The 144,179-nt window shown below is 40.9% G+C and overlaps 5 protein-coding genes and 3 long non-coding RNA genes across 10 annotated transcripts; 6 read left to right on the top strand and 2 right to left on the bottom strand.

The window, feature by feature from the left end:
- Positions 1 to 12,460: 12,460 nt before the first annotated feature.
- Positions 12,461 to 29,406, top strand: LOC306971778. Of its 2 annotated transcripts, XR_013793475.1 has the most exons (5): positions 12,461 to 12,537; positions 12,648 to 12,696; positions 17,192 to 17,320; positions 18,935 to 18,991; positions 28,774 to 29,406. It is a non-coding gene; the product is annotated as an uncharacterized lncRNA (long non-coding RNA). The 2 variants fall into 2 exon arrangements; XR_013793476.1 differs by lacking the exon at positions 28,774 to 29,406 and having other exon boundaries at positions 18,935 to 19,179.
- Positions 29,407 to 34,020: 4,614 nt separating this feature from the next.
- Positions 34,021 to 56,230, bottom strand: ranbp10 (RAN binding protein 10). Of its 2 annotated transcripts, XM_079567915.1 has the most exons (16): positions 55,906 to 56,230; positions 49,335 to 49,446; positions 46,857 to 46,909; positions 39,538 to 39,705; positions 39,434 to 39,456; positions 37,777 to 37,961; positions 37,575 to 37,687; positions 37,293 to 37,401; positions 36,937 to 37,085; positions 36,796 to 36,858; positions 36,657 to 36,723; positions 36,439 to 36,578; positions 36,037 to 36,185; positions 35,669 to 35,780; positions 35,178 to 35,319; positions 34,021 to 34,627 (listed from the first exon to the last, which is right to left on the bottom strand). In XM_079567915.1, the coding sequence occupies exons 1-15, from the start codon at positions 56,102 to 56,104 to the stop codon at positions 35,189 to 35,191; spliced, it is 1,773 nt and encodes a 590-aa protein (XP_079424041.1). In that variant the 5' UTR covers positions 56,105 to 56,230; the 3' UTR covers positions 34,021 to 34,627; positions 35,178 to 35,188. The 2 variants fall into 2 exon arrangements, with proteins under 2 accessions (XP_079424041.1, XP_079424040.1); XM_079567914.1 differs by having other exon boundaries at positions 36,657 to 36,858; positions 55,906 to 56,229.
- Positions 56,231 to 56,843: 613 nt separating this feature from the next.
- On the top strand, positions 56,844 to 57,839 carry LOC306971467. Its single transcript, XR_013793454.1, has 5 exons — positions 56,844 to 56,904; positions 57,023 to 57,163; positions 57,245 to 57,338; positions 57,422 to 57,618; positions 57,703 to 57,839. It is a non-coding gene; the product is annotated as an uncharacterized lncRNA (long non-coding RNA).
- Positions 57,840 to 58,179: 340 nt separating this feature from the next.
- Positions 58,180 to 59,085, top strand: tsnaxip1 (translin-associated factor X interacting protein 1). Its single transcript, XM_079567710.1, has 5 exons — positions 58,180 to 58,398; positions 58,459 to 58,569; positions 58,695 to 58,789; positions 58,859 to 58,983; positions 59,072 to 59,085. The coding sequence occupies exons 1-4, from the start codon at positions 58,204 to 58,206 to the stop codon at positions 58,968 to 58,970; spliced, it is 513 nt and encodes a 170-aa protein (XP_079423836.1). The 5' UTR covers positions 58,180 to 58,203; the 3' UTR covers positions 58,971 to 58,983; positions 59,072 to 59,085.
- Positions 59,086 to 59,934: 849 nt separating this feature from the next.
- On the top strand, positions 59,935 to 64,895 carry nutf2 (nuclear transport factor 2). The gene is made up of 5 exons (XM_079567615.1): positions 59,935 to 60,040; positions 61,215 to 61,324; positions 61,399 to 61,470; positions 62,292 to 62,390; positions 64,000 to 64,895. Exons 2-5 carry the CDS (start codon positions 61,226 to 61,228, stop codon positions 64,111 to 64,113), a joined length of 384 nt encoding a protein of 127 aa, XP_079423741.1. The 5' UTR covers positions 59,935 to 60,040; positions 61,215 to 61,225; the 3' UTR covers positions 64,114 to 64,895.
- A 775-nt stretch (positions 64,896 to 65,670) lies between these two features.
- Positions 65,671 to 67,078, bottom strand: LOC306972048. The gene is made up of 3 exons (XR_013793480.1): positions 66,984 to 67,078; positions 66,831 to 66,902; positions 65,671 to 65,820 (listed from the first exon to the last, which is right to left on the bottom strand). It is a non-coding gene; the product is annotated as an uncharacterized lncRNA (long non-coding RNA).
- A 491-nt stretch (positions 67,079 to 67,569) lies between these two features.
- On the top strand, positions 67,570 to 84,396 carry edc4 (enhancer of mRNA decapping 4). Its single transcript, XM_079567913.1, has 30 exons — positions 67,570 to 67,781; positions 68,347 to 68,512; positions 68,590 to 68,701; positions 68,816 to 68,915; positions 68,989 to 69,175; positions 69,335 to 69,482; positions 69,570 to 69,674; positions 69,750 to 69,862; positions 69,938 to 70,021; positions 70,099 to 70,194; positions 70,309 to 70,408; positions 70,491 to 70,671; positions 70,852 to 70,918; positions 71,051 to 71,142; positions 71,285 to 71,466; positions 71,782 to 71,861; positions 71,938 to 72,064; positions 72,137 to 72,396; positions 73,744 to 73,974; positions 75,453 to 75,554; positions 75,807 to 75,950; positions 76,051 to 76,087; positions 76,262 to 76,409; positions 76,844 to 76,999; positions 77,105 to 77,220; positions 77,311 to 77,476; positions 77,563 to 77,749; positions 79,930 to 80,149; positions 80,436 to 80,599; positions 82,592 to 84,396. The coding sequence occupies exons 1-30, from the start codon at positions 67,700 to 67,702 to the stop codon at positions 82,773 to 82,775; spliced, it is 4,137 nt and encodes a 1,378-aa protein (XP_079424039.1). The 5' UTR covers positions 67,570 to 67,699; the 3' UTR covers positions 82,776 to 84,396.
- A 1,098-nt stretch (positions 84,397 to 85,494) lies between these two features.
- On the top strand, positions 85,495 to 140,658 carry nrn1la (neuritin 1-like a). The gene is made up of 3 exons (XM_079568493.1): positions 85,495 to 85,666; positions 128,095 to 128,245; positions 139,911 to 140,658. The coding sequence occupies exons 1-3, from the start codon at positions 85,609 to 85,611 to the stop codon at positions 140,224 to 140,226; spliced, it is 525 nt and encodes a 174-aa protein (XP_079424619.1). The 5' UTR covers positions 85,495 to 85,608; the 3' UTR covers positions 140,227 to 140,658.
- The last annotated feature ends 3,521 nt before the right edge of the window (positions 140,659 to 144,179 follow it).

Genomic DNA, 144,179 nt, shown 5'->3' with positions numbered 1-144,179 from the left:
ACATCATCTAAATTGGCGGGACAGAGGATGAAATGGCTGTGCAGTACCAACAGAGGGACAGGTGGTTACTGTCTATAAAATATGATGAAGTATCCTCCTGTGTGTACAAAACCAAAAGAATAGAGAAAAATGAAATGATCTAGGCCACTTGATTTATAAAACCATGGCTCCAATGTGACCACCACAATGCTCGAAAAACACATTAGCTATGAACACCTTTGCAGGATTCTGAAATATTTTTGACTCAAAATATCAGATTTTGCTTGCAGACTTGAAGGTTCAGCATTAAAGGCAGCATTCTTTTGAGCACCATCACTTAAAAGGCATTTGCTCGTTCCTGCAGGTACTTTTTGTCCCTATAAGAAATGAGCGAAGTGTATCATTTCATCTGAATGCAGTCTTAAGGTGGTAATTACAGAGAACCGCTTTCTCCTGAAGCCCCTGTAGCATGTGCGTGTGAGCCAAACTTACATGCTGGCTTTAGCAAAGTGCCAATTTACTGACCAGTAGGTGGCTTTGCAGGTGAGGGCCAGAGTGGCGCTTGCTAACTTTGAATATGATTGTAATTGCTCCAAGTAAATTGTCAGAAAACACAGCTCTTTTTCGCCACCACTGTGCATACATCCTCTTGCTTGTACAACTTCTTTAATTAAATCTATTTATTTCACAACAGCATGGCAAAACTGCCCTGACCTGCCTTTTGTCCCCCCGTATGTGAGAGATAATGAAATTACAATTATGCTCCTTTCATAATGCATGTTCCTACAGATTAAAGATAGAAGAGAAAAGAGGTAGAAGAAGAAAAAAAAAAAAAAGGCAAATTGCTCACTGGTCTTGGAAGACTGCTAATGGGTCTTTGTGCAATTATCCCTGACCAAGAGAGTTTAAATGTTGTAATTTTCCATAAAAGCACATGTAGTGGGCATGAAAAGGCGGTTTAAAAAAAAGAGAGAAATGAACGGTGGAAAATATGTGAAATTATCCACTTTAAAAATCGAATGGCATTTTCATTGCAAGATGGGCTGATGAGACCTGCAGTGTACGTCTATACAGTATGTGCATGTGCGAGCTGGTTTCGTCGTGCACACACGTGGTTGTTTGCTTGGCTCCACAATGTTCCACACTGGGGGGAAAAAATAGTCTCTTCTTGTTCTTCTGTTATTTGGCCTCTAATGAAGAGCTCACCACACAAGACCCTCGCCTCAGCTTTTAGCATCAGCCCGTGAAGTACGTGGAGAGCCTGCGTTAGACTGTTTTTATACGCTCTTCAGCCTATCTGCCGCAAGACAGTGCTTATTTAAGATCACTTTTTTCCATCCTTCAATGCTTTTTACAGCCCATAAAGTGGACGCTGTTTTTCTGTTTCTCTTTGTTCCCCATATTTGTATTTTTTTTCCCCCCCAGGCGAATGGCAGAGAGATTTGCTCTTAAATGCATGCTCTCAAACCCTACACTCAAAACTTCCGACTGCCCTGTTTTTCAGAGAGGAAACTCGAAGCATCCTTCCGTGAAAATTGTAAGATGACATGTGATGAATCGTCATTGATCTGTGATACACAAAAGTGCAGATAGTGAGAAAAGTGTGCATTTACAGCAGAAATAAGAACAATATACAGCTATGGTTATTTTAGCAAAAGGTAAAGATATAGAGTATCGTAGCTTATTACATTGAATTGTTCTGTGTGCTTTAACTGTAATGAACTATATTCCATTGTAAATTAAACAAGTGCGAAATAAATATATGAATAAATGAACAAATTAATGAATAAGTCACATGCAATACATTATACAGATGTGTGTAGAAGGCCTTGTTGTACGCAGTGTTGGGCAAGTTACTTTAAAATTGTAATATATTCTATATTAGTGATTACAGCTTTAAAAATGTAATATGTTTGTATTATATATTCCAATTTCCTTTTCTTTACTTTCCCCCATTCTCTTGTGTTTTGCTTTGACGACATTAACTACACGCAACTGCAGCTCTTTTACACCAGTTGGTGCTGCATTATGTTTGGGGCATTTTTGTTGTTTGTAACTTGAGTTACTTAAATTGTAATGACTAATATATTCCCATATTTTGTTTCAGTGATATGTTTTATTCCTTAGTTACTGAAAAGAGTAATACATTTTTGTAACTTTACTTTTGTAATACGTTACCCCCAACACTAGTTGTATTGTATGTAGCCCTCCAGTCCCCACATACAGCCACATCTGGTTGTATGTGGAGAGGGCGAAGGCTTTTTATTGATTCATGATGTCATGTTGTATGTGGTTTGTCTTTCTTGACCCCTTGTCTTGTGAATCTCTGCTTGCTTTTTGTTATGGGTTGTCCGTTCCCTGACAGGGACTGCAGATGTAAATTAGCCTTGGTTATGTTATAATTGTACATGATCCCTTTTAAACTAAACTAAGCTAAACTAAACTTAAAGTGACCTAATGGTCACCATAGCAGCAGGTATTGCACAGTATGGGACACATGTGAACACGACAGATGTACAGTCTGAAAGCAGTGTGCATATGTGCATATTCTTGGCAAAATGTATAAGAATCAGAGAAAAGGGGAACCCAAGAGAGAACCTCATGCAGTGTTGCCTAACTGTAAACAATGGGCGCCTCTCTAAGTGCGCAAAGTCCACAATTGCTGTTATTACAATCATTATGTAACAAAAAAAATGTTCAAAAAGAGCATTTGCATTAAAGGGCAAAGCGTGAAATATAGAGTGAAAACCGACTGCAATCAAACTCCTATATATAAAAAGGCTCTTTCAAAAGGTTATTCAAAGCAAATAGAAAAGGCATTGCTTCAGCCATTCCTTCCGCCATTTTGTATTTGGCATTTAACAAAAGCTTTTTAACTTTCCCGTCCAGCCTCACTTTGCGGCACAATGCGGCATTTCCACACAGCGAGCCCGTAAACGTTATGGAGCTGAACTTTTTTCCTGTCTTGGTGGTGAAGAATGATTTATGTTTTTTTCCCTTGACAAATTACAGTGATCACAGGTGCATTATGTTGGACTGGTCCGGCAGCGGCAGCAGTGTGTGTGTGTGTGTGTGTGTGTGTGTGTGTGTGTGTGTGGGGGGGGCACCACACCCTTCCCTCCAGTGCAAATGAATGCTATCGACGGGCAACTAACTATGTCCGGTGCGCTGGACCCTTTTCTCAACATTCACTCACTTCTGCTTTTGAATAGAGCGGCAAGAATTGTTTGAAAATTACTATTTCAATGAGCACAAGTACTGAAATGTAATTGCAATTATTTTGTCTTCTTCAAGCACAAATAGCCTTTTCTTCATATCTCCATAGGGTCTGCAATATATGTTCTAAAACGTAATAAGAGTCTTATGTATAAAGGCTAGTCTTCGCTCACATGTGAATGCTCCTGAACGTGCACAGTAAGTTCTGAAGCGCACATTTTTCAGTAACACCTTTTTGAGTGACAGTGCAGGATTTTAGAGGAAGTTGTGGTGAACAGGTCTGGGCTCACTCTACACCTCAGGCCGGGGGTAGGCAAGTTTGCGTCATGGAGGGTTGATTGTCATCATTGCCAAAACACAGAGGGCCGAACCTCACCATTGTAGCCTAAAGTTAAGTGCCAATGTTTCACATCAGTGGTTCTAAAGTGGCAAGCTGCGACCCAAATAAAACTATAGTTTGTCATATATTGTATAAAACTTGTGTTTATATTGAACAAGCCTTAGATTTGCGTTCAAGACTGAAATTATGATAAAAAACAACAACAACACAATAATATTAATTTTAACAGACTCCAGTGTGTTTTCATCTAGTTTCAGATGGAAAATATTGAAAAAAAGTTCCTATAGCGCCCACTTTTGAGTCCCGACCAACCAGCTCAGAATCACTGTTTTACATTATGACCAAGTGGGATGTTCTGCGAGGAAAACTAAATACACTTTTTTTTTTTAGAGTACTTCAACAGGTATTTGATCCCTTATTTGTATAATAATATTTCTCAAAATCATATTGGGGGCCAGAGGTTCTGTGCTGGAGGGCCGGCTTTGGCCTGACGTTGCCTACCCCTGCCTTAGGCCATTGCTGGAACATGTAGGGGGAGGAAAATACATAATTTGAACATTTTTAAACTCCGTATAGTCCCTTTAAGAAGACAAAACAAATTTCATTCCATTGCTAAAAAAATAATCAGGTATAGCTCCTTTAATGTTTGGGTAAACAGCAGTGAATCTACAAAGGTGTAGGATAATAGAGCCAGTGGGTTAAAGCTTTCAACAACTAGTCATTTGATCAACTACTTTGTGTTTGCGAGTGAGTCTAGAGTGTGTGTGTGGGACCTGATTGTTTTGAGGAAAAAGCTAATGAATATAAAATGTTCCCTATACTCCTGATATCTGCCAGCACAGTTCGGTAGATCCAACCAAGCGAAACATGTCCATTTCTCCCTGAACCTAAAGCGTGTGTGCTCTAATGACTGACCCATTCCAGTGAAAGGCACATTAAGTGGCGTATCATCATCAGAGTAAGCTGCCTTTATTGCAATGCTTCAGACCTTTGAGCGCACTAAGAATACATTACCATCATCTACGGGGTTTAAAGCCACAGAGCGAGGATGAAGACACAACTGCTGTTCGACTGTTTTGCTCATTCTCATCATTTAGGTACAAAAGCATAAGCTTGATAAAATTACAGGTACAAATTATAATCACACCTTCCTGCTTTGAGCGGCCTGTCCTATTTGTAGTCTATATCTGTTTATAAGAGGAACCCTCCGAGCGTTTTTCTATTTCAATTTTCTTCATGCGAGACATAATTTCAGATGTAACAAACTGGAGAAAGGTGGTGGAGACGTAACAGCCTGTAGAAGGTGGGTGTCGTTAATATTTCACTTCTGTGTCTATGCAAGTGTTCCTGTTCAGTTCAATCATCTTTTATTCTCCTTAAATTGTGAAAAATAAATAAAAAACACAACACATTTTTTTTCAAACACCTGTCCGGCCTGGTTTTTGGTTTTCTCCAATTTCACTCTTAGTAAGCATTGTTAAAAAACTGTTAACACTATGTCAAAAGTCTTAAAGTGAGGCAATCTCTTATATATAAAGAGCAGTAAAATATATATGTTTGAAAATTAAAACATGTTCAGGAGCATTAACTAGAAATATAAATGACTAAACTAATACAAGAATCACTTGTATGGGGTAATCTTTGCAAATGCAACTATTCGAAGTGCGATTTCAATTTGGTTTGGATTAATTAATTTCAAATCATAACAACGCCGGCCAAGAAGTGACTTCCTGTTTCGATCCAGCACGCCAAAATAAAAGCACACAGCTCGTCTCATTGATTAGTTCAGCAGGTACTTGACACATTACAACATTACAAGAATATTATTAAATACACGCATCTTAAGTGTTTTGTCTGTTAATGGTAGAAATAAAGTTGAACCAATGAATAAGATGGTGCTTTTATTTTTTCGGCGGCGTTTTGAAGTTATGCACTTCTTCTGCTGATACTCAGGGTCATCTGCAATAATACACTCATTGTAGTGTGAGATGATCCCGTGCTTTAGTCATGATTAAACGTCAGTGCTTTTCTTGTTTTAGACCATACGTTTACACACAGTTTAGATATAATTCAGACTCAGATTCAAGTGGTAGATTCAAGACTCTTTTTAGACTCGGTTTTGATGTTGGCTTGGTGGTGTTCGAAAGGTAAAATATTTCATGAGTTGGTACTTGGTGTAGAAAATTTGAGAACCAACTGCTCTACTTTTGTCAATGTGTCCAAGGGCAGCTGTGGCGATATGTAGTAGGGATCTCAAGATGAACCGGTTTTATAATTACCGCGATTATAAAAGTTCACGGCAGGTAAATCGTCAGCAAGCCTATATGGTAGTGCAACAGTGTGCCAGACAGTGCCACTAAGAACCAGTGTCCAGTGTTAAATCCACTTCAAAACACAAGAAGTGGCAGGTTTAATAATCCAAAGTGCAGAGAGCAAATGCTAGCCAAAGGAAGAGTCCCAAAAGAACCATGTGCAGCTGAGAGGTTCATTGGTTGAGGAACACTTTTGTTATTATAGTGAATTCATGGGACATTGATCAGAGGAATATCTTATTATAGAAGATCTGTTGAAAACACTCACACCAATTTGCTTCCTTTGTTAATTATTCAAAAATTATGAATTTGATAATTGTGAATAATCGTAAAATCGACAAAAAAAATCTCACAATAATCGTGACTCTGAGTTTTCGGATCGTGACGTCCCTAATACGTATAGTTCGCACTAGAGCTGAAAGATATCGTTGGCGTATCGAGACAGGAACATTCAAGATATTGATATTGAAAAAGCAAGATATAAGCGATATAGATTTTCATCAATTAAACTGCACTCAGAAAAATGCTTGGTTTTCACCGAACCCGTAGTTATATCGGATCATATCGATATCAAGAAATCTGGCATGAAAATCGAGATAGGAAAATTTGTCCATATCGTCCAGCCGCAGCTCACACCACAAGGTCCGGGCACGGCATGAAACATGCACAGAATGGAGAAACGGCTCTAAGTGTCTGGAAAAGTGCAAAGTATAAGTAATGAAAGTAATGCACTTTTATTATTAAGACCTCCACTGAGTTCTTTCTCTATTGTCATCGTCATCAGGGCATCGGCCACTGGTCCCAGGGTCAAGCTTTCTTCTTAGCCGGGTTAGCCTCGCCAGATGAAGAGTAAGGGACACAATCATTCTGTATTTTCTCTCCGCTGGGGAAGAAGCTGTCCTCAAAAGGAAGAGCTTTAAAAGGGGACCACATGAACTTGCCCGGCTCCCTCTTCTGAGCGCGGCTCGATCGGAGGCACTGGCCTTGGTGCAGAACGGAGCGCAGTGCACATTAGAGCCCCTTCTCAACAGCTCCAGCCAAAGCAGCCCTGTAATTTCTGCCATTTGAGAGTGTGAGGTGAAAAGCGGAGTGATGGCCACTTTTGTGTGATTATTCCTTTGGCAGAGTGCTGAAGGAAACAACCCTGCTTTAAGAACATGTCCATCAGGCGCCGCACTATTTGGAAATGGTATTTATAAAAAGTAACTCTGGCGTCTTGCATTGTTAACTTTGACATGTTGCGCATGTTACAGTAATATCCCACCCGGCTTCTGTTCCCAAGCCTCCCGCGAGTTCAGTATCGGCAGTGTTCATGGGGGCACTAAAAACAAGCTGCGTCCTCCAAAACGGAAGCACTCAGCAGTGGAAAGAAGAGGTTAATAATAAATGCTCACATGCGATAAATGTACACCATGTCTTCAGTCTTTTGCAGTTTAATTATAATAGATGAATCCTAAAGACGAGGAGTTACATTCTTGTTGATCACATTAAAATCAAAACGAGGAAAATCACATTGTGGCCGCACACTGGCCTAAAACAAAACCGAGTGCATTTTCTCTAGTTTGGAAGAACCCGAATCTAAAAGCTTCTGGACTCGAGAGCAACGGTGTAATGCATCATTTGAAAGCTAAGGCCTAAAAACATGTACAATAGGCCAGGATGCATGAGAGTGTGTTTGAGAGTGCACATGGGGGACGACGGATGGAAATTAGCCCATGGCGTGTTTACATGGATGAGACCTATGTATGTTCATTAACACGCACTGTCCCGACCCCAAAAAAAAAAAGCAAAACTGACAGTAACTTTCACCACGTTTTTGTCAGATTTTTGTCGCTCTTTAGTCACTTTTGTGTTGCTTTTCTGGCACGTTTTTGTTGCTTCTTTGGTGCGTTTTTGTGTGTGTTTCTTCTGTGACTTTTGTTGCTCGCTTTTTTGTCGTGTTTTCACCATGTTATTTATTCTGCTTTTTTGTCACATTTTTGTTACGTATTTATCCTCGTTTTCGTTGGTAATTTGATGCTTTTATTGAAAAGATTTGGGTAAAGCCAAACTGGAGAAAACGTGCTTTATGGTTTATTAATGATATACCGTAGTGCATCATGTATAAAAAATGACAGCGCATTTCAAGATCATTTTTAAAAATAAAATAGTTCTTAATAACTGTGTTAGAGACTGTGTGTAGTGGTTCATTTCTATTGTGATTCTGTTTAACAATGTATTTGATTCTTTAAAATGTGTGTGATATTGCAGATTCTGTGAAATACTGTATATTGTCTGCACGTCTATTTTTCCCACCCTGAGTGTTTCTTGAGGGCTGAATGGAACCAGTGAATTTCTCCATTGTGAGATCAATAAAGGCTTATCTTATCTCTCTCTTATCTTATCGCAATATTGCCATTTGATAATGTTACTGTCACATACATCATGTGTCTTCTAATTAGAAGAAGAAGAAGAAGAAGAAGAAGAAGAAGAAGAAGAAGAAGAAGAAGAAGAAGAAGAAGAAGAAGAAGAAGAAGAAGAAGAAGAAGAAGAAGAAGAAGAAGAAGAAGAAGAAAGTGGGCTCAGGTGGGGGTTAAGAGGTTAACAAGAAAACACAATGACAACATTTGACACAGTGCATGTGTAACTTCTTTATGTTCCAACCTCCTCCGGTTTCTTAATGAATTGATTTACTTTAAGCTTCAAAAATCAGCAGCAAAACCTCGTCGGCTTCATGTTTGAAAATGCCATGTGTTTAGTGCACTTGAAGGCACTGCCGATATTTCTAAAGTCTTTGAAGTCGTTTGTCCTTTTCCTTAAGAAAGGGTCCATTTGTGGCTGCTTATATTTAGACCACTCAACTCTACAACCAGTGTGAGTGAGAAGCCTCATATTGATGATTTTCCTGTCTGTTTTGGTGCCTCCCGCTGAGTTGCAGCTGCATGTCAGGCTTACTACATCGTCTCCATTTCTATTGGCCGGCATGAACAGGTGAATGCATTCTTAGTGAGTATTAACTAAGATCAGTGCTGGTTATCTGATCACATGGAACAAAAGACTGCTCCTGCTCTGGCCACCTGCACGGCCCCCTCGGCCCCATCCTGACCAGAGCCTCATGTATGTTTATATTTCTGTGCAAAGGTGAGTGCGTGTGTCTGCGGGCCGCGGGGCTGGACAGATGCTGGTTGGCAGTGAACACAATGAATTACTTAAAGGCCGTTAAGCCAAACAGGGCAGCGCTGACCGCTGGTTTACCCAACACTGACAGGGCCATCTGCCTCCACACTGCTCTTTACACACATGAAAGCAAACGCCATTCTGCCGGAGGGGGGCAAGGGCTGCCGGGAAAAAAAACATCAGGACTTCCCCCTCTTCATTTGATTTAGCATTTATGGTGAAGTTTTGGCTGAGCGCCTCCAATAGTAGTAAGTGGCAATGGCGACAAACAAATTTTACATTCAACAGGTAAGTGACTGAAAGAATAGCCGAAAGAGCTGTGGGTCAGAGAATACAATGAAGCAATGATTTAAACGTCGCAACGCACAATCTGCCCTATGTTTTTTGCCTGAATACAGAAATAAGTTCCCATTGTGCGGATGTGAATAGAACTCAAGTAAGGGGTAGCTCAGTATTGAACATTTGATTCTCTACTTTGATTACTCCACAGTTTTTGTAAACATAATACTTGTACATTTGATTAACATGTTTTTATTTTATTTTTTTCATTTCTTCATTTCCTTAATATGTGACATGTGGAGCATGCAACTCTTTGTGTTACTTTTGGGTTTAGTAGTGAGGATGACTAAAGGATTAAAGCATTGTAACTAGAAAAACAACAACTTTTAAATATTTTAAGGAGAGACCGGAGCAATAAGCAGCAGCATAGCGAGTAGTGCAAGCCTATATATCGGTATATCGGTTTGTGTACAAACTGATAAATAAAGACACACTCAAATCAACCATTAGATACTAAAATAATATTTTTTAACATGCTGAATTTTTACTTTATGAGCTTAAAGCCTGTATGGTTTATTAACGATATGATATGCATCATGTATACAATTTTACAGCACATTTGAAGATACGTTTTAATGTCATACACTTCAAATAGTTCTTAATAACTGTGTTAGAGACTGTGTGTGTGGTGGTTCATTTCTAGTGTGATTCTGTTTAACAATGTATTTGATTCTTTAAAATGTGTGTGATATTGCAGATTCTGTGAAATACTGTATATTGTCTGCACGTCTATTTTTCACACCCTGAGTGTTTCTTGAGGGCTGAATGTAACAAGTGAATTTCTCCATTGAGAGATCAATAAAGGCTTATCTTATCTCTCTCTTATCGCAATACATCATGTGAAGAAAAGAGAAGAAAAAGAAGACGAAGAAGAAAAAGAAGACGAAGAAGAAGAAAAAGAAGAAAAAAAAGGAGAAGAAAAAGACAAAGACAAAAAGAAGAAAAGACGAAGAAGAAGAAAAAGAAGAAGAAAAAGACGAAGAAGAAGAACAACAACATAAAGAAGAAGAAGAAGAAGAAGAAGAAGAAGAAGAAGAAGAAGAAGAAGAAGAGCTTTATTTATATAGCGCCTTACACAGACATGGTCACAAAGCGTTTTACATGAGACAATTTTTTAAATATTATTTCCTGCATACGTTGGTATGCAGGAAATAAAACAATAAACAAAACAAAAATGGCGGCCATAACACGAGACAGAAACCCATTTAAAGGCTCAAAAGGAACATCAAAGTGCATGTCTAAATGAAAACTAAATTATGTTTAAACGTCTTCCATTCGAAAGGGCTTCATATGTTTTATGTAGTTGCTGCGACGGTGGCAGGGTTCTCCGTTAAATCAGGATTACGGATTTGAAAGTCTTTAGTTGAAATGCTTGGACCTACTTGAGACTCTCAGGGCAATTTCTTGTTATATTGAAAATCATGCAAACACAGCAGTCTGCCAAACTGATTGAACCGCTGTTGTCCCCATGAAAGTTTTCTATCTCCAGCCACTTTCGCATTGATGGCGCGTCTTAGTCTGTTGTTTTTTTCAGGTGAGACACTGAGGGTGAAAAGTGTAATGCAAGTTATTATTTCTTCTTTATTCTTTACTGTTTTCATATGAAAGTGGTGCATTTATGTTCTATATTATGTGCTTCATATGCTACAGTGAATTTATAACAATTTAGATCTGTTTTTGGGTGTTTAAGGCTCAAAAAATCAGGGCAGGCATTTTGTTGTAACTTCTAAACATTGTAAACTTAGCATCTGTTGATGCTTTAAGGGACGATCACACAGAAACTGGGCCTTTAATTTAAAATTATTAGACAAAAATACAGAAAAACGTTTAATTGGTGCAATAGTAAAAAACAAAAAAAATCTTGGGAACATCGACAATTTATTGGCTTTTAGGTGAAAGTCCAAAAACTGGATAAAAAGAAAAGTTCGGAAAAGGGAGAGCTGTACTCACTGTATAAGAAGATCCTTAATTGCACTTTTTTTTGGTCAAATTTCTCTGTCCTCTCTGAATTGAAGCACATATAAAAAAAAATCTAGGTTACTGTAAAACATTTGTTAGGGTTTGATCTGTGTGCATGAAGACACATTTTTAAAGCTGCATTGAAAAAACACAAAACCCAGAGAACAACAATAAAAAAAAACAAAAAAAAAACAAGTACTTGACAACACAATAGCATTTGCCACAATGCTTTCTGAGTCTGGGAAATTAGAAAGTACAATGATGCACACAGCACACAATGGCTTTACAAATTGCTCATTTGTGTGTGAAAATACCTCTTTTCTGGCGTTTGCGCCGTCACTCGACACACACTGACAGATTATGTGTAGCTGTCATCCACAGCAGCAACTCATATGAAATCCAGCCCCCGTTTTGAAGCCTCCGTTGGCTCGGGCTGCTGTGGAGGGAGAGCAGGTCACAGTTAAGGGACGGGGATCACAGCATTATGCAGGCACACTCAAACACCCTCACCTTCGTCAATAGATCCTCTCACATGCATGTCTTCAAAAAGCATGCCCAAGATCTTCAAATGTATAGCACCGTGAAACAAATGCACTGTCAATTATATGCACATATTAAGTGTTTGGTCTTGGCTACATCCCATTTTTCCTATAGAAATGTCAAAGAAATGAATCTATTAATATCATTACTGTAATTATTCAGTCACAGTGTATATATTTTTGCACACATGTTTGAATGAATATACTTAGTGGAGAGATATTGCTTTTAAAATGTCGAGGAAAGAACAGGAAGCCATGAAGTAAAAGCAATTTTGGGGGCAACATGTATAAGATAAAAAAAAAAAAATCATATTTTACTGAATCTCACATGAGCTGCTGTCAGAGCTTTCACGCGCACATGTTTTCCAGATTTGTGAGCACAAAAAAAATAAGCACACACGCACAGTGACAGAACCTACTGCAGCATAGTCCACCTTCTCCCCTCTTGAAAGAACAATCTGTTGCTTTCACCCGGTTCTTTCTTCCATGTAGGCATTAATAGCTCACTGATGAATTTGTCGCGCGGCAGCCTACTTGACAAACGAGGAGTGGGGGGTCGGGCCGGGGGTGACGTCAGGTCCCACCAGCCCGGGAGACCCTCCTATTGGACCAGGGGGAGGCTTATTTAAAGGAGCACGCGGCGGCTCGGAGGCTGCTCCAACATCCGCGACAGCGCAGCGTCAGGGAGCAGCAGAAGGTAAAGAGAAGCAGACGCTCCGGCGCTGTCACACTTGGAGAGTGCAGGAAAGAAAGCGATTTGCAGTTTTATTTTGCTTTGCTAACGCTTATTCTGTGTTACTCTTCCAGGCTGCAACGCGTGCCTCCATGACACAACACAACTCCGCGCGTCATAAAGGTATGTGCATTCTTTATGAAATGTCACTGTCTTAAAGAACATCATTTCACAAATTATTCTCTAAAGTGGTTCGTTTAGTGACAGTCTTTTCCCACAAATCACTAGGTCTGTATGTTTTTTAAAGCCTCATTTTTAAGATTTGTATGTTTTAAAACCAACACTGTTCGCTTGGCGCATTTCCCCACAAGTTTATTAGAGAGAGGAACAAAAATGGGAAAGTGATAAACTTGCACAAGAATCACATGCATTTGGGGGTTCAATTAAATTAGCCTACTATAGAGTAACTGCAGCTTTGATTATGTTGCAATTGCGATTTCTATTTGATTGCAATTCATTCCGCCGCTTTATTGATCAGTCACTTTGCTGAACCCAATCAATAATGCAGGCTAACTACAATGGTGAAGGGAAAGTTCTTTATTGACAGCGACCAGGACTGTCCCCCCCCGTGGATTAGCGGCGGAGTGATGGGGCTTTCCGGGAGTCACATATGAAAACAGTTCAATGTCGAAAACCTCCTTTAGGGTCGATGCAACCGGCGTCCTGTGAAAGCCGAAGCAGCACCCAGTGTTCGTTAGTGTTGCACGGGGTGAGGGGATGACAGCTGTGTGGAAATGAAGTGCAGTCCCGTTGCAGCTTGAGGGCTATCGAGAAACACTTTCCAGAGTTATCCCCAGAAATTAATTATCTTTCTATTACTGCTGCGGTGCTGTGGATGAGTGTGCGCGCACGGGAGTACAAACCACGCATGTGTGAACAAACCCAGCAGAATGGAGCATTTCAAACAGGCCGTGTGTTGAATACGCGCGAGCCTTTAAAGGGAATAGGCCGCCGTTTTTCCCACACTGAGATATGTTCTTGCCTGAGCTTAGACGAGTTGATGCGTAGCTGTCTGGTCCTTGTGCGTGCGCTCAGTCACGCGGATGTTGTGAGCATTTAGGCTCTCCCAGTATATTCCCATAGCTCCAAACAGGGCTGAAACAACTAATCGATTAATCGACAATTAATCGATTACTAAAATAGTTGTCAACTATTTCAGTAATCGATTAATCGTTTTCTCGCAAACAGACTAAAAAAAGAGCAAAAAAAGACATGAAAATTGTGTATTTTGGATGAAAACCTACTTTGTTTTTAACGTTAGGGTCTGCAGTGTTTTGTACATTGTAAATTTCATGAATATCTGTCTTTGTCTCGTCCAATCACAAAGCAGAATTAGCACAAAGAGCCCCCTACAAACGTTTACTTTAAGTTTACTCCATGAACATGTCCTCAAGCGGCGCCACTTTAGCGTTATGTGATAAGAAAGTTGAAAAAATACAATTTCCATGCACCTTTCACAGCCAAACGATTAATCGATTAATCGTAAAAAATAATTGGTAGATTAATCGATTACCAAAATAATCGTTAGTTGCAGCCCTTGCTCCAAACAGGGGGTGAAGTTAGAAGCGACCAAGCTGTTCCACGTTTTCCCTATTTAAAGCCGCAACGTGTCGAATTTTACCCAATAAATAAAACTGAAACACAAGCATCTATTTTATGATAGATATTTTCATCGTTGAAAAATACCTCATAAATGTACAAACAAACATTTAAGAGCCTCACCCCTCCTAAGATGTGACTGTAAACGTTACCGGGAGTGGGTACGTCTCCAGCTCGTCTCCATGGAGATGTGACTAAAGGCAGCAGAATTTAACATTTAAACAGGTTTCTCATCCAAATCCATTTGTTTATTAACCACTGCAGTTATAGCAATTCCTGTGTTGAGCTGCTCATTAAGGGCATGTTTTGATATGCAGGCAACAGTATAGTCCAAATGTTACGCAGTGTACCTTTAAATGCAGTTACGTGAAAAGTTACATGATGCAAGTATAGTTATACAAATTTAAACATGTCGATTTTCTAAGCTGATAAAAAGGGGGCACTATATTGTAAGGCGTAATAACACCTTAGGAGCACTTTACTGCGGAGTGGGTGTTATTACGCCTTACAACACAGTGCCCCTTTTTTATCAGCTTAGAAAATCGACATGTTTAATTTTGCGTAACTATACTTGCATCTATATTTATGTCAATATTGTTTGTTTATTTTTTCAGGATCGTGTTTAAACTATTGAAATTGGCTCAGTGCCGACCAGTATAGGCTAATGACAGCGTGCGAGGTGCGAGGGCCAAAATGTACCATGCATATTATTCATTTTTGTCCCGGTCCCAAAAGATTGTGGGTGAAAGCAGCTCCGGGGATGTGTCAGTGACAGGCAGCCTCCTTCTGGCTCGGTCTGAGGTGTCAAGATCGGACCTGGAGCGCAGCCAGGATGTCCTATTTACATAACCCCCCCCCCCCCCCTCCCCCCTCCTCTCTCGTCTTACCCCAGCATGAGGCAGCTTTGGTGGCGGCACAAGATACATACATTACGCGTGTACACCCACATGTAGACGGACCAAATGGTGTGTGGCACGGCGCGCAGACAATCTGTAGCCACGAGAGAAATTCAGTGCTAACAGGTGTTCAAACAGGCCGCGCGGTGCGTTCTTCCAATTATTGCAATTAGATGCTGCCTAGTTACCACTCAATAATGTGCAACTGCTGTGGAGGGGAGTAAGTCTGGAGGCTCTTACAGGACTGACAGATTGGGGGGGGGAGTGAGTGCATTTATGATGATACAGCAATTGCATGTGAGATGACAAAAGACGCTGTAGTGACTGAAGAATGCAGAGGTGTGTCGTGAATGCAGAATAAATCCCTTTTTTTTTTTTTTTTGCAAAGAGTCATTATCAGCTTTAGCAGATTGTCAAAGAACAGCAGGGTTTTATGTGTAGCTTCACACCGACGTTAGAGAAAAATACATAAAACAAGCAGCACAAAAGCGAGATTGGTGCGTTTTAGATAAACTGAAGCCCATTACAGGTTTTTTTTTTATGTTGTGTCGTGAAGCAGCTCAGACTGAACTGAAAAATATCTACCCAAACATTGTAAATAGATGTATACGGCTACACCAGATTACACAAAGTACTTAGACGCATGTATACATACACTGTTATTATGGCTGAACAGACAATTACCTTCTAATTCACAGCATTGTTGGCTGCTTACTTGTAATACTGATGACTTTCATTTGCCACCTTTTACTTGAGAGCAAATACAGCCAGCCCTTTGTCAGTGGTGAGAGCAGGGCTTGTTTGTTCTGAGCTGTTTTTTGCTAATGATATGTTGATGATGATGACTTGGTTCATCTGAGGCTGAAATGTGTGAGGCAGAGCGACAGCAGCGACAAAACACAGGTATTCCATCATGACAAGGGCCATCTTGATTTGATGTATGATTGAGCTGTCATACTTTACAGCGCGCAGGCCTCAATCAGTGCGGACAGGCCTTATCACAAGAAAGGCCGATAACAGGGTGCCATAAAGCGGGATGCTGCCCCACTGACATCTGAGCAACATAATAAGTGTGTGTGCGTTCTCAAAGGTGGAGGGGTGTGTGTGTGTGTCAGGACAAACAGGAGATGTTAGTGGCAGCTGTCCTCCTTGTTTGAACTGCAGTCACATCAGAGCTCCGCGTCCCACCCCTCTCTTCACCTGCACCCCGTCCCAGAGCTCCTTAACCTCCTGTGGCAACCTGTCTGCCTTTAGTGACCCCCCCCCATCCTGTCCTGCACCATCCTCTACTCACCGTCCTAAATCATCTTACCAGACAGACAGACTTCTGACTTCAGAGAACGTCTGTTGTGGAAAAGATCAAATGTCTAAAAATACATGTTTTTTGTCGTCATAATCTCAGATCTGATCCTAGCCTGGAAAAATGCAAACGTAAACAAAGTATTTATAGAAAGTAGGGGCAGATGTTGAGCTGTGAAATACCAAAGGGAGAGAGGGCTATACGTATGGCCCAAGGACAGTTTATTTTGCTTACATTAGTAATGTACCTTTAACACATCACAGTGATAATTAAACACAGTATAATTCTCTCAAGAGTTTTGTAGCATCTGCTTCATTTTATTTGTTTATTACAGACACATCACATATACATTGGACAAACCAGATGCAATGCACAAGCGCTAATTTACAGCATAGATGTTATTGATACGTTAAGCTTCTAAAATACAAACATCTTTGTGTGTGCAATAATGTGCAGGTAAAGTGTTCCTGTTCCTCTGTGTGGCGCTATTCCTCAAGCATGGCTTGTTTTGAACTCTCTCTGATTGGACACTGCATCATGCATTTCTGAAAATTCAGCCCTTCATCAGTCATGATTGATGCCAAGGGAAATGGAGGAAAATGACAAATGGTAGAAATGTTGTAAGATTAAAAGTGGAAGTGTTCCCCTGTGCAGTATAATAGTGCATTTAAATCTTCGCATCAATCATTCACTACCAACGATTTCTGCCAGATTTTCTCTGCTTTCATTTTCGTTTGCCGCTACCTCACTTTTCTATCTTCTCTCTTCTCATACTCATTTCAGTTCAGGCTAAATCCATTGTTTGATGTGGTCTTTTCATCAGCTGAAGAAAGCTTGAGAGGAGGCAGTGGAGGGGGTTCACTTGAGGATGGAGCAGAGAAGACAAATCTGAGAGAGAGTCCCAAAGCAACAGGCTGCTGTCGACCAGATTCACCGACGCAGTAAAAACAAGGTCAGGCATTTATGCTTTTTTTTCTTTCACAAGCGTTCTGGCTGTGTTTTAACTCAAAAACTGAATAGCTGATATTGACAAAACGCAGATTGTTTGTTTGCAGACGATTCTTTTCTCTATCTCTTTTAACACAACATCAATACACTTCGTTCTCCAGCTTTCGACACAGCACAAGAAAGAAAGCCTTCTTCTTCATGACCCCTACCCCCACTTGCTAATAATATTTCGGTCTGCTAATCTAATTAATTAAGGACAAAGTTTTATATGTTAGACACAGGTTTTCCACTGGTAATGGGTTGTGCTAATGAACCTCTTGCTAAAATAATTATGTTCTATGCAAATGTGAAGATGAAAAAAATCTTACATATGGTGCAAATACCTCTCAGTGACTAATACGCACCATAATAACCAAAAAAAAGCATGGCATTTTTTGGTAGGGCATTTGCTGGATCCGAGAATGGGCGTGTGACATTTGTTCAGGCTTCTGCCGCCCGGCTCCTAAACTGCTGGATGATCTGCTTTGACATTTGATCCACATGTGGACCTTTCCTCAGAGGAGCAGGTCAAGGAGTTACCGTTGCCTGCATGAGGCTCTCAGAAAATGAGTCAGAAGAAAGCGTAGATGTCAATGAAAAGAATAAAAACGATGGCTGCTCATTTTCCTTGTGAGTCATGATTGTTACATGCAAGGAGCGCAAGGGGTGAGCGAGTTTTTCTTCCACACCTTTTTGAGCTGTTTTTCTGGGGGAAAAAGAAACAAAATTGAAAAACATTTTTTGTATATTGGATACTTTGTACAGCACATACACGTACTGCAATGTAGGACTTGTATGAAACTGGAAAACTGTACTTGTTAATGCATTACTTACTGCTTTGTAAAAGTGTGAAATAAACCAATCACTTAGATACAGCCTTTCGTTCCTCTGCTCTCTGATAGACGTGATTAAAGAAATAATGAAAGTTTACTTGCACATAACAAGTGAGGACAAAAAGATGCTGAATGCAAGTACAAGCAGCGTGGAAGGTCACAAGAGAATTGCTTTATAACCATGCTTTCTATATAGATGTATGTTAAGGCTCTTGTTTATTCTCTCTCTATATAGTATATTAGTTTAAAGATGACAAGTAATCCATGAAGAAAACAGTCTGATACTCAAACAATGTCACAGGAAATGTACACACATTATGAATATGAATGTTCCTTCATACAGCGTATATAGAGGTTGGCCTAGACATGTAACCCGTATGCCCTCCCCATGTACATGCACTTCTGATACAAACATGCAGATTATTGCCTATTTACATTTCAATGGAGCCGACCTGACACACGCAAGGCGACTAAAGAGCAGCGCCGAACACACTTTTCCCAGGCGCTGATTGCTAATATTCACATTCTCTCGTATTGGGGCGGGAGTATGTTGGAACAGCTTGCAGGAGAGCGCGCAGCATTGTTGGCGCTTCGATCACATTTAAAATAAGCTTTTCTGCCTGTACAAATGCTGACAATTATCTCATTTGTGCGCGCAGATTTTTGCATGCCGTCCTATTCGTCATTTCTCATGAATCGCGTCTCTTGTCTGGAGTTATAATGAATCCTCTTTTGCACTCTCCAAGGTTGAAGCAGACTTCGCGTGTGGCACGAGGCAGCGCTTCCGCATCCACCTGCGCACAGTGAGTAACTGTCAGCGCGTCGGCCATCTGCCTCTTTGTTGTTTCTCACGTTCGGGATGTTTAAGTTGGTGTGAGCTGAGCACATTTTTGCACGTTCCTACATGTGCAGAGCATGTTCTTCATCAGTCCCCGCCATCAGTCCATCTCGGGCTGCACAATACATCCTTATCGCAAAAGCCATATTCACTGAGGACACACATACTAGAAACACATAGGAACTTAGTCAATATTTTACTCATTTATTTCTATTTTAGCCTTGTTTTCTTTCTGATTTTGTGTTTTCTAAGTCTCATTTTGAGTACATTTTTGTTTAACATATAAGAATATCTCTATCGCAGACAGTTCAGTCTCTATTGTTTCTCATATCGTGCAGCCCTGATCTCGATTGAGTGCATGTTTGAGGAGGCGTTTGTCCATCTTCCGCACGAGCCCTCCCAACTTCAGGAGAGTGCTCGCCGCATGCACTGTACATGGTGTGTTTGTGTGTGTGTGTGTGTGTGTGTGTTCACAATCCAAGGCCATTCAAAAGCGCTGCATGGATCCATCCCATGTCCCGGTCACCATGGTTACGGGGCCACTTATCACAGAAGGTCCCGGCAGATCAAACAGGTGTGCATCCTGGAGACCACTGTTGCTAAGAACCTTTGTTGCAGACGACACACAGGTGCCTGTCGCCACCGGTGCAGAGCAGCGGGAGAGCTAAAACATTGTCTTGATGTCCCAGCCTGAACTGATGTGTGCTCTTGGACCGGCGCGTCCCGGGGCGAGCAGCAGGAGGTGGGACCGTTTTGGTGAAAATAGGTCATTTTGTGGGTCATCATTTCATTTGGACTGAGGGGTCACAGGTTTTGGTTACAACAGAAGACCTCCTGTGTCGATATTTTCACATTCAAAGAAAAGGACTCGGAGAGAGAAAGCGTGACCATACAGCTACCATGACATTTGCACTGTAATTTCATGAACTCTGAAAGGAGCAGACATTCATTTTAAATCATTTGAATGATTGACTGAACTGAAAGATTTCGTTCGGGCCAAAAGAATTGCACCATATCCAATTACAATTTTCCTGATAAGCAGTAAAATTGCTAATAGATTTGTGTTTAAGAATCCAAGTTCAGAAGCAGTGACACTTGAGAGAACTGAAGCTAGAGACTGAAATATGTATTGCCAAGCTAATACAAGAATAATTTTCAAATGTGTTTGTAGAGGTCTAAACTATGAGGTTAGCAGGCTATAGTCCCAACGGAGACAAATCATTTTGTTGTTACCATGGCAAACTAAAAGAATAAAAAAAAATCTATGTCTGTATGCGGTAAATATGAAGTGAAAGCTTGAATTGAACATGGCCACAGGCTTCTCTTCCGTCGATCCTAGATATTAAAGTGCCCTCAAGCTTAACCACAGGTAAACCATATTCACAGCAGTCTTATTAAAAGGGCAGTAGCTTTAGAAACAGAACCTTGAGCGAAGCATATTACACACAGTTCAAAAAGCTTGAACCTCACCCCTGTACCTGGCTCCTGCTGCTCCCCCTCCCCCACACACAGCACCTGTTCCCCTATTCATCTGCTGCCCCTGGCTCCCACTTTAACCGCTGCACGTCTTCACCGGGAGCCCCGCTGCTAATAAAGCTCGCTCTCCTCAGCCAATCAGACAGCTGACTTTTTTCTCTATCCCCCACGTCCTCTGTGTAATAAACCCAAAAGGACAAACATAAGCCCGACCCCCCCCCCCTTCAACAAATTCTGCCCTTAAACCCCCGTCTCCCCTTGACATTTACATCATACGTTTTTAGCTGCGTGGCGCTACATGTGACATTAAACGCCTCCTCCCATGTGGGTATCTCTGCTCCCCAGTTTGTGTTGCTCATCACCGTCTCTGATAATAATTCTGACATAATTAATATTGACAGGAAGCGCACTGGCCCGTTCAGTCGTCTGTTCAGTCGACAAGTATCCTCATGAATCCATATTGACAAGTGGGTGCCGTGCGCTCGGCGTCCCACCTGTTTACAGTTTATTCCTGTGTACCCAATTACTGCACGCAGACAGAGAGCAGAACTTCTCGGTTAGATTTACACCTGCCAGCGGATGCCCCCACCCGAAAGTAATTTCATAAGGTTACACTGTGAAAGCAGATGCGAGAGTGAGTGCTCTTTACGCTCAAGGTTAGAAACTTTCGTTATGAATTTCTTGTTTAGCAAATGAAATCAACTTTATTTTTATTTTCCGCGTCAGTGTTCTCCGTGCCCATATGCCACGTTTCAGCTTCTTCCGCTCCCTCGCCGTCACTCCCCCGTTTGTCTCTCACACCTCGCACCTCCCCTCCTCACCTCTCTGCACAGCCCCTCCTCCACTCCACTCCTTCTCCAAAGCAATTACCAACATGCATCCCCTTATAAAAGCATATGTCGCTCTCAATACCCAGACAATTACATTAGGCTCAATCTTTCCACCACCACAGGGCAGAAAGGTTACCAAAAGATACTTGCAAATCATTTAACAAGTGTTTTTTTTTTAATTACAATGTACATATATAAATACATATGGGAAGGATTAAGGTTGCAGTAATCACGGCAGGATTTAGATCCCTTTCACATATCTAAATTGTCGGGTAGCTCATTACTTTACATCACAATAACAACGTGGTTATGATGAGCCTAACCTTAGCACAAAAGTGTATCCCACAGTAGACTGTAAATAGAATCAGAATAGAACAAATATGGAGAAGACAAGTCAGTATTCAGTGTCACTGCCTTGTGGTAATTTATAACCCCTTCATTTGGCTCTGCATGGCTCACTTTCCCTGCTGCTTCCCTCCAGACTCCCCCCCCCCGCCCCCCTGCCCGTAAGCCCATCCTAACGCCTCCCCCTCCACCTCCTGGTATGCTCTGGTTTTTGCCCCCCGCAGCGAGCCCTCATCCTGGGCCTTGGTGCTGAGGATGCTCCCTCTTCCCAGTGAGAGGTCAGCGCTCTGGCTGTTTTCTCTCTTCCCCGCTCTCACAACTTGTTCTTCAGCCAGTGCCGACCACACACCCGATGATGCGGTTGCCAAAGCGTTAATAGAAGCACATTTTGGAGAAAAGCTGCCAATCGGGGTATTGATTTGGCATGATTTTTTTTTTTTTTTTTTAAAGTCAAAATTGAGACCAAACGAGCTGTTGGGCTTCTGACAACACGGTGTTATCCGGGGTTGATTCTAAAGAGCTTGATTGATTGCAATTGAATGAGAATTGCAATTTAAATAGCCATAATTACAATAAGACAATAACCCGCAAATACAATTACAAATACAGTTACTGAAATATTCTCCAAAACCATTTCAACACAGAACGTTCCTTTCAAGTTTGAACAAAAATCAAAAGCTGTTATACTTTTACAATTGTCAAAACACGCCCATGTAAATGCTTTAAATGTGTTTTATTGGAGCTTCATACTATTTGCATTGTGATGTATAAAAGTTGTGCACATAACAAGACGCAGCTGCTTATCAAAGGCTTATCTTTGCTTTCGTGGCTGTGAGCGTACAAGTGAGGGCTAGACAGTACTTATAGAGACGTGTGGAGCAAAACGGCCTTGAAACTGTGGCGTGAACTGATAAAAAAAAAAAAAGCTGCATTAACAACACGCCACTGATGAATTAACGGCTGTGTTCCCCGCTAACGGGCTAATTAATTTGTAAAAGCAATTGAAATACTGTAAATATATGTTATCTTTCATTATTTCCAGCTTGTCTCAAATTGACCCCTAGCAACAAGTGATTAAATTTCCCCAACACGTGAATTTAACATTAATTTGTTTAAATGCACTTTTGGGAAATTAGCGCGGATATAAATTGTCTTTGGAATTGCAAATCCTAATGTATGCTGATGGCCAGAGGACAGAGAAATGTGTTCTGTCAGTGAGTGAATAATAAATGTGTGGTGTTGGACGAGGGACGGCAGACGCACACGGCTCTTCAGAGAAATCCATTTTCTAATTCTCTGACAGACGCAGAGGGGGAGCCGAACACATGTACCTCCCCCTCACATACACCAATTACTGCAATGAGCAAATGAAAGGCTGTGTCCCATCAGGGCCACCGTAGGGGGTACAGAGAGCCACAGAGAGGAGGGGGCTTCCACATAATTGTCCCCTTCCCTCCCTCCCGCTCCCCCTCCCTTTGACAGATACACACATACATTACAGCAATTATCATCTGCTCGCTCTGCTGTTCTCTGCCGCGCCACGTCAATAAGTGACTTGTTTTAGCTTTTTGTTTTTCCTAAATTTTCGCCCTTACCCGATTCTGCCCCTGCCACAGTCTCCCGCCCCGCCTTCTCATCACCTGCCTGCATGCTCCGTGACATTTTACAAGAATGGCTGTCAAAATATGTGGAGAGAGTCTGTCAGATCAATTAGTAATGCACGCGACTTCACCAAACTCAAAAGGAGTGAAAAGCTGCTTGTAGGAATGTTTGTCATTTTTTGATCGAAAAGTCTCTTTGTGTATAAGGTACGAAGTCGTTGAATTAGGGCTGCAAGTGACGCCATATGTTCAGATCACAAAAGGTCTCAATATGTCCCAAAATCATTGCACTCTTCCATCTGACTGAGATTACTAACGCTGTCAATATTAACAAGTCATGGTCACTTAAGAATGTGCAAAGGATCAGTTTTGGTTATGATTTTCCTAATCCTTATAGATATAAAATGTTCTCATATTGTGTAGCCCCTTATTAAATGAACTTGGATAAAGCATAATCCAAAATGATGAACAATATTTTCTGTGTGTTTGTAAAGTGATGATTTATAATAATCTACATTCAAAGTGAAAGACAGCGAGCCGCAGTGTAGAAGGTGAGGAGACAGTCCCACCTGACTGCATGTTCTCACTGCAGAGCCGAGCCTCTGCAGGCTAATTGAAGTCAACCACAGGGCACTGCTAATGATCAGTCTACAGCGACCCTTGATGGTCTGTCATCTTTCTGTCTGCGTCCCTGCATGCTATTTGCACAGCCCTTGACGGCTGCGGGAGAAGCCTGAAAGACAGAACTAAAAGAAGAAGAAGAAAAAAAACACACCATGTGAGAGCAAGAGGCATGCAGCGTTAGACAAATGACCCAGTTGATAAAATGACCAGCGTCATGCCGAGCAGGAAGTCGCCTCACCGTGTCTGGCCCTGCTCACTTCCGCTCGGTGGTCATTATCCCACACCGGCTCCAAATTCACTAACACAAAATCGATAGAAGCAGGTGGGGCCTGAGGTGAGAGCAGGAACTGTGGATGAGAGCAGCCAAGGAGGAAACACATTTTCACTTATTTAATGACCAAAGGCCTTGAATTTACTGCACTATGGGGGGAAACCTATTGATTTTTCTTATTAAATGTTCAGGGTGACAGAACCAGTGTGAAGCTGCACATTGTAAATGGGACTGATTCTACGAGGTTAATGTTTTCTACAAGATTCTTCCTAATACAGTTATTAATAATGAAATTGAAAATCTAAATCAATAGTGTGTGATTTGATACTATTATATCATGCATTCATACCAAATGATTTATCCAAATGTGAAATGTACATTTGTGAGCCGTCCCTGTGCCACAGTTATAGCAGTTTACTGTATAGCTGCTGAGCTTGGCTAAAATCAGCGGAACCTCTTGCCCTTGTGTCTCATCTGCAGAGGGATGTTCCAGCGTTCAGTGACAGAGCTATATGAATGCAGTCTTTACTTTCAAACGACTTAAGTTTGAATGAATGGGGAGTACAGATGGGATTGGGACGTTGTCTGGACGTAATCACCACGAGACTCAACAAAATTATGGCTATTGTTCATTTGAAAATCCACTTAAGGCTAAAGAAAAGATGTTTGCAGGATGAGAAAATGAGCCGTGGTGCTGACAAATCTTAAAACCCTATTTGCTGTTATTTCACTTCATTTTGCGTTTCAGAATGAATACTCTTCGGCAAAACCCTGTTTGGAGAAAAGAGAAAATGATAGATTATATGTTTGAGCTCTACAGGAGATGAGCGCAAAGCCTGGCTGGGCAGCGAATAATTTGATACACACTGTAATGCCCACAATAACGACACCACCTGTAGAATCGCATGTGGCTCAACTATTAAATCCCAGCAATAAATCTGGGTTTTGTGAGGCTTCAAATACTGTGCTCCCTTTGGAGAGCAGCAATATCTGCCTGGCCAGTGCTGCATATTTAGGTGTCATTTTGTGCCCCCATAACACTAAGCCAGTTTTCAGTGGAAGCTCATGAAGAGCCTTGTCTATATGAAGCGGCAGGGTAGAATAAACTCTTGCTCTAGACTCGAGGGCCCCTCTATTCGCATGTCATTAACATGAAATCCATTGAAATTCATCAGTGCAGATGAATAGCTAATGATTTCATTAGCTTACTATACATGCTATGAAAATTATATTCACATGGGATATAAGGGAATATGATAAAAGGATTTTTGTCCTACTTCTGTATAAGAATTACATTTCACCAAACGGCCTTGACATCCTAATTGAACATTAGTGTAATATAGAAAATTTCCAACAGAAGAAATGAAGTGCGCTGTCCTTGAACACCGCGCCAGCTTCTTTGTGTGCGCTACTGTCTTCTGTCAGTTCTTTCTCTCTTCAGCTCTGAGTGAAAGGACCTCCATCTGAAAGTGAAGAACATAATTTAAGCCTGCTCTAATGACAGAACTATTCAGCAGGCTGTCCATAATTGTAGGACCAGGACAGGCAGAATTATATTCTAAAAACCTGTCGGAGCCTTTCTCCTGCTCCAGTCTTGAGTACATGCAGTGACCTAAGTTCTCCATAAAGACAGAGATAACTGGAGCCACTAAGTTATGTGAACGGTGGGGAGCCCATTATTTCTTAATATGATTTTTAATGTGAAAATTAGAAACAGGTTGGACATGGAGCTAATTTCTAATGTGTCATTCTGGCTGTGCGCTGAGGGCCGTAGCTTTAACCAGGCTGCGTGTTCTTCTCTGTTGTTAGCCTAATACATGGAAGTCATTGGCTCCTATAGACCTTAATGAGTCCGACGTACGCGCACCGTGAAGGGACGAGCAACACCGGACGCAGGGCGAGAGAGACAGAGTCGAAGGGGCGAGGCAAAGGCTTGCAGCTCTAATGAACTGAAGCTGGCTGTTCGCTGTCACTCTGCTCAGCGCAGTGACCCGCACAATGCAGCCACATTGTTGGGCCTCCTTTGTAAGCGCTAACCCAGGCAGCCCATGCCACATAGAGAATGAATGGCTCCAGTAACTTAAACTTGCGAGCCGACCGAGGCAGCTGTCACTCTGCCTATTGTGGCCGCTGACAGCCGCCATTGATGAGAGCATTGTACAGTGAAAGAAAGCAGAAACTCACAATGCACAGCAATGCTGGAACAGAGAGATTTACATCCAAAGCTGCAGCAGCTACAAGGTCTCAAGGACAATGGGCATTATACTTATACACTCTGTGTCAAACAGAAGATTAGGACATTTGCTTTAGTACCAGTGATCAGTTGATCATTTGCATTGATCCTCTTGGCACACATTTTTTGTCTTAAAATTGTAGACTGAACGTATGCAAACATACATTCATTACACAGCATTAGTGATGCACAGTATAGAATATTGTTACTACAAAGCTGCATAGAAATTGCTGCACATTCTAAAATGTGCACCGTCTATCCGTATCTAATTTAGAAAAATGTGTCAATGTGTTTTCAAGAATTTCCTGTTGTAGTAGTGCACAATGTGAAATTCTTGAAAGTGGGCTTTAGCCTGTGGTAAATGTGTGCAGCTTTGGACTAGAAACATTAAACTTTGTGCAGCGAGTTACCAACAGCATGTGAAAATAGAGGACTGCATCAATTTATCTCGCTTCTAGAGTCAGGAAAACAGACTGGTTCTGCGCCAGGCCCTCTGAAGCTCAACAGATGCTTTTACATTTACACACACATAAGCGTTGGCAGTATATTTTAAACTGTGAAGTAATTATGCCCATTTCTCTGAGCATGAGAATCTGAGTAAAGAAAAGGCACTGTGTCACTTAATTCCCTCTGGGCCCGAGTCTTGATTGGGTCCTGCAGTGCCACGGCCTCAACCAGAACCTAAAAGCTGAGAGACAAGGCCCCCAAAGAGAGAGCCCATATGAAAAGCAACTTATTGAATCTCGCACTGAGATGATAAAAGACGCATGTGTTCCTTTTGGGTTTAAGAGTTCTTTTTCCATGACCGTAAAACATGACTCGCCTGTCATTTCATCTGCGGTCAAAATGTCACAGTGTCACAGACGTTTGTTGAGATCAGCCAGAAGCTCGCTAGCGTGCGTATGTGCCTTTAGGGAGCAGCATTCATTGGCGAGGCATGATTGACTTGATGGACAGATGAAAGAAAAAAAATCTATTAAGGAGACGTGAAATCATACAGAAGGCCCTTTTTTAAGTCCAAGATGGCTTTATCAAACACTGAAATGAGAAAAACAAAAGCCTTGACAAAGCAAAATGGTAAACCTCTTCCCTACGTTGGAAAACTCCTGTATGACTGAGAGCCCACAAACAAGAATTTGACACAACAAAATGCTACTCATGGTTATATGTAGAGGCTACTAAAGATACAACACAAACATGGCCTATAATAGATGTACAATGTGTGGCTTGTTGGTGTTAGTGTTACTGTAATGTCAAGGCCTGGTTATAACGAGTCATAATGATATTAGCAGTAGATTATAGCACTTGTTACAAAGGAAGTCAATTCAAATATGAGTCAGTAAATATGTAGTATATGTATATGTATGTATAAGTACTGAAGAGCACAAGTTGTGAGAGCATGCAACATGTACAGTCACTAATTCTTCTGGATTTGTCAACACTTCTGTTGTCCTTTGTTTTAACCATAGCTCAGCTTAATCATCTTGGCATGTTTGCACAAGATGATTTAATGGTCATTTGGAGGAACGCGATCCAAGATCACATTTAATTGAATCCAATTTAATTTGATAGCCTCAGTCAAGAACAGATATTTTCTAACATTTACCACGTCCTAACAATTATTAAAGCAAAACCAAGATCTTTGGCCTGTATTTGAACCCCTTTTTCACTTTGAATATCTTGATTTTGGCCAGCTATATCAAGAGCTCATGATTGAGGTCAGTGGTCAGCCAAAGATCAACAGCACTTTTCAATGGCCGATTGAGTTGAATTGAGTTGAGTTCACTTGGCTTTATAGTCAATATCACATGTTTAGCACATATAACATTATTCTTCAACCTTTTCCCCTGTGAGCTACTTTTATTTAACAAATGTGGTAGAAAGCTTCTTCCGATATGAAAACGAGTGACTATGAGCCATAGGGGGAGTTCACCCTGAACAGTTGGAAGCCACAATGATATTTTTACACATTTAACCAAATGACTTTGCTTTCCCCTTTATACTTGAAGTTCCAAACAATAAGAAAATGCCTCTGAAAGTTCAACTGCAGTCTTCTTTCTGACGGTCAGACAAAGGCTGAGTTGAGATTATATGTGTAGATGAAAGATAACAGACAGTATTCATGTTAGGGCTGAAAGATATACCGTTATCGTATTGATATCGAGATATGAACATTCAAAACATTAAAATCGAAAAAGCAAGATATAAACGATATAGATTTTCATCAATATCTCTTTATTATTATGTTTTTATTTTTCTGAAAATTCTTGGTTAAAAAATCCCTCTAACTTAACAAAAATGGCATCTTGTCCATCTGGGAAGTGCTTTGGGATAAACTAAAAAAAGTGTCTTTCTGTTCTGCTCCAGGCCCGTAACGGGGAGGGAAAGCCACGTGTGGTGCGGGACTGTTTATCGACCATTAAAGATTAATAGAAATAGAAGAACAGCGGAGAGGTCAGCGGGGCCGGAGCCAGCGATATTAACAGGAAATAGGACGAGAGCAGAGGCTCTGTAGGCGGGCAAGAGCTAAACAAGTCATTATCATTCATTTACAAGATATTTCTCATTCACAACACAACCTGCATCCACAAATAGTGTGATGTCTGGCGTGAATATCATGAAAACAGTTATCTCCTGGTTTTACTCACAGCCATTTGCGCCATTACGTCCCATTTTCCCCGTTTTATCCGTTGCCTTCATTTCCTTTCCCCATATCATGGGTTCTCTCTGCTTGCCTCATGCCAAGTTATCTCCCACACTTCCCATGTTTACTGTCTATTTGTTGTGCTTTCTGATTCGGATGTTTCCCTCCTTTCCTGGTTATCCTGCAGAGATCCCTTATTATTGGTAGAGCTTAGGAGAACCAATAGTGGTGAGATTAAACCCGTGTCCTCCTGCACTCACGTTATTAAAGCATCTGTTCTGACAGCTGCTGCTCACCGCATTGCAATACCCACCTTGATTGATATGTATGTATAGCTATTGGTGATAATTTAGTGCATCATACTAAACATATCAGCTGCTGTGATGCTTTAAACTAATGACACTCTATTATTGACCGTCTAATCTCACTTCTGTTGTTTTCTCTTCCAGACCTTTTCAACATTGCTGAATGCTTATGCACAAGATGATTTGATTATTGTGATAAACTAGAGTGCAAACACATGTAAGCTTGTCCTAATGAAGTGGGGGATGGTAATATTGGCTGAAGTGTTACTTGAAAGATTGTTTATTTTTGTGTTTTAATTGGTGCCCTTGTCGTTTTGACTTGACAACATATTATTGGACCGAAGGCCCATGTAAAATATGATGGATGTTATTAAAATGAAAAAAATAATAATAGTAATATTAAGTTCAAGATCAAATGCTTTAAAATTGACCTTTTAACATATCACCATTTGTATATTAGGAATATTAGGTGACTGCATATCACAAGAAGCCTCTTGTTTAGACACAACATGCAAACATACCGCCACTAGTAAATACAATTAGAAAATGTTAAAATCATTTGTTTCTTTTTATGGAATGTGACCCTATTCCCATAATACATTGCGTTATTTGATGACACTATCCTCTATACAGTGTGGACTTTCAGATTGTAAAATCTTTTTTTACTGATACAAATTTGTACTTGCAGATTATTATTGAACCCACTCTGCTTCAGTGTGACCCATTATGGAAGACTAGTGATTTTGTTGTTGTACATTTATGTTCTTGACAACAAGTCACAGTCTACCTCACTGTGTCACACGCACAGCACACTTTACAGTTCCTTAACGGCAAGACTTCCAATCTGTCGAACACTGCCAGTGTGTTAAAGCAGCAACAATTACAATATCACCTGTGGATATACGGAGGCTCGGTGGGTAAGTGAGTGCGCTTTTACCTTACAGCAAGAAGGTTGTGGGCTGAATTCCCAAATTGAGAAGGCCTTTTTGTGTGAAGTTTGCATATTTTCTCATGTCTGTATGGTTTTCCTCTGGGTGCTTCGGTTTCCCCACCCAAAACATACATAATAGGTTGATCTGAAGATTGTGCACTGAAGTAGCCCACTGCTCCTCAAGGGTTGCCACGGGCCCAGCGGCATCGAAGGATGGGTCACATGCAGAGAATACATTTCCCTCAGGGACCAATATAGGCTGGCTCCTGGGGTCTAGAATTGGTCTCACTGCGAATTTAGATAAAATGTATGGATAAAAGGGCACATTGTACGTTGACATTCATGACAGTGAGACGGTCAGAAAATACCATTACATTTTATCTGGCTTCTTTAGGGGGATTCTAAACAAGAACAAGGCCAAAGAAAGTCAAAAAATTTATGAAGAAAAAGGTCTCATAGAGCAGTACAAACTGCAGCAGAAGAACCACCGTTTGGGAAACACTGAGTTAGACCCTGCATGTGTGGTTTTCCTGTAGTCTACTTTTTCTTGTTGTTAGTGTTTTTTGTGTAATGTTATTTTATCATAGGCCAACAGATGAAAAGGTAATTTTCCAATAGACAGTTTATAGTCTTCTATAAGTAGGGTAGTAGTATATTTACCACTTGTAGCCCTAGATGTCCAAAACTAGGCCTACTTGTGATGTGTGTGTGTATATATTTTCAACTGTACTATTGAAATAAAAAAGTCCAAACCCCGTCGCCTGTTTCCTGTGAGCTCATTAATGTTCTGCGCTCGGCATATTCCACATCTCAGCCCTGACTCCAACTGTGGCAATCAATTCAATCAACGGCGCTTATGAACCCATTACAATCTAGCTGAGAGCACGCGCCGCATCCTTCAACTGGCCTCGGAGTAATTACTGTTTAGTCAAGCCAAAAACGATAGAAGGACAGACGGATAGATGGATAGGTTGATAAAATATGTCCCTGATGACTTGGATGAGACTATGAATATGCATTAGAGTGATTGGGTACTAGTCTATAAACGTAGCAACGCGTTATTTACGCATGATAGGCCACTCCCTAAATGTTTGGCATTTCATACGAGCCGGGGACAGGTACCACCTAACTACTAATCCCGGACCCAAACCCACACTTATTCCAAGTATTTATGTTTACTTTTTTCCTAATGTACCTGAATAAAAAAAATTAAAAAAAATGTTTATCTTCAGCAGCGTTTGTAGCCGAAAGTGTGGTCTTTACGAAACTGCTGAACGCGCCTAATATCCCTATTCTTAGCCTGTACTCCACCCAGTTTGATCATTCAACCCATAACAAACATAAAACAAATCACCAAAGAATCAATCGCAAACTCTCCAGCCTTCACCAATGTGGACGAAATGCCGAGAATTTAGTGAAAACAACCAGAAAGTTACTGAATCAGTTGCCACGGTGATCAGCGTCTTACCATGGCAACTGCGTCTCAACGCTCGTCCACGTCCCCGATTGTCGAAGGCCAGAGGTCTCGGGGAGAGCAGGCGTCATGTTGTAGCTACACCTGACTGCTATGGCGAAACCTCATCTAGCTTTCGATCCCCTGCGAAAAGAAAAAAGCCCCCGCGTGCATAGGTAATTACAATGTCAGCTCTTGAGAAAATCTCCCTCGAAGTGCTCGTTTTATACCAGGTTTTTGAACTCGTCACCTCTTGGCCGCAAAAGGGCAGTGAATGAACAATCAACACGTCCTCGGGCTTTTGAGATGACTAATGGTGCATTTTGTACTCGCGCAGATTTTAAATGTGCAGGCTGTGGTGCACGATGATTCAAAATTGACGACTTTACACCAAATAACATGAGACATTTAGACAATCAACAGGGCTCAATTCTCTGCAAGATGCAAGGAAGCGTATAGGATTTTTTTCAATAGGCTGCAAAGTTATCAGGCTGTGTATAGCTCAATCCTTCTTAACCTTCAAGTAGGGAGCAAAATTTGAAAACGATGCACAAAGTTAACAAATTAGTCAGTGGAGTAGGAGGCTACAACCTATGATACGTTCAGATGATGGTAAAAAGGCATTGGATACTGACATTTGTTTAGGCCTAGACCCTAGGAGCTTGAAGAATGTTCATCTGACTTTCATTGAGGCCACAAAGGCCCTGGGGCAGAGTCAGCCTTAACTACCAGATTCACCGCGAAAGCAACTGAAGTGCCTTGCCCAAGATCTCAGCAGCCAGTTAAATGCCAGAGGGTGAATGTTTAGTCCACATGCTTTATTACGCATAGGGCATTCATGTTCTTGCGCGCCATCTGCCATAGGTCTATTCGCCTTACTTTCAAGTTGGGTAGGCATATTGGCTATAATGACTCAAATATAGTGCAGCGCGGGGTCATAAATTGGTACAGCTGATTTTGAGTCACAGTAGTCTGCTATTGTTGATCATTGATGCCCTCTACTGGCCAAAGATAATACTTCAGACAGGGGTTTATGTTGTCTATGATGTGTACATTCCATATAAAAAAAACAAGAAAAGTACAAAATATGTTGCACAAAACAAATAAAAATAAATAAAAACACCAGTAATCTGCTTATGGATGTATTTTAATAAAAATAATTCTGTCCAAATTAAACAGAATACAATATTTTTAACATGTTTCCAGTACATACTTCTTTTTCCATAATCTTTTTTTTTTTTTTTTATTTTTTTTTTTTACATTGTTTTTAAACTTTAAAAGGTCATGCTAAGTATGGAGTAATTCATTTCACATTTTGTACCACATTTTCTTATATATACTTTTGCTAAAACTTAAAAGTCAATGTAAAATCAAAACAATGTGCATGGCTTGGTCTGGCAATGCACATTTTTGCAGCCTCTTCAGTAGGAAGTCCATATTTGGCTTCAGAGGCCTTGTGGTCAGTTCCAAGTTTTACATCCCTCATTTGGTTCTTCGACTGATCCCATCCATGGCTCTGTCTGTGCAGAGGTTAGAGCATGTGTAACACAGGCCTCAAAATGAATAAATGGCTGCGAGAGAGTGTCCCTATGTGTCAAATAGGCTTGATCTTTTCATGTACAAGGATGTATGTAACATCATAACCTACAAGCAGATACCATTGCTGTAACTGATGTGTACAAAGCAGTTGCAGAGGTTATGGTTCTAAAAACACAGCGGGGTTAAGTCTGACCACAAAACCCATAATGACCTCACAGTGCACCCACACTCCAGGGCCACAATCCACACTAAAATAAAAGAAAGTCATGTGATTAAAATAGTCAGGCGATGAGGTGCTCATTCAGTGTGGAGGCCCGGAAGAGGAAAATAATTGGTTTTGTACGTTTTTGACAATGAAATAAGCATGTAAGTAAGCCTATGTATTGCAACACATACAAAAAGAAAAAAAGATTGGGGGGTTGGGAACAACAGGGTTTTTTGTTCTAAATCTATACATAGCCCTGAATTCTGGGTAATTCAAAGTGTAAAACCCTGTGCCTGAATGTGTGACTTCCCCTCTACTGTTACATGTAAGTTGATAGGGATGCTTGTAATCCAATTAAAAAAATACCAATTTACCTTTAAACCTTCAAGTCTATAGCACATATGGTAATGTGCAAGTGTACGCTGAAGAAATCCCACAAGTACTTTGGCCTTTATAAACACACACTGAGCTTGTTAGCCTGCCTTTCAGACTGATTACTTCATGCTGGTAAAGGAAATGGTGTTGGTGGAGAGTTGCAGGTGTGGCTGTACCCTGCCACCTGTATCCACATCACTGATCGGCTGACGCTAACACTTCAAGTCAAATGAAAGCTGAGGCACCCTCAAATTGCATGCTTCTCAGCAGCTTTACAACGGTCACAAGTTGTTTTTTTATTCCACACTTTCACAGCCCTGATTATTGTTACCATAGAGCTATAACCTTTTATTTTAAAACTAAATTGACAATTAAAACGATTAACAATGCAAAGCCGCTACAGGTTTTGTGGTCAGTGATATGGTGAACAATTTAAATACCGATGGCAGGGAATCAAAAACCAGCTGTGTAAAAACAGAAAATCAAATAAAATGGGGCCACATTTCCAAAATCATCCAGAATAAGCACAACAAACTGACATAAAATAACTAAAAATGGCTAGTTAACAATAATAATTAATAAACTTTAAATAGTGTCACACATTTTATTTGATAATACTAAATTAAAAAGGAGACTTTCTTCACGGCTCTCCAGCGCTCCTCCGGTCTGACGTGGCGGTCAAACACACCTATCAAAACGCATGCTCGGTCCTTCGCCATGGCAACTACCTGTTGGACACACCCCTCTCTCAGTGCTACTTGACGTTAACCTGTGTAAAAGCAAGGATTATGCACTGTTTGGTCAATTACACTGATGAATGTCACACACAAACAGAACAATGCAACTGCTTTTTAAACAAAACTGTAGCACGTCTAAGAGCATATGTATTCAATTTATTGAATACAAAGACAATGTAGACACTGTTCCAAACAAGAACATAGCTTGATCCAATACGATTTTCTTGAGCTTAAATATTCAATATTATACTAACCCTCTAGAATTAAAGACATCTGACAGCGTTATACATGAAGCTGAAGTGTGGGCTTAGGAGTCCACCCCAAATATTAAGCAAAAAATGTGATGTAAAATATCAACACATGTTCTGGGTTATTATTGCAATTCACTTTAACTAATTACATTTAATACAGTAAATAACATTTTAGAAAGATTTTTGAATTTGAAATATGATACGCACATATTCAAGATATGTAATGGCTCCAGCATAAACACTTATGGGCCTGTTGTAGGCTCCTTGTAAAATGTCTTGGGTAATACGTATATACGGTCAAATGTAACTTAGTGTAAATTCTGTGTCTCACCTGGACATGGGCTAGTGCAAAAAGTTGTCTACTCGGGCAAAAGAGCAGGAGCCACTTCGAACTCTAGCCATGAGTTCCACACACTCAGTGGCCTGACCCAGAGCCAACATCAGCGGCGGCTGCTTCGGCAAATTCTGACACTCTACAGACAATAGAGACACACTGGATGAGCACAACATTTTTACACAGGCACTATATCCAACTAACATGCTTTTTAATCATTACTAATACATCCCTCTTCACGAAATGAGTAGAAATAAATTCATGCCTCTTTTTTTTTTCCTTTTACATACAAAAACATCCACGCTCTATGACTTCATTTTGTGATTAGCTTTTTAAATTCACATTTTCAATTAAACTTAGCTGCATTTATAAAAGCCATTTTTGACTAAACACACACACAATTTTATTGTTTTTAAGCTACTCCTCACATTGTGGTCCCCACTAAATATAGCCAAAGCCATGTTTCTTCTATTATTGAGTGTGCTTACCCAGTATGGCGCTGTTGAGTGCAGAGCAGAGTGCCTCTCTCTGTGTGGGGTCTAACTGCTGTCCAACGGGGCAGCTCCATGGGTCAGAGTAGGCTAGCAGGCTAAAAGCATCCTGCATGAAAAGCATATACAATCATCAGAAACAACATTAAGTCATGGTATGGAACCGAGTATATTTGGCATTAGTTTTCGGTTTGAAAAATACAAAAGAAAAAATTGCTCAGTAATATGAATCCAGAAATTTAGCTATCTTTGTTATTGATTATTAATTATGTGTTCCAATACATTTATAGAAGAATAAATTCAAATGTCATAAAGCATCAAAAGCCTAAATCAAATCAAAATAAATCACCAGCCCATATTCCTACCTGTAACATTTTCTTATGCGTGTTGTTCTTGCCGTATTCTCGACACAGCTGCTCACTGAGTGCCTGCAGTTCACGACCAAACTGAATCATCCTCTCGGTGGCGGCCTGGTTCCCTCCGCACAACTGTCTGCCGTTCATGCACTCTTCATCTGAAAACACACAGTTCACAGACCAGCTCTCACACAAAACCCCAAAACTCTGCCATGATGACCCAACACTGGATTGTCGTTACTTTACCGCTACAGGGTGTGAAGTGGTGACAAGAGCCTACCACACCACACTGATAGTACCAATAAGACAAAGCGTGTAAGCATTGCTTTCTTTATGTCAGCTTTAAAATAGATGCTCCATAACAGATGATTGTGTAAGGTTGTGCAAGTCTTAAACTGATTGATGGCAAACCTGTGATGCCATTGCCTATGCTGTTGTCGTCTGGTTGAAGGATCTCTTCGTGTTTGTAGGTGCCATTCATGATTCGTGCGGTTGAGCCCTCCACTCCGCCATTGGTGTAATGCTCGCCTTCGATCTCCATCTCACTGTCGCTACAGAAACACATGGGCATTTGATAAAACATGTGTACGCTGAATTTAAATGAAGTTGTGAAGGGGGTGGGGGGTTACCTCGTCTCTTGGTTGCTATGTGGCTGGCTTTTGGTGGAGTCTGAGGAGTTGGACTCGGAGTAGTTGACTGAGGAAGGAGAGGAGGAGGTGGAGGAAGAGGCTGAAGAGGATGCACTGGGATATTTGCTACTGCTCACACCTCCGTGGAGCTTGGACTTGCTGGGAGGGGTCACTCCGTTATTGCAGGTGGGACTGTCTGTTCCTGGGACAGAAGAGATCGAGGGGGGCGGGGGTCACGCATTGAAAAGTTGTGCATGTGAGAGATCTTTGACAGCTGTACCTCTGGTGTGCTGTGGTGTACTGTTAGCCCCACGGCAGGGACTGAGGGTTGGTGACCCTGGGTAACTGTCCTGGGACTTGGGAGAGCGGACGTTCAAGCGGCGGACTTCACTGTCAGTGCCGTTGACCATTTCTACAAACTGACGACATCTGGAAGAAAGGACAAGGGTGATGCTTTATGTTGCATTTGCATTCCTTAGAGTCTTAGGGAAATCTGTCAAAAGCAGAGGGTGACGACCGGGTAGATCTGAGTGAGGTGAAAAGAAGCTGAAAGATTAGCCTAAATTGCATATTTTGGTTCAATGGGGTTTGCAGGAATCCACCCGGACAAGGCAAAAGATGTAACGTGTGTCTTACTTCAACATGAACAGGAGATTTGGATTGTGATCTAACAGCCCTGGGTACAGCTGCTGTGTGGCTTCTATGGCTTCACCCACACGACCTGCCAGCACCAGCTTCTGTATTCCTGTAACAAACAATACACCGACTTACAATGTAATGATTACAGCAATCAGGCTTCCACAGTAAACCAACCATTATAGTTAAAGACATGGGCAATTTGGTGAAAACAGATGTGTTGTAACAACAGAATGTAAACGTAGCGAGAGGCAATAGTTTGTTGTGTGGTTTGCAGCTTACTTTGTCTGTTTTTTATTGATGACTGGTCTTCTTGTATCGTAGTCTGCGTGGCTCTGGCAAAGGCAGTTGCGGTAGCATAATACCCATGATGCACCAGATAACTGGACACCATACTATGTGCAAACCAAGTGTGTGTTAATACTTTAGTTATTTATGGTCTTGATTGGTTAGGCCAGAATATGAATGTTGACCATATACTTACTTTTGCAGAACCGCTTGCCACTCCCCCAGTCTTTCTTCAATGGGGAATCGCGCAATCATGCCGTGAATCTTGGCCCGCCACTCGCTCATATAGTCCTCAATGTCAAAGACAAACGGCTGCTGGCCAAAGTTAGCATCAACAATCTCACCGGGAGTCTGCAGGCCCACCGTGGGGTACAAGTTTGGCTGGAGGAATGAAAATATATACTGGTAAATTTACATACATACATCGATTTTATTTTTCTTAGATAAACAAAAAAATATAGCTTTTACTAATTTGGTTTATGTACATAGACAGGACAGAACTCGGCTTTAACAAATAAACAAAAAAAAAACATATTGAACAGTTGACTGGCTTAATTTGTTATTGTCTCCTGGCTGGAGGTAGTGAAAGACTATAGTAAAGTTTAATTTGGTGAGGCCGTACAGTATACATTTGTATCCACACAAACCTCATGTCACCACTTAGGAATCCCCAGTTAAATTTATACTTATGGAGGCCACAGGCACAACATAAAATGAGCACTTGGTTAAATGCTGGTTAGTTTTAACAGCAGCTGACACTCCATCTGCTAGTGCAGCCTTTGTGGCAGGAGGCCAACTGTGATTTGCTGTCGCTGTTCTATTCTTGACACCATGTTGGCTGGTAAAAGTGGCTTTCTCCGGAAAAATGTTCATGTTACTGTGGCTGTTTAGGTTTTAGTGCCCGAGACTCCAAAATAAAGTGCAGTGGGACATGATGGAGGCCTGGCAGGTCTCAGGTCTACGTAACATGTGATGTTGTCATGAGTTACACTTCCCTCACGTGCGCACATTCGTTACACATCTGTTTGCTATTACATGCAGTTGTGTTTAACATGATTTCTCTTGGCTGTACTTTCAGGTTCACATATGACAATGCGACCAAAATCTGGTTTTATACTTATATATATATATATATCAATATCACTCATGAAACCTACATATTTGTGTGTATTTCTTTGTAATAATTTTTTTTTTTGCTGGTTTGCTAAAACAAATAAATGGATTGTGGAATGGAAAAAAACGGGAAAAAACTACTTATTTATATTATTGTGAGAAAAAAAGTTTGGGATTAAAACTGGTTACACAATCAGGTCAGATGAATTCACTACACATGGATTTTGTTATTGCTTTTCATCAACTGAATTTCAACAAGCATATAAAATATCGACTTTACCACACAAAAGGTGACGCAAAGTTTTGAAAAACCTTTAAGCTATTCTTTGTGCTGTTGAAGAGAACAAACCATTGGTCAGATAATGTATTCATCTTGTGCTCCAACCAGACCGTTTTGGATTAAAAAAACCTCGCCTAATGAGTCTGACTGGTCAGTACTGAGAACAGTGGGAAAGTCACCTGGTCAAGGGACCTGATTAACATTTTCTATAGGAAGTAGAGAACTTTTGTCTGTGACCTGGTGAAGATGGAAATCTGCGGCTCAAAAGAGCTCTGGATTGGCGTCGCCATTACGCATGATTAATGTATTGAAATGTTGAAATGTAAGTAAGTATTCTGATGCTGATGCAGGAAGTGTGTTAGATGCATTGAGCCCGCAGTTAATCCATTTTTCTTGTTTAAATAATGTTAATCTATAGATGTTGTCTTTTACCAACAGAATTGTTGAATATTATACTTACAGGGAGGTCCGTGAAGGCCACACCTGCGGGATAAAAAAGACAGTTTAATTGTATTTCTCTGCAAAGCTCCACCATCTTTGTCAATAATGATCTATAAAACCAACCTAAACTGATGCCATTTTTTGTGTAAAAGCACGTGTTGTTGATGAGGTTTACGCAGCAGCCAATCACGTCGCCGGTGGTGAATGTGGGCCCGTATGGCTGTCCCGTCCCAGAAGAGCAGAAGGAGTGGCCGTCATCTCCATGGTAACCATACGAGTGCTTGTCCCATCCTAAAAGGGGACAAGGATTAGGATTAGCGGGGCAAATTTCATATCAACTCTTGTGACAACGCAGAAAGCCATGTCATACAACTGCTTCTGTTTGTTTGATACATTTGGAGTTCATGCATCCTATTCATCTCTGTCAATATCATTACTGTACATAGTCGTTTTTAAAACATTTACATGGGAAAAAATGTGTATGATGAAGACGCATTCCCCTAAAGAATCACTTCAGAACAAAATAGATGGCTTATACCCTACAACCCGTCTATCAAATAAAAACATGTTTTTATAAAAAGTTCAATAAAGTATTTTCGATCACCAAGACATTCTGTGTGGGCATACATTATCACAATGTCAAGTACTATTTGAGGTTATGCAATTCCCTGAGCAGCCACGAGGAGGCGTTAGATTACACAAAGGAAAGAGATGAGTCAGAGGCGTTCAGGTCCAAGCAGAACAAGACATCTTAGCTTTAAAAACATTCAGCCCTGCTAAAACCCCTTTATTATCAATGTTGACCTTAGCCCGAGACAAATATGAACACTCTTCTCATCACCTTTAGTGTATCATTCAAGTTAGTCAGGGTACAGCGCTGTAGCTTAGATGTTTTCTTCTCTGCAGGGACTTTCCTTTCTATTATGACCTCGTCAATGTCAGAGCTCATGGAGCCACAGTGAGCCCAATACCAATGTGTTAAAATGCATTCTACAAACAGATGTGGGCGAGGCATGTCATGTTTGTCTTCTAACAAACTTGTCACCAACACTGCTGCGCTGTTTCTCCAGCCTGACAAACTAGTGCTGCGGGCTGATACTGTCTTTTCAGCTGTGCTAAGCATACAGGCACGTGCGGTGTGTCAGCTCAATACCACTGACCATACATTTCTCTGGGAGAGGAAGAATCAAGTTCAGATGTAACCTGGCCTTTCCTGATCTCAACTCATGTGCAACCAATGCGGGGGGAAAAGCCAGAGGTTACACTGTGAGGATAACATGGTAAAATAACAAGGTAAATCCAACAAATCCTTATAAAGTTGACATGAATATATGAACATGTGGTGTGCAAATGCTAATGCAGTCAAGCAGTAAAGCAAGCACTCTCAGGAATGGCCTTTGACATTGTACACACAGTGTTGTTGTTGGGACTACTGGGAGAAAACAAACAAACATTTAAAGATATTCGAAACTGTACAGCATGTTCCACAGAGAGTAGTATTTTGAGCTTGATCTCTATTGTTTAGTGAGTCAACAGTACTGACACGAATGATCTGACTTTATTATGTTGTGTTCACACGCCCTCATAACATAACGAGACGAGGAGGATAGGCCCGAATGATAGTCTTTATAATGTTTTGACCTGGTTTATGACTAATATAAATTAAAAGGATTCAATCAGCGAATCCTTCAACCAGGTGGTTCTGACCATTAGCCTGGCTCGACACCTGGAGATGGGCTCCTGGGAGCTGCACACAGCGACCCACGGGTCCTAACGTACTGCCCCAGCAGCGTCGAAGAAGGGTCAGAGGCAGAGGACAGGTTTTGTTGTACAGCTGAATAATAACAATAAATAAACAGGCCCAAAGTTTAACATCTTTTCTGCTAGCACTAATGAACTTAAGGTGATTTATTAAATAATTTGCATAAAAAATGTCACAGCAGCAATTGCTCTGTCAGTTTAAATTAATTTAAGTCTTAAAGTTAATATAGAGCGTTTGTAGACATAATACCTAACAAAAAGCATATTTTATACTTTAAAAACAGTGAATCACCCCTACAGTTTTAGTTGACCCCAACTTCCATCTGAGATTATGCCACCAGTGGGACCCACACAACTGTTTAAAATAAGCTTTTATAGATAGTGTCTTTCTAAACAAACCTTTAAAACCTAACAAAACGTTTTAAATACATTGTGTCTTTCTGAAATAACCTTTAAAACCAATTTGTAAACAAGAAGACATAATGAATGTGATAAAAGAAGTATTATAGTTAGGTTTGGCCTGTTTGTGTGACAATGTACAACTACCAAAAAACACTACAAGCTTTTGTACAGAGAAAATATGAATTGTAGTTCCCATACAGGGGCATGTCATTGGGGTTTGAGCTGCTGTTCTGTGCCTCTCCTCAATCACAGCCTGCTTGTCACTGCGAAACAGCCAAGCAGGGTTAGTGAAAGTAGGTCGGTGTGAGGCAGTATTAGATATGTTCTAGTACAGTATATGAGCTTGTTTGTGAACATACAGCCACCATGGCCTCAAACCTTTGCTCTGTGTCATTCTTTATTTAGTTCACCTTTCGCCCGTAGTGTCCAGTTAATCATCATGTGCTACCTTCAGTGCATATGCACGCTACAGTGGTGTGTCTACGTATGTGTGGAGGTATTAGATTAATCTGCCAACAGGGATATTGCCTCTAAAGCCAGGCTCACTGCTCCTACATGCTAATGAAATGGGCAGGACTCCACAGCAGGATCAGACACAGAGGTCAACAGTGGAGAACGTTTGTACTATTAGGGACACACACACATAAATAAACAGTGTTAGTCGTTACACAGGAGGGGGAGAGCGATGACAGACGAGGACTGGCTCACTACAAAAATGTTTTTTTAGAATTTGGTTGTAAACCAGGGCTGCAAGATTAATCACAATTTAATTGAAATCCCTATATTAACTGTTGCAAATTAGCAAGTCCTATGTAAAGTCCACAAACCTAGCAGTTTCACTGTTTGCTACAATAGCTGAGTGGTTAGCACTTCCAGGTTTGCGTTCCAAGATTGTGCGGGGCCTTTTGACAAAACCTAGCTCAAGATCTGGAGATGGATCCCCTCTGCAGCGACCCATTGCTGCTTTAAGTGGCACCAGTGGCAGTGGCTGGGATGGGTCAAATGCAGGGAACAAATAACAAATAATAGGGAAGGGCGATATGGCATAAAATCTCTATCATGATATAAAAAGAAATAAAAAAACAAATTACTTCAAAATTCCAGCCTTACGCTTATTTGGAAGATTAATGCAAAGATATTTCTTTTTTTTTTATCAGCATACTTATTTCCTTGCAAATATGATCTACTCAAGCAATTTACATCCTTCATTTCATTTTACTTTGTAAGCACCTGCCCCTGTGTCCTACACAGTCAGTGTTTATGCTGCTCTGATGGAGCCGAGTTTAACATAAATTATATTGTGGCCACAGCGACAAAACAAATTATGTCAATATGAAAAAATGATATTGTGATAACAATATGCAATACACGATACAATATGGCCCAACCCTACTCTATAATTTACAATGAAATACCTTAACGGCATTAAACCAGATATTCTTTTTCTTTTAATAAAACAAAATGTGTTTGAGATATTTGTGGATCTGTGCATCTAATTATAAAGCATTTATGAACTTGCCGGCTAGTTTTCTTGCATTTCTGAGAATGTGACCATGCAAGTTGTGAAATGCGCCATTAACTCGCCCCCGAGAATAATTAGGATGCTACAAATTGTTTTTAATAAATAAAAAAAATAAAGATCAGAATTGTTTTCTCCCCAAAATCCAGCCCCATTTCAGTCAATGCCCAGCCTAAATACTGTATCGAAACAAGGACTCAAATTATAAATGGGCCTTTTGTCACACGTCTGTGCTTGTCATGTAGAGGAAACATAATGACAAGACTCATGACAACTGAATCCTGAACTGAGGAAATACGGAGGTAGTCTAAGTTAAGGTAATCAGCTGCAATCAATACCTGCTCCACTCACCATCTGGGACAGAGCCACACAAGTATTGAATTTTCATAACTAAAGACAGTGCAATTCAGGGGAAAAAAAGATGCGAGTTTAATGCACACAACTTAATTATAAGTACGGGGAAGCTTTTATGTTGTTGTTGAATGAGCTGCAGAGGATAAAACCACTAAAGCTATGATCAGGGATTCAAGCAGAAGCAGTATAAATTATGACATTTTAACCTTCAAGCTAACTTGTTCTTTTAGCTGTGAAAATAAATCCTTACCAAGCTCGGCTACAGTCATAGACATTCTTAAGTAAGGGTCTATAGAAAAAAAGCATGACTAGTGTTAAAAGAAAAATTGGAAAGGAAATCAGCACAAGACCTTGGAGAACAACCCTCTGGCAATAAGAAGCACATTACTGACCATTCTGGCAGAAACAAACTAATGCCAAACAATAACAACAATACTCTGTGGAAACAAAAAGAAATGTGTTATTAAGGGCTACTAGCTTCATTGTGGTTATTATACTTTCATGTCAGCGTCAGGTTTCTGACCGCTAACTCTCTTATTTCACAGCTACACGTGTCACATTAACCTCTCTGTAGTACTAAAGGCATTTGGTGGTGGAATCTAAGCAACCCAAAATATTTTGTGACCCGGTGCTGAGCAGCACAACACATGGGTCCACAGTGTGCCATTTCATCCTGCGTGTGACATTTGACACGTGGGCTCTTTGTGTAACTAGTGTACAGCTATGGGATCTGCTGTGGCAGTGGACTTTTGCTCCGCTGGTCGCGACGGATCTTGATAGGTCATGTGCCAGTGATATGGGGATGGACAGACCTGAAAGCACCCGATGGCTGTGTCCTGGCCAGAGGAGAGCTCTGATTGTGTGGGGAAAGACCCAGGGCTTTAGTCGCCTCTGGGACACTGCATCATTTCAACTGATGTCATCAATGAGCCATTCACGTGACACTGTTTGTGAGAGCCCCACTTACGTACAGTGAGTTCAAAATATACAAATCCACAATGAATCCACACAAGTTAAGTCCACCAGGAAATGCATCAAGAACTTCTCAAAGCCTGTATCACTATCACCACATTTTGGCTTTAAATAAGTCATCAACTCTTTGTTTAGACTTTTTGTTGTATTGACTTAACTTAACCTCATTTGAGACTCAATTTATGGCATAATGCTTTTTAAACCGTTTTTCAACAGTTCTACACTTAATCTTGTAGAAGTCACAGCTTCTTGTTTGGAGTGAAGTTTGGACTTTGAGCAATAAAATGGATTAGAAGAAGTTGTCTTAAATGATACAGTGAAAAGTATTCATTTGTTGCTTAACATGAGGTTTATTTTGGAATGTCTAGCTCTCATGAACCCTAATAGCAAAAGCCATAATTGTTTAAAATTGTACAAAAATGTAAATGAAAATCAAGATCAATAAAAAAAGGCGGAACATTTGATTTTTTTTTCTTTTTTCTGGGGCATATTGCCCATCCCTCATATACAGCAACTTACCTAGTTTAATTTACTTATTCATTAGCACAGGGACAGTGTAATATATGAGTGCTAATTTCCACAGACAGTCCCTCGTTAGGATGATGTCAACAAAGGTACACATCTGTATTAAAAATACAACATATTAATACATTTCCCACAACAGCATAAAATCATAAAGTCATTCTTTGGCCTGATGAGAGAAATCCTGTCGTCAACATATATTCTATCTACAGTAGGAGGGTCATTTACCAAGTGTTTGCTCATGGGCAAAACCAGTTGCATGTGCAAAAGTGGATTAGCAGCAGAGTAATTTATGCATATTTTAATCACACAACGTTCTCTCCATGTCAAATGCAAACTTGGTGCAACATGCCCACGAATAGCTATATGCTTTAGTGCACTCGCTATTTAGCACCTGTCTTGATAAACACATTTTTTTTAACAGTATTAAGCATTTTTCTAGATGACGCAACATAATCAAACCTCCATTGAATTCTGAAGCGCGTATTAACACCAAGGATTACATCCACAGTTTAAAATATAAGTAATAAATCACTGTTTAAGTTACTGAGTCTTTATTCATGTTACAGTCCACATAAATTAAAACCGAAAAAATAGGTTAGTCATAATCTGACATAATCCAAGTAGTCCGAAAATAATTTCAACGTGAAGTGCGGTTTGAGCAATCGGCCAGATTAGTATGAGGTCCGCCCTCACTCAACCCAGAGTTACCGCAATGTGTCACAGTTGCATATAGCAGTCGACATGTCCCGACATGCCCTCTCTCCTCACTGCTACACTTTGATAAAATACTCAAAAACATTTTACCTCAACCTATTTTCACATCTTCCTCCCCAAATTTCAGAAGGATTGTACCAATGTGGCACGCATGCACTATTTCTCGACACTAGTCTTTAATCTACAGAGCCTAACCAACTGTCCCACAGCTCCTGTGCTAAAAATATCACTGTCACAAATGATGACAATGAAGAAATGCTGTAAGGTAAAACTACTGAATAAAACTAGCTGCTATCTATGGTTAAAAGGGAATCAGATCGCTCATCATTGGACCAAGAAATAATTAGAAGACATCGAGTCAGTTTTGGGTAAACCCTCATAGCTGGTGCTCATGTCTGTGGTTCTCATGTGTCCCTTGAGTCTTACCTTTATACAGAATTCAGCTTATTGCCTACCTCGAGAGTGCGGCCAGTTAATTAGAAAGTAATCAACTAAGCTCAATTCAGTAGTGTGTTGTGTTCAAAACTATCATTATAAGAACACTGAAGTAATATTCAGTTTCACCGTCTTTACGTGATCAACAATAATTCCATTTGCTGAAGACATTTAAGGAAAAGGCACAGTTTTGTCATCATAAACCAGATGGCTATGCGATACCACCCACCCATCACAGGAAGGAGACTGTGGAGTCTACAGACCAGGTCTTCATCCTGAATTCACAAACTGTGGTCCACTCCACGTCCTCCAAAGTCTCTGAATTCCAATCTTATGCAAATAAACAACACACTCACAGATTTTGGTTTGTTAATCTGTTGGAAATAAGATTAAAAATGCTAAAGCCTCAACGTATGGTTAAGATTAGAATCAAAAAGTCTTGAAAGAAGAAGTCCATAATTGATTGTATTTTGCGAAAGTGCAAAACAGTGCCACTAAAAGGAATATCAATTGTAATATCCAAGTAAAAGCTATGAAATCTTTTCCATTGCTATGCTTCAATATGATCTCTACATGTGATTAATCATCCAGTGAATGTTACTGCTGGACATTGACATGATGAAGTGCTTGCTATACATAGCAGGCAATAGCCTTGGGTAGCCTTACATTACCCCATCTCACATAGGACATCTCAACACAGCCACATTTCAACTTTGGGGGAACTCTCCTCTAATATACGGGTATTTTTCATCTTACTCACCAGGTAGTCTGTTCATATTGACCCCCTGCGCAGACAAGCCAATGCCCATGTACCTGCAGACACAAGCAAAAACACAAATGAGTTTAAGAAATTACAGAATTACAGAAAATTCTAGACTGAAGGATAAATGTTGACCCGAACTCACAGTTTGCCCGCATTCACAATTCACATACACAACACCACACTCAGTTCAGTTTGACTTGTGTCCTGAAAACTGAAGACTGTTCATAGCTGCTTCGCCCAATAGCTTAATGGGGAGCTGCTCGCTTATATGTTGGCATCATGGGTTTGAGTCCTGGCTCTGACAGGTCGTCCCCAATCATTACCCCCTTTCACCCTGCACTGTCATGTCCAAGACCAAAAACCTAGCTAGTAACTAGTTGATTCATTGTAACGTTTTTATTACCTTAAGGTTTTTTGTTTTTTTTTATCCTAAATGATCATTCTATAAATTATGTTGGCTAGTTTAAAGGGGCTGGAAGCAAGTTGGCCATTTTATACTCACTACTGCCACCTCAGGCCATATGTGTAACTGCACCTTCTATATTAAGCTCGTGCATGACGGCAATTCGGCCGAAGTGACACATTTTTGAGTGACCGTACAGGATTTTAGAGGCAGTTGTGGTGAACAGGTCTGAGCTCATTCTACACATTAGGACATGGCTGGAACATGTAGGGCGAGGAAAATACTTAATTTTAACATTTTTAAACTCCTTATAGTCCCTTTAAATATAAGGACAGTGAGGACAACATTATTCCTGACCCAAACTGAAACAGGATGTCGGGGGAAGGACAGGCTGTCAGACATGCTCATACTGAAAACAAAGATCTCGGATTGAGGTTAACATTGTGTCTGCTGTTAAATAAAAACAAAAACAAACAAAATACAAATCAGACTCATCAAATGACATTCTTGAAGGTTACTACCATTGAAATCATAGAAATGCCTTAACGGCTTCCCGGATCAGTTTGAATAGGGCGTTCTTCGTGACATTTATATAATTTCTGTAGTTTCTCTATCATTAACGTATAGATGATGTTTAGTAGGCATGTGGATCCAACACCACAAATAGCAGAAACGTTACAGAATATGACCTACCATTTAGCTCAAAGGGCACTTTTACACACTCATTTGTATCTAAAATAAAATCTAAAAAAAGTCTATACATCCATAAATGATTTCTAGCTAGGCTTTGACCTCACCAAATATGGTCGCTGGGTTGACAGCAGTTAAAAACACCTGGATCATTCATAATTTGCAATGTTTGATGGCTAGTGCTATGGGGAAAAATACAGAACACAGAGCCAGTTTCCTGGAGTAGCTGGTGGCATGAACTGTCTGCATACGTTAGGACCGATCGTCGCTTCTCCTCTTTATTCATATGGTCAAATCAGGTCCTTTGCTTTGAAAGCTAGCAGGTTAACGTTCGGCCTTGTCTGTTTGCTCAAGTTAAACAAAAGTCTGGGCTTTGTTTTCGACCTTCTCATTAAAAAGAACTGAGTCGATATATAACAAGTGAGCTGATATGTCAATTTGTAAAAAAAAAAAAAAAAGTAAATACAAATACTTAAAATCCACAAGCCAGAATTAGCCAACTATAGCCACCTTTTCAGGGGTCGCCCGATACCCCCCGGTAGGTCGGTCAGCCTCATATTACCCAGTACCTATGTTCTCTGGTGCCACTGCTGTTCCCCAGGAGCATCTGGGAGCATCAGAGAATCAGTGTATCATTGCAGATTTCCCCTCGGATTTAGGTTTAGGGGTAAGGATTGGTACCGTGTTCAGGATTGGTGTTTTGATGTGTTGAGATCTGCATGTGGGTTCAGAGCAGTCAGTGAGTGTGCGGGGAACAGCAGCCCCTGTCTGCATCTGGAAGCCCCACCGTTCCCTCTTGTTAGAAAGGGGAACATTGGTACATTGGAACATTTTAATCTCTTTTTATAATATGAACACAAAGGAGCATAACACAGAGTCTTGTATTTATCACAATTACCACAGCTGTGAATCCCATAACATTTTAAGTTGATTCCATATTGGATTTTTTTTTCTGTCAAGTGTGTCTGCTTGCTACATATGGACACGCCTGCACAGCATTTGCTTTTTACCCCACAGCCTTACAGTCTTCACAGTAAGCTGCCCAACCAGAACAGGGGAGTACAAAGATGTTACGCAAGACAAGTCTTCAAGCAAATGGAACCGAATTTCCAGTAGTACAGGTAGCCGTGGAAGTAGTAATAGTAGTAGTGCAGTAAATTTTCTTTGGGCTTTGTGGAATTTATCCCCGAACTCGCAGCTTCCCATTTTGAGTAGAGGATTAGGCAAGACAGTGTAAATGCCTTAGAGTGGCCTAGGTTTTATTGGTGGTGTTTACTGATGCCGGAGGATTAGAAGTTCACATGAATTGGTGAAGATGGTGCAGTGGGCCTGATTTTTTTTAAGTGCGCGTCACAACAGTTGCCAGAGGCGTTTCTACTTACCCGTCTCGACCCTTGCTAACAATCTTGACTTCAAAGTAGTAAATCCCACAGGCCGCTGGGATGGGGTGTGTCGCGCGCACGGACGCCGCATCTTTGTGGTTCTTTCCGTGACCTGTAACAACACAATCAGAGTGAAAAAGTGTACACAACAGAGCTAAAAACATAAAAGTATGTGACTCCACTTCTGGTTTGGCATGGTCTGTCCAGTCAAGAGCAACTAAGTGTGGAGTCTTGTCAGATGTTTTAGTAAAAGGAGAAAAGATGGTTTGTGAGAAGAGAGAAAGATGCTATAAATATGTAGAAATTGAATCCTACATTGAACAGAAATGGAGTCCTGCGGTTCATTTAATCTATACAAGCCTTCTCCAACCCAAAACAAAAGTATACATGGCTATATCCCTCAGAGCAAACAGTGCACAAAAAACTAAAGATATGTAGGTATAGGCCAACACTTTGAGTTTGGAGGGTCAAATGTATTTATTTTTACTAATTATCCAACTTTATACAAAAAGTAACAAAAAGTCTTGTTTTATAATCCCCTTTCCTCTTTATTGATAATGACTCAACAAAGTGCCCAATAAAGCAATTGAAGAAATTAATGCAAATGTGCATCTCTTCAAAACTAAGGCTCCAACTCAGCAAGCATTGGTGGTTTATTGCAAACTTTCCGGTGAAGATGCAAAGGCTGGGGTCACTAGGCAAATGTACTGTATCTACATGGACCAATTAGAATGAAACATAACAATCATTACTGTCTGTCATTTCAGATTCAGATGGCTGCTTATGCAATCCCTGGGGTCATGAAAGAGAGAAGGGGAAAGTCTGTTCAGCCAAGTGTTGTATAACCCCTATCTGGCTTTGACACTATGCATGTGCATCCCTGTTTGTTACATGTAATCACAGGATTGACTTGCAGAGAGTTCACCTGTTTGCATGCATTAAGCCACAGAGAGCTGTGTCTGTGTGTGCATGTATGCAGCAAAGAAGATGGCCTGTAACCTTAACCGGGGCAGCTGGCTGTTAGCAGACACCTTAGCACCGCCCGCTTCTGTTGGTGTGTGCACGAGAGAGAGGAAAAGAGAGGGCTTTGGACATTAATGTGCAGCCATCTGGACACATACAGGACACGGGAGGTTCATGTTAGGCACCAAACACACTGCCAAATGATTGTGAAAAGCTCCATCTTGGGTTCAAGTCAGATTTTGTGCAGAGTCAGGCATAAGGATATGAGAATGAAGATACAAGACAGTCAAAATGTTTTTCCACAAATTTGTTTTTGCTACTGCTTGTGTGTGTGTGAATGTGTGAGAAACCAAAGATGGGTCTTTCATAGTTGATTCTATTGTCATACAGCAGAAGGAAGAAATTGCAAATTCAATCAGCATTTTATATCAGCTGGCTCTGTTTCCGACTTGTCATTGCAGAAATTGCCCCCTCGTTCAAATATTGAGTCTGTTTCCTCCTCTTCTGTAACACCTTCAGTTGAATTTGCCATAAAACGAAAATGAGAAAGACCCTTAAAAGCCATTGATTCCAAAAAGCCACCAGATCCAGATAACTTCGATCCTTAAAGCTAGCTGCTGATTTCATAGCTGAGCCTGTTGCTCACATATTTAACCTAAGTATTCAAACATGTAAAGTTCCCAACGTTAGGAAGGCGGCCTATGTCCTCCCTCTGTTGGAAGGTGATGAACAAACAGGTTTGAACAACTACCAATTTCCAAACTATCTGTACCTGTAAAAATTCTTAAGTCTCATGTTAGTTCTCAACTAAACCCGTTTTTAGCTGTCACCTCCCTCCTGTGTGAACCCAGTCAGGTTTTAGGGTAGGCCAAAGTACGATAACAGCCGCTGTGTCTGTGACAAATGACACACTCAATGCATTGGACAGAAAACTGCATTGTGCAGCCCTCTTTGTGGATCTGTCCAAGGCTTTTGATTCTGTTGACCACCAGCTATTGCTACACAGACTCAGGGACAGTGGTGTGGGTGACTCCGCCATTAAATGGTTCAGAAACTATCTTTCAGAGAGAACCCCGTGTGCGTTTGTTGAAGATGTGAAGTCGGACTTTATGAACATCAACAAAGGAGTTCCACAAGGATCTATTTTGGCACCGGTCCTTTTTACACTTTTTTATAAACAACCTGGGTAGTCATCTGGCCAATGTTAATTTTCATCTTTATGCAGATGATAGATATAGAATAGATGATACCATCATCTATTCAATTGCTTCTTCCATCACTCATGCAGTAAAGGAGCTTTCCTTCAGCTTCAGCTTCTTCTCCACCAGATGAAGTTGGTCCTTAATACAAAAAAAACACTTAATTTGTGATATTTAGCAGAGTTCGCGCCTTGTTCGTAAAAAGTATTTTGCTATAAATATCTGGGCGTGTGGATTGATGATAAACTGTCCTTTACAACTCACATCAAACACCTGCTGAAAACGCTGAAAGTTCTGCTGGGCTTATACAGAAACAAACCCTGTCTTAACTCCGATGTGAGGAAAAGACTTGTGCAGACCTCCTTGCTCCCTGTCCTGGACTATGCCTACTGTATATGAACACAGCCTATTCAGCCCTCCACCTTCTGGACACAGTTTATCACAATGCACTGTGCTGGTGCTTCATCACCAACTCCGTGTACAGGACTGTGAGCTGTATTCTCTGCTCTCATGGCCTTCGCTCAACAACAGGTGAAAGAAGCACTAGCTAATCTTCATCTACAAGGCCCTACCAAGTAAACTTCCCTCGTGCCTGTGTTGTCTTCTGCCTTCTGCCAGCAGTGGGTACAACTCCCGCTCCTCTAACCTCCTCTCTCTGTTCCAAGGATCCACACTGAACTGGACAGAACAGCTTTTTCCTATGCAGCTCCATGGTCATAGAATGATATTCAAAACTCTGCCTGGCTTCAGGAACACATTCCCACAAGCTCCTTTAAATTGGCACTGTCTGAGAGCCTAACCCACGAGTGTACATGTTATTCTTGAATTGATTGTAAATTGCTTTTATTCATATTAATGGTTATTTTATACATGTCACCGGCGCCCCTTGGCCAATGACCATGTCTCCCTCAGAAAAGAGATTTATCTCAAGAGACTTCCTGGTTAAATAACGGTAAAAAAAAAAAAAAAAGATACCCCAAGTATAACTTAATAATAATATTAATAATAATACATCGAACTTGTATAGCGCTTTTTTGGACACTCAAAGGCGCACTTAACAATGGAATACAAAATAGCAGAATCAATTTGAAGAAAAAGCCAGATTGAACAAGTTCCTCAGCTAATTCTGCAGCCTGTAATGTTAAGGATAAATTGTGTTTTTTCCCCCTGACCATTTAAGAATCTATCTTGTGTAGATATGACCTTGTTAGACTAGTGCTTTTCACTGACCGAGTTCATTTGTTTAGTTATTATGTGTAAGGTTAGATTGGCAAAACATGACAATCAATATCCCAAAAAGGAAGAGATTGGAAAGCACATGTTATAGACATTTGTGGATTTATCTTCTAGGCCCCTCGGACCCTTTAGTGGTGTTCATTGTACCCCTTACATCAAAGTTGTAGCACCTTTACCTTAATTATTTATAAAGGGATCAGTTAAAACAACTTTTTATTGGTGAAAAGACAACCAAATTCAAAATAAAGTTTTCCAAATTCACAGCAAATTCAAACTGCATTTCTTTTTGATCGGTGCTTGTGTACGCCTGGGGTTGAGATACCCCTGGCTGGGAAACATTGATCTAACATAGTCATTTCCCAATCTTTTATGCAGTTTATACTTTCATCTACCGGTATGTTCTCTCTAAACTTGTGATGTTTGTGTGGAATTGTCTGCTGCATTGGTTACAGTGAGCGACATGTTATCTATTTATAGCAACTCCTCATGAAACAAGTCGTCAGTAGGCCAGCAGGTCTCTTTACAACTACATACAAGGACCGCTCCGCACAATAAAACCTGATGAAAATGCTTGGTAGGGGTCATTTGGCAGACATCATATTTATGTCATGCCACGTCAACACCAGGAATAGACAATGGTGAACACTGTAAATATGAATGCCGTAAATACCATTAAGTTGTGAGTAACTGAGGAACCTTTGTTACTGTAGCAGCACATGTCAGCTGTTGAAATCAATCCCCTGTGCCACAAGTCAAAGTTCAGAGTTCTCCACTTCTGCATAGGAAACCCCACAAAGTCATCACAGCAAACAATGCAAAGATCACAAAAATGATAAATAGCATTGCTAACTTGGCTTTCCTCAGACACTTTATAAACACCTCAACATTGCCCCTCAGTTACAGTGATGTGGGTAAAGTGTCTTGCCCAAGGACAGAGCAACAGCATGCTCCTACGGGATTCGGGTCTGCCATCTGAGCCACTGTCACCCGTGCATCCTACACTGCTCCTGCAGGAAAGTTGTCCAATGTATTCTTAAATGCTGCTGGGACAACCTATCAGAAAGAGTGGACAACCATAGTGTAGCAGCCAGGTACCAATCTTCAAATCTTGAGCTATGCTAGGTACTCTTCACCATGAATGGATCTATTGCACATGTTTTAAGTTGATAGGAGAAATCTGAACCCTCAGAGGAGTCCATGAATCGAACCAGAGACTCTCTTGCTCTGAGGCAAATAAGCACTAATGCACTCAGCCACAGCCCCATCATCATTATCATGCTAAAGTAATAGCACTGTTCTGAACAAAAAGAAAATGGAGCAATGGTTAAAATAGCATTAAAAAAATCCACAGGGTGAAAAAAATGAACTGAGACCAGGGGATAGAAGTTCTTCAAGTTCATCAAATACACAGGAGGCCTGAATAATTGTGCAGTTTCACACACGTCTCAATGGAGCTCAAAAACATCCTTTGAATAGATAATTCATTCTAGTCTTTCCCAAAATCCACAGAGCCTCTTGTAGACCGCAAAATCCCATATACAAAAGAACAAAAAATAATGGCTGTGGATTAAATAACTATTAAATTTGTTCTGAATTTTCTTAACCCATAAATGTATTGTGTTATTTAAGACACAATAATGAAGAAAAAAGAAAAGAAAACAAATACTAATAAATGTACAGATGACAAAAATTTACCCTAAAGAGACTGTCATTTATTAAACAATAAGTCAATATAGTAATTATTGTGCAAGGCCTATAAGTGCTTGATGTACAACTTTTGGAGGCCCAGAAGTGCCCCCAGGCCAAACCCCACTATTGGGAACCACTGATATAAATACAGTGTCATTGCCTGGCTGACAGCATGTACTGCATACAAAATGCTAGGAGAAATAACAATTCATCACAGGCCACGTCATCACGACCAGAACCACACAGTTTACAATAGTGTATGATCTTAGCATTGAACAACAAAAAGGACTCGGTCTGTCAGACACATAAAGCAGGACACCTAGGCCTCCTATATGCGTCAAGGCGTTGGGCCTCTGCGTGTCTCACTCAATCTCATGTAAACAGTCTCGGGTCCTGTCCCACAATGCTCCATGGAGGATGGAGTGCAGCTGCAGAAAACAGGCAGCCTTGTCTATGTGCTGATCTAATAGATAGCCTGCTGAAAAGGAGGAATTATCATACATGTACTACTCCTCAATCCGATCCCAAAAGAAAACAGTCCAAACAGGTACATCAGGCCTAATTGTTAGCAACGACTAACTAAATTGACCCTTTCAAAGACAAGCGGATTTGTAGTGTTATTATTATGGTTACTTAATGAACTAATATGATACTGCAGTATTTGAAGGGAGGATAAATCGCATGAAGACCAAATCCATCATAGAAGCTCTTAAATAAATAAATGCAAGAATGTAAGAGTTTTGGAGGACAGCTGTGTTATGAGCTCAAAAACATTTACAAAGCGTTTATTACAGGCCTTCTAATTGTCGTTCTCAAGAAAGCCTTTACAAATGATGATCAGTATATATTATTACAACTATGATCATGTTTGGTGAAGACCAACAAGTCGGTTTGGTGCCGTTTCATCATTGCACAGTTTATTTTACTGTTAAATGCCACAACACCCAGGTTAGCTAGCGTTAGCTAGCTAGCTAATCGGCTAACTAACGTTATTATTGTTACTTATTTGAAAAATGTCGCGATTTAACATCCCTTGTAAATTGTCAATAGTTTTCTCCCTATGGCAAAGTCAGTGTGTACTAATATGTCAATGCAGACATGCAGTAAAACCACAAACAAATCGAGATACACGGCTACTTAATAGCAAAACAACACCATAAAAAACGTCAGATAAACAAAGGGAACCCTCACTATTTAACACTGTTTCCGTTTTCACGGTACAAAACCAATGTGTCAGTGTTAAAGCGTTCACTGTCAACAATTTAGACATTCATCTGCCCCATTGAAAAACAATGCCAGGTTATAGGACAGGAGAGGCAGCTCAGACTAGATTTACCAGGACTACAACACACACACACATATAGAGCCAACATAATCGCATACTCAGTGTATGTGTGTGTGTGCGACCCTCCGCAACAACTCTGGTTCATATCCACGGCTGTTATAAACTTCTTCAGCCCAACAAAGATATAGCCAACTCTAACCTTTGTAATGGACCCGCAGGTTGTTCTGTGACAGCCCAATGTAGCTGTATTTATCCTTTGGGCTCCATGATCGGGGTAAAGGGGTCTCTTCCTCGTTCACAGCCGGGTAGAGCCGTTTCAGTCGGTCGTTTAGTTCGTGCTCTTGGTAATTAAAAACAGGATCCACCAAAGGCAGGTTCCCCACTCCAACCTCTGCCATAACTGGATTCTGTTTGGTATCCTATTGTGCGTTTCGTGCTATCCAAAGCCCCGTACTTGTCCGCTGTTGCTGTGGGCTGAGAGTGAGAGGAACTGTTGGGAGAAAATAGCAGCGGTGTGACATCCCCGGATAAGCAGCAGAATGTGCTGTAGGCTGGCCTGGAACAGGGCCGTTTGGGTACTGTAGTTCATTATTTCGCGTTATGTTCACAGCTACTGGTTCGTACTACTTTCAGTTAGAGTTCGCGAAACTTCTATTTTTGAGTATAGTTCAATCAGATTAGTTGTATTTATTAATGTGATGAGCATTGTAGGACGTGATTTATTTTGTTTGTTATTTTTAAGATAATTGAATATTTCTGAATAAATGACACTGTTGGTATTCGGGTGCGGCACCTCAAAATTACATGTATATTATGTCGATGTTTTGGTTGTTTTTTGTTCAACTCGTCATATATTTAGTCAGGCGCGGAGACGTACTATGGGGCCTTGGTGGTGCGTGCTCTTTTGCGTTACCATGGAAACGCGGCTGTGGTTTCTATGCGTTGCTGGATCATGTCCAGTTCAAACAAGTTAAAAACTACCGAAAACATTAATGACTTTACAATGTTTCCATACAGACTTACCAAACTCCCACCTTTACTGCCACAGCGGACATACAGGCAAGTTAAACGATACTGAGTTTAGAGGAGATTTTAAACAAATTCTGCTAATGCTAACTTTAATTTTTTTCCCCCCTTCAGAGCAAGACATGTCCTCTACGATGGGAATGGGCAAATTACAGCCGACGGTGAACTAAAAGCAAGTGTCACTGTCACACTTAATAATGACTTAACGTTAATAAGAAATGCAATTCTTATATTTTATGTAATTTCAAGCTAAAACGTGATCATCTGCAGTAATCTGTTTGTATTTTCAGTCGCAATTGACTGAGGGGAGCTGTGTTTATAGTGGTACACAAAGGAAGCCCCAATTCCTCTTGTACTTGGAAAACTATCTGGACAAAGAACTGCATGCTCTGAACCCCAATCAACCACAAAATCAAAAAGTTAAGCTACAGGTAGTTTTCAACTTTGCACACAGTTCCATACGGCATTCTATTACTTCAATTACTCAACTCTCAATGTGGTTTTGTCCCCAGGTGTACCGGGATGCCTTTTGTGCTTTCATAAAAGAGTTTCAAACTTATCAGGGCTTTCTATCTGATATCAAAAATGAATATGAACACATTTTAGGTCAGTATGCCTTGCCTGTACCAATTACCAAAAGTATTTGTATTAGACCTTGGGTAAACTCCATATTTTGCTTTGGCTTCCAGCTTATCAAGATGACCAATTACAAGAAATGGAAACATTAAGATCTCTTTTAAGACATGCCACTGAAGAAGGCAATAGCAAGATTCAAGCTTGCAGGGAAAAGGAACAAGCTGAGATCACAAACCTGAAAAAAGAGAATGAAAAGCTACTGAACATTATTGAGACTGAAAAAACAAATGAGAAAAACACACAGACTGTGGTATGTGAAATTATTTATTATGATAGTACTGTTTTATTCTTATTGTAAAGGAGAGTTGAATTACCATTGTCCTTTTTTCCTTAGGTAAACCGTTTGCAGTCGGAACTGTCAAATCTATATCTTCAATACCGAGATGAATGTGATGCTCGGAAGTTGTTGGTATATCAACTTAACGGCCTTACAGTGAAAAATGAACAATCTCAGAAAACAAGTAAGGCCACACAGTTAACAGCATAGTGGTTCCCGACCAGGGGGGCGGGGCCCTCAAGATGTCAGCTCATAAGAAGTTTTTTTTAAGCAAATGAAAAGAAAAAAAGTCATATATGACAGGAGTACTTGTGTGTATTGTTGTATTGTATTGTTTTAAATGCTTGTTGGCCATTATTTTTGTATAAATTAACAGTAAACTAGGTTCCTCTACTGCTCAACATTAGACAACATTTTCATTCAATGAAAAACAAAATTGACTGAAGAACATTATAGCTATTGGTATACATTTACATTTTTTATATTGATGCCATTTTTATTCATCATGTGAAATATTGTTCGCACTTACACAAGGCAATAACATATACCTCAAAGATAATGAATGGTGATAATTGTGTGTTTCAAGAGGAGACTACAGACCCAGTGGCGCTCCAACTTTCTCTGAAGGTTTGTCGCAAAGACCTCACAAAAACTCAAGAGGAGCTCACCAGATTCAAAGCAGAATATTGGGACGTGGTGCCTCGTCGTGACTGGGAAGCTTTAGAAAAAACACATAATCAGACACTTCAGCAGGTATGCTCACTTCACACACAATCGATTTTTACTGATGTCACCAATTTATTTGCCCTGCAGCTCAAGACACTGCAAGATGACTTTGATGTGATGAAGACTGAGTTTGCCACACTGTTGGAAATCGATAAGAAAGGTAGCCTGCAAATGGAAGCACAACATGTGACTGGAAAGGTACATTAGAGCCATAATTCTCTACCACAGTTAAATACTTTTATGTGATATTAAGTAAAACTCAGTTACTTAAAAACCTATTGGTTAATTTGTTTTAAATGCTAAAAATAACTATTCTGTTTCAGGTGGAAGAGGTGTTGCAGATGGTGAATGAGACCAACACTCACCACTCACAGTCAATCATATTAGAGAATAACATGATACCTGCCCATCGAATCAGGTATGGCAACACGATAAACCTTTTCACATGTGTAGCATAGTATTTTACAAAAGTTGTGTGTTCATCAAGAAAAGACCAAACGGCATCCTCCAGTCTGAAGTCAGAGGAGCTGAACACACCTGTGGCTTCAGTTCTAAACAGTCTTGAAAACACTAATGAACGACTGCCTTCTCTCAAATAACTCTGACAAATTGGTATGTAGGAGCTAATATTTTGCTAATTGTGTTCCATAAATATTTTGGTTTTCCAAAATTGTATTATCTTTTATTATCTTTCACACAGCCTGAAGAACCTGACAAAGTGTTTTGCTCTCACAAAAAACAAAACAGATACAGGCACTGGTACCACAGATATTGAATTTTGACTAAATGAAAAGTGGTCATGTAATGACATCTTCAATAAACATTTTAACAAACTAACCACTAATGAACAATTATAACTAACGCGTAAACGAGACATAATCAACCCTAGTTCCTAAATTCAAAGGCTACGTAATCATAAGGGTTACATATAGATGGTCTCAAGTTATTATTTTGTTTTTCTGTGCAGTGCAGTTCTTTTTCATCACCGTGTCTGGAAACATAGATTATTGAAATGAGCTCAGTTATGTGGTAGCAAAGCTGATAAACACTTGCACACTTGACATGAACATGATAAGTTCATCATAGGGTCATCATCACGAGAAAAGCGCTATATGAACGTCTTTGTTTCAAAACTTTTTGTTCAAAAAGTGCTTACAGTATTTAATAATAACTTAATAAAAAAGATTAGCATGTGAAACGCAGCTCTTTAGTTATTTAGACAATATTTTATTAATTTATCCATTTAGTGCATTTTATTTTAGTCCAATTCTTTGTCCACATGAACAGAAAGGTTTTGTAGATCAATCTTGGCCAGTTCAAACACAATAATAGACGATCTCAATTTTACAGTTGTTTGAAAATTCTCTTAAACTCGGCACCAAAATAGGATATTGATGTTTCTATAATAAATTAAGAATATTGGTAATATTTCGATTAGAAGTTTTAGTTTTGAGAAAGAATGGAAGCAAAGGTCATCTCGAAAAAAACGTTCCGAACATAAAATGTAAAAAAAAAGACTACATTTAGAGTATAAAATATATAAAAGACTACATTCCCATAATTCCCCGCGTTGATTACAGCTTTGAGCGCGTGCTCCCTTCGTCAGGGCAAGCAGCATAGTAGCAGCAGCACTGTGTGGTCGTGCGGCCGGCCTCGGCTTTGGTCAGAGGTAAGTTGTATTTACTTCTTTTTTAAGCACTCTTGTTGAATACTGTGAATGGAGATGCACAGGAAACACACTAGAGCTCATGCAGACAGGCTAATGAATTGTAATAACGCTATATAAGCTGTTCTATTAGCTGTTGCCGCACTATTGAAGCACAGGGCACGCCTATGAAGGGTAGCTGTCTGGGGTCCAGAACTATCGCGGGCCTCTGTAAAGGAATCAACACTTGGAGGAGGCAAGATATTTTTAGCAACCGCTGAACAGGCCTTCATCAGGCAAAGCTGTCTCTTCAGCAAGGGACAAAAACCTTAAACTAGCCGTGGGTAAAGCGTGGAGTCTTGCTAGCAACAGTAGCAAACAAGATCTCACAAGCTACTAGCATTTCGTTAGCCCGCCGCCAGTCATGCAAAATTCATGTTATTGTATCCAATCAGAGGCAACTACAAACTAAACAGCTCATAATGTTGACCTGGATTTAATACCAATGCAGTGGCTCCTCTGCTCCCTCTGAGACAACACAGTACAGTTATGTGGAAGCGCACGACTGTTCCTGTCAGTGACACTCCGGCTGCTGATGTGATGTGCTCAGCAAAACACGCCTGGGTAGGATTTGTAACGTGACTGTCATGTTTTTGTTGGTGGAATGAAGTCATAAACCTGATGAATGGTTTTTTTTTATTACTAAACAGCATTGCAATTGCTAATGATTATGTTACATTGCTTATCATCTTTTGAAGATGCAATCAGCATTGTTTGGATGTAACATCTATCCGTCCATTAATGATAGTTTTGTATTGTATAGAATAATAGTATTAAATAGTCATCAGTGTCAGAGCTGTTCTATTTTTAGACTGCTGGTCGTAGGTCTTTGTAGTGAATCATTCAAATAGGTGCCTTTAGCATGGATTTGAAGTGGTCAAGCTCACCTGTAATAGTCACCAGATAATAATGTCTGTTCCACACTGTAACATTTGATAATGAATGGAAATGCATACTTTGAATCTCTGCAAAGAGTTGCCACCCTATCGAACCAATTCAGCAGGAAGTCTTCGAGCCTACAAAAGATTGTGGGCTGCATTTGGTCCCCAGGCCGTAGCCCCTGCACATTTTTACTCTCATTGTTATACAAATGTCAATACATTTTCTCTTGTTTTCTGTGTGTGTTCTGTATGTGTAGGGTAAACCAAGATGGTAGACCAGCCTGTGTGGGAGCAGATAGGATCCAGCTTTGTGCATCACTACTACCAGATGTTTGATTCTGACAGATCACTATTGGGGTCTATATATGTGAGTGTGATATACTTTGTATAAGTAAACTTTTATGGATCTCACACTAAATATTTTTCTATCACTCAATGCAGATTGATACATCTTGCCTTACATGGGAAGGACAGCAGTTCCAGGGAAAAAATGCCATTGTTGAGAAACTCACTGTGAGTCTTCTGCATCCCTGCTCATGTCCTTTGTGATGTCTAGTTGCTATTTGTTTGTTATATTTGAGTCAACAAGCAAGAGATATGATGATGAAATTCTTATAGCCAGACCTGTATGTTTTGTTTAATGCCTTTAGATGATGGCTTCCTCAGAAGGGTCATGTGATGTCACGTTTCGTATCAGGCTATAAGAATTTCATCATCATTACTGTCAGACGACCGAATGAACATAATTGGACTAATCCAGAGATACAGCATGTCAACCTTTTTATTAACAACTGAGATGGTTTAAAGGAATAGGCCACGGTTTTTACATACTGAGATATGTTCTTACCTTAGCTTTGACGAGTTCTTTAGGACCTGTCTGATCTTCACCAGTGCCTTCAGTCACGTAAACACAGCACAGACGGCGTTAGCATTTAGCCCCCCCCCCCTCTCCACTATAGCTCCAAAACAGGTCAAGATAGAAGCTACCAAGCTCTCCCACGCTTTCCCTATTTAAATATGGTTACGTGAAGTGTTACACTACAAAGTATAATTACAGGGAAAACGTGGAAGAGCTTGGTAGCTTCTATCTTGACCTGTTTTGGAGCTATAGAGGAGAGAGGGAGAGGCTAAATGCTAACGCCGTCTGTGCTGTGTTTACGTGATAGAAGGCACGGGGGAAGATCAGACAGGTCCTAAAGAACTCGTCTAAGGTAAGAACATATCTCAGTATGTAAAAACGGTGGCCTATTCCTTTAAGACCAAGCACCACTCAAGTTCTTGATGTTACTTTAGTCTTTGATTAATGTAATTATGTGTCACTGTTTTGCTTTCAGAGTCTCCCTTTCACAAAAATAGCGCACAGTATAACGGCGCAAGACCATCAGCCGACCCCTGACTGCTGCATAGTGAGTATGGTCGTAGGACAACTAAAAGTAAGTGTTAAAAAAAGGAGGAAAAAAACAAGTGTCCTGTTGTATTAATATATGATTTATATGTCGCATAAACTGGTAATCAGAAGACATAATTGTAGAGCAATTGACATGTTGCACAAACTCTACTTCTGGCTACCTTACTTTACAGTGTTTGAACTTCCTGTCCTGTCCTGTTTTTTTTTTTTTTTTTGCGTATTAGTGTAGTGTCACTCAAAAAAAATAAGATTATCTGTTACTTGGACAGCAAGTTCAACACGGGAAAATTAAGGCAGCCCAAACTAGCCATGCTTCCTCGTTAAACTTGTACAGCAAGGCACTTGTGGATAATCACCACAAATGTAAATCAATACTAAGCGGTTAATATATAAAATCCTCCTTTGGACAAGTGTTGCAGATTAGCAGTTTTGCTATTCACCTTATTCCGGAAGTTCGCGTGGGCGCCGCCATGAATTGTGCCCGCCCCTTCTGTCCTATTGGTTAACATGGGACTGGAGAAGTCCAGATAAAATCAGTTACAACATGAATGCAAAGCCGAGCCACGCAGAGAAACGGTGCAGTGTTGACTTGTTGGTGCAAATGAACATCACAAATCAATCAATCTACGAAACGTCAGATTTTAGCTGCACTTAATGAATGTGTCAAGACAACGGAAGTGCAGAGAGAAGGCAAAAGTGGAGGAATAAGGTGAATAACACAACAATGCATCTGTTTGTCCAATGCCATTGTTGTGTCCATATCAATGAATAAAATGCATTAGTGAATGAAGTGTATTCATAAAGGTAGGCGTTTTTGTCTTTATACTAAAAGCCAAAATTAATTGTAGTTTCATATAAAAATGAATGATTTTTTTTATTCAGACTGCAGTGCTACATTTGGCTTATGAAACATCAAATCAATGTTTGCCTTCAAGACAAAAACACCTACCTTTCTGACCACAGAAATCTCCTTCAGTGAACTATTTACATGATAAATGTATTGTTTTTACTTTGTTCTATCTGACCATCCTGAAAAATGTACTGTCTGCAGTGCATCTTTAAAGTCTGTTTATTCAAGCAAAACTGGCACTAATCTGTCATAGGTCCTATGACCTAGGAATAAAACAGGACGGGAAGTTTGAATGCTTGTGACTTCTCGTGCAATAAGCCGTTTATAGCTTTGGTCTCCTAGAACAAAACCAAACCAAAATGGTCACATTTGCAAATAAAATGTGTAGGTATTCTAAGCACTGCCCAAACAACTCTGTGATACATGGTGTCAGCAGTGAGTGATATCATTCCCAAAACGGTTCTTCCTGCACACGCAGGCGGTCCCACAGTCTAGCAATCACTGCAGTTACATGTAAAGTTGAATTTCCTGCCTTGTCTGACTCGTACACGTTTGCCAAAACCCATGTAAACCCGAGAAGAACGACCCATGGGTCCCATAAGTTTCAACAACTTGGAATACAACATTTATATAGGCGCTGATTTATCAGCTTGATTTGACACATTTTATAATACGCTGTTGAGGAGAAGCTATCTGGCATCTCCTGTGCTGTTAGTGTATAAAATATGTGAAAAATTAAAAAATTATCTTATTGATTTATTTGCATTTGGTCTTGTGTTTACAGGCTGACAATGACCCTGTTATGGGATTCCATCAGACATTCATCCTGAAGAATATAAACGACTCATGGGTGTGCACCAATGATATGTTCAGGCTGGCCATTCACAACTTTGGCTAACCCTCCCACGTTTTGGTGGGCAGGGGCAGCCATATTGAAGGGCATATAGATGATGGAAAGGGGAGGGAGAAAATGAGGATGGAGAAACATTCCTCCCTTTTCGGCACTAAATTATGCCCATTTGACAAACACGCAGCTACTGGATTCTGTATGTCCATCAATGAACCTCATCTTGGTGGGTTATCAAACCACCCCAGCTTGTTGAAATGGTTGCTTACTGGGTCAGCCGACCAATCGGAGGCCCCTGTCTGCCAATGCACTACTGATCTGCATGAAGCTGGGAGCCTGTCATTACAACATCTACACTCAAGCAACCACAAAGGAAAAAACGCTTACCAACGCCATTAACTCATCTCTGCTCTGTTGTCCAGTGTCCACTCTTTACTAATTCTACTGTTGACCTCACTGCTGACAACTCCGTTCTGCTAGCACTGTTGTCGACTGGTTTGTAGATCCATGTTCAGGTTCTGGTTTAGTTTTGGCTTGTAATTGTTTCTTAGAGAATAACTTAAGCTTGCCTTTGAGTGTTCAAAATGAGTTTTATCTTTTTCACAACTGTTAACTTTTCCACGGTTCATTCTCTATTGCCAGATTTTGCTCTTGCAAACCAAAGAATCGTGGAGGACACATTTTCACATTGCTGTGTGAAAGGCTTTTATCCTGCATATTCTCTTTTTTTTTCTTGGTCTCCCTCTGTTCCGCCTCTCTCATACAGATGTCAAACCGTTATTAAGGATTACAGCAGCCACGATTCACAATAAACCTGGACTTTTTTTTTCTTATGTCTTTCGTGTCTTTAATCCCAACAGAACGTCCTAACTTGAGTATGGCTTCGAGCAATGAAACTTAAGATGCTTTGTTTATTTAAAAAAAAAATAATAATCCACATTTCTATTCCTTTCATAACAAAGCATTTGCTATTGCCTTCATAAACTAGATGACCAGCATAGTCTATTTCAGGACCTGCTGGTCTTTGTTGATTACATATTTGGGTAATCACTTAAATGTCTGACTTTCTCCACCGCGCTAAATGAACAGGACTTCAGCTCATTATTGGCCTCTTTAACTAAGCCACGGATGACAAACAGCAGAGGGCGCTGGATCTACAGCCCTATTCAAACTATGCTTTGGACCTAAACACCAGACTAAATGTTAATGTTTTTTTCACTAGAATATTCTATCAAAATAGTGCTGGGTTAAATAATGGCAAACACCAGTGTAAAGCTATTAAGTATTTTATTTTGACTTCATTATGCCTCAGTACCAAACATATAATTTTACAACTCTTTGTTTACAATGTGTATTTACTTGACTTTCAAAAACTCCGCAATAGGTCAACATTGACAGCAAGTTAAGTTTTACTGCTAAAGTTGTGAATAGCGAGCCTGAAACTTTCATTGATGATAAGCCACGAATTGTTAAAAAACTTCAAGATAAAGCTTTGTTGAAAACCCATGATGTGGTCATTATCTACCTGCAAACACAAAAACACAGCGTTTGTTGAAGTAGAGGGTTGAAATAAATACAGGCCTATTTATAATTAAGTAACAATAAAATAATGTTTTGTGTCATTCAAACATATTTACCTGGTATTTAATGGTTACTTACACTTAGTTGCCCTATAACTGTAGTCATAACGTAGGTGTTTGCCACAATTTGATGATCATGACTGGTGATCTCACGCCGTATATTTTGGATTGGAAGACCCTTTCATACAAGAAATAAGACAAAGTACATGAAGAGTAATTAAAATTATATAAATCCAGTGCACTAAAGTTATTGCTACGAATTTTTCACTTTCAAAGTCAAAAACATATAACAAACTATAAAAACTTTGCTTTATGCATGACCTGGCATATTGTATTGCATTGTACTGTATTATACTATATAATAGTACCGATATTATTACAAAGTGAAGCCTTATGTGTAATCAAAAACATGAAACAAAACATGTATAATAGGTCAACCCTCCAGCCAGGTGATTCTGACCATAAGGCTGGACAATAAAGTATATAAACAAACAAGGGACCAATGGTAGAACGTAACAGAGTATCACAGTACTACTAGAAAGCTAAATTTGAGATTGATTTTACCTCATTACATTTTAGAGCATGTATCAGGACTTTCTACTTCACATTGTAAAAACTGGATTTTCAATTTTAGAATGTATTTTTAGTTTGCAATTGGTGTAGAGTGCTGTGCAATGTTGTAGTAAAATAGTAGTTTAGATAAAGTCATTTAAATAAAAAAAAAATATCAGCAGCACATTAACAGCAACATTTTACCTTCAACGGTACAAGTGCAATTGAAAGTGGAAACATTTAAGCTTTTACTAATATAGAATGTTCGTCTGATACATTAACGTAGCCTAAGTATTTTTAGGTCTTGGCCCCTGTAGCCTACATTTGTAGGTTCAGGCTACTTAAGTATAAACACATTTAAATTGAGCATTTCATCTCCCAGTGCAAGGTTGCAACCTGTTGAACAGGTCCTCTCGTCTTGCATGCAGAAGAGAAACAAGTTATTTGTTTGTTTTAAACTGGTGCCAGCTTTTATCTTTAGGAACAGATGGCCTCTTGTGGTAAAAGTATTTTATAAAAAAGTGAACTTCATGTTTAAAGACACAGATCTTATAAAAGAATGTGTTGATGTGTTTACACAGCAGAAAAAATAAGTAATAAAGGCAATTTTATTGCCATAATAGCTTTAGTACTTACTTTGATTTTTGCCATTATTTGATCTTTCCCATGCAACGTTTGTCCTTCCCATATAGCAGTAGACTCTGGAGTCTGTTAACATTTCAAAGATTGAAAAACACGAAGCATAAATCAATTGTTATAGCTTATAATGTTAAATATGAATGCACTTACATACAAAACCTGTAGCTGTGCCCTGTTTGTATCAAATGTTTGATAGTAAAATTTAACAAACTCAGATCCTATTTTCTCACACTCGGCTTGCTGGTTTGCCATCTCGATGTCTCGATGTCTCGATGTCTCGATGAGCACAACCGTGGAAGCAAAAACCTAAATAATGTAGGCGTGTCAGAATGAACAGGCGGGTTGGTTTATTATGATAGATCCATGGTTGGGACAGCAGGTTGGGACTAGACATGTGGCATTCCAAAGAGTTATTAACAGGTCGAGGACATGCCTAGTCAGTATCTGTCAAAATGCAAAGCTTTTGACCTTAATATCTCTGTAATTACTTCACATGACCACAGTCTATTTTGGTCAACAAAGATGGTCTAAAGTGAGACATTATTTGCAAAAGGTAAGCTATCTTATAAGCTATAGACATTTGTGACCCACAAACTTCAGCTGAAACACAGAAGAGGCCCCAAGAGTCCCCCGCACTTGACACAAACACTCTTCATAGGTTGGCTCTTGACTGAGACAGCGTGAACGTTTTTCCCCCGGCATGTCGGAACCCAAATAGGAACCAAAGAAAGGACACGTGACAGAGTCGGACACTTTAGTCAGCGTAACGGAAGTTTAGACGGTTGCTCTGGGTGAGCCGCACAGTGGTCAGAAAACATTAAACAGATAATTATCCTTTATATTGACTCATCCCCGTACCTTTACCCATGGCGGCCAGTACAAATATTGATATTGAGGGTGCTACCCAGCATCTGCGGGACATCCTTAAGCTGGACCGTGCCGGCACTGGTAAGTACCCACTGATAGCCTTCTCCACGGCGCTCGAAGGCCGCCGAAGAGAAGCTAACAGAAAGCTAACACGCACTTGGCTCATACAAGCGTGAGTGCTACAATTGCAATGGGTTGAAAATCTGTGTTTTTGATTGTTGTGTATATGACACTTTACAATTTACAGACATTCATTAACTATCAGTATTTTATCAATTTTGAAAGTGTGTTTTTTAACTGTAAGTGGTAACGTGAAGTGGAGTAATATCTGCGTAGCTTGTTTTGTTGTTAGCTGTTCCACCGTCAAGCTAGTCAGCTACGTGATTGCATCAAACTCTGTTTCACAAAAGGGCTACCGTTAAATAGCAATATAATCTTGGCATGAGGACGGCTTAATGACTTATTCAACCCTAGCTAAGAGTCTATATAGCAACAGTCTTCTAGTAGTCTTCGGTAACTCTTGCGATGTTTAGACGTCGCGTGCCTCCATCCGTCTGTGGAAGCAATAACTTATCCTGACATGACTCGGGATCAGGTCATTAAAGGTAACCGTCAAAAGGTCTGACTACTTTTATTGTCTTGTCAGATGCTCAGTCAACTGACGGACAGAGGAAGTCATCTTTTAATGGAGAGCTGAATGGATTATTGGGGGCTGCAGGACTTCTTGGAAGCGCGGATCGCTCAGTAAATCTGTCAGAATCAACCAGACCCATTTCCCAAGACATGAGCAGTCCGAGGGACAGTCAGATAATGTGTGCTTCTTACTCATTTACTCTTGCCAATCTGAGTAAAGTCAACACATGTAATGCATTAATATTGAATCTTTCAGCTGCCTCTCTGGTGGTGATGGGTCCACATGTAAAGCCATCACATCAAATAATGTGGAGATTGTTGCAAGTCAAGACTCAAGCATCAACAGCAAAGCAAGGGGCAGTAACAAGGTATTAATCTGTAAACCATGTACATTCTTATGCTGTTGATTACCTATTGCTTAACTTGTGTTGTGTGTGAAATATTTCTTATTTGTTTTGTTTTTTTGTGTGTGTGTTTTTTAGGTAAAGATTCAGCCAGTTGCAAAGTATGACTGGGAACATAAATATTACTACGGCAGGCTTATAGCTGTCTCAAATTCATTTTTGGCCTATGCCATTAAAGGTAAGTGGTTTATTATTGTGGTTCTTTTGGGGATATTTATGTAAATGTTTTACACTCTTTTTTTACACTCTAGGGGCTAACAACCATGCGATGATCCGTGTTTTGAGTGTTGGTTTTACTGAGCGTGCATTGCTTAAAGGATTCACTGGAGCAGTCACAGATCTTGCTTTTGCCCACCTTGACTCTTCTCTGTTGGGATGTGTCGATGAAGCTGGTAACCTAGTTGTCTGGCAGCTCACCTGCACTGCCAACAAAATCCTGTATCCTGAATAATACTGTGACTTTGATTTGATTTGTGATATTTCAAAAGATTCACTCTGTCATTATGTTGACATGGTCCGGAATATAAGATTTATCAATTTATCTCTGAAAAATGTCTTTTGGCAGTTGATTTTTCTCTTAACTTTTAATTCCAAAAGAGATGAAGTGGTTGTTCATATTCGTCATCCAGACGACACACCACTCAATCCGCATCGTCGCATTATTTGGTGCCCGTATATATTGGATGATAATGACGAGAATCAGGATGACACCAGTCAGACATTGGCACTTCTTCATGAAGATAGGGTACTGTTTTTGTCACAGACTATTTTAACAAAGTTCAACGTAAAATGTGAATGTGCTGCATATTATTAACAAGATATATTATTTCAGGCTGAGGTGTGGGACCTTGAAATTCTGAGAACTAGTAGCAACACTTGGCCTGTTGATGTGTCAGATGTGAAAGATGGCCTGATTACAGTGAAGGGCCATACACAGGTTATAGTCACTCTTTCAGGAACAATGGACATATTTATTACAGTTTGTTTTTACAAGTTTGAAATCTGATTTCAGAGAGTAAGTGAAGGAGCTCTCTCCCCAGATGGAACAGTGTTAGCAACAGCTAGCCATGATGGATACATTAAGTTTTGGCAGATCTATATTGAAGGCGGACAAGACAAGCCCAGGTAGTAAAATGTGTCTATTTAAACTCCGTAGTTCCCCCCTTTGTCTGACCCTTCAGTCATTGTTTTAACATCTAGATGCCTTCATGAATTGCGGCCTCACGGAGGTCGTCCACTCTCCTGTCTTTTATTCTGCGACAACCATAAGAGACAAGACCCAGAGTAAGCATGCCAACTGCAAATAATTTCCCATAACTCTAGTTCTGTCATCTCATCTGTTAATCTGACATATTTCAAAGGGTTCCCTTCTGGCGTTTTCTTATAACTGGAGCTGATCAGAATCAGGAGTTGAAGATGTGGTGCACTGTGTCCTGGACTTGTTTACAGACTATCAGGTGTTGTATTTGCTTCCCTGTTTGTTAAATTTACTCATAAACGACTCAACTCATTTTATGGAGTAGTTTGAAAATTAAAACTATTTTTTATGGTGTTTTCTTTCTTTTCTTAAGTTTTACTCCGGATCCTTACAACTCCACTGTACTTCCAAGTCTAAAGGCGAGCTTAGACCTCTCTTCTGAGTACCTCATTCTCACTGATGTGCAGCGAAAGGTAAACAGTGGTTGATTATGAATAAATGTTGTGTATGTTTAACTGTTAACAGTGACTTATATTTTCTGTTGTAACGTTCTAGGTCCTCTATGTGATGGAGTTACAGCAGAACCTTGATAAAGGCAAGGCAAACTTTACAGCTGTGTCTGAGTTTCTCCTCACTCACCCTGTGCTCAGTTTTGGTGTCAGAGATGTAACCCAGTGCCGCCTTCAACACACTGAGGTCTTGCCTGCAGAGGAAGAGAGCGAGAATTTGACGACAGGTGTGTTTAGTTAGTATTGAAACAACTGTTGATTATAAAGCTAAGACACTGTGTCTGAAAACAGTTGCTATATGTGTTTCATTTGATATTTTAACTTAATTTGTAGCTGCCAAATTGTAGTTTCAACTTTTAAAATAAAAACTAGTGTTTTCATATTTTCTATTGTATTTTTTATTGCAGAATGCACGCAAGGACCCACAGAGTCAAAGCCTGGCATCCAAATCAAGCTGTATTGTGTCCACACAAAGTACGAGTCAACTGATCATTGTATTCTTTCTGTTATATATTCCTGTCATTATTTGTTTGCAAGTGTGTGTATATCGGATAGCATTTCACACAGGAGTAATGTTTATGCCTTTTGATTTGTTTGTTGTTTCAGGAGCTTACAGGATGTTCAGATCTTGTTTCAGCCAAATGTCGGCTCTAGTTCTGCAGATTTCCTGCCACTTTCAGATTCTCAGGATGGTTTTGGTAGGTTATAATTTAGATTTAAGTATTTTTACACATACAATGACTGGTACTAACAGGAATAGAAAAAAGTAGTTTTCATTTTACCACACCATTTTCATCCCAAAAGTGTTTGAGAATGTTCTAAACTTTGACTTTATCCTAGGGTTTTCAGACCACTTAACAGACCAGAGCTCAGACAAGGATTCAGGGAGCGGATCCCAGACTGACCTGAGGAAAATCTCTTCACTTCCAGCTCCAACTGATTTTCTGACAAACTTAGGAGCCTCTGGTGGGTCAATGCCCAAACTCATGACTCCAGATGCCTTTATGACACCAAGCACATCGGTACGTAGAAAAGGAGTATCATCTACCAACCTGCTATATGTGTGATTGCTTAAAAAAAATGTAAAGATAATTTGAATATCGAAAACACTTGCCTGTGTGAATATAGTGTGTTAGTGTGTGGATGGTGGTGATCTGAGTTTACCTCAGGGCAGCTGTGGTTGTATTGCATTGGACCATTATTATCAAATGTGAGATGATATAATATTATGTGATGTAATGTAATTATATCATATCAGTTTTCTATGATGTGATATAATAGGTCCGTCCATGTGGAGTTGGAAAAAATAAAATGTTATAATATCACTGTTCTTGCAGGTTCCAGCATCACCTGGCAGTAGTGCCAGCAGTCTCACCATTGTAACAGCTACAAGCAGCAATTCAGACTCCACTAACCGGTACTTGCTTTATCGCATTTTGCTTCTTTATTTATGTACATGATGATTTATTTGCCTTGTCATTTGTTTTGTTTAGAGCCATGGATGACATGATTCAGAGTCCAAGTAGAGTGGAGAACAGCAGCAACAGTCTGGGTCTTTCTGCATCCAGCAGCAGTCCAAGAGCTGCGTCTGCACTTCTGCCTGCACTGGACGGCCTTCAGGTTCAACCTAAACAATCTTGAATGTTAATTTTTTTGACCACTTTTATATATAATTAATTCTGTCTAATTCAGGCTGCCAGTGTTGCCCAGGTTCTAGACCCTCCTCTCCTCTTGGCCTCACCAACCCGTGCTCGCTCGCCCGATGTCATCTCATCTGCGTCCACAGTCATGTCCCAGGACATGCCAGAGATTGCATCTCAGACTCTGCAGATACAGCGTGGACTTGTGTCTACTATGGAATCTCTACCTCTGTCCTCTCTACAGACAGACAGCATGGCTTCTGCAGCCTCTGCTCTACACCTGCTCACCTCACCACGCTCTGCCAACAACAGGTGTGTTTCTTTTTTTGTAATATTCTACATTTCAAAGTCTCATTTAAAGCCGCCTGTTTCACGTTTATGTCAGACCCTTGTTGACATCCTTTTACAGGAAGTCTGATGTGTATTGCTATAATCTATATAACTGTACCACCTATTCTAGCAGTTATATTACTTTCAATAATAATACAATCGTCTTTGTGCAAGGAATGTTGTTGTTGAACTTCCTATCGGCCAGTGTAGAGTAACAACTACGAAATTCCTGTCAACATTTTAACATGAATAAAAAATGAAATAAGATTTAAAAACAAAAGAAAGCTTGATCTCAAGCTGAATGTGGCTTCAAGGCTATAACATCTACATTTATAAACATTTTACATCCTGTGTAAAGTTTTTTATATTTTGTAATTAATTATCCAACAGCTGCATGTTTTCCACCATGTATTGTTCAAATATTTCTTTATCTCAACAAGACAGCTACTTCTGCATAAGAATAAACATGGACAGGTATAGTCGTTACTCTAGGAAGTTGGTATCATCAACTTTCCAAGCATAGAGCCTATTCACACTCGCTTTGCCTGTAGAGAATGATGTACCTATTTATGCGCTGTAATCACGATGAGCTCCAGAAATGCTTTAGTTTAAGTTATGAAACATAAATTGATGCGCCTGAAAAAAAACTTACACGATGAATACATTGAGAACTTAGTTGTAAAATGGGTAATGCCTACGTTGTTGTGTTTTAAGATATTAAAAGTGTATACAGGGTTGTAAGATGACTAACCCATTACATGTCTTGTTTAAACGGCAACATTTTTTATGCTCTTGTGCAAATAGTACCATAAATTCTGGACTATTGAGCGCACCTGCCACTTCATACTCCTCCTCCTCGCTCGTTTTTCACAAACATCAAGCTGCATTTTCCATACTTTTACGCAATAAATGGACACCAAACTACTTATTTAGCCCACTGTGAGTTGAAACTGTTCTGAGAGAAAGAGCATAACGTGATGGTCTCGGTGTAGCGCCTGTATTAAAGCGCCTGCCTCTCCATGCTTTAGAAACATGACTGACGCGTTTGTCCCGCTCCCCTCGCTGCACCCCACTCCCTGCACCGCAGCCTGGTAGCGGTTGAAGTAGAAAAAAGGACTGAATAACGGGACAACTTCTTCATATTATGTGATATTCTGGACGGGCTTGGTTAAATCTATGTAGTTAGAGCTACATTAAAGATGTTTACTTTAATTAGCCACATCATTGAATACGCTGCATGGTACTGGGCGTGTGAAAAAATTAGTAACTTGTAGTTCGAAAATTACGGTAATCATTTTGTTTCTACACTACTGGTTTGTTCACCTACAGCTTGTTGCCACTGGAACTTGGAGGTGCTGAGGGTCCGGTTGGTGGGTCTCTGGAGGCAGAAAACAGACTTAGTCACACTCCATCTCTACTCGAGACTGCCTTATCTCAGGAGAACCCTGGAGTCGGAGCTGGAGCCTCAGAAGGAAGTGTTGGTCACACGCCTTGGCCAGCTGCCCCCGATATCACCAGAGAAACCAGAAACAGCCTTCGGGACAATGGCATTGTAGACTGGTAATGTATTACACAAAAGATAATATTTTCATTAGACATACAAACAGTATAATGAATTGTAAGCACAATTTCATACGGCCTACATGCTTATGAATAATTCATGTTTATATATTATTTTTGTATTTCATATTTTGGATATTTAGGTTATATTTTGATTTAAATAACTATTTACATTTATAAGAATTGGGCTATTTACAAGAAAGTAATGCTCCGTCCACACCAAACTCGTTTTGGCGCCTCCAAAGCGTCAGGTTTACATTTAAAATACATGGAGGACGCGCCTCCGGGGGGCGTCAAGATGTCCCGCAGCGCGTCACGCGCCTCCTCCGCGGCGCGTTTTGAGGTTTTTCGCGCTTGGTGAGCGTTTGACGCGCCTCCATGGCGTCGAGCGCGGCCGACGCTCGAGTTGGGAAATGTTGAACTTTTTGGCGAAATTCGCGAGCGTCGACCAATCAGGAGCTTTCTCCCCATAGTGACGTACGTTGTAGCTGAGCCACCGGGGCAGATTCTACGCCAGCCCCACAGATGTCAACAAGTCGCAAGTCACGGACGTAGCTTCTTTGTGAACCGGAGCTACAGCCGCTCTGGGACTTTTTTTTTTTTTTAGAAAGACACATCAGTGCTTCTTTATCTAAACACCAGGATTAAAAGCGGCGGAAGTACCGTTGAAAGCGACTCTCGTCCGAGCGCAGCTCCTGGAGCAAATGGTGAAACTCGCCAAACTGAGAACGCCTTCGGACGATCTCATGAATCCAGACACGGCGCCGACGAGCCTGTAGACGACGTTGTCTGGCTTTATGAAGCAATAAAAGCCAAGCCACTCTCTCTATGTCATCCATGTTGATAACTGATAACTGACAACGGCTCCCAACGCGCTCCACGACGACGCTCTTGACGCGCGTCGAGAGCGTCTTGACGCTTGGTTACGAGCGTCTGACTTGAATGAGCACAGGCGTCCAACAACGGGCGTGACGCGCGTTTTTGACGCCCAAATCGAGTTTGGTGTGGACGGAGCATAAGAATGCATGTCATTTTGCCATCGGAAGCACAGTTGTTTTCTCTTTTCCTACGAACAAGGGCGGTTTCCCAAAGCCTAGGTACCTTGCCTTGACTTGGTGTTGAAGGCAGTGCCTTTAAACTCACTTCCTTCTAGCCCAAGGCAAGAGCTGCTAATGGAACACACTTCAGAGGAAAAGGAAGTGACATCACCATAATGCTGTGGTGCATTATGGTTGATTTTGGCTGGTCAAGGCAGTGAAGGATAAACCGGTGTATTCTTGGTAAATTAGCCACATGCTAAGTAAAGGAACGACACATGCTGCTGGACGCCTTGAACATTAGAACAGTACTTGGGTGGCGAGTGGCCACGGCCACTTCAGACCAGGGCAAGGCAACATACCTATGCTTTGGGACACAGCCAAGAAGTTGTTCTTTGACTTGACCACTAATGTTGTAATGGTCATGTTTTCCTATCATAGTTCCAGAGAAGATTCAAAAGATGGACACCTAGCCTCACCTTATCATCGACGCTCCTATCATCTCACACCACATGACAGCAAGGACCTCGGAGCAGAGCTGAGGTAAGTGCCATTTTGCATAGAATTGGCAAAGCAAGTTTATTTGTAGAGCACAATTTATACACAAGTCAATTCAAAGTGCTTCACAGTTGCATAAAGTTACAAGAAAACAGATAAATTCAATAAAAACATCAACATAGAATGTATCAATTACAGTAAAAGGCAAGAGTGCAGATAAAATACTTTCAGTCATAGAATAAAAGTCTGAATAAAACTTTCATTCAAGTTATTTCACAATGCTGTCGTGTTTTGCAGTGACCCCGATGAGGAGGTCGCCAGTCTCGGATCATCTTCAGGGAACTGTGCATCACGCTCATCTCACAGGATCCCTGTAAAGGAATGGAAGAGCTCACCACGAGGGTCACCTAAATTAAAGAGAAAAAACAAGAAAGATGATAGGTGCGGAGAGTGCCACAATGTCCAGTACATCATCTGTGTGGCAGCTTTAATATACTGCAACCTGTAAATCAAAGCCGTTGTTTTTTCTTCTTCTTTTTAGTGAGTCTTCTCAGTTCCGGCAGTTAAGTCCAGGACAAGTAAGGATGTGGTTTCAGTATTTGTTATCAAACAAAACACACAAAGAAGCTCATAATGCTGCAAAATAGTTGCAAATCATCATCAGTTTAGCATTGCTTTTATCGTATAACTTTTAACAAGCAGTGACATGTCCTATTATCTTGCTAGTAAACCTGAATATTATTTGCTTACAGATTAATTCTGAGGTGCAGGATGAGTTATTGGTGCTCCTGCGCAGTCAGCAGAAGGAACTGACCGAGCTTCGAGGACAGATTGAAGCCATGAAGTGCTCTATTATGTCTCAGGTGGAGCATGCTTTGAGCAGCCACCAGGAACAGGAGCGTATCCTTCCACTGTTGGTGCTACTTTTACTTCTACTCCGGTGCTTTTAATTATGCAGAGAGCAGGCTTAGGGAATTGTTACACGTAGTATGACTTAATGAGCCCATGTCTTTTTGTTTTAAATAAAGTAATAGGGCTGAGAGATATGACTATAAAAACTAAATCGTGATCTGATCGCTGTGATTAGCTGCCATTTTGGTGGTCGTTGGATTGTAATTCATTGTTTTTTCTTTTTTAATGCAGCTTTATGCCTTAACACAGGCACTTTTCCCAAAAGAGAACCGTTCATAGTGAATTGTGAGCTTTCCTTAAAAACGCAAGTGTATGTGAATTGTGATGTGGGCCCTAAAAAAATGGTGATAAATCTTTTGGCGTATTACCCACTGCGAAAATGAAGTTGATGCTTTCTGTGCCTTAACTGTAAATGGTCGCAGAGCGCAGACTGGAACGACTTCTTGCTGACACGCAGAGCCAACAGCAGCAGGTTCAGGAACATCTAAGCCAGCACCTCAGCCAGACCCTGAGCGTCGCCCTGACCAACAGGATGGACCGTGTGTTACGAGACGAGATGAAGAAAACTGTTCCACAAAGTACGGCAAATATGGAAATTAAGAACCATTTTATGTGTTTTGTCTAGGTTTTAATGGGGGAAAAGAACAATGTTAAATTTTATCCATTCTTTTTCCTCACTGCAGCAATCTCCAAGAGCCTGGAGCCTGTTACGGGTCAAATGAACAACACGATTGCTGCTAAACTGACTGCTGTGGAGGTCACACTAAAAGACAATGTCACTAAAGTGGTTAAGTCAAAGGTAGGTCATTGGCACCAAGCCGAGTCTGCATATTTAAAGTCACTTGATTGTAAATATTCACTTCCTGCTCTTCCTACTGTTTTTGTCCAGAACACGACAGATGCCATTGGTCGAGCTGCAGCCGAGGCGATGCAGGGACCTATACAGGCAGCTTATAAAGATGCTTTTCAGACAGTTGTGCTTCCCGTTTTTGAGAGAGGCTGCCAATCGATGTTTCAGCAGATCAATGATAGCTTCAAGCAGGGCACACAAGAGTGTAAGTTTTAATAATGAGCGTGCGCATTATCAAAGTAAACCTGTTTTATTCAAACAACGTAGTCACTGTAAAAAAACTTTTTCTAGACATTCAACAACTTGAAAATCATGTGAAGAACAGGAAGCAGAGAGAGCAGGAGGCACGGGACCCCATGATTGGTCAACTTCAGCAGATGATTGACAGCTTCCAGAACTCTACCGAACAGTTGAGCAACAGCATCACTGCTAACGTCCGCGCAGAGGTCCAGCACCAGGTCCAGATGATGGTGGCAAAGTAAGCATTCCAGATGAATATATGAAACTGCATTTCTTATAACGACGCCTCACAAAGTGAGTGGACTGTGTAATACTGGCTAACACAGCACTTGGATAGAGTCAGACTGAAGCTTTCAATAATGTGAATACTGTTATTCACATTTACATGAGACTACTGCAGTATTGTTTAACGCAGTAACCAGTGTCTTTTGAACATCCGACATGACTATCAAAAATGACTTTATTTTTGATTGCATACTGTACTGGAACTTAATGCAATTTTAAATATGAACAAATGAGAACTACACTGCGTTCCAAATTATTATGCAAATGACATTTTTCTAAGATTTTCTAAATTGTCAACTCAAATGAGAGTCAGCATAATTTTCAAGTCTTTAACTGGTAGGGGATCATTTAAATGTGGTGGAAAAAATTTCCTAGTGATAACAGTATTTTTTTCAAAAATAAATATAGTAAAAACCTCAAAATCCACCGTTCCAAGTTATTATGCAACTCATCGTTTCAATACATTTTAAAGCTTGTAATTAACTGAAAATGGTCATTTGTTGAATTTGTAGCATTAGGAGGTCATATTTACTGAAATCAAAAGCTATTTCAATCAAAAAAATATGAACAGGTCAAGTTATATTTTACCATAGGAGCCCTTGTGTGATAGCAGCTTCAAAATTCTTAAATCCATTAAACTTGTGAGTTTTTGGACAGTTTCTGCTTGGATTTGTTTGCAGGATGTTAGAATAGCCTCCCAGAGCTGCTGTTTGGATGAAAACTGCCTCCCACCCTCATAGAAGTGTTTTTGTTGAGGCTCCAAAGGTTCTCAATAGGTTGAGGTCAGGGGAGGAGGGGGTCCACATCATGAGTTTCTCTCCTTTTATGCCCATAGCAGCCCGTGATGCAGAGGTTTTCTTTACAGCAGGACATGGTGCGTCGTCATGCATGAAGAGGATTTTGTTAGGGAAAGCACAGCTCTTCTTTTTGTAGCATAGAAGACAGTGGTCAGTCAGAAACTCCACATATTTTTCAAAGGTCATTTTCACACCTTCAGGGAGCCTAAAAGGGCCTAAAGGGGCCGACCAGCTCTCTCACCATGATTCTGGCCCAAAACATGACTCCGCCACCTCTTTACTGACGTCACAGACTTGTTGGGACATTGTGGCCATTCACCATCTATCCATTACTCCACTGATTTGACCATCCAGCGTTACACGGTGCTCATCAGTGAACAAGACTGTTTGAAAATGAGTCCTCATGTATTTCTGAGCCACTGCAGCCGTTTCTGTTCATCAGCATTCAATTAACCGTTTAGGGGAGGCCCGGATAGAAGGATTATGCACAACTGCAGCCTCTGGAGGGTCCTACACCTTGATGTTTGGGGGACTCCAGAGCCACCAGCAGCTTCAAATACCTGTATGCTGCTTTGTGGCATCTGTTCTCCTAATCTGATGTGTTTGTCTGGCAGAAACCGTCCATATTGTGCCTTTATCGGCACAAAACGGAGTGTGCTCTGAATCATCCACAAATCTCTTATCAGTACGATGATTACACTTAATCTTTCATGAAATATTGAAGGTTTTCATACCTAGACCAAGGCATTCAACTATTTCACGCTTTTCATCAGCAGAAAGTCCCTTTTTCTTTACCATATTGCTTGAAAATGATGATCTGCATAATAAAGTGGAACACCCTTTTTCAGTAGTTTTTCCCTTAACTGGGCTTAACCCGACAACTAATCATCCCAGGTCTCTGAGATTAATGTCAGTGATTCATAGAGCCCCAAGACACGATACCATCCACAAGTTTCATTATTATTGCTTTTTTTTTTACCTTTTTGACACAAAAATCCAATTTGCATAATAATTTGGAACGCAGTGTAGTCTTCCACTAGTCAATGTATAAAGGATGAATTGTTCAAATCACTTACTCACTCTGAAATTAATTTATTTTTAAAATATCTTCAAGAGATTGGTTCAAGGGGCAGATTTAGATGGGTGTGCTTTGCCAATTTTTCATTTTTACTGTGTTGTATGCAGTGGTCTATGCATCTGATATGTATCATATTTGTAACATTGAATCATCATAGTGATCCGTTCTTGTAAATATACTGACCTGTCTCTTAAATGCAGTCCCATAGCGTTAGAGAAGTCTGACCTCTTTTGTGCCCCTTCTGCATTGTCTTCGCAGTTTGCAGGAGTCTATTCTTAGCCATGTGCAGAGAATTGTCAAAGGAGAAGTGAGCTTGGCAATGAAGGAGCAGCAGGCTGTGGTCACTTCCAGCATCATGCAGGCGATGAGGTCCGCAGCGGGAACGCCTGTACCCACAACGCATCTCGACTACCAGACACAGCAGGCCAACATCCTCCAGCTCCTGCAGCAGGGCCAGCTCAACCAGGCCTTTCAGCAGGTAGAAGCACACCACGGATACTCTCTCTTCTCTAAAGCTACGTGAGGCTGCGCAGGAACAATATGAACACTGATAGTTCAGGACCTGCATCTGTATACAATAAAACTATATAGCTGCAATTAGAAAATGTAATTTTTCATCAGCATTTTTAATGAATTTTGGAATAATTTAATTAGAAACTCCAAAATCTCTATGTTCTGTAGCCTTAAACAACCCACAGAACTTTTCATTGCACTTTTCTTGTTTATTTATCATGACTTGAGATTATATACTGCTGTCTCCATAGGCTCTCTCGGCGACCGACTTGAACCTGGTGTTGTACGTGTGTGAGACCATAGATTCCCAGCAGGTGCTTGGACAGCACCCATGTCCCCTCAGCCAACCTGTGCTGCTGTCACTCATCCAGCAGCTCTCCTCCAACCTCTCCACACGCTCAGAGCTCAAGATCAGGTGAAGCCCACTTTACAGATCCATGTGTTCTTCAAAGCACTAAAGATTTGACCTAGTTGACGCTCTGGATTCAGTATTTATTTCTGGTTCAGTTGTACTTCTTTTCAGGCTTATGCCTTTGCTCCCAAGGCAAATATGTCAGCCTTGGCTGATGTTAGTTTCCCCATTAATTTTAGCTATGAACATATTTTGAACGCTCTTGGTTCTATATTTAGGCCAGTCGCTGTCGACACACTCTGACTCTCTTATTGGATCAATTTATTATTGCTCTCCTAACATTGGGCTGGGTTAAACTGCTGACCCATCACCCCATTCTTGTCCAGGGAGTCGCTGAACCTCTAAGTGCTCTGGTTTTGGACATGATGATCTATCATTGCTTTCTTTATCCTTGTGATTTTGACCTTAAGTTTTAGTGAGTTAGTTTTAGTGAAATCTCAATTTTAAAACACAGTTCTGTTTACTGGCACACGTTTCCAAAGCAGTGAATGATAACACTGGGCTTATAGAAAAGTCACTCTTGGTTAACATAACAATAGGTTCCCAGCACTCCCCTGTGAAAGAGATTCTTAATCTCAGTGGAACTTTCCTGATTAAATAAAGGGAAAACAAAATAATATAAAACAAAATCTCTAAAATTCTTGATTTTTTTTTTTTTTTTTTTTTGTCTCTGCAGTGCTTTTCCTTCCACATTCAGCCTTTTAGTGTTTTTTTTTTTCTCCGTTTGGAGCCTGGTCCCTTTACAGCTGTGCTTAGGTCTGGATGTGCGGTCGGTGCCGGTGCTACTCTCAGCTGCCTGGATGGCCCTCCAGAGCCTGTTTCACCATCTGGAGAGACATACGGCTGTGGATCAGTCTAACACTATACACTCATTATTAGATTTACTTTACTGCCCCTTTTGCTCTTGTGAATTAGTGTTTTTTTTCCTTTCTTTTTTTTTTTTTTTTTTTACAGTTCTTTGATTTGTTTAATTTGTTGATGATTCACATTGAAAACCACTGTAGCAGAATGTGAGCACAGCGCACACACAAAAATATTATTTTAAAATAATATTTAATCCCTCCTGTTTGACACATTAATCTAATTCTAAACTGTAATCTGTCACTGAAGTCATAAGGACATTATTTTATAACAGATTCTTTGAAAAGTCCTGGGAGAGGAGTAATGCACCAGTGCCTGTTGGGGCCTGTAGCGCACACTCCTCTCTCCTCTCTCCAGATGTGTGGCAGGATTAATTGAGTTAAGTTCACTGTGAGTGGAAGGAGTGTGAAAAAAGGCCGCAGGTGAGGATGGCAAAACTCAATTTATGCTGTGATGTTGTGGTGACAACACAAGGTTTGCAGTCACACTGGGGACTGGCAGCCATGAGTGTGATCAAGGACAGCGCTTGACATTCAAACTGGGCTTTCTCTTTGTCCCCTGCAGTCACAGCCAGGGACACAATATAGAGCGCATGTTGTTCCTGTGCTGCTTTTTATACCAGAATAAATGGAAGAGCGTGACTTTCAAAGTGTCCAGAGCCCACTGTAGACATAACCCTTTCATTTAGCAGCTCTGAAAAGGTGTCTCTTGTCATTCTCTGGACCACCTGCTGCCTCATGACTAATGGTTGCGCACCCAAGTACACACATTGTCCCTGCCCCCTGCTATTCTCTGTTATTTTATTGATGTAATATAGACAGTGAGTGCATGTCGATGAACATGTGCAATGTCTGCGATGTAAATATGCCAGATTATAGTAAAGACGGCATCTTTCCTTCAATCTGTTGTCCCTAGGGAGATGACAGAGATAAAACATGCAACACAAATACAACAAAGGCAACTTTATTTATACTGCTTCTGGCACACTGCCGCAATTAAAAGAAGAATTTTGCAGGTAGTAAAGAATGCCATGTATTCAGATTACTGATTACACATTCTTTTACCGTGGGGAAAATAAAATGTATGTAATGGAGAATAGACATAGCTAAAGTCGCATCTTTCATGTGTTTGCAGTTACCTGGAGGATGCTGTGATAAATCTGGACCACAGCGACCCTCTGACCCGCGATCACATGGCGTCAGTGCTGGCCCAGGTTCGGCCCAAGCTCTTCGCCTACCTGCAGCAGGACCCCCACAGCCCACTGAGCAAGAGGGCGCGCCGCCTCATGATGATGCTGCAGGGCCTGGTCAACCACTAGTCTCTGCCTGGGACACTTTGGGACTCGCTCACAGTGGAACCTCACCCAGCCCCCTCGGATTCAACATTCTTCTGTGTGTTCTTTTTTTTTTTTGACTCGAATAAGGGGAAAACAGAAACTCTGCAGCCAGGTCTTGTTTTCCATTAAACTTATTTTCATTTCATCAACTGGCCAATCGATATGACAGAACCGCTGATTTACGTCAGAGAGACTTCAGGATGTTTTGGGGTTTTTTGCATCGGCCCATGGAGGTAATGTTTATCTAGAACAACAAACAAGTAAATTATGACTCTTGCTGACAATATGAATGTCAAAAAAAAAAAAGTCCACATGACTCAAATCAGTAAATGATCCTTTTTTTTTCTATCTGGGCTGGCACTGTCGCAAGACCTGTCCCACGTTGGCTGTCTACTGTGAAGACCGCTTTGGGTGCTTTGTTTTTGCGACTCTACAACCTGTGGAATCCTGTCCAGCCAGATTTCCGTCATTTTTTACAAACAAGCAAACAACACGGAAAGAGTTGTACTATACCCCAGCAACCAGAAATATGTGACAGGCAGCCATGTTATCTTGGTTGCTATTGTGATTCAGTTATTTCTTAATGGGCTTCGTCTGTCATCCGAGGTGATGTTCTGAATGTCCAAATGTAAAAGAGGGGGATAAAAAAAGCATGTGTTTTTTTTCCATTTGAAAAGAAAGCTAGTCTGTGGGAGAGCACGGTTAACATTTTAACGAGGCCTCCCTATATCCAGTTGATCCTATGCGCAGTGCGTTAGCCGTCCTTTGTACAGCTTAGTTTAGTGAATCAACCAGATTAACCTGCGCTTTCTTTTGTTGCTCCTTTTTATATCTGCATTTTGTATTTGACTTGTATTCTTTAAGAGGTGTCAGACTAATATATGCACTTCTTGTTTATTATAATGTTCTTTTATCAGGTTATTCCATACTCCATATGGTAGTGACTATACCGTGCAGTTGCGTGTCAATGGCTCTAGGGGGCAGCACTTCGTCGGACTGCAGAAATTCAGCCTGCTTTTGCTTATCATTGGCTTTTTGATTCAGAAATCATTCCTCCTCCTCCTGCAGCTTCTAAACTCCAGCCAGTGTTTCTTGGCCTTCCCTTAGGTTTGAGGCATTATTTGTTCATGTTCAGAGTTAATGTAAGATAATGTATGTACAGCCCATGTGCAAAGCTCATAGTTTAACTACAGGGTGCCCACACAGTTGTGCATCCCCTTTTTGTTTGTTCCATTGGATTTGTCTAGCAAGTGCCTTATTGTAATTTCCCATTTGCTTAGATTATAATCCCCGGTTTGTTACGCAGAGGCATCTCCCTTTAGGTTCTGCATCTTCTGGTATTTTTCTGTCATTAAAAAGCCATTAACGGTTTGATCTTAATTGGCTGCACGGAGTATAACTTGATATATTTTTCAAACTGTACAAGAAACCGTTATGTTAGAACTGCTTTTTCCAGCTGTACTTGGGTTTATTGTATGTCTCAAGACCGCATGCACAGAATACATCGGAAGCTTTTGTTCTTAAGACTGACTTCTTCTTTGCTTCATTGTTCTTTTGTGTCTTTTACAGTTTGTTTTACCCTAAACGTTTTGGAATAAAAGAACAGACATGTTCATTGTAGTATTATGATTACGATTATTATGTTGTTGTTTTTTTAAATGCTTCTTTTCCATTTGCTGTCCTTACTCCGAGGGGACGACAATCTCAAGTGATGGTCAGTCTATTTCAGAGACCAAAAAAAAACATCTTAGTATATGCGCTGTTCCCAGTAAACTGATTTTCTGAACCTGCACCAGGTCTACGTTTCCAGGGATTTGCTCTGTGAGCTTGTTGAGATCTTTTTTAACAAGTCCAAGAGCTCCGATGACAACTGGGATAGTGTCTCTTCATTCCCCTCATTTTGCTGATTTCAATTTCCAGATCTTTGTTTCAGACAAGATTGTGAGGTCAATCAATGTGCATAAATGTTTTCTTTCCGTTGTTGATACAGTGTCTGGTTTATTGGTTTAACTTCTTTGTTTGAACTGGTATATCCCATAAGATCTTTATCGCGAACGTTGGCCGGCTGGTGTTCATGCCATTTTACTTTTCCATATCCTTGGCAGATCTTCCAGTGGACATAGGCAGCTACTTTATTGTGTCGCTGAATATATTCCGTCCTTGCCAACCCTGGGCAGCCTGTTACTATGTATGCTCAATGTTTTCTTCAAATTTCCCACATACCCTACACTCAGGTTGTGTTCCTTCCTTCATGATATGATGGTGGGATGCTCCAGTAGCTACACTTTGATCTTGTGCAGCCATAATTAGTCCTTCAGTTTTTGCGTTCAACCCACTACTCCTAACTGATGGTTTATTTCATTATTATTGTGTTCAGAAAATTAAAATCTCCGCCGGTCCCTGAGACTTTCTGTCCCCTAATGTGTTACAAAGCAAAGCATTATTTTAAGCCGCCGCATATGGAAAAACTCCACGGTCCATCCCACTCGTGTGATTCCTCCACCGCCTCCTCGCGCGTCTCCGGAGAGCGCGGTGAGGATGCTCTCGTGTTTCTCCTCCTCAGCGTGGACGCGCCCTCCCCTCGTTCAGCTGTGAGCGTAACGGGGTGGACGCTCTCACACGCGGCGGGACTACACACACACACACGCGCGCTCACACACAGCTGCGGGAGGAGACACCACGAGGAAGAGAAGAACAGCGGCACTCGGAACGGGACCGTGCGCTGGACCTGTGCTCTGAAACACGCTGTGGTACAAGTTCCTTCCCCGGGATCCAGGACGCGCGTCTCACCGGCACCACTACCAGCAGCGGCGGCATGGCATCTTTTGTGAACTCCACCTGCCTCCTGTGCTTGCCTGTTGCACTTCTTCTGAGTAAGTTGAGCTCTAACTTTTTCGTGTTTCCGCCCGGTTTCTATGTGAGCCCGCTTGGTTTCTCTTGTGTTCTGTGAAAACGAGTTGGACTGACCTATGGGTTTCCACCAACGCATCCTCACTCGAAAGTCAACGTAAAAAGTTCCCTCTTTTTTTGCAACCATCGCCGACACGGGTCTCTGAGATTGTTTATTCCCCCAAAGTGGACACGGGATCATTACGTAAACAGCGGTAGTAGTGAGTCTCCCGCGGGACAACACTATCAAACAGCTGCTATTCATGTCACTTGTGCCTGATCGTGCCTTTTTTTTTTTATATATCAAACCGTGTGCGCACAGGAGACAGTTTCTAACGCAGACCATGCTGAAGTAATGAGGATTCTGCAGCGCTCCCTCTGATGTCACGTGGGAAAAGAACAGTCAAGGAAAGAGAGACGTAAAGTAGCAAAAAGTAGAGAAAGGAAAGATGCATAGGATAGTTAAACTTGTTTCCAATTCCATCAAAGCGCACACTTTATTATACTCGGCTATACAATCCATACTGCGCCAGGCTTTTTACGCACGCCCTGATCTACTTCAGCTCCGCTTTATTAAAAGATCACGATAGATCATCATTCTGAGGTTGGCGTGTGTGGATGCCGAAGTGCCTGATGATGATGATGATGATGGTGGTGGTGATGTGCGGGAGGGATGGAGAAGCACCCATGGGACAACACGCTGATGGGAATAGTCCTATAGAAAGAAGCGGCAGCAGCGATGAGATAAATGATGAATGAATCGCATCTGTCCTCCCTCCCCTTCTGCGCACTACGCTCCCGGGAGGCTCTGCTGACTGAACATTCACCGCACAGGAGCTCTCCTTCCTCTGCAGCGCGCGCCGTATACGTGCACCTCCACTGTTCGCACGGGCTTTGAGCGGAGTGGACAGCGTGACAGCAGAAAGTGGCTGAGGGCTTGCGCGTGAAATGTGACGTCAACCTGGGGCGTGAAGCCTTGAAAACTCATCTTTATTTATGCACGCCAGATTTCTTTTTTTTATATATATATATATATATATATATATAAAGTGTGTGCGACCTGAAAAAGGCTATAGGCTATATGGTAAAACCGTGCCATAGGTAGATCATTAGAGCAATATGAGTTATAGTAAAGACTACACCTTTTTCCCTCTTTCTATATCACAAAAGTTATAGATCCTTAAAATAGGAACTTCTTTTAATTTATCCTTCATAAAATGTATACTCCTCTGTTGTGATACATGAGTAATACTGACCACCAACATTACCCCATCAAACTAACTGGCCTAATAAAGGAGGGGGGGACATAAAAATCATGGGTGCCTCTCTGATCTGGTCTCTGGTCGCCCTCGTCTTTCCTAAAACCTCAGTGTCAGCATCTTTAGCTCTGTCACCTGCAGTTGTATCAGCTCCTCGTCCCCCTTTTAATCACGCACAACACTGGAAGGCAATTCAAAGCTGCCCGTATTGTGCTAATTGATAACTTCACTTTCAAAGACACATTCAACAGCATCCAATCCATTTCCCTCACTTTAACTCACACAGACTGGTAGTCATCAAGTCATCGCTTACACAAAATTCTGCTCCTGACAATTAGACTGCCTCCTGTGTATGCGTGTAGACTCAGCCGTCCATCAATCACTTCCATCTCTGGAGGAGTTTCCTTTACCTTCGCATAAGCACCGGGCGCAGCAGCGCGAGGATCTGTGGAGTTTAAGATTAAAGTCGGTGGAAACCCCCCCCCCCTAGACTTCACACTGGTGTTTGTTTAAAGTATACCGACTCTGCACACTCTGGCACACCATTAGCAATTATGAGGAGAAGAATCAAAACAACACATGCTTAAGAGACAGTTTAAAAATGCAGTGTTAATGGGGAGGTTTTCCTCACAGCACGAGACAGTGGAGCTACAGTACGTGCTGCAATCCAGTTGAACAAGTGCAAATGTATGTAAATAATGCAGTCCAAATTATTTATGTCTCCACCTGGGCACTGAATTGAACAGGGGTACCCAGGTTTTTTTTTTACAGTCTATGGGTACACTGAGCGCTATATTGCGGCTGGAATGAGAGGGGCTCAGAAAATGAAGAGCAGTGAATGAAAGTGTCAGATTATTGCTCTTATTTATGGTTGCCGTAAGTCAAATCATGAAGTCTTTCACAGAGAGGACATTCTGCGCGGTGCTTTACAATGCTGTCATGTCTGCGTATGCTCGGTGTTATTCAAAGTTATGCTGTTGTAAGTTTCCATCCACTCACTGTGAGGCACACTGTACATCACACACATAACACACACACACAAATAAACCATGACATGAGATTTCCTGGTGTTTTTAGAGCTGGGTGACTCAGTGGTGACCCCGGGGACCTTTCGAAGCTGCTGAAACGGCCTCTTCTTGCTGCTCTTACGACTCACTTCTTTCACCGCGAAGAAACCGCTTTCAACTCACTTTCTCTACTCTGCCACCGCACAGTTGTCCTTCACTAAGTACATTTCACATTTAGTTTGTGTTGCAATGTAAAAGAGGAGAATGTGAGGGAGCATAAGTCAACGTGTTTTCTAATATGACAATCAAGCTGGCAAGATGAGCTTCATCTGCTGCTGGTTTTTTTTTATTCCTGGCCTCTCCATCTGAACTTTTCATGGTTTCCTTATGTCTGGCTGTGTTTCCTCCCGAAATAGGCTAAAATCCCCAACTTCTAACCAATCCTAGTTCAAGATCTGCAGATGGGTCCCCTGGCTGCTGCGCCATGATCTCCCAGTTTTGCTCAGCCTACATTGAAGGATGGGTCAAGTGCATAGAACAGACCTTTAGCTCATCAAATTACTCTCGGGACCAATATGGACACCTTCCAGTGACCGGATAAATGACTGATCTGTACTCATATCCTGCAAAAACTGAACAAAATGTACATAACTGCCTCAGGGATTCCCAACAGGTGCAGCATTGAACACACATCCCCAATATATGCAGTCAAAATGGAGCTCACTTCCTGATCTCCTCCCATATATGGTAACTTCATCCACACAGGGCGACCACTATTCTCTGATATGTGTGTGTCTTCACTTATTCCCTTGCAACTGCTCTCCTTTAAGCCAATAAGTAGGTGTTGGAAACTGATTTGAGAGTGGAACTGGCTGCTTAACTGCACTTCTAAATTGAGTGTATTGTAGGAACACAGTGCTCATTATAAGCCTATAGCCCGCGCTCTCTCTCTCTCTCTCCTCACGCCTGCAGTGTGTTACTCTAAAAAAAAGAAAAGAAAAAAAACACAGCGTGGATGAGGGTCGGATAAAGGCAGAGGTATAGAGCGGGGTCCCCAGGGTGCTAGTCCTTCCCGTCTGCGTCACCAGCACCCCACCGATAACCACATTAAAAGCGGTCCATAGGCGAAACTGAGATTATATTTGGCGGCTAATTGTTCTCTTCAGGAAACACTCTCCCACCTCCTTCTCACTGGGGCGACTGCAGTACTTTTTTTGAGACAGGCCTCCCCCCCCCCCCTTCAAACTGCAGCATACAGCATAGACACAAAGTAGAAGATTCCTCATTAAAGTAAAGTTTTATGGGGGGGAAAAAAAATTGCCAGCGATGTACCATCCTCTCTCTTCTTTTCCTCGCTATACGACACTTAGATCACACACACACACTCAAAAACACACGCCCAACCTCTTACTCTCCTTTCCTCCAACCTATTTCCTGTCCCCTTGATTGTGCACATTTCTGCTTGTTCTGTTCCATGGGTGTTCGCTGCTGCTGCTCTCATCCATGTCGCTTTCATCATGTCATCAGCGCCATTCTTTTCATCAAGCACTGCATTTTTCTGAATTAGATCTTAAGAGCGCTCATAGGGGAGGATATGCATATCTAATGGCTGCTCAGCATCTCAACAATCGAATACAGGCACATGGGACAAAACGGCTTCAAGGTGGACATACAAAAGGCAATCTAATTATAGTCATGGAAGATATACTTAGTCACTATGGTGTTATAATGTAGAAGAGCGGAGTGGACCCCGCCTACATGTTATCATCTGAAGCCATTTATTTAGACTATTCCACACGGAATATGTTTACTCAAACAAACAGTTTGTGCATTTGGATTCTTAATTCATCTGAGGGAAACCAATATAAGATCAAGGGCTGTCACTTCCAAAGGCTTTGTTGTTCATTATCGTGTTTCCCAGTGAATATAGTCAAAAAGCTATGGTAATCTGCCGTGCATATAAAGTGCATATTTTTCATACATTGCTTGTTTTAAAAAGTCTGTACATGCCTTTGTAATAATAATTCAACTTGAATTACACTTTACAAGCCTGAGTTGACAAGCTTCTCTAAGTGCTGCTCTGTAAAGTCAGTATTCATTCACTCTATACCGGTGGTAAGCCATGATTGTACTCACAGCTGCCTTTTGGTCGACTGACAGAAGCGAGGCTGCAAATCTGCACCATCGGACCCACTGACGACCAATCACTCACTCACACACCGCATTCAGGCACTGGGGGGGAAGTGTCTTAGCCAGGGTCACAACTATAGTCGCTGAATCGAACTGCCGTCACCCAGAGAAACATTATTCTTCAAGGAGAAGTGTTTATAGTGACAATAGCATATGCGGCATTACATTTGTATTTTCAAGACTTGTTTGGGCAATCTATGGAGTTGTGTAGGAAAACTTTTAAAGGAGCATTTGAATCCTAATCTCATTTTCCCTATTGATTTTAAGTGGGTAAAGTACATTAGAAGAAGAAACCAAATAAATAAAGCATGTTAACTCTAAAATATACTGCATATATAAGTATCCTGATTTCTTGCATATGTTTATATTTAGCACACTTAAATGTGTCTGATCATCAAGACACATTTTATATCACACAAAAACTTTTCCAGTGAATTTTTGTGTGTGTGCATTAACTGCCCTTTTAAGGTCACACCACAGCATCTCAATTGGATTTAAGCCTGGACTTTGACCTGGCCACTCCAAAACTTTGATTTATTCTTTTTGAGCCGTTCAGAAGTGGATTTGTTCGCATGTTTGGGATACTTGTCCTGCTGCGTGGCCAAAGAGCGCTTGAGCTTGAGGGCTTGAACTGATGGACCGGACGTTCTCCTCCAGGAGCTCCTGGTCGACTGTAGAATTTATTATTCCATCAAGGACAGCAGGTTGTCCAGGTCCTGAAGCAGCAAAGCAGCCCCAGACCGTCGCACTGACACCACCATGTTTAACTGTTGGCATGGTGGTCTTTTTCTCAACTTCTGATTCTCATCCAGATGTTTTGACGAGCTGTTGTGTTCTTATTAGTCATGAACACTGACTTTGACTGAGCCCAGTGAACCTGCAGATCTTCTGTCAGTCTGGGTTCTTTGGTGACCTCCTGGATGAGTCGTCGATGCTCTCTTGGAGTCATTTCATGGCGTTCTAGGTTTTCTCGTGAGATTTTGTAGCCTGCTTTGTTTGTCTTGATTCAACAAACTTGGTGGTAATGAAACCGAACTCAGCTTTTAAAAAAAAAAAATCTGTTTATTTCACAGCTAATCACAGAAAGGGCATTTACTTTTTCCACACGGGGCCAGAGAGGTTTGGATTTTTCTTTCCCTTAATAACTGTGATAATCATTTTTGAAACTTCATTTTGTATTCACTGGGAATTCCCTACTTGTGATATAAAAATTGGCTTGATGATCGGAAACATTTCAGTGTGATAAATATAAACAAAAGTAAGAAATGTGGCAGGGGGGAATACTTTTGTTCACTGTACAGTAGAGCTACATCTTGAGGTACGTTTGTAATGTTATTTAAATGGGACTTAACGGGAGCCATCTTTCCATTAACCCTCTTTACTTCCACTTGAGCTTCTCCAGCACCTCTTTGTTGCATGCTCTATTAAACCCCGCTGTCTCTGACTTCAGCCCTCTCCGAAAAGCAAGACAATGTTGTGTAACAAGCTGGCCATTACTGCGTCTCCTCAATCTCCATACACCTTTACGGCCGTTGCATAACTCCCGTCTTCTTTCTGTACATACCACTGCTGTACCTTTATACCCACCGACGTGTGCCCATTCAAACATCGCTTTTGAATAGGACATGCAGGGGTGACCGCACACCTTTGAATCTTTTACGAGCTGTTATCCCGTGGCTTAAGTCTAAACACACCGGAGCTGTAGAGGCTTTGCATTACATCCTGTCAGAATAGGATTAGGAGCATTTACACTGGAGTGGTCTATGTGTGGCCCTCTATAACAAATAGCAGTCGGTAATGAGGCAGCAGCCGAGCATGACCCTGCCGGTTTGATCCCCCAACCGCTCCGGACATAAATATTCATTGTCTGAGTCGGCGGGGCTTAAAGAGGCTGTAAAAGTACACACACTGTACAAGGGAGGGTGAGGTGACCACAGAGCGTCTTACAGTCAGGATTTTTTGCCACTTTATTGGACTAAAGAGCTGGACATCGTGTGTTTAAGCTGAAATAATATTCACAACCAGGTCTAAATAAACTGGGAGAATAGATAGATGCCCGTTTTAAATCTTTGCGTGTGGCTATGCTGGTCATTATCCGGTGTAATGATTGTAAATCTGCGGTGCCCATGCTCTCTCATGGCTCCAGAGGACACGCAGGAAGGTTAAGCAAAGGAGATGAACAAAGGACGCTCAAGGTTATTCTGGGGCTCCGTCTTTGAAGAGACCGCGCCAAGTGTTCACTCTCGACAGGACGCCAGAGACAGCAGAGTTCAAATGTGTGTGTGTGAGGAGACGAAGGGGTGGAGGACAGTCACACTGGACCACGGAGCAAACTTTTAATCGTGTATTTTTATTATTGCAGTTTTTCTAGTTGTACAGATGGACGGATACACATGAGAGCAGTTGCAGCAAAAGCAGCAGAATGATTACACCTATTCAGTGTGATGAAACACAAGGAACGTTGCTAAAGTAGATTCAGATTTCAAAAAGAAAAATGTCTTGTGAATGGAGAAAAGCAGGAAAGGAGTCAATTAGAAGTAGTACATTTCATCACCTTCAACTTCCAAACTTTTAAACTTTGACATACATTTTAATATTTGAAAATTCCCTTTTTCCAGTGGTCAAAGTAAATGTACTTCATTGTACTGTTTTGTGTACATTTGTCCAGTCGAGAGATACATATCAGGTGTGTGTTCTTTTGGACGTGTAGGAGCAGCTTATAATTTTTAACCTTCATCCTTCTCGTCTGTTTTATTTCCATGTGTCCTCTTTGTGTGCACCATGTGCCCGAGACCAATTTCCCCATCGAAGGACAACATCTCAAAAAAAAAAAAAAAGGATTGGTCGCATAACAGTCTGTCCCATTTGAAAGCCTTACATTTACTGTCAGGGTCCCATTCTCATTATTATTAAAGTGTTTATTGCTTTTTTTGAAGCAGCAAAGTACAAAAGTTTAAATGGATTTGTACTTTCAATTATTATCGACATTATTATCCACTTCTGTGCAGTAGAGCTAACTAATTCATGCCCCTAGAGGCCATAAGCGCCACTGCAGGTGTTGTAGCAGGTTGCGTTTTTCTTTAGTCTTTAATTGTCCGTGAGAGTAAATACTACGCTGACAGAAAAGACAAAGGGAGAAAGAGATATTATACATTGTGCCACAACTCAATGACACAATGGAGATATTTTTTTCACTGAAACTTGGCTGTAAACACTGCTAAAGTGGTGTTAGCCCGCAGTTAGCTTTGCCTGGTAGCCTGTTACTGTTAGCTTCCCGCAGTTAGCGTTGCCCGTTAGCCTGTTACTGCTAGCTTCCCGCAGTTAGCGTTGCCCGTTAGCCTGTTACTGTGTTACTGTTAGCTTCTTCGTTATTCTATTAGTGTGTATTGGTGACTTCAACCAGGAGGCAGGGAAGTTGCAAGATTTTCTGGACAGAGACCCCCCTCCCCCCAAGCATCCCATTAACACTTGTATTACACCACAGTGAGTTAGATGTATTTACCAGCAGTAACTCAGCAGCTCACAGAGTTGTTCCACAGCTATTTTGTCCACTTTTTATACTGTTTTTAGCTAATGTTAGTCAATGGAAATGTATGCCTACAGCTGCAAAGATGGCGGATCTCCATGGTAACTGTGGAATTTCCTGGACTCTATTGATAACATTGGTTAAGTCATAACATTTCATGTCAGGCAAGCAGCAATTTTAATGAAGAAATGTGGGGCAGAAAAAAATATTGTTATTTGATTTTTTTAACTTCTTAACGGAACGCCTTAACAGATCACATTTTCTCTAGTCCGGCATTACCCAAATCTAGAGGTTGAAAAGAGAGTGTGAAAACGCAACAAAAAAGCATCAAAAGAGCAACAAAAACATGTCGGAAAAGCAACAATAACACAATAAACCAGCGACAAAAATATGACCACTGAGTGATGAAAAAGCCACAAAAAAGTGAGAAAACAGCGTCAAAAAAGTGACAAAAAACGTATCGAAAAGGCAACAAAAACACAACTGTAAAGTGACCAAAATGTGACAAAAACGCAACAAAAAAGTGTTAAAAGAGCGACAAAAAAGCAATGAAAAAAGCGACAAAAACAGAGATGAAAACTCTTCAAAAATGTGACATAAATGCGGCGACAACGTGACATAGAAAATAAAATCGAAATGAAGAAAAGAGAGGACCTATATTTATCTTTACCCAGCAACATGGATCCCGTACCGCAACTCTAACACGATTCAGTTTAACATCATCAAGAGAACTCACTAAACCATCAGCGCTCCACAAACTCTGAATAAAGCGGGAAAAGGAGGCAAGAAGACAGACCGGAGAGTGGGAGCTGAGAGGAGTCGGTCTGAGATGCATTCTGATGATGTTGTCAATAGTCACAATGCAATCAGGCTTCCCTCTAAATGGGCTGAAAATGCGATCTTGCCTGTTAGGGAAATAAATGTCTGAATTATACAGGTACTTTAGATTGATTATGTTCTCAGGGTTTCAGGAGAAGGAGAAAATGGGCTGAAGTGGGTGGAATCTGTCATAATGGTCACAAAAAGATCATTCAGTTACTTATAATTGTATCTTATTTTTTTTCATTTATGTTACTTTTATTTTTCTCAGAATGATTTGAAGAAGCAAAAACTATGGGGCGATAGAGCCAAAGATACAGCAACCGCAAGGGGTCAGTAAAAACAAAATGAGTCTTATGGTAATAGTGTATTCTTAATAATATTTATTTATTTTAATGGCAAGTATTAATGTGATCTTGTTAATTTACAGAATGTGACAATATTAAAAGTAGGCTACAAATAATTCGAAAACTGAGTCTAAAGTGAGGAGTGCGTATAAAACACTATAGGTTGTCAGATGCAAAGCTAATCAGAACGGTTTAACCTGAATTTGAGTTAAAGGGACTATACAGAGTTTAAAAATGTTAGAATTAAGTATTTTCCTCCCCCTACATGTTCCAACAATGTCCTAATGTGTAGAATGAGCTCAGACCTTTTCACCACAACTTTCTCTAAAATCCTGCACTGTCACTCAAAATGGTGTTACTTCGGTCCGAAGTGCCGTCATGCACGAGCTTAATATAGAAGGTGCAGTTACATGTATGATCTGAGGAGGCAGTAGTGAGTATAAAATGGCATGCTTGCATCTAGCCCCTTTAAGGCAATTTTTCATTTCATTTTTTTTATCTAGCACGTTTAAATCACAGCTACAGTCACACTAAAAATGTTTTATTTTCAATACATACTGGGTGGTTCAACTTACCCACTGGCTCGACTTAAAATGTAGAATATACTGTCTTTAAAACAAAAAATAAGTAGGGACAGTACATATTAATGAATATATAAAATATGTAAATATGTCAGATTTTAGCCATAGGCTAATTTCCATCTGTTGTCCCCAGACAGGCTGATGTGAAACTTCACATTAACATAACAGTTAGACACATCAAAGCCACAACACAATACAAGAAACAGGACGACTACAGGACAAGGAGCAATGGGACCACAAGATACACTGACATCACATACTGTACAGGGAGCATTAGGGATCCCAGGCAACTATAGTGATAAGAGACTGGACAGGGCAGAGGACAGGGATGACAGAGGACCGGGAGGACAGAGGACCGAGAGGACAGAGGACAGGGAAGGGTGAGGCAGACGCCGAAGGTGAAGGCGGTTCACTTCCACAAACCCAGGGGAAGAAAGATCATATTCACAAAATTCATTAACTGCTACAAATATATTAATATCTAAATAAATGTATGTTATATTTATTTCCTTAAAATAGTAACTCATTTAAAGTTTCTAAAGACCAGATTATACTGTAACTGAGTAAAATTTATAAGCAGCCTCACCGTGTTTAGTCCTGACTCTGGGAACCAGTAGGACACGACTTCCTGCGGTTTTTAGAGTCCGAGATACTACTAGACCAACATGCCACAAGCTGTACTTTAGTGTTAAGCCACGGAGAGACTTGTGCATTTAGAGCTGTTTAATTTCCCAAGCGTCAGGAAGCCAGCGCAGTGGACCGTGGACTAATTTCATATCGTTTTATATTTATATTTTTGATGAAAGCAACGTTTCCGATAAGAAAATGACCAATTATCCTCCTCACTTACACGTTCATTGGGAGGTTGTTTTGGCTTCCCTGAGATTTCTTCTTTTCGATATTGTGTCCCACCCGGGTCCTTAGAGTTCAAGGAGCTCAGGGATAAGTTGCCCTTTATTGTCTTCGGGCAACTTGTCAGGAGCAGGGGACCCATCTCCAGGTCTTGAGCCAGGTTAGGTCAGGATCATCTCCAGCTGGCAGCATGTTGATGGAGGAAACCGGAGCAAACCTGCACAGGCATAAACTCCAACTGTTCATAATTTACATTACGCATTAAGCATAAGCATTAAGAACAGCTTTCTCAAAGTTTAAAGATGCACTGGATTTGATCAGAAACAAATAATCAGAAAGATCAGACGAGTTCAACAGAAAGCAGACATGGAGGAGAAAGACATGATTGTGTTTACAGTTCAGTCTGACGCACAGCTCTGAGCAGAACACCTCCTGACCCTGGGACGACTGTAGATTAGATTTAAAAGCTGCTGTGCTCAAAACAAGCTGCAATACAACATGCAAAAAGAGTCTGGTCGGCTCCACGAGTGTAAATCACGACGGTTTGATTGTAGGATTCTGAACACTTAATGTTTGTTCAGAATCAGACAGTGGCTCGCCTCATTTTATATTTGTCTCTTGGTGGGTTAGTCCAATCGTTGCTTTCATTTTCATCAAGTCAGTAAGAAGTTACAGTGAGAGGGGAAAACATTTCCGATAATATTGTTTTATTCTTCTCTAGTTTGTGAAAGTGTAAAACTGAAGCTGATTTGTGCATTATTCTGGAGTTCACTGTGGCCTGTGCTCTATCAAGTATGTTTATGCCTTTCATTCATCATTTAGCACGTATTTCTGTAAGAGGAGCATCCCAGACAACATGCCGGGTTGTATATGGAGTGAGAGCTTTACCAATTACCCCAAACTTTCCCAAAACTTGTAACAAAGTTGGAAAGAAATTTGAAATCTTCACTATTTGCACAATCCCACCTGACTGTAAATAGGCTGAAACACTTTTTTTTTTGGTTGCTATTTGCATCCCAGCAGAGTGTAAATAGGAATGCGGTGAATTGGGGAGCTGCAGTAACACAGCCTCCAGAGATTTGGAAGTGTCAACAGCCTGCGCCGCGTGGTGACTGTTTTTTACCCGAAGTTCAAGGCCCTTCACTTTGTCAGAGAAGAGCAATGATGAGCGCATTACAGTGGCGAACCAATGAAGGGATTTTCAAATACTGCAGTCTTTGAAAATCACTAGGAAGGGTTTTGCTCAATATCAAGGCCCACAGCATTGTTCCTAAGTATAGAAAAATGTGACCGAAAGAAAGCATTTTGTTAAAAGCAATTCGGTTTACATGCCTTAAAATGAAGACAGTGTTGATTTTTCTGAGAGGAAAAAATAGTGCTCCTGTCGACCTAGTTCTTCTCGTTAGCTCCTAAAAGGGCTTTAGAGGCGCTCTTGAACACCGATTCAAATAACCCCAGACTTTTACCCCGGCCCGGGATGCTGCGTTTCAAAATGTGCCGAAAAACATTGGTATAAACATTGCACCCCTTTATACTTTCTGATTCTCTACTCCTCAAACCTTCTGTGTGGACGACTGGACTGTGTTGGTTGAGTTAAAGGAATAGTTCACAGATTTTCCGTACAGAGATATGTTCTTACCTGAGCTCACAAACCTCGCCTTTTAATGCACCACACAGCATAGGAATATCATCTTCAAAATCAGCTGTTCGGGCAGCTGGGTGGGGGTTAGTGGAGGGGGAGCTACTGCCCTCTTAAACTGGATAATACATTAAAAAAAAAAGGAAGACAAATTGTACACAAATAATAATACTAATATGAAGATGGAATTGACGACTGGGAATGAGCAAGATCACGGCGTATAAGGGGTGCATTAATGTGCCTTTTAGCACTTTGTGACTTTCGGCAATGTTAACAATGTTTGGCGTTGGTAACCTTCTGAACAAAATATAATGATCGCCTTTTGTTCTCTTTTGCCAATGAGACTAATCTCAATATGATGTTGTTAAATGTATGATTGATAAAGTAATTTGCTATAAGCAGTCTTATATCTTAATAAAGGAAAATGCCGTCAAGAGTGCATATAATACATTTTTTGATGCTGTTCCTTGTTGTTTTGTTCTTTGTTGTTGTTTCGTTTGTTTTGTACTACGTCCTTTTTATTATTGTGAAATGTAAATTTTGATTTCTTTGAGTTGGGGGTGGGGGCTTATAAGCTTCTAACTTCGACCCTCTCCTTTTGAGCAAAACAAACAAAACAAACGAGCTTAGACGAGTTGATACGTACCTGTCTGGTGGTCGCTTCTAACTTCACCCCCGTTTGGAGCTATAGGATTACATTGGGAGAGACTAAATGCTAACAATATCTTTGGTCTTTTTGCATGACTGAGGGCACGCACAAAGACCAGACAGGTACGCATCAACTCAGCTAAGCTCAGGTAAGAACATATCTCAGTATGGAAAAACGGCGAACTATTCCTTTAAGGATGTTGTGTAGCATTTTGACAAGAGTGAGGTGAAGCTTCTGAACAATCAATCGAACCATTCCCAAACCAACCAGCACAGTCCAGTAATGTAGGAACAGCACTATATACTGTAAAGAGAAACCACTCGGTCACTGGGCCCCTATACATTTCAGGACAGGTTGCTTGCAGTTTATTACACACAGCCCTCTAGATTTTGCATCTGTTTGCATATTCTCTATGATTCCATGATCGCCATCTGCTTAAAGATGCACTTCCGGACCGAAAAATTGGGTTGTGAATTTTTAACTATTCACAAAGTTTGCACATCCCGAATGTTCTTGAGCACAGCTTTGCCAGATGGTGAAGTGTAGCAGGGCGGACTGCCTTTGTGCTCAATTAGGGCTTACTTTTGAGTTTCTAATTGATGCAGACTTTAAACTTTACTACCCTGTATGTAATAATGCATTTATTCATGTCATTTGCGAGATTTGAGAAAGTTAATGGTTACATAACACTGTGTCCAACGGACTTTAAAAACACGTTTTGGGTTCAAATCCCAGCAGACAAATGTGGTTCTCTCGGCGCGGTGATATTTATGCATGTTTGCTGTGTGATCTCCCTCGGGTGCCGTGCGTCGGGGGACCAGGGCGCTGCTAACAGTGATAAGTTGAGGCTGTGAGTCCAGGTGCCGGAGTCAATAAAAGCTCATTAGCCGAAGCAGAGGGTCAGAGCTGCGTCCGGGACAATCTGCGCTCCACTCTGTCTTCCTCTGTGGGCACGGGGCGCTCTAAGTGTACATCCATGCAGGCACCCGAGATCAATGGTTATGGTTATACAAACAAGGCAATGATGAGGTGGGGAGGGGAACGCTCAAGGCACTGAAAGATGTGATGAAAACCTTATTGACACTGACATCTCACGAGTCGCCTTAATGCTCTAGTCCTGTTTGTTTTTACAGGATAAAGTAAATTCTGGTAACTGATCAGTGGCGAGGGACAGCCACAGGTTCAGGTGATGTGTGTGATGTGCTGAGCATGTCACTCCTGTGGGCTGTATGTGGGACAGTGGTGAGCTGTGGATGTCCATACTGTCTGTCTGTGGCGTAGTCTTCTTCAGAGAGAGTGTCTTGTTTGTGCAGAGCTGGAGCCTGCAGCAGAACTTCATTAATTCATCTGAGGTCACTCCATGCTTCAGATTTAAGGATATCTCTCATTCTTCCTCTGTGTGTCTCATTGTCACTGTGTTGTCCTTGAAACGTCTCCTTAAGTACAGCGTGCACATGGAGGAGTTTTCCCTCTGAACCGCTGCTTTATTGCTTTACATAACCTCTGCAAAGTAAACTGTTTTCGAGGCATTAATCTTTGATTACATATTCGCACTGAGCTCCTCATAACGAGCTTTTAGGCTGAATAATGCACTAGGCGTTTCCCCTCTGTAGGTCACACTATTATCTGATTGCGCTCATTCACTTCCACTGGAGAGAAGGTCTTCAGGCCGGTGTCCCATCTGCTGTGGGCATCACCCTGGACATGCCTGTTCACTTTATGGGGGCAGGGTTAAGTGCCCCACCTCAGGGCACTTTACCCTGCTCTGAGTCTGTGAGAATGAGAAAACGAGAAGAAGAAGAAGAGAAAAACGATAATTAACGAAATACAGTTTGGGCTGTTTAAAGCCACACAGTGTAATTTCATCCAATAAACAGAAAAAAAATACAAACATTTATTTTATTTTTATCATTTAAAAATGCTTCAAAGAATATCGAACAAACATGACAAACTTCACTTGGAGGGGGGACGTCTCCAGCTCGTCTCCATGGAGATGTTGACTTAAAGGGACTCTATAGAGATTACATTTTTTTTAACATTATGTATTTTCTTCACCCCGCATGTTCCAGCAATGTCTTAGTGTGTAGAATGAGCCCAGACCTGTTCGCCACGACTGCCTCTAAAATCCTGCACTGTCACTCAAAAAGTTGTTAATTCGAGTCCGACGTGCCGTCATGCACGAGCTTAATATAGAAATTGCAGTTACGTGTAAGACCTGAGGTGGCAGTAGTGAGTGCAAAATGGCTAACTAAAATATAAGAAGTCCTCATCCAACTCCATGCTTTGATTTATTTGTGCCTAGCTGGTCAATAGGATCATGTTTTGTGTTGCTGGCAAAAGTGCAGTATAGTCTAAAATGTTACGCAGTGTGCCTTTAACAACAATATATGTGTAGGAGACGGAAGGAAGACTGATGTATGGTGTAGCTCTGCAAGTCAATGGAGTAGTCTGTTAGTAACGGTTTTATCAGAGCTGTTACATACATTTCATATTCATAATTTCCATAAATGCAGTCTAACATTCTGAATATTCCGTCTTTAACGTCAAGTTCAATCTTTCTTTTGCATTTACTTTATAGGAGCCCTGAGACGGTATGCAGAAAAATGCAAAATACAATATTATCAAGATTAAAATAGGACAAAGGGGTCAGTGGAGACTGTGATTGTGATTATGTAAATGAGTATTGGGCCTCGTCGGTCCTATTAATTCACCTGAAACACTGCACTGGGACACACTGCTGCAGCCACACGTGTTGCCGCTCATTTGTGAAGCCGCTCCGTAGAGTTTATAAAGCCTTCCTCTTGCACACCCACACAAGACTGTTTGGAAATGTGCCAACTTCATTTATCTGAGACTATAAAACCACAAGTGTGCCTTAAAAAAGATGAATTTACTCACTGAGATTGCAACAGTGTGGCCAGTCAATTCCTCCATTAAAACACTATAAGGTTGACAAAAACGGACCGGGACACTCCGCTGGAATGTCACAAAGTGTGTCTGTGATCTATACTGTGTTAAATTAGGAAGCTGCGTCTGTTTCCTCAAACATGTCAACATATTGTAAATCGATAAGGTGTGCCCACTGGGAAAAGGTCGGATCAGCTCAGGGTGGCTCTAATGACTGGGACGAACTGGAAGGTCACCGGAACAGGAAGTTACTCACTCATTTAGTGCACACTATTTTTACTCTTTGCCTTGTGTAACAGGATAAAACTACTCACATTTATCAGACAATTTAAATAGTCCGATACATTTTCAAGGCTATTATTTTCTCCCCCTTTAGAGTTAGCTGTAATTTTATGAGCCAAGGCGCATAAACTTGTCATGTATTGCAGTGGTTGTACCTCATTAAATATTTGACCTTACAAGCAAGTACCATCAGGACTAACTGTGTCTAAAAGTATCCAACAGATCTAAATCGTACTGAATTATATCGAAACAGTCAATCAACATTTATTTACAAATGGTCTCAACTTATATATAGCGCTTTTCCACCTACACTAGGCACTCAAAGAGTTTTACAGCAAGGATCCACTCACCCATTCATACTCCCATTCATACACCAATGTGCACAGACACTGGGGGCAATGTGAGTGAAGTGTCTTGCCCAAGGACACAACGACAGTGTGCACTTACAGGAGGTGGGATTCGAACCCCCGACCTTCTGATCCTACCATCTGCGCCACCGTCGCCCTTTACTGCTCTTACGGTGACCAGGAAAATAAACTGTAAATTAAGAACCATTCAGTGAACAATGATAAAACATATATCAACAATAGAATACAATAAAATGAAATAAACTGTCACTGCATTACTGAGGATTCAAGTCTGAAAAAAGTCAGTGCTGGTACGCTTGTTAGGGGGCAGCCTGGTCCGGAGTCTGGGTCCAGAGACTGGAAAGGCCGGATCACTCCGGTGTTTGTACTGGTCAGTGTTTCGGAAATGTTTGACAAATATGGAGTTTTAAGAGCTTTAAAAACAGAGAGCATGATTATAAAGAAACTGGAAGACAGTGAAGGGGGAAAAAAAAGGATCTCAGGTGATGCGCTGGTGTCTAGGTGTGTTTGTGAAAATATGGGCTGCAGCATTTTGCACCTATTGGAGGCGGCTGATGGTTGACTGTGAAAAGTGTGTTACAATGGTCTATTCGTGAGGAACTGATAAAAGCATGAATAGTCCTTTCAAGGTTGGTGCGATTAAAAAAAAAAGTCTAAACCAATTCACCAAATACCCCAAACTTAGATGCATCACAAAATGGAGGCATCTCTAATTACAATGAGTAAAGTCTGAGATTGCAGAAGACTATGTGCCCCAACCCCAAGTGCCGCAGTTGGAGAACCAGTGATGTGCAGTATATTGTAACAGGCAGTTGGCAGCAAAGCCGATAGTCTGTCACATAAAAGACTAAGACTGTCATTGATCTGGCCGAGAATGTCAGAATTCGTGACCGGATCGATGACAGATGAGAAGAAGATTTTGCTGGTGTGTCTTGAAGGAAAAACAAAATCAAAATCGCAAAGTAGATTCTCAGGTATGTAAGAGAGATACTACGTTTTTAATGTGAAGCTGATATCAAAGGAGACCAAGACGGGGCATTCGGTATCATTCCAAACAAAACCAACAACCTCCATCCAGCCACACGACAGCTTAACCCTAACACTGGTCCTTCCACCCATTGTCCACCATTGTGCCCCGGGGCAATACCCTCTACCAGTATTGCCGACCCTGCTTTGCTGCTGCTTATGAAAGGAAGGGCACCGGAGACATAAAACAGGATCAATTCCTTCTTCTGGCTCACTGTTGTGGTGTTGTGGTGTTGTGGTGTTGTTGAGCATCTAAAAAATTGATTTTCAGAATACATTTGTGGAAATGCAGTGGCTCTTCACGTCCCGCTGCCGTATTTTGAGCTGATCTTTCTCATAGTTGAGTTAATCGAAGTGTGTCCAACTTGAAAGGTTCTGTGACACATCTTTAAATGAGGTCTTCTGGGTTTAGAGAAGACTGCAGTACGGAAAGTGCCACTGTCAAGCTTAAAGCGGATTGATAGACTCCTTGCTTTGTTGATGATACTTTAACTGCTGCCACATTAGGGGAAACAAAACTTTACCACACAAACGGCAGCGCCTATTTACGCTTAGGAATTCAGACAGCCCCAGATTTTTCAATTGATCTTTGTTTTGAAAATGGATCATCTGCTTGTTTTGAATGTGCGGTGCGGGTTTGTGTATCTGTCACATAAAATCGTGATGAATAAGGTGGCTTGTGTTTGCGGTGCGAGCATGAGAGTCATTTTTGCCATTCTGCCGCTCCGTGATTGGTTGGCCGTTACATAATGTTTTCATTTCTTACTCAGTGTTTCGTAACGCTCATGATGGAGGTACACTCGCTAATTGTGCATAAATTTGGTACAAACTGTAGTCATTTTTAGAGCGTTTATGCGTTTCATTTGCATAAACTTTGACTAGAATTTCCTTTCACAAACAGCAGAGAATCAACAAAGTAATCGCCTCCAAGTTTAGGCAAGGAGAGGAATGTCCTGTCAGTCTCTTCTGAGATTTGGCAGATTTGAGGCTTCCTTATGGAGGGATTTGTCTTGTGACAGAACAACTGTTGTTTCAAACCATCCAAATTTAGAATAATTCGAGGAAATACAGAGTAATGATAGAAATGCCTTAGCTTTGTGCTGAGAGATGGCCCACGGGTTTGTTTACAAGTTACAACACACATAGCCTCTGTGCAAGTTTAGCGTCTTGAGGTCAATTCCCAGCTCTGAGAATGTGCTTAAAGCAGTATGAAGTAACTTGTTTACCTTAATAAATCCTTTTCGTAGTCCCTCTGGGGGTAATTCAAGTGTTAATGGGATGACTGGGGGGTCTTTCATCTCTCCCTGGTGTCTCTGGGCAGAAAACCACCCTTGCAACTTTGACTGAACCGGCTCGGAGCCACCAATACACACTAATGGAATCCCAAAGAAGAAGCTAACAAGCTAACGCTAACTGCGGGCTAGCACTGGTTAAACAGTAGTTACAGCCAAGTTTCTCTCCATTGTGTAATTGGATGTACAATATCCCTCTCTCCCTCTGTCTTTTCTGTCAGCGTAGTATTTACTCTCACGGACAATTAATGATTAAAATACTGCATCATGCTACGACACTTGCAGTGGCGCTTATGGCCTCTAGGGGCATGAGTTATTTAGTACTGCTTTAATGTTCCCTCTGTTCCTCACCCCAGTGACAAATTAGCCTACTTACCATTACAACGGAGCTCATAGGGCTATTTTTGAGAATCTTGGTGAAATGACAACACTGACTTGAATTGAACTCACAGATTAATGACACGGATAAACTCACCTGTTGCCATCGACCAGGAAGTGGCAAGTTATTGGCAATATCTCCGAATGTGCCCAATCCAAACCAATGAAATCTTGTGACATGCTCGGTAACAGAACACACTTTGATACAAAATGAGAGTGATTTGCCACATCATCCCCAACGACAGTTTAGTACACTTTCAGTTCAGAGTTCAAATATTGTGCAGAACTGTGGCTTGTAAACATTCTTTTAGATTTATTGCTTAACCTCTTACCCTCCGTCTTAACCGAGCGCATTTTCTCCAATTCACAAACTAGGAATTTTTCTTGCAACATTAAACATAAAGACATATAACACAAAGTTTAGATAAAATTAACCTATAAAACCTTAAACTGTAAGGCTTTAGGGGCATGCAATTATTATTATTTCTAAATCAGTAGATAAAAAAATAAGAAGTCAAATATGGTAAGACGACAACAATTGACATAGAACAACAACGGGATTGGATTTACATATTGTGTAGGTGTATAAAGTGATCTAAGTGCGGACAGGGGAGAGGGGGGAATAGTCCATGTCCAGGGTGAGATGGGTCAGCAGTGAACCGACCCACAACACTGATCTAAGCTTCTTTCTTGTTATGACAGTCAAGTTTCCGTCCTTTTTTGGTTGTGCTTTCATCAGGTTTTTGTTGCTTTTTTTCAACACCGTTTGGTCACATTTTTGTGGCGTAATCTGTTACATCACACTAAAACACAAAATGTGGCCAAAACGCTACAAAAAAGCAATGAGAACGTGGAAAAAAAAAAGCGACAAAAACGACTATAACGTGATAACAAAGAAAAGAAACTTAGTAGGTCTTCGCTTTCAAATGAGGCGTTACACTGGCCTATAGTCTGTGAGCTCCAGTTGAGAAGCTTTTTAGATGATTATTTTGGGTAAAACTGGAGACAATGTGCCTGGTGAAGGTGGGGGTTAAAATATTGTCTACGTATGGGGATGTTGTTAGTGAGGACTATGTTGGTCAGGAATTTGAATTGGACTTGGTGCCTTGTGTGCATGCAGCAGTGGGAAGAAACAGAAAATATAAGGTTTCGTTTTTAGCTAACGGCATCAGCGTGTGATGATTTATGGGCTTGTGAATTTGAGGGACTTTGCAGGAAGTCCAAACAGCTTCCTCAAGAGAGTGTCAATGCAGAAAATTTAAATACATTTTCATTTAAAGTCTTGGTTTCAAAAAGAAACCCCTCATTTCTTCCTAAACATACTGTAGACCAGGACCACACGATGGTAAAAGCTTCTTGTGAGACATGCACGTGACCTGCCACTGTATAAAGGCGCTTCTGAATACCACCATTTGTTCCCAGGCCTTTTTAATCACCCAGCCTAGTGCCAGGGTCCTATCCAGCGGAATAGGAACTCTCTGTACAATAGTGTGTGAGAGAAAAAAGCAGAGGACCATGGGAAATCAAGAACAACATGGACACACAAGGCTGACTCCTTTTGTTTTTCATTTGGAAGTGACAGACATTCACTGCAGCAGAAGGAGCTCATGTGCAGCCATAATGCAGTTCCACTTACATCCCCTTGGCTTTCACTGCAACACTCTGACCCAATTAGGGCTGGGACTGTATTGCATTTGCTGTAAGATCTATCTGTAGAAGCTACATTTCTACACAAACTTTTCCCTTCAGACTATACTTGGTACATTTATTTCCAAGCAGCAAACTGGCAAAACTGTTACCGTCCGCAGATATTTCTACTTGTCAATGTCAGGCATAATTATTTGTGTACTTTCGCTACTAGGCTATTGGCAGAGATTTTTTTTTTCTGCATTTGATCCATCCCTATCCAGCGCCTCAGGGCAACACATTAGGAGCAGTGGGCAGTGCTCGGGGATCCATGTCCAGATCTTGTGCTGTGATCTTGGTTTGTTTACTTATGGAGTTGCTGGATCGGGTGGATTGGGTGAGAAATTGTGTGAGAAAACCACCCAAACACAGTTACAACATGCAAACTCTATAGCCAGATTGTTGTATCACACATTATGACATAAGAAAACAATAAGAAATAGTTAATAATAGAATCCTTAACAACTGCCATCTAAAGTGTGCACCAGGTCCTACTGAAAAGCACCCTTATCTTGGTCCAGCCTCTCTTCTTGTGGCCTCTCCTGTATCTAATATTGAGCACCAACAATTACTAATTAAGCTTCACACCAGATGAGCTGAAGCCAGATTTTGGCGATACTGGGTTACGCCTATGAATATGTATGCTCGACGTTTTGAATTGAAGTGTGTAAAAGTACATTTCTCTCGGGACGGACTGTGATGGTGCACCGTGGAGCTCGCACAAGAGGATCTAAGGGCGCCGGTCCTCTGTGTATCACCGCTCATGCTCTCATCTGAACAGCGAGCGGTTTAGGTGTTTTAAAAAGAGACAAAGTTAGAAAGCTTTGGGCAAAGTTGGGGAGAATCGGAGAATGAAAGGGGACACCTTGAGAGGAGAAAGTGGGACTGGAATGCAGATGTTTTTTTTGAGTTGACTGGATGAGTTTGGGAGAGTGTAGGAGCTGTCGGTGACTTAAAGCCACACTGAGGAACATTCCAGATTATACTGTATTGCTATGTGATAAGTGCACCTATACCGACGTGAAGCTCAAAACATGCCATCAGCGATTTCAAATGTGCTCCTAATGCTGCTATTAGCATGCAAAGGTTGAGGTATGCTTAAATGATCCCGTCGGGAAACTCGTTCTCTGCATTTGACTCATCCTCAATGCCGCTGGGGTAGCCTGTCGGAGCACTAGGTAGCAGCAGTGGGCAGGCGTCTGGGACCCATCTCCAGATGTGGACCAGGCTGCTGGTCAAAATCACCTGGCTGGAGGATTCACCATATTCACCTTATTCCTCCCTGCCCACTATTGCCTCTTTTTGCTTTGTCTCCGCATTTCTGTTGTCCTGACACTTCCGAGCGCGAAGCCCATTCATTAAACGGAGAACAGTGCGGTGAGAAAATCTGATGTATAGTCGATTAATCTGTGTAAAATGTCCAGTGTTCACTTGCACCAACATGTCAACACTGCACCATTTCTCTGCGCGGCCTAAAATTGGCTTTGTTTTTGTGTAGTAACTGATTTTATCTTTACTTCTCCAGTCCCATGTTAACTGATAGGAGAAGAGGGGAGGGAACAATTAATGGCGGCGCCCACGCAACCTTCAGGAATAAGGTGAATTGTACACGTTTTCAGTGGTAGGGGAAACCGGAGTACTTGAAGGAAACCTACGCAGACATGGGGAGAACATGCAAACTCCACAAAAGGCCCCGTCCGGCCTGGGGATCGAAAACCCAGGACCTTCTAGCTGTGAAGCATGAGCGCTAACAGCTGCACTGGATTATCAAAGTAAAAATTGGAGGACCTATAGACTTCATGTTTGGCTTCCTTTAAGAAAAGTAGCCACATCTCCATGAAGATGAGCTGGAGATGTCGCGCTCCCAAGTTCAGGTTTAAGGAGAGGCAAGTGTTTTTGTTTGTTTGTTGTTGTTTTTTTTACTAATAAATACCTTTATGTTTGTATTTATTTATTTTGTTGGGTGAAATTTCACACAGCATGTCATTACTCAAAGACACATTCTTTCAAGCAAAGTAAAAGGATGTTCTGGTGAATTTGACTTCAGAAATATGAAGGCCATTTCTCTATGGTACTTGGATCAGTGCAAGTTGCCCTGTGGAATTGGACGGCAATTGTCATGTCATTACCATTATTGATTGTAAAGCCTTCAATAAATAAATACAGCAGTTTGACCGTAAAACTGCTCTGTGTTGTAACGGTGGAGCCAAACTGTGCCGTGCCGGTGTTTCTGAGCAGTTCTTGGCTTTTATCTGTAAGTTTCAGCTTGATGGTATTAGTGTGTTTGGTTATTGGCCACAGAACGAGAGTTGCTGATGGAGGTCAGGGTCTGCTACATAAAACCACTTACATATAATCGGTTATGGGCTTATAGTTGGTTGAGAATCCTCATCCATCATGCTGGTCATATTATTGAAAGGGGACTTGTGTAACAGGCCTTGTAATCGGTTCAGGACGGAGCCAGAGATGTAGCAGTGTTTTGAGAGAAAAAAGGAAACAAACAACTCAATTTGGGCCCCTAAAAAAAATTACATCTTTGGCAATTATGCAAGGAGTGTGATACTTTGCAACTTTTTTGTGTGTGTAATGTTAGTGTGTTTTCATCTCATTTATATCCTTTATTAAACCGTTACGTACATCATGCTCTTTCTGTTAATCTCTTCTTAAAGTGTCAGATTAGCGCAGATCTGCTGTTTCATCGCTGTGTGTTTGAGTTGTTAGCTGTAAGGCGGCCTGTCTGGGCTAAGACCCACCTTAATCACACACTGGATGTTTTTGTTTGTCAGTGGGCAATATAGGTTTGGCAGTCAGTCAGAGTAATTGGCTATGCACCAGCAACTTAAAACCTTTAGAGGAGCCCTATTACTCAGCTATTCCACAGTAAATCCTGGGATACGGGGGACTTTATCCAGTGCTAGTTAAGGGGGGATACAACACAAGGTTTTGCAGCAGCGAATTTGAATTTCATACAGTAATTAAAGCCGCGCGTAAATTGGCGTAAACAGTGTTCTGAGGCTGAGAGTGCAGGCGAGTATCGTTGCTTCTTCTCACTTCTCGCCACTTATCGACTAGAATGCCACAGACGGATAGTGTATCACCTGGTGGAGACACACTACACTATTAGCGCCAAGCACAATCCCCTGTTCTGGCACTGGGCTGGACAGCGTGTTAGTCTGCTGAAGGCTTAATGCGGCACGGTGCAGACTAAGTGGCTCACAGAACACAGGCGCTTCGAAATACAAGATTTTCAACTTTTGTCCGTGATGTCATCCAGAGGTCCTCAGAGAAGCGGTGTTGTTCAATATTAATGACTTGAAATTACTTTGTCAAAGAGAAAGTTTGGGCTGAAAACTGCTCTGAACTCTTCCACTACTGTTTTGTGCTGCTGTCAGTGCTACTACTTCCACAATTAGCAGCCGCTCCTCTCACCGCCGCAGACTCTGTCATACACTGCTGCTGAGACAAGTTGACGAACAGGCAGGAAAACTACTGGCAGCTCCCTGACGCAATCCCACCCATCCTAAACTCTGAATAACAAGTGAATACTCTGCATGAGTCGGGGCTGAAACTCTTCACATAATCGAAAGAGATATGAAATATCATCGCCTGGACTGGGTTGAGTGAGTTTAGGACATTTCAGGTCTGTCTTGAGAAGTTGCTCTTATAGTCAAATGTAAGTCTGGTTAAACACACCAGTTACAGGCCTGTAAAGATGCCGACGGCATATTTACGGGCCTGTAAATTTGGAAATGCCCATATATGGTAATGTTTGAAGCAGTCAGAGGGGGAAAAAAAAACTCCCATTCCTCCACAATTACTTTAATAAATGCTGAATTAGGAATATATTTTTCTACTAAACAAAGAGACAGAGACAAAGAGAGGAGCAAAGTAGTTCAACAGCCCATAAAAAAACGACTATTCTGACCAGGAAGCTAGCGAAGCTAACGTTAGCGTCATGCTGTGTTAGTTAGTTTTAGTTTAGTTTTATTACAACATTATTAAACAAGGTACAGGCAACAGATGTTTTCACAGGAAAAGGAGAGTATTCACTCAAAAGGAGTAGGTTGAAGTTCACAGAACTTATATAAAACCTTCCCCTGACTTATCATACATGAAGCTGCAGTTTGTAACATTTTCACTCTACAAAAGTTGTTTACAGTTTAACTTTTGATAGGCACCGGTAAACTCTTGATAGACACCAGGTACAAATAGATGGAGGCATCTATTTGTATTTGTGTATGAACGTACACATTTTATATTTAGGAAAGTTGAAGGGAATACAAAAACATTTACCAAGCATTTTCTTAGTCCTTTGACAGGTCTGTAACACCTGTTTTAATTGTTGATGGTCGTATTAATGATAAAAAAGGAAAAAAGAGCTAACGAGTGCCGTTTTTCGCTTCTACAGAACAATTGGCTGCAGCGGGAACCATATGTTTACATACACTTTATAAAAAGACACATTTGCATTTTTTCTCATTGTCTGACGTGAAACCAGAATTAACTTTTTTTTTTTTTTTATAGGTATATTAGAATTTTAAAACGTATTTCTATTTGTCAAATGCCAGAAGATTGAGAGATAGAATTTTCTATAACATTGTTTTTTATTAGTTTTTACAAAGTCAGAAGTTTACATATAAGATTACTATACCTTTAAACAAAGCCCAGATGACGATGTCATGGCCTTGGAAGCACAAGTCTGGTTCATCCTTGGGTTCCTTGAAGGTCCAGGTTCATTGGTTCAAACAATGATGGGAATGTCCAGTCATCATACAGATCTGTGTCCCAGAGATGAACGTGCTGTGTCTGAAATGTGAATATCAACCCAAGAACAAATGCAAAAGACCTGATGAAAATGCTGAACTTGGTGAGAATTTGTCATCAGAGTGAAACCAGTCCTGTACCGACATGGGCTGAGAGGGGACTCTGTCAGGAAGAAGCTCTTACTCCTTAGAAGCTTGTGGAAGGAAATCCCAAACTTTTGACCTAAGTTAAACAGTTTAAAGGCAAAAAGAAAAAGCAAACTTTTGATTTTGTAAAAAGTAATCAAAAAAAATGTGTAGAAAAAAATCTCTCATTCTTCTGGAATTTGACAAAAAGAATAAAAAATTTTGACCAAAAAAAAAAAATCAATAAAAGAAGTTAATTCTGGTTTCATGTCAAATGCCAATGTGTCTTTTTATAAAGTGTTTGTAAACATATGGTTCCCAATTTATGGACCCAATTTTGCTTGACTTAAATCTGTTTATAGTCCGCTTGGTTTTCTACCCCCTCTGCTCGGCCCCGCGTTGCTGTTTGTATCTGACACATCCTCAACTCAATCAACCCAGTCCAGATGACAATATTTAAGATCACCACAATGGGAAAATCCCAGATGATTGAGAGAACACACTAACATGATTCGAGTTATTGTGTGTTTTTTTTGTGCCAGAACATTTGTTGGTTTTGTGGTTAAAGCAAAAGCAAGAAGAAGAGATAGTGAGGCTCAATCTATCCGGTTTCTTCACTTTGTGCCAATATTACAAATCTTTAGTCAAACAGAGTAGAAAAAAAAACAGTGGGAAGATAAAGTTTATTGTATTACGCAGTCGTGCTCAAGAAAAGTTACCCTCACAAACTTTTATCCATGACTGACTAATTTAGAACAATAAACTGGAACTTCTCAAAAACATACCCGGACACATTCTCTGTCAATTAAGAGTGGGGTGTATCAGCAGCTAGTCAGTAGTAGTTAGTAATTTACATGTTTTCCAATAAAATCATTCGTCAAATTGCTCTCGTTCGCAGTTCCCCTCCTGACTGAAGCTAAAGATCTTTTCTCTGTTTTGCAGTTGACGTTTTCAGTGCCAGCCCTTATTATTTATCACGCCGTTTCATTGAGTTCTGGGCTTTTCACAGCAGTGGCTTTGAGAGGGTCACAACGACTCCAGTAATACAGTAAGGTCAATTAACAACAAGCCATTAACACCACACAATCTCTCCCCTTACAACAGATGGTCCCGGTCGAACCTTATTAACACTTTTGGACCTCTATGTTTACCGTAGAAGCACACTGACCACTTTGCTCTTTCCGCAGCTTCTCCTTGTGGCAATTAGTGCACACAGTGTAGTCGTACACAGCGGTATAACAAGCAGGTAACCCCCTCGGGCTCCCGGGGGCCCGCCGGAGCAACTCTGCCTACATACACCTGCCATAAGGCCCCATTGATTTTTGGAGGAAATGTTGCCGTAGAGCGAAAGAGGAGCGGCTACTACTGCATACAAAGTGGAAGCGGCTGTTGTGCTGATGTAGCGGGGTGGTTACCATGGAAATGTTCATTAAGAAACCGCTTTATGATATTTTATTTTTTTTATTTATTTCCGTTTTTTATAGTTTCACATGACTGAGCTTTCAGCAGCTGTAAAGTCAGGCTGCTTATCTTGCTTATTTAATTGCTTTCATGATTCCTTGACTTCTGTCCACAGTTACCAACACGGCTAGATTTTGTATGTAAAACCCTTCAAGACACACAGCACATATTCCTGGAGAAAATTTGTTATTATGTCACAAGAGAAGCTAAATGTTGTACAACTGAAAGCAAAAGTGAAAAAATGTGCCCCTAATGAGCAACTACGTCTGTTATTTGCTATTAAAATAAAGCAGAGGAATGAACCCCCATACTCGACCAACTGTGTCCGAAGCAAAACAACATTTATGTTTTTCACCAATAAAAGGTCGGCTAATTAGATTATGGTTGTATTTTATTATAGGCAATCTTGTCACTTGAGTCTTGTGAAATAAGCCGATATATGTATGCATTTCTCTTAAGTAAAATGCGATTGGTTTATGAAGAAAAAAAAACCCTCAGAGAATATAGACTTTGCTGAAGACATTGACCTTGTTGCTCAAGGTCAATGTTGAGTCGAGTTGTTCAAACATTGACTCAGCACGTATTTTGGAAGTGTATGTGTGAATTCTAAAGGTACAGCTATATATTGCTTGTTATTTCTCTATACACTCCTCCAACCTTTCAGTTTCTTTTATTTTTACTTTTATGTCTTCTCCTTCCTTGCAGAACCATATTTGCTGCAAATGCTGGTTCAGATGCTACAGAACAGTCACTGATGGGCACAGCTCCAATGGGGCAAGAATGTAAATTAGTTTACAATGCTTTTAATAGAACAAAGGCAATGCATTGATAATGTGACTTTTATGCAAATCACACCTCTTTTGGCTCTAAATAGTCAAGCTATTGCTCAATAAACCTCACGACTGAGTCATCATCAGTTTTTACATTTTACCAGCAGTGATCCTGAAGTTGTTTTGTAGCTGTTTTGTAAACCTTTTTTTTTAAACTATTGTTTTACTTCATGTTCTTATCAATATTTTGACCATAACGTTAACATGTATAGTATTCGATCCCTCACTTGTGCTTACAACGTGCATCTTTTGGCACACAAACACAACCGGTCTTTAAAAAATGTGAGAACTTTTGTGAGTGACTTACCGTGATTTTGTTTTTTTTCCAAAACATGTCAGCTCTCTTTGTTCTCCCTGTGCTTTTAATTGCGAGCTCAATGCAACACTTCTAAACCATATTGCGCCTGTCTGAGGCTCTACTGCGGCTCACCTGAGTCAGCACTTGTTCTGATAGAATAATAGGATGTCATTGGCTCTCATTAGCATGTGTAAAGGATTTAGCTGTCCCCGGAGGCGGCTGTAACTCACTACTCACTGGGGTCTATGGAGAACGGCGTGTCCGACTCCAGCTGCGCCCGCCCAGATGTGTGCGTTCGGATGAATATTCACCATCATGAGTAGGTCAACCAGGAGAAATTATGATTGAGGGCTCACGAATATGTCGACGTGATTGTATTTTTTTGAACACACTCAGGTAAAGGTTTCATGCTTTTTTTGATGGCCATCATACTGAAAGGAAGGGCTCTCTAGAAAAGCCTCTTAAAGGTGCCTGTTGAGACACACTGATTCAGGACGTTTAACAGATGAGAGCAGCTTTTCGAGGAAATAAGATGAATACAGTAGATCTAGCTCCTCCTCATTGTTGGACCATAAAAGTCCACCCTGCATCCTTTAATAATGTGCTGAGCTGACAAAGCCTTGTGGATGAGAGGTGAGAAATCAAGCACAACTTCGTACAATGCAGGTGATGTCAGAGCATAGCAACAGCTGGAAACAGAAGCCAAATGAGTGTCGACTGAAAATGATGTAAATGCATACCTGCATAAATTTACTTGAATCTACACTACAGCTTGTGTCCCAGTGTCCTTGGTGTTCCGCTTTGAGTTCATCATCATCAAGAGTTGAAACACACTGGTGATGACTGGAAGTAACAGCTTGAAGTACATATCAGCACGGACAGCGGGATGGCAGAAACAGCTATAAGCTCCAATTTGTCCCATTTTATATATATATATATTTTTTTCAAACCAAAGACCCACACGTACACCCCGCAACACGGGCCTCCCCGCTATTAGATCCAATTTATTCACTGATCACAAGCTCTTTGCAGACTTAAAAGCCCCATGTAAACTCCGAGACTGGTTTCATTTCATCTTCGGAGGAAAGTTGTGCTTAGTATTAGTATCTCACTCCTGCCAGCCACTTAGTAATGCAGGGTGGAGATCAGAGCGGGATATGTCTGAGAGAAAGCTGGAGCTGTGCTGTTGGGGATGTGTTCAAAATATTCAACCGGGGTCACATAAAGAGGCTGTTTACGCGGGTAATGGCGTATCGCTCTGTGGGTGTAGGAAGAGTATATCGATCGAGTGTTTAGACTGTGATTCATATTGATGTTAAGGGATATCTGGGATTGAAGGAAAGAAATTGGAGATGGAGATATTAACATAATGCATTACAACATTGGCTTTGAATCGGCAAATACCTTTACTCATTTGATGCCGCCACTTGCCATTCACAGCTTCATTACCGAGACGAAAACCCGCATGAAAAACGCATGACTGACGATCTGTTGACTTGCCAAGTTTGCCGTGGGCTAAAATGTTTGATTAATGATTTATGCATGAAACACCGCTGCCTCACTAAGATATATATAAATGTGTTATAGCACCTCCAAATATTTCACTCCTATGTCAAGCATGTAATTCGTTAAATGTATTTAGTATTTCTCTCATGGCAGATATAGCGCGGTGTACTGAGTGTTCAGCCCAGACGAGATAATATTTACTCAGTCAAGATGCGACGTAAGCATTAAGTCTGACTACTATCGACTGAATGTTTTATTCAACGAAACAAGGGTATTTCTGCTTGTATCTGTGGCGTGCTGCATTTACAGGGTGCTGATATGCATTCTGCACCTGTATTTGTAAACCTTGCACCAAAGCCAGGAGTCTGACGTCGGCTCAGTTGTTTGACATAAACTAACAACAGGTAATTCTGATTTGCCATACTTGTGTGAACAGCTCTGTGAACATTATTAGCCTATAGAGTTCGGGAAATTCCACAGTTACCATGGAGATCCGCCATCTTTGCAGCTGTTAGCATACATTTCCATTGACTAACATTAGCTATCCGTTAGCTGCTGAGTTACTGCTGGTAAATACATCTAACACTCTGTGGTGTCCAAGGGTTTTAATGTGAACAATAACTCCAGTATTTTACCTTTTGAAATCTCCATTAGTTTACAATTGCTACTAATCCCATAATGCTTAGCGATATGACGTCACATTCCCGAACTCTATAGAGCTCCACTCCACTCCCGGTCACATGTCAAACACAGGTTGGTCCAATGATACATTTTTCAAGGTGCTATTGGTAAAGTGGGACACTTGTAGTAGGAACAAACATGTTTTAAAGATTTGCAAGGGAATATATATAGCCGATATTTTAAATAAATCTACAATTAGAAACCTCAAAGAACAACTTAAAGTTGAAATGTTGCTAAATGGCGATCAAGAGTTCATAGTGAACAAGAGCTACAGTTAAAACTTCAATCAGAAATGTGATCATCAGAAAACTTGATCAAAACAAGAACCCCACAGCTCTGCCACTTCGCAGGCGTCAGATTTGCCATTCACCCAATTATTTGAACCAATTATTTGAGTTGTAAACGTTGGAGTTGCAGTAGTACAGTGATGGCGCTCCTCCCTGGCTATAATCAGTCTGAGGTCTCACTGGGACATGTGTTTCTCATGGACACGGGCCCGTCCCCTAGAGCTGCATTATTAGCACTCCTCTCTCTGCATGTTTTTAGACACACACAAGCGTACGTCACAGGTTCCCATAGTGAAAGTTACCATAGCCTCTTCATAAGAAACACACCCGGGTAAACAGAGACATGGCAAGACTGAAGCGCAAGTGGTTTCCCGATGCCCTTTGATTTATTCCATTTCGTTGCTTTAATATTATTGTAATTTTCATAATCTCCCAGTGTTTCCTCAGTGGGAGCCATTATCTCATCGTGCTGGTGTGTGTGTGGCTGTAGGGAGGGGGGCAGGGTGAGTCTGAGTGTGATCATATGCTTCTATATAATATGCAAGGTGGTGGTTGGGGTGGGTGAGCGGGAATTGTTTTTAATTTGTAAAGCACTCTGTACGACAATTTTGTATGAAAAGCGCTCTACAAATAAAGTTTTGATCGATTTTGAATACAGTGCAGCTGAATACTAGATCTAGTTTACTTCCCTTTGATACTCCTATTCCTCACATTACAAAATCAAACGCTGAATGCTAGACGATGTTGCATTCAAAATATGAAAAAAGAAAAGCTACAATTTGCCAAAAACAACAACAAAAACGTAAAGGTTTTCAGACATCTACCTGATCCCTCTGTTTGGTCGTGATGTTCTGCATCTTCTTCAGGGCCCACCTGACTGGTCTTGAAATGTGCAGCCTCCATACGAGAGCTTTTCATTGGAACCAGCCACATACAACCAAGTAACTGCAGGCTATATAAATATAACATCTAACACAACGGCTTATTTGTCACTTTCTCATCCCTTTTTTTGGGGGGTTGCGTTTTCATCTCATTTTTGTCGCTGTTTTAACACTTTTTTTCAAGAAGCTTTTAGATTTGGGTTATATTTGCTCAGTTAAAGCATTATGCAACTTTTTATGCGGAAACACAAAGTTGATATTCGTGTGTATTTGACCTTGTAACCCAGTGGCTGTATAAGTGGTCAGCATGGCGCCTTTTCTATCACAGCGGTCTCTCTAGGACACTCCAGGATCAATTATAGGTTTTGTGCTGAGAGGGTCCGTCACCTTCCAAACAATTGATCCTGGAGCATCCTAGAGACCACTGTGATGGAGAGTAAAGGCGCCATGCTGACCACTCATACGGCTACTGGGTCACTACAAAGTAAAATACACACAAATATCAACTTTTTTTTTCCCCCATAAAAAGTTGCGTAATGCACCTTTAAAGGAACAGGCCACTGTCTTTCCATACTGAGATATGTTCTTACCTGAGCTTAGACAAGTTGATGCTTACCTGTCTGGTCTTTGTGCATGTGCTCAGTCAAGCACAACAACCAAAGATGTTGTTAGCATTTGGCCTCTCCCAGTATATTCCCATAGCTCCAAACGGAGGTGAAGTTGGAGCTCTTCCACGGGCACAAAGACCAGACAGGTACGCATCAACTCGCTCAGGTAAAAACATATCTCAGTATGGAAGAACTGTGTGCCCTCAGTCACGCAAAAAGACCAAATATGTTGTTAGTATTTGGCCTCTCCCAGTACATTCCTATAGCACCAAACAGGGTGAAGTTAGACGCGACCAAGCTCTTTCACCGGCACAGACACATCAACTCGTCTAAGCTCAGGTAAGAACATATCTCAGTATGGAAAAACGGTGGCCTGTTCCTTTAAGACGGGGATTAAGAGGTCAATTGGACATTTGTAGGTTTTCCTTTTTTAAATATATTTTTTGCAAAACCTTAAAGGAATAGGCCACCGTTTTTACATACTAAGATATGTTCTTACCTCACTTTAGCCGAGTTAATATATCCCCGTCTGGTCTTTGTCCGTGCGCTCTGCCAGGCAAACGGAGCACATACGCAGCCTCTCCCACATGTCACATAGCTCCGAAAAAGCTCACGCTAGAAGCTACCAAGCTCTTCCACGTGTTCCCTATTTAAATAAAGTTACGTGAAGTGTTTTCATGCGAAGTATATTTACACAGAAATGTAACATGTCGATTTTATAAGCAAATAAAAAGGGGGATTATATTGTGAGGCGTAATGATACGAGGAGTAAAACGTCCGCGCAGTAACTCCTAAAGGTTATTGACGGAAGTGAGCGGGGGGAAGTCTTTAGGAGTTACTGCGCGGACGTTTTGCTCCTCGTATCATTACGCCTCACAATATAGTCCCCCTTTTTATTTGCTTATAAAATCGACATGTTACATTTCTGTGTAAATATACTTCGCATGAAAACACTTCATGTAACTTTATTTAAATAGGGAACACGTGGAAGAGCTTGGTAGCTTCTATCGTGAGCTTTTTCGGAGCTATGTGACATGTGGGAGAGGCTGCGTATGTGCTCCGTTTGCCTGGCAGAGCGCACGGACAAAGACCAGACGGGGATATATTAACACGTCTAAAGTGAGGTAAGAACATATCTTAGTATGTAAAAACGGTGGCCTATTCCTTTAAAACAAACAATCAGTTTAATTTCCTGTTGTGAGGTGTCACTGCAGAATTCAAAAAGTAAACCTACTCAGATTTAGTTTTCAGCTTCAACTTAATAAAAGTATTGAAGGGGGTCAGCTGATACTTAAGAATAGAATATATACAAATTTGTCTTTTTTATTATCAGACCTCAACATATAGGTGGGTGAATGTGCATCAGGGATAGATTGACAGCAGAAGAAAAATAGCTGTAGGTATAATCAATTTGAACCATCCCCCCATGTGTGTGTGTGTGTGTGTGTGTGTGTGTGTGTGTTGTAGGTGTGGTTAGCAGCAGGCATCAGCACCCTTTCTGCCCAGTCAGCAGATGATCTTGCCAGCCTTTGCACGAACAGCCTCATGAATAGATCAGTACGGTGTGAACAAGTGTAAACGCTCTACAGACGTGCTTTTGCATGAAGTGTAAATGTCCTTTAGATCAGAGCGAACGGTGGACATTAACACAACATCTTCATTTTATAGGAATGACCTCAGATGATACCAGCAATTGATCGCCCGCTTGAATTAAAAGTTTTACCCAAACAAAAACAAGATTATGAGTAAAAAGTGTTTCTGTTTTTCTGTTATTGGACTTTTGTTTTACACTTTGCAAGTTTATAATTCTTCACTCACAACCAAATATTTAAAATCCATCTCTTTGGTTGAAACATTGAAATTGAAATCACCTTTTCTCCTAACAATAGGCAAAATAGACTCTTCACTAAACTCTGAATTGCAAAGACAGAAAAAAATAGTTGGTTATATTGGGTTCTAAGATGTCATGGCTTCTCTCTGTTAAGAACGTCCCTGGCATTTTACCCAGAGCTAAAAAAGAAAATGGAGTGTTTTCAGTCTTTTCACACAGTATGAACTGTAGTATGTATGTTGAAGTTGAATGGGACAATGTCAAGGAGAAGTGGTCTTTTATTTTGGTATGAAATTTAAAAGTAAGATTCAAGTTAAAAGCTGTGGTTTGAACATTGATCTAAAGTAGACGGGAGAGTTTTGATTGAAGCAGGAGTGAGGAAACGGGGAGAAGCTATTTTCCTCAAAGGCTCAGTAAAACTTACTTTTATGTACATATTTATCTGATATACAACCCCCCCCTTTCACTTTTCTAACCGGCTGCGAAAACTAGGAAAACCATTCAGTGCAAAAGTCAAAGCCATCATGTAACCGCCGGTGCACAGTAGCAACTCCTCACAAAAAAGAGCAGCTGAATTGAAAATAAAAACAACTCGCCCCCGTGTCTGGTTACTTTTGATGGCCAAGGCAGCAATTTTTCTGAAAGCCCAAAACACATACAACAATAATACTCAAATCATACTGTATATAATTAATGGATCTGTGTGAATGAACCGTCTTGACCTGTAGATGAAGAAAAAGGGAATAAGAGAAGACGCTACAGTGCTCAGGAGTGCTCGTACACACATATATTGAACATGTGAACCACACTTCTCAGCAGGGAGCCTTGTTAATGCAGAGATATTGACAACCATGTTACGATTAATTTCTGAATTTAGCTGCCTGCCCTTTTTATCTTGATGTTAAATTTTTCTTTTTTGAATGTAAGACAAAAAGTTGATGTTTTCCATCTTCTGTATTTCACACTTAGGTTTAGGCTAACATGGTTATTGCTTTGTATTTCAGTGGATAAACATTTAAGCCTGAACTATGGGACATTATTTCATATTGTGCTGCTTTCATGTGCAATATCTTTCCATTTACACGGGCCACAGTGCCAAAACCAATTGTATTTATCACAGCGGTCCATCACCCTGTCAGCTCTTGTGCACTTCTTCATTGCTTTTATCATGTTCATCTGCCGCCGATCACAATCAAGAGAGGAGAGACGGACATTCCTGCCTGTCTTTAGCGATCACTCAGTCCCACTGTGTGGGAGGCCTCCCCGGGCTTGGTCTTAGTTCACACATCAAATATTAATACAACCAGAGGCTGAGCAGTGCACTGATCAATTGGACAGTCTCCTACACAATAAGAAGATAGTGAAGTTCCATGTCATGTTGTCAGATGACCAAATCTCTTTCTTACTTCAGCTTGTAAGTATGAAGATGTGCTTTACAAAAGTAAAGCACATCTTCGTCCTAAATCAGTCGTCCCAGTTATCAAGTTGATCGTGCATTTTGCTGATGGCCATTGGGGCTGCACAATATGTCACAAAATTATTGTTATTGCAATAAGCAATATCGAGATTGAAAGAAACCACAAGACGTTACAATATCAGTGAAGTCTTTCACTGAACAAAGGCTCCTTTTAAGTCATGATTTTCCGGATTTAGTTCCATTTTAATTATTTTAGTCTTGTTTTTACATACATTTAATGAAAAAATAAATGGAGCATACTGATCTGAAATAGTTTGGCATAATACAAAACAAATCTATTTTGCGACATTCAGAGCAGTTATTGAATATACTTATTTTGTCACATTATGCAGTATTCTTCTTTTCCCGGTTTCTCCTCCCACTAAAACATGCAAAACAGGCCTGGCTAATGCCAGACTGTTGTGTGCGCTCTAATCATTTCGAACTGCACAGCAGCCTGGGGACCATGGCCGAAATGTTCGCATGGATTTGGGAACCAATCACAGAACGAGGAGGGACGGTAAGACGATGACGCTCTATTTGACATATTATGGAAGCTTGTAGTTTGCTTACGGATAAAAAAAAAAAGTTTATTTACGGATCCAACATGACAGCAGCAGAAGCGACGCCATTTTTTCGATCAAGCTTAAGACCGTGTTCTAAATAGTTTAACTCGAAAGTTTACAGCAGCTACGTCACACGTCATCAGATACTATGAAACAATTTGGCTATGGCTTCGTGCAGACGCATGATAGAAAAATGGCTATGGGCGATCGTAAACCACACGTTAGCCAGGCTTTTAGGGAACCAGGGTTTCCCTAAAAATTAGATTTTGAATCTAAATGAAACTTTTTAAGTTAAAGCTGATGCAATCAATTAATTTTCTTGAGAGTACATTTCTGTCACCGCAACTGGTCTACATTGGAAACGCTGTATTTGAATAAACAAATTAATGAGACACAAATAGTTATTTAAGTTCACAAGGCGACACACAGTTCATGCATAATTTTGATACACGAGAGTCGTAATGTTTCAGAACTTTGCACGTTAATTCTATATTGGCTATTTCTATTAAATTACCTTCAGTAACAGCTATTGTTCTGACTCTCTGTGGTGAGTAGGATGTCACATGGACAGAATAATATGGGGTAGTTACCAGTATTCATATAGTTCTTAGTAACCTCTACTCCTCACAGGGGTAGTTTATAGTCCATTTATATCCTTTAATTGTATATATAAATAGTTTAACTCTAATGGAAAAATGAAGAGCCATGGATACCTCGAGGAAATTACTCTTTTTTTAGATTATTATTCACTTTCTGCTCCGACTTGCCATTAGAGAATGTGAGAGTGGAGCACAGGGCGATGCACTCGGTGTGTGGCCAGTCTTTAAGTACCAAGCCATTAGTGTTTAACATGGCTGGCCTGTCCGCTCCTCTGAGATCTCAGCGTGAGGCTCGTGGGGTTCAATCAAGCCTGCAGTCAATCACAAAGATGTGTTATCACAAAGTGCAGACATTATTTCATGCTGTATATATACGGTATATAAACTGTATATGTTATTCATTGTGGTGGATTTGAGTTTTTTCAAATTCTTATTTTTTCCCTCTGTTTTGTGAGCCTTTTGTTTATCAGCACTGGAAACTTGCCAAAACTTGCAAACATTTTCTGTCTTTACAAACTCGTAATTGGCCGAGAGTTTTAGTACAAAACTCTCAGTATAACGCTGCCAGAAAGCACATCAACATTATAGACCTTGGAGGCGAGCAGTAGATTGTGCAAAGGATTGATTTTATATAGTTGATATTAAAATACAGTTAATTATAGACAAGCACATACATCGGCTTGAGTTTCCTTTTCTGTCATTCAGCCCATCTTCTCCTCCTCCTTTGTTCTTCCTCCTCAGATCTTCATTAATTCTTCATGGACACGAGTGAGACCAATAATCTTCAGGCGGATGTACAACCTTCCCTTAAATCGATAGGTTTTCTAGTCCAGGAAAAAAGAAAAAGAAAGAAAAAGTCAAGAGCCAGTGGTGTGTGTTGTGAGATAGGGTTCGTGTATTGAATATGGAAGTGGGTATAGTCTCCAGGGACAGCAGGAGAGGTTGAGGGAACTGTACTGTCCGACACAATTACCATCCACTGTTCACCTGCTGCACTGTGGGCTTCTACTTCATGGGACAAGGCGCTGCTGCTGCTGCTGCTGCTGCTGCTCTCGGGACAGTGCCTTTACAGTGGCCAATCACACGGTAGCAAACGCCGGCGAGAAGGTAGAGCAAAGATGATGTCAGTTTCCGTGACTCTGCCGCAGTCAACAAGTCGCGGTCCACAGAGACGCACTAATCCTTATGTAACGGCAGAGTCACCACGCGAACGCTCCGCAGGGAAGAGAAACCGACGCGCAATGATTTTCAAATGTATTGAAAGAGAAGCACCTTTCCAGACCCCGAGTACGTGAAGAGGAAATATTTACTGCATATCAGACTAGAAGGAAATCACCGACAATGCAATGTGTTCTGATCTTGGCGTAATGAGCCAACGCTTTTACAGCCTCTCAGGATTTGACCAATAAATCCTTACATCTTGTAGGAATATTTATGGGTTTTTTTTGTACCTGAAGTGTATATTGCAGTGTATATTCTCAGAGCCAATTTTAACTGAGTGATGTGTGTAGGTTTTACAACAACCCATACTGTGCTGTGGCTCTGAACAACACTTGTAATGGATTTCTTCCAATCCACAGCATTAAAGTGAAGGTGAAACATCGACGAATGTACAATTAATACAGTCCATATAGAAAGCACTGCTTGTGTACGCTCTCAGTCATACAGGGGTTTTACATTGTAGACAGTTGTTTTTCCTAGCTGTCCTCAGATGAGCCTTTCACAGTCGATCTTAAGTGACAGGATCATTTGTGATTTATAGTCTTGTAATCTTCATCATCTGAAGCGGCGTTTACTGCGGAAACATTTGCATTTACAAATGACACCGCTTTTGACAGTTCAGCCAAACCAGAAAGGAGACAGGACAAATAAGGACAGGTCAAATCATGTGTCTTTTTACATTCAGACTCTGATTACAAACTTTCAGAAGCCGAGTTATTACCTATATTCTTGGAACTGTATATTGTCTCATTACTTTCTATTAATAATGAATCACAAGAAAGTACTGTGGACTTAAAGTACTAAGTAACTTGTTTACCTTAATAAACCCTTTTCGTTGTTGTAATACAAGTGTTAATGGGATGATTGGGGGGTCTTTCATCTCCCCCTGGTGTTTCTGGCCAGAAAACCACACTTGCAGCTTTCCTGCACCGGGTCAGAGGTCTCAATACACACTAATGGAGTCACGAAGAAGAAGCTAACAGGCAAAGCTAGCTGTGGGCTGGCGCCACTTAAAAAGTATTTACAGCCAAGTTTGAGTTAAAAAAAGATCTCCATTGTGTAATTGGATGTACAATCTCCCGCTCTCTCTTTGTCTTTTCTGTCAGCGTAGCATTTACTCTCACGGACAATGAATGAGTAAAAATACGCAACACGCCAGGACACCTGCAGTGGCGCTTATAGCCTCTAGGGGCATGAGTTACTTAGTACTGCTTTAATGTGCTGTGTAGATATGGGGAATTATATTATCTTTTTCAACGTTTATTTAACAAGGAAGTGTGAGATACATAACATCGTTTTCAGTCAGGGGGGCCATATTGTACATGTTTTTAGTGGAACATGCAAACCCCAGATAGAAAGGCCCCTCGTGGTATGTCCCGTGTGTCTTGTTGTGTGAACCGTGACTGCTTTACCCCGGTGATGCCCAAGTAGGCAGAAACAAAACATTTGCTTCCCGTTAGTAGCCTACATGTTGATTTGGAAACTTTTCTATTTTCTAGTGAATAAAAAAGGGCAAGAAGAGCATGGGGAGGAGAGAGGATCTGGAATTACTTTCCACCAAATGATATTGAGTTTGGTTTTCCTGTGATGCACCACTCTCCCACAGTTTAGTCTGACTGGACAGCTACTGTTTGCTGTTTGCGGTACTTCGTTTGCTTTGCCTAATCTCGCTATATGCCATTAACAGTCTGTCTCCTGTTTGTGTTTTCTGTCTGTTTTCATTTTGCGAAATCTGAACTTTTCCAAACAACGAGACTTCAAATCATGGCACAAAGTGAATGTATGCAAAGCAGCCGTGCACATGTGTCTGCGCAGAGCGTGTGAACATGAAAGCTGATTCGACTTCAGTCACCTCCAGCCTGCGTTAATTATGGAACAACACTGGAGCGATGCAGCGATGGCTCAGAATTATTTAGCACACTGGAAGAGTTTCCCTTTATCAAGTGCGACTGTGAGCAAACAACTGCAGGCTCTGGTCATGTTGTGAACGGTGTTTACAGGGAGGCACATTTTCAGAACGATGATTGCTTTGAAGGAGAATCGCATTTTCATCTTTTAACATTCAAATTCAGCAAAGACTCACGAAAAATTATGACTTTGTTTCAGCCCTAATGCCTTGGGATTAATCTGTGTGATATTTGGTAATAAACTGTCAACATAATCCTCCTAGCCCTAACAAGAAAAAGAAATTTTAATGCTTTGACAACTTTTGCATACACTAATTTAATATGCTCCCACCAAAAAACACTTTACTGTTTATCACTGGTAATCTTCTCATTTCCACAATTCACCTGTTCATCCTTAAACCTTGTATTATATTGTATTGTATTGTAGTTTGTAGCCTGGACTTTGTGCTTCTAATAAAATAGCTTTTTTGCTTCCGATACCATTACCGATACTGGATTTGAGAAAGTATCGATACCAAGAGACTTTGTTTTGAGCAGTTTGAGTATCTAAAAAGCCATATATAAGTTTGATGCATTATTATTATTATTATTAATTTACATCATTTAAAAGTAATGAAAACTCAACAGTACTAGGTCAAAGCAAGAAAGCTTATAAGTGCCTACCCATGTGATTAACTTTCATGTATTTGTTAAAAGTGACTCGCTTTGTGAAAAAGTTACTGGTCCTTTTTCCCATATCATTATATATATCAACCTCTTAACCCCCACCGACATCGAGCACTTTTTCTCCAGTTTGGCTTCAGCCAAATCTAAAAGCTTAAAAAAAAAAAGAAGGTCAAAATAGCAGTGAAAAAGAGTATGAAAACTCCACAAAAATGTGACAAAACGGTGAGGAAAATGTATCAATAAACAACAAAAGAGCGATGAACACATGATGAAAACACGCAATGAAAAAAAGTAATGAAGAAGCAACAAAAAAGTTACAAAAATGCCTAAAAAATGTGACAAAAACACAGTGACAACGTGACAAAAACGTTACAATCACTTTTGTAGGTCTTAGCTTTCAAATGAGGTCTGATGATAAGAGGTTTAATGGATGTTTAAAACGCTGAGAGTCAAAACAGGCATCGGTTCATATTTGGATCCCTAATAGATTGTACCCAGCTTGTATACATTATGTAAAGGCGATATACATGTGTTTGTAGGGAACACCTCCCCTTTCCTATTAGCTCGGTAGATCTTTCACTCAGCTATAGTTAAGTGAAAGATCTTTTAGCTCACTAAAGCGGTGAGTAGTTGATGATAGATGCTCGGGTTTATTATTTGTCATGCAGGAAGAAACTGCTTTTCAGCAATATCTGGCATATTTGAGGCGTCAACAAATGTAATGGGAGACAATGGGGACTCGGCATGTGCTCCGCGCAGCTGTCAGCGCAGAAACGTCTTCATAAGGAAACAACACCCTCGCTGGAGACATATCGGTGGTAGTGTTGGCCCGGTCTGCGGTGGAGGGGTCTTGGCTCGTCTTATCTGTGGTGCGGCCCATCCGTCAGCGATGGACTTTAAACACTGAATGAGGCAGAAAGTGGAGCCACAGCAGTTTGTGTGTGATGGATCGCGGTGACGCTCTCAGTCCATCAATGGAACAAATAGGCAGCGAGACAGCAGTGTCATCTGAACCACACATGCACCACAACATCCTCAGGAGGGAAGTTTAATCCTGTTAAAGAATTTTCAAGATCCATACGTTATATACCTGTTTCTATTGACATTCTTGTTTGAAAATTCATGTTAGTTATTATTGGCCTCAGTATCTGATGCATTGGCCTTTCTGTTGTGGATCATGTCATACCTTTTGAGTTATCATCAACTTTTAGAGGTTGACAATATTGTCTACAAGATAAAATCACCATTATTGCTTTGAAATGAGAAGATGAAGTTAAACTATACACTATATTGTAACTCAGGGTATATTGTGGACTCAGGGTCATCTGCAATTTTAGACTCGGCTAAAAGTCAGTTTAAATATAGTTTTGTTAAATCTAGATATTATTTTAGACTCGGTTAGACTTCATTTGATTTAGGCCTGGTGCTACAGAAAGGTCATTTATGTAATGAGCTTGTTTGAAACGGTGCAACAACTGCTTGCGTCGATATATCTGCACTTTCGTAATTTGCAGTTTCTGATGGGCTACAATATCACAAACCAGTAAGACCCCAAAATATTGGAATCTGTTCCTGTCAACACTGACCAGCCCCATATCTTTCAGCTGTTGCATTTGGCTTAGCCTTTTTGCCCGTAAAAGGATCATGCTCTCTGAGAGACAAAGCAGCCATGTTCATTTCACAAACAACACAGAACGGGGTTGAACGATCGATCTCTTGTGTGTTATATCTATGGTCCAGACAACACAGTTCTTTTAAAGCTCAATTAAAAACGTGTGCTTTTGCTTATGATTGTTTATAAATTGTGTTAGTGTCCCATTTTACTGCATCACTCTGAGATTCTCTGAATGAAAATTAAAAGCAATTGTTACCATGTATCCCGGACATGTGCTTTCACACTTATGTTCTTTCTTGCAGTGCTGCGGCCTTGGCCTGTGGCAGCCGCCTCTGCCCGGAGGTGTCACTCCATCTACAAAGGCTTCGCTCAGTGTCTCATGGCTCTGGGAGACAGTCTGACGGACAACGCTCGAAAGGACGAGGACACGCATGAGATCCACTCCATCTGCAGGTCAGTGCGACTCGCACACACATGGACTGAGATGTGTCATCACTGCTATCAGTCGTTCAGAGCTACAGACAGACTACAGACTCTACAAATGCAGAACTTTGGTGAATCAAATGACCCTGAAGAACATTTCAGATGAGCATGGCTTGGTTTCTTTGTTGTCTTGTTGTTCCAGTAGTGAATGTGCTGTCTAAAGACTGAGACTGACCAATTTGTGGCTCTTTTTTATTTCTAACCTGTCCCTTGTATTGTTGTTCTTCTCAATTATTTTCTGAAGTTAGAGACAAACTCCAATACGATCATTCACATTCTCTAAGATGTCTTCACACTAAAAACAAACAAACAAAAAGGTTTCATTACTCTTTGTATAACTCTGTTCCATTCAACAACCAACGTCTTTGGTGGAGAAATGAAAGTCATTCTCACAAAACCACATGGTCCAGTAAAAAAAACCTCAAATAAAGTCCATATTTTTCCCACCTGGGACTCCCGTGTATATGAGTATGAAACTGCAGTAAGTGTACAGGTGCTTTAAGGTAAACACACAAAAAAAACAAAGCTTGTTCTCCCCAGGGAAACTGCACATTATCTGAGCTTGAATGCGGGGTTTTGGATGAAAAAGGTTGAGACAAGCGTTTTACTATTTCACAGCCCAGAGCCGCTCCTCTATGTTATTGACAGGGCAGCTTCTGGCTGTTCGTCTGTGGCCTGTACTGATCGAAGTCTCACTTGTCTAATTCCTCCTTGTACTTACTCATCATCTGTTCTCAGACAATTAAAGACGAGGCTGGAGAAGACGAGTGAATCAAGTGTGTCGAGCACAGAGGGAATCGTTACATGGGGTTAAGTTCAAATGCAAATGTCATAATTACATGTTCCTAAAAGTGGGGCCCTGGGCGGCTATTATCTATTGTTAAACTCTGTATGGACAAGTAACATGGCCCATCCCTGACATACTGCTCACTTTCAAACAGCATTAAGTGTTGATTCCCTTCACTTAAATATCTCTTAATCTATAATTGAGAACTCTTAAACGCAGGCCGGGTTGCTTCAGTCCCTGATTGTCTGTGCGGTGTCACTCGTTAAAATTCACAAGGCCCGCTCATTCACTCCTCTATATCCTGTACCTATCCATCATGGCCGCTCTCTCTGCCCCCCATGTCATCCATCTTCAAACAAGCTGCATCCTCTTGGACACGTGAAAGATATTAATATGTGAGTGGTATTGCACAGTCGCTCATCTACAGTAGGCGCAGTGTTTCTGTCAGCGGCCATTTGTAAAATACATCAATGAGGAGTAGGTTGAGTCTTCACACTACTGACGGGTAAAGAGGCATCACCTGGTTAAAGACAAAGATCGACCGATAAAGAAGGAACTGGCAAAGAAACGACTGTATATTCTAACATTTGTATTTGATACATACAATGGTTAAGTACAAACGATTAACACTGAACAGTTTGTATGTGTGGGGAAGTAAAATGCATCACTAAATGTGGAAGATTCTCAAATCTTGTATCATCCAGGACAAATTATGTAACTTCTCTCAACATGTTTGTTTTGGTATGGACGGACTGGGGAATCTGCCTGTCAATCAAGCCCATCAGAGTCCCAGACTCATAAGTTCTTTATAGAATTGGTAGAGTGTGTAGCTTGGCTGGCCAAGGACATGATCAAGGTGACCAGGCTACAAGATGTTATGATTAAATACTTTATTATGCAGCCTTTTTGAAATACTACATAAACAAGTCAATATGTCATTGAACAAATGTACAATGAAGCTGTGCTCAGGTGAATGAGGCGCGCCGTCACTGTGGGCCAACTGTAGCACCTGGAGGAAACCTGATAGAAGGCATGTGTGGCTTAGCTGCGAGTCTTGCCCGGATACCTTTGTCCCTTTTTTGTTTCCTGTTTTACCTCTTGTGACGCCTCCACTGGTGTGGGGGCTCTTGGTGCCTCTTCAGTGGGTCAGAAGAAGAAATTTGTTGGTCTCAAATGTCTTTAGCTCATAAGATAGCGTTTGTTTACTTTTAAAAATCTGCTTTCTTGAGGACCATTATGGACTCTCTGCAGTGAAAAAAATAAATCCACTGAAGGTCAAGTTCTTTATTTTGTCATTATACAACATAATGTGTGCTCTGCATTTGACCCATTCTTCGACTCTGCTGAGACCACCCGTAAGGAGCAGTGGGCGGCGGCAGAACCGCGCCCGGGACCCATCTCCAGATGTGAAGCCAGGCTGATGGTCAGAATCACCTGGCTGGAGAAATCACCTATTGTACATGTTTTTTGTGGTCGAAGAAACGGAGTACCTGGAGGAAACCTATGCAGACACAGGGAGAACATGCAAACTCCCACATCCCACACTAACCCATACTACAGTACAACAGATATTACATTGTTTGTAAATATGACCTATCCTCTAAATAGAAATATGTTCGAAATCGAATCATATTTCACTGATGACAATCTCAAAGTTGATGTATCCACAGTTACAGAAACAGTGCATATGTTGTAACAGCTGTTTACACATTTTCTCGAGACAATTATCCAACCAAAAAGCAGAGTGAGGTCAGAGCCTATGACAGAGTTTGAACTAAAAATCATTCTGACCTAAACATTCACTACTAAATTCTCAGCACCTGTTTCCGAACCGTCTCCTCGATATTTCCAGTGCCTCCAGTAGTTAAGGCTCAGTGATAACAGTCTGGAGCTAAGGCCACAAACTTCTACTATGTGCAGCTTTGTTGTTTAAGTTTTGCAAACAAATTCAGGAACATTTGTTTTCTTTTAGAATAAATAGTAAAATATCTGCAGGTCTTCATAAATAAACTTTATAAATCATATTTGTAGTGGCGGCCAGACATGTGTTATGAGGCATTTGAAATTGATCCAATATGTGCGAGGTCTCAGTGGGCTAAGGGGCACATTATGTGAATAAAACAGACTTTTGAGGATTGCCTTCTCTGCCTGGTACATTTCATTATGAACGATCAGGCGTGACATTACTGTCCTGGTGGGGCTTTAATGAAGTCATGAACATGAAACTGTAAACCCCAGTGTGCGGCTGCAGACCCATTATACTTTATTTGTGGGACTTGGCTCCCTCAAGAGGCCCATACCACTGATTCCTAGTATAAGCCATTTTAAGATAATCAGTGTTGTAGAATATTAAATAGCAAGAAATATTAGATCTAAAGTGTATTGTGTTTATTTCACGCTCACCTGACTTGCTGACACAAGAACATGAAGATTAACTGGGATAACTAGACATAAATACATTTGGCAGCCGTGTTTTCCAGAGGTGAGTAATACTCAAATACATACTGTTACTTCATAAAGGTACTCAAACACATTTCTTGGAGTAGTTTAACACAGTAAGTAAAACAGTGTGTTACTTCTTCCACCGTGAGTAATGTAGAAGTCACAAAACCTTCAAATACTTTAAATGTAATTAATTATCTTCTATATTATATCTAATAACTTTATTTAACCAGGAAAGTTGATCAAAGCTTTAAAAAATAATTAGCGTTATCAGGAATTTGTACAAAACGTTTATAAAAGTTTGCAGTGGATACATCTTTTGGCACATGACAAACTTTCTAAGTCAAGTGATTAGCAAAAAGATTTGAAATCCATGAGCTGAATGCGGCTGGTCCAAAACCCAATGCTCCCGGGCGGAAATGAGGTCCCAGTGCACCACTGCTGCAATGTGCTCCTTATGCGTGTTATCTCTCAGCTTTATCAGCTCAGCCTGGGAACAAATATTCTATGACAATCTTCACTTTTCACTTTACTATCAGTGTCTGGACTCTGGCCCAGTCTATGAGCATTTACCCACTTCTGATGGCCCTCTGTGGCTTCCTTAAAGGTTACCATTAGCATCTCTTACAATATCATCAATATTTTGCTCATAAATTACCATAACTCTAAGGGCATTGTCCCTGTATTTCGATTCCTCTTTTTAATGTTGTGTTTTTTTTAACACCAACATAGGAACATTTATTTGGTCGGGACAGTGCATGTTAATGAACATACATGTGACTCACCGGATTGTAACCTTGGGCTAATTTGCATTCGTTGTCCCACACTCGCACTCACACACTCTCATCCCGGCCTATTTTACATGTTTTTAGTGGTAGGGGAAACCGGAGTACCTGGAGGAAACCTATGCAGAGGTGGGGAGAACATGCACATCCACACAGAAATGCCCCGTCCAGGTGGGAATTGAACCCGGGACCTTCTAAACTTGCATAAACACACTGATAACCCCCAAGTTTTTATGTCACAAGAGCAACTAAACTGTAGAAAAACTGCAAACCTAAACGTCTAAAAGTGTAGCAATACGGGTCAGGTCTGACATGAGTAAAGACGTGTTTTTTCACAAATAAAAACATCTGCAATAAAGTGTTTATTATATTTCCGGGGTGAAATATTCTGCCATGTGGCTTTAAATAGATTTTATACCGAGTGAAATAACTTGTGAATATACCCTAATCATTAGTGAATGGTGACAAACCTCTTCTCACTCCTCTCATGCAGCAGTGTGGGTGATTTGGTGTCACTGTGGCCTGCAGAACTCAGCAGCATGGAGTACTTGACTGTTCTTAGTATCTCTATTCCTTCAGGCTCCAATTAAAGTCCTGACTCTCTCTCTGTCAGAGCACTGCAGGCTTTGTTATTGTGAACACATTTATCATTCACAGCACAATAAGTTATCTTTATTTGCTATTGCACTTTCACAAAAAAGAAACCAAAACCCCCCAACATGATAGACGGGAGAGTAGAGAGATCAGTGACTTTGTGGGGCTGGAGTGGACCACTGTTTGTGAATACAGGTGGAAGGAGAGGAAGGGCAGGAAAGGTTCTCAGCTTCCTGACAACCCTCTCTCTTGGTGCAGCAGTGTTTTTTGCCTTTTTCTGCGAACTGCATTCGTGGTTTCTGTGTTCCACATTGTTTTACTGGATGCTTTTGTACGTCTTTGTCGTGTTTTTCTGGAGGTTGGGTTGAGTACATCATGGTCCTGAAGAAAGCAGCTTTTTAAGCTTATGAGCTAAAGACATTTGAGTCCTATAACTTTCTTCTTCTGAAACACTGAAGAAGCACCAACAGCCCCCCACACCTGCAGCACATGCAGTGGAGGCATCAAACAGAAAACAAAAAGGGACTAACAAGGAGGTATCCGGGCAAGACTCACAGCTAAGCCACACAAGCCTTCCATCCCTGCTTGTGTTCTGGCTAACATTCACTGGAGAATAAAACAGATTAAATGCGAAGATGGTGAAAGACTGTTGTGGATCGGAGGGAGCTGCACAGGAGGAAGAGGAGGGAGGAGGTGGAGGAGCGTTTCAGAGAAGCAGAGGAGCCCTGAAGGCAGCCAGTCAGGTTTCCTCCGGGTGCTACGGTTTCGTTTACCTCCAATAACATGCTGGTCAGGTTAGCCCACAGTGGTGGCTCGGTCACAGCGGCTCAGGATTAACACCGGAACAGGTTGTACATTGACAAATAAAGCGCTTACTTGCTTACTTGCTTGCTTGCTTGCTTGCTTGCTTAACTTATTTAACTTATTCAACTTATTGACTTACTCATAATAGGTTCTCTGTGAGGAGCTTGGAATTGGCCACCTTCTTCACAACAGAGAACAGTGTTTTCCAATCAAACTCACTTCTTTCTGTCAGTCTGCTCCTGCTTACTCCCTGTGTTATTCACCGAAATGGACTGTGTGAATTTGCATCTGGGCCAAGGCTGCAGCAGTCAGAGCTCCCCGAGGCACCAAGCTGCTATTATTCTTCATATTTACAATAGGCATTATGCATTCCCATTCCCTTTGTGCCTAGATGATGTACAAAAGAAATATTTGACCTAAAGATGCTCTGGGATTGGCCACAATGGACAGAGAGGTGCCTTTTTAAACGTTCGGGGTGGAGAATTAGATTGATTTTGCCCCACAGCAGAGATACACAAAGTTTGCTTAATAGGTGCTCACTTGTTATTCTATTAATAATATGGGTCTCAAATCCCCTGTTGATGCTGCATTGTACAGTAGTAAGCAAATACAACGTGTGAGGAAAAATGTGCTTACTTGGTTGTAACCTGTGGATATATATGGTTTTATTTGCAACATATATATATATATACTGTATAGAGAGAGAGAGATTAGCTGGAAACACAGTACTTGTAGAAAAAAGTCAAAAGGCTTCAAGACTGTACTTTACCTCAGTCCATAATCTGCTAAATCCACATTATGCTAAACAGGATAAAACGATGATATGACACTTTAAAGCTATAGGGTCGCAGGTCAGCATCAGAGCAACATTATGAGGACTCACCTCACTCAACCATGAGCGTGTCCATTTCTTTTTATTTTATGTAGACACTTCCTACATTCATACAAGTCATTTATCATGAAAAGGGTAATTTGTGCACGTTATTCGATTGGATATGGTTTAAAAAAAAAAAGTCCAAATAAGCCTCATTGCTGTCTGTTGAAGTACAAAATCATGAATATATTCCTCAATTTAGCAACGACTTTGCTAAATTGCTAAACCATATGTAGCATAGACGTACAAACCTCATGTATATTGTGCTTCTTGTGAGTTCCCTCATTCCTGTAATATTTATTCCATCTGACAGCGGAGCGATGTCCCTCTTTGACACATCACCGACCTTTTCTGAACCGGCAGCGAACAGAGAGGAGTTGAAGCGCTCCTCACAGAAATATTACTGCTACAAACATAGAAATAGATTGTGTGTAGTGCGCTGTGCCTGTACCTGAACCCCCGAAGGCCGCTGTAGTTAAGTGTGTTTTCCCAGAAATCTAAATTCTCTTTATTCATCAGACTCTTTCAGATTGTGCCTCTCAGATACTGTAGACCAATGCACCGCGGTGTTTTTTTTTAACTTTCTCCACATCAACCTTGGACAACACAGTCACGACGTGCCCCCTCCCCATCTCTCTGCAGCAAATGCTTAGTACTCCTGCATTTGTGTCATTAGCCACGAACAGTAACGCAACTATATGTCTGGCTATTTTCAGAATTACGGATAATTAGCATTGAGCGGGGATATATTTGTGCTTCAGAGCTACTTGACCTTAAAACGACTTCAAGAACATAATGTGTCTACGCTTTCGAGAGTGTTGATGAAAGGCCTCTGTCCTCAGCGGAGAATAAAAAGGACGAACACAACACTCAGCACAAATGACACATTGCAAATATAGCCCATAATTATTCCAAAATACAGCACTTGTTAGTCATAGAAGTGTTCCCAGTGCTGAGGAGGGGGATCAGTAATAAATTCAGACTTTATCCCTGAACTACAGCGTCTCTACAGTTTGACTATGTATTTTTACACTTAGAAGACCAAAAAGGAAATTCCAAGTTGTGCAAAGTTAAAGGGTTGGTTGGGAGGTGTCAGCAGGAGCACGTTAGCAGCCGCTCAGTTGTTCTCCAGAGGTTTTTTTACGGGAGCTGGCAGCTGGTTGTCTGTCAGAGTCCTCTTTGGGTTTGTGCTGTCTCTGCACCACCTGTGACTGAGAACACACACACTTCTCAGCACAAATATCTGTCAGAAAATCTGATGTAATGCAAACTACGCGCTGCTTACTCTGCTATGGGTTGAGTATTTTACCTAATTCTACTCAACCGAACTAGTTTCCAAAAGTATCGACATGATGTGATTCTAAATATTTGCTCTCAGTCAGTACTTTTCTCTTTTCTTTTTTTGATTTGTGAAATTTGTTGAAGCCCCATTGTTCTGTATTTGACAGTTATTAATGCAGCACTGGTTTGTGCAGAATCTCATTCATCCAGGAATTTTTCAACATAGTGAGAGAGATTTTCAAATATTGTCTATTGGACTGATTATCAATCATGTACATTAATATGCCAAAGCTTCATTGATACAGAAAAGTATTACTTACACAAAAACAACTGGTCAAAAATAGCTCATTGCACTGATTTTGATGAAATTATCCTACAAGGACAGTAACAAATCATTGGACGAATGTTTTTGCCCAACAATGAAAGGACATTTTTCACATTTTAAATGTTTCAATTCATTTTTAGAAAACCACACAGGAATTCATTTTCAAAAGACCAAAAATATCAGTGTATCAGCACTGCACTGTCGTCACAGAGTGAATAGCGCTCACGCCTCACAGCTAGAAGGTCACGGGTTCGATTCCCACCTGGACAGGGCCTTTCTGTGTGGAGTTTGCATGTTCTCCCTGTATCTGCGTAGGTTTCCTATGGGTACTCCGGTTTCCCCTACCACTAAAAACATGTACAATAGATTCCCCTCTGGGGCCAGGACTCCCCTGAAAAAGAGATTCTTAATCTCAGTGGGACTATCCTGGTTAAATAAAGGTCAATAATAAAAATCTCTATTCACTATCTCCGGAGCCACCTGTCGCTTCTCACCACAGGCTTCCGGCATTTTTACATATACACTTGATTATTTGTAGACATTTTCTTTTTCAACACATACTGAACACATTTTCCCACCTATTTTGGTAAACGTAGTGAAGTACAGAGAGGAAACTCAAATCATTTTCTTCTATTGTGTTGAAACACCATCTGTCCCCGATGAACTCACCCTAATCCCAAACGCAAGTGTCTCTGAAGCATTAGTGTCTCTCTCTTTTTGTTTCGTTTATAGAGGGAGTTCACGGGGTGGAAAAGGTTGGTGACCCCTGCTCTAAATAATGAAAGGAGTCAAAGGGGTTGTGAGGTGAGATGATTTCATGTGGTCAAATTATTCATGGAGTCTTGACATTGCAGCATTTACAAGAACAGAGCCCCCGCGGTGGAACTTAGCACTGCCTGCACCGCTGCACAAAGCACTTCCTCTCCACTTTCTGACACGCACGGTCATCATCTTGGCTTAGGTACGCTGTAGACAGATGCTGCCCCCCCAAACTCTCTCTCCTCTGTCCCAGTACAGCAGGTAAAAGCTGCTTTGTCAGGACAGCCCTGCGCACTGTGTAAGCGTGGACCAAAGCCATCCACATGTGCACTGTCATTATGGGACAGTCATAAACCCATCTTTACACAACCTGGGATGCAGAGAGAAAAGCAGTACATCGCGCGCTGACAGTGAAGAGCAAGGATTGGATCTGGAGGCTGTCAAAGAGGAGTAATAAATGTTTTGATCGTGTGCGCGATACTTTGCAGACTTTAAGATCAGAGGCAGTTGTCCTTAAAGTGACGTCGAGTACAAATAAGAAATGTTCTCCGAATTGTGCCTTTTAAAGTTCTTGTGATGTTTGTAGATCAGATGTGAGATCTTGACTTGACTTTTAATGTGGCGGAAAGCAGAGAGTGTCTGGTCCCATCTAGATTAGTCTGAATATGCTTAGAGATAGAGCTGGTGTGATCTTGAGGCAGATGACATGCACCAAAGATATATTTTAGGGTTAACTTTCTAAATGTGTCAGGCCATGAGTAAATCTGAAAACTAAAAAGCTATAAACAAAAAGAATAATATAACATATGGGAAATATATAGGGGTTTCCCATACAGCACAGTTCAAAACATTTTAGGATCCCTCATTTTTGTTGGACAGTCAGGCTTTTTTAGTTTGCTTTATTTAGGGTTGAGGGTAAGGTTGAGGTTAGGTTTAGTAGAAGAGATATTTTTTAAAGTGCATGAAAATATGACTTCTTTAGAAGGATAACATCAGTTGCATGATTATCATTTTTATTTCAGTGCAGCAGGGGTTTTAATGAAGAAAGTTATTTTTATTTGAATGTTTGGGCTGTTGACAGGAAGTGACATAGATGAAGGTAAAGCTCCAGAGCAATTTGATTGATTTCCCATTGACATAGCATGGTTGGCACGGCAACAGTTTAAAATTGTTTACCTTCTTTTATATGCCACTTCCTGTCGGTGTCCAATAAGGAAGGGAAACGATAAACATCACAAAAAATGGCCAAACTAAAGAAAGCTGGGTACAATCTTTAGAAAAATCTTAAATATAATTGTGCCTAATGTGTAAATGCACTTTAAGGAAAGGGCAATATAGGGAGCTTGACCAGGGCATTTTTTTTTTTTTTTAATAAATTTCTATCCAGAATTATGGCTAAAAAGAATCAGTGGAACAAGGACTACAGAGCATTTGAAACAGTGGCTGTCACACAGTCTCTATATAACCATGAAATAAAAAAAAAAAAGTACATTGAATAATTTGACTCAATTCTGTGTTTCAGTTTCTGTAAACATAACAAAAGCCCACACCTTTGGTAACAGCCTTAAATCCTGACACACTTATGATGTTTTTTCCTTTTCCCATGTCCAGCTGTGACACGTGACTCACAGGACAGAATTCCAAATCTGTCCTTTATTTATTGTCCTGTTATTATATTGTTGAGTGCAGAAAAATCCCCAGGCAGGAGCTAATACAAAAGAGGAATACTCTCACTTTCTGATCATCTGTTTCTGAATGGACATGGTGTTAGTTTGTTTTTAGCTCAGCGGGGGCTTGGAGAGTACTGGAGTGTTTCTCTGTCGGACAGATTTGAACAGAGCCATCTGCTTCTGCAGCGAGTTCACACACACACTGTGGATTTCCAGAGAGAAAATGAATCTGCCCATGAGAGAGAGAGGGAATTAACAGTCAATTATACTGGGATAGACCCAGCCATAAGCAGAGGCTTATCAAAACCTATAGACTGATATAATGATGGTTCCTCTTTATACTTTAGTCACGCTTCTGCAGAATTGTGAACCCACCAAAAGCTGCAAGGTTTTAAATCTATGACCAAAGACATTTTTTCACTTTTTATGATATTATAAAGTTGTCCCCTCAACAAAGATCAGTTAGTATTTTACTTCATTCACAAGAGTTTGAATAATCCTGTTCACTGAGGCTGTAAAGTGATTTGGACTTACTGCACGTTATCATGTAGTAGAATCCAGAACTGTCCTTCACATTTTTAACTGGTCTGAGCAGTTCTGCTCTCAAAGTCTATACATTATAGCATCATTGATTTGTTGCCATTCCATTAGTTAAAAATTAACGACTGTATTTATTTTTTATTTGCGTCAGTCCTGCCCACAGAGGGCACTCTAAGCCGATGTGATAAACTTAAAATAACTGGCGCTTTGGTGCCCCAAAAAAGTTTAAAGCCAAGTATGAACGATATGTCCACTTCAAGACGCTTCCATTTTGAATTGAAGTGTTGAAATCTTGGTCTGTGAGACGTGTGCACGGTAGCACAGCGGTTAGTGCTTGTACTTCACAGCTAGATGGTCCGGGTTCAATTCCCACCAAGGACGGGGCCTTTCTGTGTAGAGTTTGCATGTTCTCCCCGTGTCTGCATAGGTTTCCTCCGGGTACTCCGGTTTCCCCTACCACTAAAAACATGTACAATATGCCAGGATGAATGAGAGTGTGTTTGAGCATGCGCATGGGGGACGACGGATGGAAATTAGCCCAAGGCTTCAATGCGGTGTGGCTTGTTCATGAACTTGCACTGTCCCAACAAAATAAACCAATATGTCAGTTTTAGAATGACAAAATCATTGGTATTGCTGTATGTGTTTTTGTCTAAACTCTATTCAGTTCAAAAGTATGTAACATTATGAATCCAGAACTAAACCCGTTTAGGACTGAACCTACAGCCTTTATATCCATGCCTCTCCTAAAGACAATACTCTTTGTGCCCTCAGGTCCTGGGATGACTTCCACGACTGTGCCAACATGGCGATGGCGGGCTGTCCCAACGAGGCTGCCGCTGTCTGGGAGTCTTTGCGCCAGGAGTCCAAAAAGATGCAGTTCTCCGGAAACCTGTACGAGATGTGCTCCCGACGCACCAGTCACTCTGCAGCCTCGGACGCCGCCTCCTCCTCCTCCTCCTCCTCTAACGGCCAGGAGAAGATCAACCAGGAATCCCTAAGGGGCAGCTCCCCTCAGCAGCCCACAGCGGCGCACCACCTGCTCCTCCTCATGCCCTCTCTGCTGCTGCTGCCCCTTCTCTGGATATAAGCAGCGCTCACGCAAACATGAACTGTATTTTCTTCTCCGTCTCTAGACTTTCCACTGATTTCCTCTGTCCGGGCCAGGGCTCAAGATTTCCAACTGCATGTCAAAAACCTGGCGATCCTTTTGATAATGTATGTCTTTAGGGGTGTTTTCATGCATACTCACTGCCTTTTAGTTTGGTAATCTAAAGTGTATCATGCTCTACCAGCTTTGTATAAACACAATCAAACGCATGAGGTTCGAGATCTTGTGAGCGGTAATGGCACGGGCTACACTTCTTCAGACTGAAATTATACCATGAACAGACAGATGATAAATGTTAGTAATATGACCATGCAGGAAGCCAAATGTACTGTAATTTCCGGACTATAACCCGCTACATTTAACACAGGCTTTGAACCTTGTACTGCGATGGGGGCGGCTAATTTATAGATTTTTATGGTCATATTGAATTTAATTTGAGTGGGTCCAAAAAGCATTCGTCTATTTCTAATGAAAGAACTCCGACATGAGAGAGATGCAATAACAGCTCCAAATCTGTACAAAGTTCTCTGTGCGGCCTAAAATCGGCTTTGTTTTCATGTATGACTTCTCCAGTCCTGTGTAAACTAATAGTATGTAAACTTCCGGAATAAGGTGAATAACGTGGCTTCGAGAGCAAAAAAAATGGGATTATTTCTCTCACTGCTGAAATATTATGGAGGGACAAAGCGAAGCACAGGTTAAATTACTCAAAAGGTGCCTCGAGCGATTTACCACGGACAAAGCTCAGAGAAGCTTCGAACACTGGGAAACGGGGCCGAGGAGGGCAGCTCCAAACATGGCAGGAGTCGCTGTGCGGGCAGAGCTTGAACCACCACCTGAAGCGAGCACATATTCACCAGTTTGACTTTACCCAAATCTAAAAGCTTCTTTAAAAAGTGTCAAAATAGCGACAAAAACGAGGATGAAAATACAACAACAAAAAAGAGCAACAAAAGAGCAATAAAACGTAGCGGAAAAGCAACAATAACACAATAAAAAAGCGATTAAAACAAGGCTAAAAAGTGACAAAAAGCAAGGGGAAAAAAACGATGATTGCGGTGACAATGCAACAAAAAGTCACGGTCAGTTATGAAGGTCTTAGCTTTCAAATGAGGTTGAAGTTGTACAAAGATTTTTGGCTGGACCTTCAACAATGTATTGTCTCCAAAGGAATTCAAATGATCAATCTAACAATTAATGATAATAAATTTGGTATTTTTTTCATAATAATCCCAATGATTTTGGTATTACCAGTATCATTTTGCTAAGTAAACATTACATACATAAATGTCTTTTTTCAAGACCAAATCTAACATTACCCATTGGTGGAATGAGCTGAAACTATATTGTTACTCTTTATTACCGATTAACACCAAGAATGCTGAGAAATTAGCTTCTTTTACAGACAATCTTATATATTTGCCCTTTTGTTCCATTTTCTTTTTCAATACATAACATGCCACGTTCCTTTGTTCTGTTTATTTATTTATTTTATAAGATGGGACATTTTTACTGTACCTGATCTGTTTGTATTTGCTGTAAAACGTTCAAACGAGGCATTACTGGCCTATAGGCTGAAAGCTCCAGTCGAGAAGATTATAGATTCGGGCAAAGCTGAACTGGAGAAAATGCGCTCGGTTAAGCCGGGGGGGGAAAGGTTGATATGCTTCAAGAAATTATATTTATTTTTACACCCTCCTTAGGCTGAATTTGGTCAATGCTGTAAAGGTCTTAAAGCTGTTCTCTGGACTGGGTTGTTTGACGTTCGCCCCCAGGCCTATTACAATGCTCAGAGCTGCCCTACAGCTTGTTAAGTGAATCGGCCGCATTTACACAATAATAACATGGTAGTAGGATGGAAAAATGTGCCACAGTTAGTTACAGTTTTCATACAGGGTGAGGCGATGCATAATTAATGTGCTCCCTGTTCACATGTAAAGATAAGATTGCCATGTTATTCCATCCATTACCCTGCTATTTCGGTGCTGTAAAGCAAAGTGCAGTTACAGACGGACACTTGCTTCCCAAAAGACTCACCTCTACAATCCAACCTGACTTTGAAAAGCATTGCGCCGAATTCCTGCACATTTCCCCCCAGTTGAATTGCATTTGAAAATGTGAAGTGCTGTCCTTTACGGAATAGATACTGAAATACAAAGGCAATATTGGCCTTTCCACCCACTCACTAAAACTTATTCTGCCGTTTCACTGGGCCAACCACAAATCCGGAGTGGGAATGAGAGCTTATCGAATAGAGGTTTTCTAATTCTCCCTTCAAGGAATCTGATCAACCCAATTTGGCGTCTCCCAAGATTCCTGGTTCAATAAAGTCCATGAATACTCTGTCATCTGCCGAGGCACCGGGATGCCCGGGGCCCATCGTCTGAATAGTGCATCAGAAACAACAAAATAAACAGGAAACGCGACCAACTAGACACTGATAGAAGAGCGTTCTTATTGAAGAGACAGGAGGCGATTGATTTCCCGTTGTGGACCGGCTTGAAGTCAGTTTTTCCCTATTACCAAACATACACTATGCTGACACAGTGAAGCGTGTGCTGGACTGGCCACTCAATTTATGAAAGACACTTTATGCCAACAGTGTCACTTTCTCTTTGTTATCCATAAATGAGTTTCCGTGATTTTCAAATCAAATTAAAGACACATGGGGCGTCCAAGTTTGGCGATGGACCAAAAGAATCTGGCCAAAACCTGTACCCCGACTGCAGTTATGAACACCGGTATGTTTTTCTAGTTTATAAACTGCCCCTTTCTCCCTCTCACGCAGGAAAAGCAGCTCTGATAGCCTTGGATTTGAGGTTTTGTCATTTAAAGTAGTCATTTCTATTGCTATTGCATTACCACAGAACCATGGCAACCCTGATTTTCAGTGCATAAATGGATCTGTACGCTAATCTTGCTACTCAAGTTTCAAAGCAATCATGTGCTTTTTAGCAGTAATATTTGTTATATTTCCAGTTTTCGCCCTGATTACAGTAATCTGTTAAACCAAAAGCTGAACAGTTAATAACTTTTTTCTTATGGGGTCTGTTTTTGATTACATTAACGACAAAGATAGTGGTGACTGACTAAAAAAGGGTTTATTTACGCCATTAAAGAAGTAACTTGTTTATCATAATAAATCCTTTCCGTAGTCCCTCTGGGGGAAATACAAGTGTTAATGGGATGAGTCTGAGGGGCGATTTACTAATCGATCTACGTTCCCACCCTCACCTACGGTCATGAGATTTGGGTAATTACCGAAAGGACAAGATCGCGAATACAAGCGGCCGAAATGAGTTTCCTTCGCAGGGTGGCTGGGCGCACCCTTCGAGATCTGTTCCGGATGCCTCCTGGTCGCCTCCCGCGGGAGGTGTTCCAGGCATGTCCTAGTGGGACATGGCCTCGTGGAAGGCCCAGGACACGCTGGTGGGACTATGTCTCCGAGCTGGCCTGGTGTCGCCTCGGGGTCCCCCCAGAACAGCTGGAGGAGGTGTGTGTGGATCGGGAAGTTTGGGCATCTCTGCTGAGACTGCTGCCCCCGCGACCCGGCCCCGGATAAAGCGGAAGAAAATGGATGGATGGATGGGATGACAGGGGGGTCTTTCCTGTCTCCCTTGTGTCTCTGGCCAGAAAACCATCCTTGCAACTTCGCTCCCTCCGAGTCGGAGGCGCAATACAATTAATGCCTCTAGGGGCATTAATTCTGCTTTAATCTCTTAACCCCCACCTGAACCGAGCACATTTTCTCCAGTTTGGCTTTATTCAAATCTTAAAGCTTCTTGGAATAAAGCGTACGAAAACGAGGATGAAAACGCAACAGAAATGTGACCCCCAAAAAATGACACAAAGAAGCCAAAAAGAAGCATTAAAAAAAGCGACAACAACATGACAAAAAGCAACAAAAAAATTAATTGCAATAAAAGAGCGAC

Source organism: Gobius niger, assembly GCF_951799975.1.
Source record: "Gobius niger genome assembly, chromosome: 12".
Lineage (NCBI taxonomy): Eukaryota > Metazoa > Chordata > Actinopteri > Gobiiformes > Gobiidae > Gobius > Gobius niger.
Note: the sequence above shows the minus strand (reverse complement) of the source record. Positions and strands in the feature narration are given on the sequence as shown.

Excerpts from the sequence above, each read along its gene's own strand:
- nrn1la (XM_079568493.1), top strand. The coding sequence starts at position 85,609 with ATGGCATCTTTTGTGAACTCCACCTGCCTCCTGTGCTTGCCTGTTGCA. Across the intron at positions 85,667-128,094 it reads GCCTGTTGCACTTCTTCTGA|TGCTGCGGCCTTGGCCTGTG; the intron begins GTAAGTTGAGCT and ends TCTTTCTTGCAG. Across the intron at positions 128,246-139,910 it reads GAGATCCACTCCATCTGCAG|GTCCTGGGATGACTTCCACG; the intron begins GTCAGTGCGACT and ends TTGTGCCCTCAG.
- ranbp10 (XM_079567914.1), bottom strand. The coding sequence starts at position 56,104 with ATGGCAGAGGTTGGAGTGGGGAACCTGCCTTTGGTGGATCCTGTTTTT. Across the intron at positions 49,447-55,905 it reads CCTGCGGGTCCATTACAAAG|GTCACGGAAAGAACCACAAA; the intron begins GTTAGAGTTGGC and ends GTGTTGTTACAG. Across the intron at positions 36,186-36,438 it reads CATAGGCAATGGCATCACAG|ATGAAGAGTGCATGAACGGC; the intron begins GTTTGCCATCAA and ends GTGTGTTTTCAG.
- edc4 (XM_079567913.1), top strand. The coding sequence starts at position 67,700 with ATGGCGGCCAGTACAAATATTGATATTGAGGGTGCTACCCAGCATCTG. Across the intron at positions 69,675-69,749 it reads CAGTGAAGGGCCATACACAG|AGAGTAAGTGAAGGAGCTCT; the intron begins GTTATAGTCACT and ends ATCTGATTTCAG. Across the intron at positions 80,600-82,591 it reads CGCTCAGAGCTCAAGATCAG|TTACCTGGAGGATGCTGTGA; the intron begins GTGAAGCCCACT and ends ATGTGTTTGCAG.
- tsnaxip1 (XM_079567710.1), top strand. The coding sequence starts at position 58,204 with ATGAATGGTGATAATTGTGTGTTTCAAGAGGAGACTACAGACCCAGTG. Across the intron at positions 58,399-58,458 it reads ATAATCAGACACTTCAGCAG|CTCAAGACACTGCAAGATGA; the intron begins GTATGCTCACTT and ends TTTGCCCTGCAG. Across the intron at positions 58,570-58,694 it reads CACAACATGTGACTGGAAAG|GTGGAAGAGGTGTTGCAGAT; the intron begins GTACATTAGAGC and ends ATTCTGTTTCAG.
- nutf2 (XM_079567615.1), top strand. The coding sequence starts at position 61,226 with ATGGTAGACCAGCCTGTGTGGGAGCAGATAGGATCCAGCTTTGTGCAT. Across the intron at positions 61,325-61,398 it reads CACTATTGGGGTCTATATAT|ATTGATACATCTTGCCTTAC; the intron begins GTGAGTGTGATA and ends CACTCAATGCAG. Across the intron at positions 61,471-62,291 it reads CCATTGTTGAGAAACTCACT|AGTCTCCCTTTCACAAAAAT; the intron begins GTGAGTCTTCTG and ends TTTTGCTTTCAG.